We start from the raw sequence: 144,179 nt of genomic DNA, 5'->3' as shown, positions 1-144,179 counted from the left end.
AGAACCAGATTAGATAGAATCTAATCAACAATCGAAAGCAAGAACCATTCACTCTCAAACCAACGAATCTCGAGGACGAGATTCATTTCAAGGTGGGGAGGATTAACATCCCCAAAATTTCGATCCAAATTTGACAACTTAGGAAAGTTGAGGGATCAAAAATAATCTCAAGATAAGTGATGGAAAAATATTAAATAAGGAATTATAAGAAAATAAGGAAATAAAAATATTTCCTAAGTTAAGTACTCTTATATGAAGGAAAATAATAAACTCCATCCCACATTGGAAGATGTAAGAAAGTGGAAGCATTCCATTAAGGTATAAATAAGAAAGATGGAATCCATCCCAAATGGAAAGTGGTAAAGAAATGGAAGCTCTTTATAAGGAAGAGATTTTCCATAATAATATTCTTTTATGAATATCATGCACCAAGTGGTCCTAGCGGAGGGTGCGTAGCACCCGACGCGCACGCGCACGAGCTCAGGCGAGGACGAGGACGAGGACGCTGGCGATGGCGAAGGCAACGAAGAAGGGCGTTGGGCGCAATGTGGCGCTTTGATGGCGCACTTTGCACTTAGTATTTTTGGACAACGACAATTAGACCAGATATGGCAATTTACTAAAGTATAGGGACTGAAAATGAAAAATAATTTCCAAAGACCCATCGCGCTACGCGATGAATCCAATAAGACGGACATCGCGTACCGCGATGGGCCGTGATGACGCAACATACACGTGTCACACTCTGGTGACACGTGGCAACATACAAGGACACGTGGCAGAATGTGTCAGACCACGTGTCGACACGTCTCGGTCGCGGTACGCGACGAAGCCAGGAAGAGGACCCATCGCGTACCGCGATGGGATCCAATTTCAGCTATAAATAGGAGGGGGTCACGATATTTCTCACTCACACCTCCCACACTCTCTCTCTAGAAATCCACTCTCTCTCTCTACCTCGGTTTGTGTGCCGAACATCGTTTTGCGTGCCACCGACCCGACAATCATGACCTCGTAATCCGTGTCAAATACCCGGTGTTTTCCTTGAATGCGTGCCACCCAAAAATAACCCGATGTTCCGCCTCGAAGTACGTGCACGAACCGGCGACACGTGAACATCACCTCGATTTGCGTGCCAAGGAAGATGGATTAAGAACGCCTCGAGAAACGTGCATATAGAGTAGAAGTGCTACCCGTATAAATTTAGGATTATCTAACTCCGAATACCCGTGTGAGGTAAGGGGTTCGGCCTAAGTTATTATTTTATTATTATAAATGGCTTAGACATAGTCGAGGGTATAGCCCGAACCTTGATTACAATTAAGAATAATATAACTTTTCTTAAGCAAAGGTTATAGTTAAAATAATATTTCTTTAATATTAAGAAATATAATATTCAAATAGTATAGTTGAATAATGTTTCTTCTTGAAGAAGAAATTCAGTATAGAAGTTTCTTCCTGAAGAAGAAACGTAGCATATAATTGGTAAATAAAGAAAAAGACTAAAGGTCCAAATGTTTTATAAACAAATGATTTTATCAAGGTTGAAGTTATACCAAAATAGACTAAAGGTCTAAAGCTAGATCGCTGATCTTGTTATTTATACAAATGTTATTCTCGTACTATAGGTCCGAGATAACAAAACAAGAAGAAGAGAACAGAAAACAGGAATTATATCAGAAACTGATTATAAACTGAAAAGGTGAATCCGCCCCAAACCTTTTACATTGAGTCAAAATGTTTGCATAGGATTTACGAATCCTTAAAAACTTTGTGTACAATAATAAGAAACGGACACTCTGATTAAGAGTATACATGTGTCTGGATCCAAATATACATGGTGACTCGGCATTTCCCCGAGGCCATGCATATCATCAACATGCCTCTGAAGGTCAACGAGACTGTTCAGAAAAATGATATTGTGTATATAATTAATTGTACATGGTACTTAGGGTAATTTGATCCCAATGTAGTTGGGTGCCTAATGAGTTGTCACAAAGGTATTATTGTTGGTTTCACAAAGGTATTTGAAAGAGATTTTAGAGTCAGCGTTATTCACCAGCTTTGTGCTAACGTATTTTCCCACCAATGTTACAAGGAAACAAGAAAGGTTAGAACAGACAAGCTAGAAGGAATAGAAGATTGGAGTTATAGTTATTAGATGCTATCTGATGGATCAGATATTTTATTTGAAAATATTATAAAAAGAATTATGTTTTATAAAGAAATGTATTTGAATTATCAAGTGGGTATTTAAACCCGAGATTTTAATAAGTTTTCAATATAAATATTTTAAAGACTTCCGCTATAAACCGCAAATCTGATTTATTTACAAAACAGGTACCAACTTATGGTCACACTCCTAGGCCTTAATATGGGGGTGTGACAATAATTTGTTGGAAAATTGTGGCCGGTGTTGTGGTTTTAGAAAATGGACACTCATATTTCTGTGTAGTCCATGGGAGCATAAGCTTCATATAGGTTGGCGAGGAGTTCATATTTTCTCATTGGATTCACACCCATATCTTTGCATAGCTGATCATTATACCAAACTTTTATACCATCTAAGACGAATCGAGTGTGGTATTCCCAGACGATTGCTTCATATATTCGTCCCATCGGTGATGTCATTCTGAATCTCTTCAATGCTTGGTATATTACCCGCACCTTCTAGAAGTGTTGCCACCCATCGACAACACATTTTGGAGGTGTAAAAACTTGAAAGACCATAAAAAAAAATCCCTCCTAGTTGCGGTATTCGAGTATGAATGGATTCCCTAATGATAATAGTATGTAATTTAGCTAAAAGACTATTTCTTTTATAGATATTCAAAGTGAAATCCTGTGCTACTAACATGTAAGGAGGAACTCATGTTGAGTCAGTATTGTGGTGACGAAATGGTTTTGATTCAAACATACACACAAGTTTGTCTACACCATTGAATCTGGTAGCAAAAATAACAATGTCCGTTTCTATGTGTGTATTGTTGTCACTGATGAAAATTTCTTTATCATAAAACTCAGAACTTGGATATTTCTTTAATTTGATGCTTTCTTTGTCGACCACATAAAAAAAGTTGTTAGTGTCTGGCAAATGTAAAATTAAACCAAAGGCGACGTCTTTCGACATACTATGTACGTTTGTGGCACCATGTCATACTTAGAAAGTGGAAGATTCATTTTTGCGAGGCATTCGACAAGGGTCCATATTCCCCAACGCTGATGTATTTCCTTCACCTATGGGTTAATCCCCCCCCTTGGTAATTATACTAATCAACACAATTAAACTTTTCAATAACTTACTATTGGTGAAAGTAATGTCACCAGAAGACTATGCTGGAAACCTTCGTCTGGCTTTATGAAAGGAAAGCATCACAAAGTTTACCTAAGTGGTAGCGGGTTGAGTGTTTTCCACACAAACATTCAACTTGCCTTCAGGTGGAAATGAAAATGCTTCTCCGGTTCCACTTCAACGTGATCAAACATTCGATAATGGTCCATCATAGTTGATTCCCTTGTCTCGAGAATGAAACTTAATTTAGGGCATTATAAGATTAAAATGATACATGGCTTTAGGTATAATTTGTAGCCTATTGGCTATGATGGTTTTAGCCCATACTCCACAATGTGGGATTCAAAGTCGAAGACTATAGGGTTGAAGCCTTTAGAGAGACAACTTTTACAAGCAAGGAAACCCGTTGCCTTACCGCTTGGCTACGCCCCATTTATAATTTTATTGGACACTAATACTAATAAAGAATAATATTGGTATTAAGTGTTCGTCAATCCCAGTCCAACTATCTATAGAAAATCTTTCTTTTTTATAGAATATAGAATTTATTATAGATTCGTGACTAGGATTTTTGACAAATGTATATCAATTAAAATATTGTATGAAAATATGATTGCTTCTAGTCTCAAGATTGAAGCCTTTAGAGAGACAACATTTACAAGCAAGGAGACCAGCAAAATCGGCTCCAACAACGGCTATCTGCTCCTTATCCATTAGGCATGTGTAGTGGAGGGGCTATAAATTGGACGAAATGCCACACGTGACGCCCAGTAGGCAAAGATATGAATTTGTTTTTGGGATGTAATGGCGTTGTAGGCTAATACACACACACACACACATATATATATATATATATATTTACCACACACAAACATATATAATAATAATATTTAATTATTATTTTGGCCCGACAAATAGTTGGTGCCCCACCTCCCCTATTATCGCCCCACATTTCGGTGGGTGGGGGGGAGGCGGTGTTGTAGCCCCTATCGCCCAAATTTCATCGGATTTGGTCGCCCACTATGAGCTTCCCATTTTCTTGGGTTTATATATATATATATATATATATATAGTGTATATAATATTTTTGTTTTTTAAAAACGCACTTTCTATTATTCTGTTATTATATTGTGGAAATTAAATCCGGCTATATGTAGGTTCCCAGCCGGATCTACACGGAAATATCTCGTATTACGTAGGTGCGGAATCCCTACGTAAGACGATACGAGTGTTAGACGCGATATACGTTAAACCCAAGTACAAAGACACGTTACAATACTCAATAGACACGTTGTATTGCAACTCCTTTAACACGTGATAGCCAAATCACAATTACACGTACTGAACCTCTGTTACAAAATAAGCCATAGCCAAACCTATATAGTTATCGACAACTTCGCCTAACAGGCTAGGCGAAGTTGTTGATAACTTCGCTTGTTCCACAAGTTCGCTTGTAACAGGCGAACTTGTGAGACAAGTTATCTAAAACACATAAACAAATCCAACTAACACGATTACAGACACTAGATACTGAACTACTGACATCATGTACCAACAGACTCCCCTTTGGCAGTAGCTTCATATCTCTAACTTCAATCACGTGTCTTGCAATCCCAAAACTCGAGTCACCCGTCTTCAAGCATGAACTCCTTCTCTGACACAAACGGAAACTATTCTTTGATATTTCTTGCCTTCTTCTTTCCATGCCGGAATACAGAATATCTTTTTCTCGTTCAGCACCTGCAAGTCAGCTTGAGACAAATTCACCAAGTGCATTGGATCATACACTCTCAGCAACTCTTGTTCATCTTCATCCTCCATCACCGCTTCAGCTGTTTCACTATCGACATACCACCATTTCAGATTCTTTAAGACATCCTTGGGCATTTGTTTCATCGGCACTTCTTTTAAACACCGGATCGGCTTATACTTCATTATCATCCAAGGTTTGCCATCAGCTCTCATACCTCTGTCTTTATCTTCAACGAGCTTTCCTTTCTGGGGCTTTAATAACTCGAACTTTTTCTCTTTTATACTTTCTTTCCAAACGATCTTCCCAATAATCCTAGCCATATTATAATCACTCCTGTTTATCAACCCCAAATTGGCTAAGTCCTTCACCTCACACTCCGGCAAGGTATTCAACGATCTCAACAATCTCTTGAAATACTGAACTCTGTCAAAACGTTTAATCACAAACAGCCTCAACTGCTCATCATATAACCAGCATATAATCTCCTTCTTCGATTCAGCATATCCTTTGATGTTGTAACTCTTCTTGAACATAGTAGGAACCGCCGGTTTCTTAGTCTTTACGAACCATTGAGCGTAGCCTTCTTTCCATCTCGGCTGCTCTTCCCATTCAGTCTCATCGCTTCCCATATCTTGGCCCATATCTGACTTATCAACTTCGGGAATTTCATGCTCAACGTTTTCTTCCACAATCTCTCCCTCTTCAATCTCACTATCAATTACAATATCAGCCCCTATCTTTTCAATCTCTTCAATCGGTAACACATCGTCGTCGCCTTCAATATCAACATCCACCATCTCCTCATCATCCACTGCCACCACGTCATCACCCCCCAATTCACCAGTTGCACCAGTAGGCTCCTCCTGAGATGTGGACGTCCCAAGAGCTTGTTCAGTTCTTGGCAACTCACCACCTGCACCTTTCGATGCATTGGGATCATCGTCTCGATCATTCCTTTTCTTCGTCCTCAACTCGTCACCTTTGCAGCTCGTCTCCCCCTGAGATGCCAAGAACTGTTTCAAGGCATCAAAAAGTTTTCCGTGCTCAATCAGGAGGGACGACTGAATCTGATTCTCTGCAACAAGGCGCTGAATAGCGTGAGTCTGGATCAGATTTATTTCCGACTGCTCCGCCACGACCCTTTCAAGAGCTGCTATTCTGTCTGAGTCAGATAAGGTTGCATCAAAATCAAAACTCATATGAGAGGTGTCTTGAGCATACGGTGAAGGGATTCCCAAAGTAGCCGGAACATCAGAAACCGGCATAAAAGTAACCGCAGGTGGTATCGAAACAGAGAACCCTGCAGTGGCAACCAGCGTCGACTCAACGAATCTTGCATCGACCTCCGATGGAGTAAGTGTAGGAGGTGGCAAGGAAACAATTTCTGGAGTCGAAAACTGGAATGTAGTGGGTGGAATGCCAAATGAAGATGATGTAGAAACCACGAGAACATCCGAGGTGATTGGTCCTGTCATAGTCATGGACGCAGGGACCATAGTCATTCCAGATAATGAGGGTGGAGAGAAGCGTACCACCCTCGAGCTTTCACCAGCTCCCGATCCTTCACCCGGTCTTACCCGTTTCGATCGACGAACCAACCGACCTAACTCCTCCTCATAATCAGACTCACTGTCATCAGTATCTTTCTTTCTCTTTCCGTGAATTCTTTCTTGAGCGACCAGTATCTGTCTTGCTTCAGCAACATCATCAGCTGAGGAGTCAGAATCGGTTCTTTCAGAGTCAGCTACAGTCGTAGCTACCATTGACACATCCATACTAGAAACCTGCGCAACTGAGACCTGAACCTCTTCCTCAGGATCAACTCGTTCCATGTCAAAAAATCCTTGGCCACGAAAAGCAGCTTCAAGGTCTACGTGTTCCTCCAGTGCCACAACAGGAGCATTAGGCAATGCTTGTTGAGAAACAGCAGCCTGTTGGGGTGCCGGATCATGAAACTCGTCCCCATGAGGAGCAACATACGCCGGGTTGATCAAATACCCAAATAGCGGAGTATGTCGTGGACGAAGCTCTGGTTTACTTCGAGCACTCGACGCTCTGCACTGTGCGAATATCCTCTTGCTGACGCTTTCAACATAACGAATCGGTCAGCGCTGAGGTAGCGAAGGAGCTACGTGATTCAAGATCATTTGTAAAAACCGAGGATACATCAAGAATCTTTCACGAGCCACCGCTCGTCTCTGACGGTCTATTTCATTGAACACCATCTGACTGAAGCTGTAACGCTTGTTGTAAGTCAGTGCTGTCATTGCCGATTGCATCGTGGCACCCATACCGTCCGTACCAGCCTTTCTACCCGACATGCACACGATCCTCACGTGCATGAGAAAGAGCCATTGGTCCAACAAAAATCCCTTGCGTCTCTGAGTGTCACCCAATGGACCAGAATAGCCCATTCTTAAAAATGCACCGTCTCTGAATGGAGCAACAAAGTCTATAGGATCATCTCTCGTTTCATCCCCAAACTGCAAGGCGACCTTTATCTGCTCAGAAGAGAACTGCACCACCTGGTTGTTAACGGTGGCGCGCATAACTGGGGGCTCGACTCTGCAATCATACTCAACCGTTCGCTAGAAGTCTTCTATGTTTGGCAGAGAAATGGGCAGAGTTGTAGTAATAGCATGGAAGATACGCGAGCGGATAAGAAAGGTGATGATCTCGCGATAATCATCAACACTGCTAGCATCCGGGTCCAGGGTGATATACATATTGTGCCCCGGAAAGAATTGGCGGTTGTTATCACCACCTTCGTCACCACCGGCACCACCGGCTCCTGCTACAGCTGCCATAAATGCACCACAAACGGTTTAAGTTAGAGAATAGTAAAGGCAGATTGTAACTTCACTTATTACCATGAGCGAAGTTAAGATAAACATTAGTGGGCAAGCGAAGTTAGACATAGGGCGAAGTTGAGCACAACTTCGCCTATACCATAACTTCGCCTGACAACAGATTAACTTTTAAATAATATTTAAAGCATCAGTCGAAGTTAAGGATAACTTCGCCTAATCATAACTTCGCCCCTTGAACAACTTCGCCCCTGATTAATTTAAAATTTAAAGTAATAGGCGAAGTTAAGCCTTAGGCGAAGTTGAGAACAACTTCGCCTAAACTATAACTTCGCCTGAACTGAAACGGTAAAGGTTTAGACGGCTAAACGATGTGAATTTTGTGAATTTGGTGATTGTGGACAATAAAGACATGATACTAAAGAGATCTAGACGATCACATTAGTTACAAACACGTTAAAATAATTTTGAAAAGTGGGTGTTTAAAGGTTAGCATGAACGAGGTCTCGAATCGGACCGAAACGGCATCTTATTAACGTGATTAACATTGATTATACATTATCCCGACCCTACACACCTTTAATACGGGTTGAAATTGATGAATAATAACAAGGTTTGATTTGATTGACAAGTTCGTCGAGGGTTGTTATGATAAGTTCGCTTGGGTTTAGTAAAATTATGTAAACAGTTGACCAAGTTGACCCTTATATAGGGCAAAACATTACACATGCGAAGTTAGGGTTAACTTCGCTTACCCCTTAACTTCGCCTAGTAACAAGTTCGCCCTTTCACAACTTCGCTTATTCTTAAACTTGCAAAACAGACCCTTATAAGTTTGAACATTATTCAATTTTCCTTTAAAACCTTCCTTTAAAGAGTTACATGTTACGATCAAAGACAAAGTAACCAGGTATTAAACCATAAAACAAAATATGCAATGAAAATGTTAGAAATAAAGTACACGGGATCAAATTTCAGTCTTGGCGGGGACCAGAATGTTTTAAAAAAGATCCGAACAGGAATCATACTAATTGGATGGTTGTCACATAGATCCATGTTCAGCTGTATTATGACATAAAGAACAGGTTGTAAGCAGGTAAACAAACTTAGTATGGTTTTCATCGCTTCTGTGATACGGATTAGGTTCAATTAAGCTCAAAATATAAACGTACAACACATCAGAGAAGTGATGTATCCTATCTATTCTCAAAGCGTATTTGGCTTTCCCCAAGTCACCCCGAGTTGATCTCGACCCGTAGTGTCTGAATAAGCTATAAATACATCTTGATCTTTTAGAGTCTTCGTCTCGTTCTCGTTCTTGCCTCTTGATTGATAAGTATAACATAATAGACTTCAGAAGGCTTAATACATTTTTTTTTGAATAACGATTTACATAGCTTCAAATAGAAGACTACTGCAAGTCCCGAATCTGGATCACTGCAGTCTCTTGATGCACTATCTTCTCGGGAATCAGAACACTCACGTGCTCGTGTATAACTGGGTAATCACTTTTCTGCCTATCATTCGGAAAGATATATATGGAGACATACACAACTATTAATGAGTTGTCCCTTTAAATCGAGAAGATTTAGTTAGTATCACATAAACTTTTACGAACCATAAAAAGCTACCATAACATACAATGACTGTTCTAGAGTCTTTTGGGCCTAATAACTTCACCAGTTAAGCACACAGAAATAGTTTATGTATCACTTTCCAAGGTTGGATCAATTTTCTTAGAAACATTGTATAGAAACTTCTTACGAAGTTGTAGACTTGAAAAATTATACCATCTCCCTAAAAAAAATTCAAAGTTTATCGCCCCGATCAAGTCAAAGTCATCAGGTAAACGGCTATCCTGAAGATCCAATGAATCAGCTGGACCGACCACATACGAATATGCGTCCTTTTAACTAAGTATGAACGACTACTTTTCAGCGAAAGAATAAAAACACATCATAAACCGCCCCAGTCGCTTTCAGTCATCTGGTTAATGGCTATCCTCATAATCTACTGGGTAGAAGTGAGGACCAAACACATCCGAAGATATGTCCTTCAAACTGAAGCAACCGACATAATTCTAAGCGATAGTGACGTTTTTTTTTAATAAGTAAAAACGAAAAATACGGTTACTCGGGATTGATCATACCATTAAGCTCAACAAGGTTTTGAAAACGAGTTCTGTCAAACGCTTTAGTAAAATGATCAGCGAAATTATCTAACGAATCAACCTTTTCGAGCACTATTAATTTCTTCTCAGCACAATCCCGCATAAAATGATGACGAATGTCAATGTGTTTAGTTTTGCTATGTTTTACGGGATTGTTAGTTACTGAGATTGCAGCAGTGTTATCAATACAAATAGGAGTTTGAGTAAAATTCAGACCGTAATCGCGCAATTGCTGTTGTATCCAAAGAACCTGGGAGCAGCAGTTTGATGCTGCCATGTACTCTGCTTCACAGGTAGAAATGGCTACAGAGGTCTGCTTCTTGCACTGCCACGAAACCAATCTTCCTCCCAGAAACTGACATCCACCGGTCGTTGACTTCCTGTTCTGATTGCAACCTCCATAGTCAAAATCTGTATAAGCGACCAAATCCAAGTCTCCCCCTTTCGTGTACCACAAACCCAGCTTAGGCTTGCCTTTGAGATACCGCAGTATTCTCTTCACTCCCTTCATGTGAGATTCCTTTGGGCTTGCCTGAAATCGAGCACAGAGACAAACTGCAAACATAATGTCAGGTCTAGATACAGTTAAATACATTAAAGAACCTATGATTGCTCGATATTGGGTTGGGTCCACATCTGCGTCACTGTCTGAATCAGCACCCAGCTTGTTGTTGACGCAAACCGGAGTATCAAATGGAGTGCTGTCCTCCATCTTGAAGCGTTTGAGAACATCTTGGACATATTTAGTTTGATGGATGAACATCCCCTCCTTCTTCTGATCAACCTGCAATCCTAAAAAGAAAGTTAATTCACCCATTGCACTCATTTCAAACATCCTTTTCATGACTTCCTCAAATTCCTAACACATGGCGACTTTTGAAGCAGCAAAGATGATGTCGTCCACGTAGACTTGAAGTAGGAGAAAGTCTCCCCCCTTTTTCTTGACAAACAGCGTGCTGTCGATCTTTCCTCTTTCGAACCCATTCTCAAGTAAGTAATCAGACAAGGTTGCGTACTAGGCACAGGGGCCTGATGTAGTCCATATAGCGCTTTACTTAACTTGTACACGTGATCAGGAAAGTCTGGGTCGAGAAAACCTGGAGGCTGCTCAACGTACACAACCTCATCGACTTTACCGTTAAGAAACGCACTTTTCACATCTAACTGGAACACCTTCAACTCATTGTGTGCAGAAAATGCCAAAAACAAGCGAATCGCTTCCAATCTTGCCACAGGGGCAAACACTTCATTGTAGTCGATCCCTTCTTGCTGATTAAACCCTTTTACGACCAGCCTCGCCTTGTTCCTTATGATTATCCCTTTCTCATCTCTCTTACATTTGAAAACCCATTTGGTGCCAATCGCATGCACATTCTTCGGTTTTGCAACCAATTTCCATACCTCCATCTTCTCGAACTGGGCTAACTCTTCTTGCATGGCTTCGACCCACGAGCTATCTTTTAAAGCCATTTGATAGTTCTTTGGTTCAATCTGGCTGATGAAGCAGGTGTACAAGCACTCGTTAATGATACCTGTTTCTTTAATGCTTGCGTAAACACAGGTGTTCTCATTCAAGCTTCGTCTTGTTTGTACACCGTCAGATAGATCACCTATCACGTTCTCTAAAGGGTGATTTTTGTGAACTCCAGTAGTCGGAACCGAACTGACTTGCAGATTGTCTTCCAGGTTCGAAGAGAGTTCATCAATGGGTGATTTTTGTTGAGAGTGAAAAGGGTTGTAAAATTCTTCTTCAGTAGAGGCGGCAGGTGCATTAACGACACTTGACGTGGAAGGTTGACTTTCATCATGTCGTGGACGTTGCACAATGTTTTCCTCCTCGTCATACATGATCTGTGAAGCAATTTTCTCATCAACTTCTGCACAATCCAAATAAGGCATATTAAAAGATTTAAACAGTCTATCATAGTCAAAAGCTTCAGCGGGTCCCGTGCTGGGCATTGGTGGTTTGTAACTCGTGATGTCGGTGTTACATACCACTTCAACCTTGCTGTTCGATAAATTAAAGACTCTTCTGTTGGGTGTCCCAACAACATATCCGACTAAAATATCTTCGTCGGCTTTCTCACCAAATTTAGAGTTTGTCTTTAATATCGTACATGGGGACCCGAATGGTTCGAGACCATTTAAGTTTGGCTTTCGACCATGCATAAGTTTATAACAAGTTTTATTTAGCCTTTTAACAGTTAAAACACGATTAAGGATATAACAGGCTGTGGCAACTGCTTCAGCCCAGAACACCACGGGAAGTCTAGCATCAGCCAGCATGGTTCTGGCTCCTTCAATTAGCGTCCTGTTCTTCCTCTCAGCCACCCCATTTTGTTGCGGAGTATACGGGGCGCTGTACTGGTGTTCTATCCCTTTCTGTAAGCAGAACAGCTCCATCTGGTAGTTTTTGAACTCTGTCCCATTATCACTCCTGATGTACTTAACCTTTCTCCCCATAATATTCTCAACCTTGGTAATCAAGTTAATTACCAACTGAACCGTCTCATCCTTTGTCTTCAGAAAATACACCCAAGAGTATCGCGAGTAATCATCAGTTACTACCAAGCAGTATGAAGTTCCACCAAGACTCTTTACATTCACGGGACCAAAGAGATCCATGTGAAGTAGGTCTAGTGTACTGACAATTGAGTTAACCATCTTGGAGTGATGAGGTTTCTTGTGTTGTTTTCCCTTCTTGCACGATAAGCATTGATCTTCAAAGTTGAAATTCTTTAAGGGAACACCAAGCACCAGCCCATTCTTGACAATGTAGTTCATTTTTGGAAGATGTATATGCCCCAGTCTTTGATGCCATAACTCGGACTCAGATTCAGTTGCTTTTGACAGAAGACATGATTCTTCTGTTGTCATCTCAGTTGACCTCATATCCATGACGTATGTGTTCTTTTCTCTTGGAGCCTTCATCACCACCCATGCCTCTGGTATCTTGAAACGAGGACACAGAACAATTGCTTCATTTTTGGTAAAGTGCACTGTGCACTCTTTGTCACAAATCTGAGATATGCTCAACAAATTATGCTTCAATTCCTCAACAAAATTCACCTTTTCCAATTTCATTTTTCCATTTTTTACAATTCCAATACCAGTAATTCTACCTCCGCTCTCTCCAGCGAAACTAACTCTTCCTCCTTGAACAGGTTTCCATTCATGTAACAAATTCTTGTTACCAGTCATGTGCCAGGAACAGCCACTATCTACAACCCACAGATTGTTTACAGTCCTGTTCAACTGTTCCTGCACGATTAAAGCAAAGGATTAAAATCTGGGGACCCAAGACCTTTGGTCTTGGGTCGATTAAATCTGTTAACTGGCATCCCATACCTTGGTTGTCCAAAGTTTGTTTGAGAATGATATCTGTAAGTTCTGTAAGGATACCTTCTTGAGAATTGACTATGAAGCCATCCAAACCTTAGTGGATTAACTGAATTAAATCTGTTTGTTTGGTTGTTAACTGGGTAAAACTGAGATCGATTTCTTTGAGATCTTGGATTAGTCCAATGTCTGAACTTTGATGAGTTCGCATTCCTACCTGTATAGTAATTACCATTCGTTTTATTTTCAGTTTTCGGAGGCCTCATTCCTCTTAATTCTCTTTGATTTAGAGCGCAATTAATAATTAGGTGTCCGATTTGATTGCATCTGAAACAACTCCTGTGTTCAACCTTCGTCTCAACAGTTGTTTCAGATGTTGATGTTGCATTACTATTCGTTTGTCTAACATATGGTGGGACAAACGGGTTTAGGGGAGAGTTCTTTTCAGTTGGCTTATATTCCTCCCCACGTTTTAGTAACACTACCTCTTCTTTTATCTCACTAGATTCGGATGTCTTGTCCGAATTTGATGAGACAGAACTAGGGACAGAAATCTTAACATTCGAAACAGGCCTAACTTCGGGTTCTTTAACTGAAACTTTAACAGGAACTGTCTGACCAATTTCAACATCAACAGATTTCTGATTACTAGGATCATACATATAGTTATGGTTATATGGTGGTGGAACTTCAGAATATCCAATTCCCCCCTTTTTAACTGGGGAACGTTGAACACTTACGATGTGATCAAGCATTGCTGAGGAGTTTCTAAATTGTTCAATTTTTCTGTTTAATTCCACCACTTTGACCTGGTAATCAGCTATCTGTTTATCCCTGTCAGCAATTAGTTTGGTTTTTTCTTCTAACACTTCATAACTAAGATCAATTACTTGTATTTTTTCAGCTAGACTGGCTTTAAGACTTCTGATATCTTTTTTCACTAGCTTTTATTTTTACCGAGTAACTGTTTTCTCTAGTTTTAGTGTAATGATGATCTTCTTTTAATGTTTTAAATTGAGCGTCCAAACTAACAAACTGATCAGTTATTGTTTCAATTGTTCAGACAGATTTTCACATTTCGTACAAGGGAGTTCAGAACTTACCTCAGAAAGTTGATCGTTCATTTCTGCCATGTAAGCTTGATTTTCTCCCGTCACTTTCTCACTCCCTGCAGTTTCGATGTTCACCAAATTTTCCTGTTCGAAGACTTCCTCAACCTGTAGATTCTAGTTATCCCCACTATTGTGTCTAGATACCATAGCCTTATTTTCACTATCTCCCCCATTCTGTTGTATAGGCCTGTTCTGACTACGTTCTACTCTCTCATTGGTACATTCCTTGGCAAAGTGACCATTTTGTTGACAGTTGTAGCACCGAACCTTTGATTTGTCAAACCCTGGTCTTTCTCCAACAAACTTTCTGCCTGTCTTCTTCATAAATCTCTTAACCCTTCTTACTATCATAGCCATCTGCCATTGCAGGTCCATCTCTTCTAGATCACCAGCATCGATCTGATCATAGTCTTCATCTAAAGTTGCAGGGTCGACTATTTTACCTTTGATGTAATTTTCGTAAGATGCAATGAAGGATGCATAGAGAGCAAACTGCTGTTCAGCTGATTTAACACTCATAGGCATCTGTGAGTATTTGTTGGTTGGAGCATTAGATGAGAAATTACCAGTTGTGGCTTGAGGTTTTGAAGAATTACTTCCTCCAGCTACAAAACATACATCACCGTCCAAGTTGAGAGTCACATGACCATCTTGAGTTGAGTTTGAGCTTGAGTCTCCCTTTGAGTAGTAAGCAGTTGATTCTGACCTTGAAGTTGAACTTGAACTAACTTTTGCACCGTACATTCCCGGATCCTGAACCTGATCAGTTGATGTCTCTTTCCGAACCATGTTTAGTTCAAAAGTTCGTAATTTATTGACAGCTGTTTCCAAATCAATATCGGAAAACTCTTTATCTTCGCTCATCAAAACCGTGTACATTTCCCATTTCGGTGGAAGAGCATCAAGGAGTTTCTCTACTATCTCCTCTTCTTTGTATACAATGGAGTAATTGCTGAGTTCGATCATCAGATGATAATATCTTGTGATGATGTCATCGAGTGATTCATTTTTCAAATACTTGAACACCGAGAATTGGGTTTTTAGCAGCTTAATTTTGGATGCACGTATCCCCACATTACCTTCATATTGGTTTTCTAGAGCTTCCCATAGCTCTCTAGCAGTTTTGTATTTCTTGAAGGTGTGTAGAATCTCTTGTGAAAGAGCCATGGTGATTGCTGCATGTGCTTTACTCTCTGCCTCATACTGTCACACCCTCAAAATCCACTAACGGAGTTTTACCGTCAGAGGGTGTGAACTGGCAGGATCGGAATCATTAGTTATAACCAAACCAAAGAAAACGTTTAAATGAAAAATAAGTGCGGAAGCGTAAAACCTTAATTCAAAAGTTGCGTCACGCAGGACGACTTAAAACCAAATGTAAATGTTAAAATTAAGTTTGCAGAGTAAGATGTTTAACAATTAATGCATGCTCCTAAACCGCGCGCCCGCCTCGGCTACCTGAGAATAACATACTAAAAGGGGTCAACACGAGGTTGGTGAGTTCACAAGTTATATAAGATAAATCGTTTAGCGTTTGAGTTCAGCGTTTTCGTTAAGTGTTTTGCGTAACCACGTTACGGCGTTTAAAAGTTTTGCGTAACCACGTTACGGCGTTTAAATGTTTTGCGTAACCACGTTACGGCGTTTAAGTGTGTAACCACGTTACAGCGTTTAAGTGTTACCAGATAATGTTATGTCAAATTATATATCGATAGGTAGCTAATCTATACAACAAGTATTACTAAGTGGTTCGAGACCGAAGCTGACTGTTTATCAAGTGCCCGTCACCAGGTCAACCCAGACCATGGTAAGTGTTAGCCAAAATTACACCCACTCAACCTCCAGTTGAGCTTAGCGTCGGGTGGGGTTTGTCAAACCCAGTAGTACTACTCAACAGTGACTCGCTATTCCAAATATTAACCGGTTCGATGCGTGGGACTTCAAGGGTTACGTGCCGCTTAGCCTCTACAAGTGATATATATAATTTATAACAAAATCTTAAATATGTGTTTATCTCAAAAATGCGTTTATCGGAGTATGTTATCTCCCCCAAGTGAAAAACGTTTGAAAACAGTTCAAAGAGCGGGGTAAGTGAACTCACTGTTTGCGAAGAATATTCCAAATTAGATCACCGAGTGATGCGCGTCGTAGAAAACTCTCTAGCGTTCTAAAATAACAAAGAGATTTTCTAAGTATCGGAACGTTTAACGAGTCTCTAGACTCGGCACATAATACCTATGCACGTATCATGTTTCGTGTTTCGTTTGTGAACCGTGTGTGATTTAAACAAGTACAATTGTGATACGATACACGAGTGAGCAATTACTTTCGTGTCATGTATTAATAACGTACTTACAAGCAATTATTCCCGTAAGGGCATTTTGGTCAACAAACAAAGACTAACTAACCATTATTCCCCATAAGGGCAATTTGGTCAATTCATGGCAATCAAACTAGCAACTATTCCCCGCAAGGGTATTTTGGTCAAAATACAACAATTATATAAAAACTATCATATTTCATGCATTCCTACACAACTCAGCAGCTAGTTTCATTGTGACAGAATTTCTACTTGAAAGATTGTACTATTTCACCGATCATATCATCTCAATTAATTCACCGAAAATCACCACTGAAACATACATGTCTTAGGTTTCCAGAACATATTTTATATTATTTTTATTCCATATAGATTTCTCATAATGATCAAAACACTACAGTAAACTCATATCAGTCAGATTCATGCACAACAGAATGTTATTTGCAATTCCCGGTAAACGAAAAATCCAATAAATACAAGACCACTTGGGTTTGGTTCCTAACTCAGTTAGTCAACTTCCAGAAGTGGAACCAACCCAATTGGCCTCGTAGTTCATGAGATATAGAATTTACAATATAACCTAACAGCAGGTCTAACAGCTCAGCTTTGCATCACGTTTTTGTAAAATCATAAAAGTATACTTCCACTTATCCAAAAATTACGAATTTATACTTTATAGAAACTAGACTCAACCTAGTTTACTGCAGTACCCACAATCTCAATCAATTTTCACGTTTACACTTCGTTACAGTCAGTTAAACATCGTATATATATTCTGTCCAGAATCTGTTCACATCAAAACTCAACATCATAACAATCTATGAACTATCATGCATCCATATAACCCTCTAGACACCATAACTACTATCCATGCATATAAATCACACCATACATACAAGATTAGGGTTTGTGTTTTAATTCAAATCAAGAACAACAATCAATCATGTATCAATATCAATCTAGTTATCACTTTATCATCAAATCAATTCAAGAATCACATGAACAATATAACACCTAGAATCGGCCAGCTAGGGTTTGTTATTAACCCAACAAACATCAAATTCAATCAACAAGGATGTGAAGGATGATCAAATATACCTTCCTAGCACTTAGTTCTTGGATCAAAGACTTGAATTGATGGTGTATGTGGGTGTTCTTGTGGACGGCAGCCGTGGAGAAGGGAGGTGAGAGAGAGCCGATCGGAACTTGTAGGTTAGGGTTAGGATAATAATAATAGTTAGGGTTAAGTTAATAATATATTTATAGATATACAAGTTACATTCTAATCCCTCTACTTTCCAAGTGTTGTTTTTCTAGAACATTCTATCATACTTGCACAATAAGTTAACATGACCATAATATTATCACATAGCACATAATCCTAACACATAGTAATCACATAGTTCGTGTTTTGACGTTTGTCGTTTATTTATCAACTCGTTTGCGTTTCGGTGCAAATCCCGAAAGACTACTACACATGTAGTAAATGTTAAGCGTCATTTAAACCCTAGTTTAAATGTAATGAAGTATGCGTTATAGATTCAACGATCTTTAAAGTTTGAATTAACGGAGTTGAGTTAACGAGGTTAACCTGGAATTGACGATTGTCACATCATTCCCATGTTAAAGAATTTTCGTCCCGAAAATTTGAGTCAAGTCGTGATGAGAGCCTGAAAAAGTAAGAAGAAAAATTTTCAGTTTGTCATATCATCCCCTAGTAAAAAGAAATTTCGTCCCGAAATTTAATTCATACCTTCGGTGATGTTTGACGGTTTGCCGGGTTTCGCGGTTTTCGGTGTTTGGTTAGCCCTTCAAAAAGGTGAGGATACTTTTTCATCATTTGATCCTCGCGTTCCCACGTGAACTCCGGTCCACGTCTCGAGTTCCAACGAACCTTAACGATTGGAATTTTGCTGTGTTTGAGTGTTTTGGTTTCCCAATCCAAAACTTCGACTGGTTCCTCAATGAACCGTAACTGTTCATCAACTTGCAGTTCCTCCAAAGGGACTACTTGGGTTTCATCAGATAGGCATTTCTTCAAATTTGATACGTGGAATACATCGTGTACGCCACTGAGTTCTGTTGGTAGGTCCAGTCGGTACGCCACCGGACCAATGCGCTCAGTTATCCGGTACGGACCAACATACCGTGGGTTGAGTTTGTTTCGCTTACCAAAGCGAACTACACCTTTCCAAGGTGAGACTTTGAGTAACACCCGATCGTTCACTTTAAATTCGAGAGGTTTTCGGCGCTTGTCGGCGTAACTCTTTTGGCGATCCCGTGCTGCTGCCATGCGATTTCGGATTTGAACAATCTTTTCCGAGGTTTCGAGTACCAGTTCTGGACCAGTGATTTGGCTGTCACCCACCTCTGCCCAGCAGAGTGGTGATCGACACTTCCGTCCGTACAGCGCTTCAAACGGCGCTGCCTTAATACTTGCGTGGTAGCTGTTATTATACGAAAACTCTACCAAGGGTAAGTGGGGTTCCCAACTTTTTCCGAAATCTAAAACGCATGCACGCAACATATCCTCCAGGGTCTGAATAGTCCGTTCACTTTGCCCATCCGTCTGAGGATGGTATGCTGTACTCATATCGAGACGTGTGCCCAGTGCGCTTTGCAGCGACTTCCAAAAGTGTGAGGTAAAACGAGAATCTCGATCGGAAATGATCGAGACAGGCACTCCGTGTCTAGACACCACTTCTTTCATGTATACTCGAGTCAGTCTTTCCATTTTGTCCGTTTCCTTAATCGCTAGGAAATGTGCCGATTTAGTCAACCGGTCAACGATCACCCAGATGGTATCGCATCCCGTCGGTGTCTTAGGCAAACCCGTAATAAAATCCATTGAGATGTGCTCCCATTTCCACATTGGGAGTTCCGGTTGTTGCAGTAGACCAGATGGTTTCTGGTATTCAATCTTGACTCTGGCACAAGTCAAGCATTTGCTCACGTAGGTGGCAATGTCGGCTTTCATGTTCGGCCACCAGTAAAGTGCCTTTAAATCATGATACATTTTATCTGAGCCAGGGTGGATAGAATATCGGGACTTGTGAGCTTCGTCCATCACTAGAGTTCTCAACTCTCCGTATCGTGGAACCCAAATCCGGTTCTCAAAATATCGTACCCCGTCCGATCTGGTTTCAAGTTGCTCGTTCATGCCCCGCATGAGTTCCGATGGAAGATTTTCATCTTTCAAAGCTTCCAGTTGCGCATCGCGAATCTGATCGGGTAAGCTGGCATGAATCGTAAGTTGCAATGCTCTTACTCGTCTGGGTTTATCTGTTTCTTTTCTGCTGAGGGCGTCGGCCACCACATTGGCCTTGCCCGGGTGGTACTTGATGGCACAATCATAATCTTTGAGCAGCTCGACCCAACGACGCTGTCGCATGTTCAGCTCCTTCTGATCGTAGATATGTTGGAGACTCTTGTGGTCGGTGTAAATGGTAAACTTGGTACCGTACAAGTAATGCCTCCATATCTGTAACGATTCCGGCAAATCCAGGTATACCCTAGCCGGAATATACTATTTACGTGTTATTTAATATTGATTATATGAGTTATAGCACATTGACACGAATATATATGGTTCACAGTATGAATCATACTCAATTATATAGTGAATCGTATTGGGATTACAATCAATCATTGATCGGTTATTGAAACCCGAACGAATCGGGAATTACATTATAGACGAAGTATATAATGTTTAGTGATATTTACGAGGTATTAATGCTTCGGGATAAGTAAATTATAGCACAGAAAAAGGATTTCGATTTAATGGTATATCGGTACGCTAAACGAAACCTTTAACACCAAACCAAGCAAGAGACGATCAATCAAGCCGAAAAAGATGCGTAATTATTAATAATATGATGTTTTAATGTCATGGTTTAAGTTTTTAAAGTTTTTAAGTCGGTTTTATGTAAATTTTTATTTTGACCCTAAAAACGACCATTTTAATTTCGTTTCAAGCCGAAATACGAGTTTAAACGAGAAACGAACTGAGCCAGATTATCCACAACATTATCCGGATTGCGTAATCCGAATATGTGGCTTAGAATTGATGTGTGGGGCCCACCCCCATCCACCCTTGGGACCGATCGGCCCTTATTATTATTATTATCATTCATTTCTTTTTTTTTTAACACATTTCAACAATAAACACTCTCAAATCTCTCAAATCCTTTCAACATTCATTCAAAACCCTTGATCCAAACCAAGATTTTGAAGGTATAAGCATGTTATATTGCATAATCTTTGATGTTATTTACTTAGTTTGAGTTATTTTTGCAAGAACAAAAGGGTTCCAAGTGACATATGGGTGAAAACCCGAGATGGAACCGGTTCTTGTGTGATCAAAGGATGTATACAAGTTATACAAAGGATCTTGATCCAAGTAATTAGTTAAAAGTGTTTAGAATAGATTTTTACGGTTAGAATCTTTGTTTTTACATAAAAACCGACACTATGAAAGAAATGGTTTGATTGTTGGTATAGTTTGCTTGGTATTGTGTTATTGTGCTTGTAAGTGTTGTATCTAGCGGCTAGCAAAGGCTAGAAACCGAGATCCTTGCGATCAAAAGCTAGAAAACACAAAAGAGTTCGGTTTTCGTGTGTATGAGAAATTTGGACAGATTTTCGTGTGCTTAGAGTCGGGTCACGAAATTTCACAGAGATGATCTACACATGAAAATATGAGATCTGTGAATTTTTGGTAATTTTTGGATAAAATATGAATATTTGGTGAATTTAATGCTTGGTTTTGGCCAAAAAAAGTGAAAAATAGCAAAACATGATGAAAAATTCTGGAAAATTTAAGATAAGCTTTTTATCACATATAAAAGTCACCCACAAAATTTGAGCTCAGTTGGAAAAGTCTAAGTAGGCTTTTCGGTGAAACGAGTTCTAGGGCTTTCTAGCTCGGTTTTGGGTGAAAAGGGCTTGAAAAATGAGTTTTAAAATCTGGAAAAAATTCCAGAAAGTTATGAGGATGACAAGGATCATCCCAGAAAAATTTGGTATTTTTCTAAAGTGTTTTGGTATTTTTGACATATTTAGTATTTTAATAAGATTTGAAAATAGATAAATATATGTAAATTTTCGAAAATAAATCTGGAAAAATTCCAGAAAGTTATGAGGATGACAAGGATCATCCCAGAAAAATTTGGTATTTTTCTAAAGTGTTTTGGTATTTTTGACATATTTAGTATTTTAATAAGATTTGAAAATAGATAAATATATGTAAATTTACGAAAATAAATCTGGAAAAATTCCAGAAAGTTATGAGGATGACAAGGATCATCCCAGAAAAATTTGGTATTTTTCTAAAGTGTTTTGGTATTTTTGACATATTTAGTATTTTAATGAGATTTAAAAATAGGTAAATAAATGCAAATATAGGAAAATAAATCTGGAAAATTTTATAAAATGTTCTTTCTGTCAAAATAAGTTTTGAGCAAAATTTCAAGACCCGAGACTAAACGGGTAATTATTTGTGCTAAAATGAACATAAAAACAATTAGTTAAAGCTTAAAACGTGTAAACCGGCAAAGTTCGCATAAGCGAGCTGACTGGTACACGAAAAACTTTAAAATAGACCATTTTCATAAATCTAAGTAAATTAAGTAAAAAATAAATCATCCGAAAATAATTCGGATGATTTGGGTAATTGTACCCGATGTTACCGTTTCCGACACCGAAATACCGGAAACGGGCCCCGCGGCCAAACGGGGTGTCAAACCGAGCTATAATTTCATCACTTTAACTAAATTGACTGTCAAACTCTAAGCAATGTCACAATCTGAGTCCTTAGAAGTGTCACGGGGTTAACATTGTCCCCGAATCGAGTACAGTACTGGGTTAACAGTGTTCCCAGATGTACCGATTTATACATATTTAAGTTATGGGAATTGTATAGTAACGGCTAGATATTATATTACAGATCCAGGCACGTAGCTGTTCCTTAAATTACTCACCAACTCACAACAAGGTGAGTTTTCACGAGCCCCTTTTAATGAATTGTCTTAATTATATTTTCCCGGGGCGGAAAACATGTCTTATTTAAAGTATTTAAGTACATACCGATCGTATGGAAATACTTGTACATTTATATATATATGGGCTGATGCATAGAATATATAAAATGTTTATAATGTATTATTGTTCTGGGGTAACATAGTTCCCAGGGGTTATTGTTGTTCTGGGGTAACATAGTTCCCAGGGGTTATTATTATTCTGGGGTAACATAGTTCCCAGGGGTTATTATTGTTCTGGGGTAACATAGTTCCCAGGGGTTATTATTGTTCTGGGGTAACATAGTTCCCAGGGGTATTTATTGTTCTGGGGTAACATAGCTCCCAGGGGTTATTATTATTCTGGGGTAACATAGTTCCCAGGGGTTATTATTATTCTGGGGTAACATAGTTCCCAGGGGTTATTATTATTCTGGGGTAACATAGTTCCCAGGGGTTATTGTTGTTCTGGGGTAACATAGTTCCCAGGGGTTGTTATTGTTCTGGGGTAACATAGTTCCCAGGGGTATTTATTGTTCTGGGGTAACATAGTTCCCAGAAAGATATGGGAAATGTTCTGGGGTAACAAAGTTCCCAGCATGATTATATTGTTAATAAATGATTATTAAAATGATTTGTCAGTGTTTATTTAAATTAGTGAAACTCACCAACTATTCGTAGTTGACCCGTTTTCTTTACATGTTTTCTAGGTATGCCCAAGTTGGATTGATTGATGTTTGCTTAACTATCTGTGCTACCTGTTGGAAGCTTGCTGCTCTTTGTTTTGTAATGAATTTATTAATGTCTTATCGGTAAAATATGTGTGTAACACCTAGACAGTAATGAAACTCGCAACGATGTAATATGTTATAAATTAATGTAGTGGTATTTTCTTTATAAGCAATGCTGTTGATATCAGATGTGTCTGTTGCATCCCGTGTACGTTTCCGCTGCGGTTACGGGGTGTTACAGAACTTGGTATCAGAGCCATTGGTTATAAAGAATTAGGATGTCTGAAAAAGATACCTAAAATATAACCAGTAGCTCAAGTATTATAGGATCTGAATATCAACTAATAATATATTGTGACGAGATCGGGATGAACTTGGATGGACAAGTGGGTTATTATGGTCCGGAACATAATAACAGACTTGTCTGCACGAGGGAATTCAGGGGAAGTCACGAGGGACTTAAATAGGTAAAATTGGCAACATATGTGTAAATATATGATAATATTATTATGTGGTAAAGTTGTATAAATAAGTATGTGTTAATTTAATTATGAATTACACTACGAAAAGGACTATATGTTTGTTAACTTGTGTGCAGGTATAATGGCAAGAACACCTAGTGTGTCGACGGAAGAGGACCCGGAAGAGGCTAGTTCCGGGGCCTCTGGAAGCCCAAGTGTAGCACCCAGCTCCGAGCCTTCGGAGGCTAGTCATAGTACTTCTAGACAGACCACCCCAGCTAGGAGTGCTAGTGTACCCTCCCCTGCTAGGGTTACCAGGTCTCCTACCCCGCCCACACCACAGACTGCCCCGATTCCCCTCAGGCACGGTCCTCGCCTCACGGCGCGGATCAGTGCCCCGTATGTTCCGCCCACTGCTACCCCACCCAGATCCACATACCACCAGGGCGAGTCTTCCCGCCCCCAACCCGAGCCTGCAACCCTACCTGTGTGGGGTCTGCCAAGGCAGGAGCGGGACTTGGCGGCTTGGCTACGTGTTCTCACCGAGCAGGTGAACGAGCACTCTGCCGCCCTGGTCGTGGGGGTACAGAGGCGGGCGTACCTCGGGGACAGCATACTGGACCACCAGTATGCTATCAACCAGTTAAAAAGGGAGTGCTCATACTCCCACTGGTTGATCGAGCAGATGGAAACCCGATTGCGGGTTATGATGGCGGTGCTGGTGGTGCTGGTGGCGGTGTTGGTGGGGTTGGTTTACCACCATGTGTAGACGTGTTGGATGGTAGAATTTTGAACCGCTTTTTGATACTCCGTGTAAGTAGTTAGTGGTGATACTAACACGGAGTGAATCTTGTTTAGTTATAGTACAACCACTGGCCCATAGGGGGTCTCTTGTAGGGCATATCATTATCGATACTTTTGGGTATCATTCAAGCACTGACCCATTGCGGGTTATGTCGAGGATGATACCAACATAGGCCCTTTGTATTAAATCTTAGTTGTGTAATGTTGACTGAAAGTATGTAAATTGATGTTTGTGTAATATGAATCAATGTTTATTAATGAATGAAGTATGTATTGTGTTTTATATTTTGAGATGGTATTGATTATATATATTTCTTTTATGATTGTGTAGAATGGCACCGAAACGATCAACGAAAGTATCGGAAGTAGATGTGAGCCGTTTGATTGCTCAACAGTTGGAGGCGGCGATACCGGATATAGTATCGCGCATCGCCGCCAGTATTAATAACTCGACCAATCCAACCCCTCCGAGCAATCAAACGCCCATAAATAATGATGGGGAACAAAACGCTAATCCTCCAAGGAATGACAACACTATGCCGAGTACTGACGCACCGCCTACGGTGGTCGCTACCGACAGTAATGGCCCAATCCCTACTGTAGAGACCAACCGCACTGGACCATCCAGGGGTTGTTCAATCAAGGACTTTATGTTATGCAAGCCTTTAGAATTTAACGGGTCGGAAGGACCGAATGGGTTAGTGAAATGGTTAGAGAAAATAGAATCAGTGGTAAATATCAGCAACTGTCCCGAAGATTGTGTCGTTAAGTACGCCACCTGTACGTTCACAGACCATGCCTTGACATGGTGGAACACCATAGTACAGACTCGGGGTCAGGCGGCGACAAACCGCATGACATGGGCAGAGCTTAAGGATCTTGTTTTGAAACATTTTTGCCCAAAGAATGAATTGCAGAAACTGGAACATGAGTTGTGGAACCTAGAGATGCATGGGGCGGACCACTTGGGATATACCAACCGGTTTAATGAACTGTCACGATTAGTGCCGTGGTTGGTCACCCCAGAGTCAAAAAGGGTGGAACGTTATATTTGGGGACTTACTCCAGTAGTGAGGAGCATAGTTAACGCGGGAGGGCACCAGACGTATGAGGGTGCAGTGACACAGGCTGGTATTGTCACATATGATTTCTTAAGGAGCGGATCGATAAAGGCGACGGGAGAGTCGGCGGGGGGAAAGCGAGGTACGTATGACAATAGGATCCGAGAGAAGCAGCAAAACAAACGAGCTAGGCCCGCTGCCCAGAGCTATGCCATGACTAGTTCGGGCGGAAGGCAAGAACCGCAGAGGGGAACGTTTCCTAAATGCGGGAAATGTGGTTACCACCATAGTGGCGTGTGCAAGGAGGTGGTGTGCCACCGGTGTGGCAGGGTTGGACACTACGCACCAAATTGTAAGACAAATCTGAACAACCTGAACCGTCAACCACAACCTATTCGGGCGCAACCATTTAGAACTCAACCAGCCCGACAGCAGAACCCGCAAGGAAACCAGATGGTGACCACTAGCCGTGCTTGCTACGAATGCGGCAGCACGGATCACTTCAAAAGGAACTGCCCGAAACTGAATCAGGGAGGAAACGGGAGACAACTCGCGGGTCAGCCATCGGCGTCCAATCCGGCGCGAGGCCGGGCATTTGTGATGGGAGCGAACGAGGCGCGCCAGGACCCCAGCGTAGTGACAGGTACCTTCCTCGTCTCTGATCATTACGCTTCTGTATTATTTGATACAGGCGCCGATAGAAGTTTTGTCTCCGTTAGATTCCTTTCGATAGCAAACCTTCCTATTGGTGAAACCATAGAACCCTACACCGTAGAGGTTGCTAACGGTAAAACCATGATAGTTAATCGGATTGTTCGGAATTGCCCTTTTATTCTAAGCGAACAATCCTTCCTGATTGACTTGTTACCGGTAGAATTGGGTAGTTTTGACGTGATAGTGGGAATGGATTGGTTGGCTCGTAATAGGGTAGAAATAAACTGTGAAAAGAAAACAGTCAAGATCCGGGTGTCGGATGACGAGGAGGTATTAGTGCAGGGAGAAAAATCCGGCACCATGATACCATTTATATCCCACCTCAAGGTGTTGAAATATATACGTCAGGGATGTGTGGCGTATCTAGCGAGCCTGACGGCCGCTGATTCTGAGGAAAAACGGGTGGACGATATTCCCGTGGTACGCGAATTTCCACAAGTTTTTCCAGAGGAACTTCCTGGATTACCGCCAACCCGGCAAGTCGAATTCAGAATCGACTTATTACCTCAAGCCGGCCCTGTTGCTAAGGCCCCTTACAGACTTGCACCGTCCGAGATGCAAGAACTATCCAACCAGTTGCAGGAATTGTTGGATAAGGGGTTTATACGTCCCAGTTATTCCCCGTGGGGTGCACCTGTACTATTTGTGAAAAAGAAGGACGGAAGCCTTCGAATGTGCATTGACTACAGGGAATTGAACAAATTAACCATCAAAAATAGATATCCTCTTCCCCGAATCGATGATTTGTTCGACCAACTACAAGGTGCGAGCTATTTCTCAAAAATTGATCTTAGATCGGGATACCACCAAGTTAGGATTCAAGAGGAGGATATCCCAAAAACCGCGTTTCGGACTCGCTACGGCCACTACGAATTTTTAGTTATGCCTTTTGGGCTAACAAATGCGCCAGCAGTGTTCATGGATCTCATGAACCGAGTCTGTAAACCCTATCTCGACAAGTTCGTCATTGTATTTATTGACGATATTTTGATATACTCGAAGAGTAAAGAGGAGCACGAGCAACACTTAAAGTTAGTTTTAGAGCTCCTGGATCAGGAGAAGTTATATGCAAAATTCTCCAAGTGTAACTTCTGGTTACAAGAGGTGCAATTCCTCGGTCATGTTATAAACCACCAAGGAATACACGTTGATCCGAGTAAGGTTGAAGCTATTAAGAATTGGCAAGCGCCTAAATCTCCGAAAGAAATCCGCCAATTCTTAGGCTTAGCCGGATACTATCGTCGATTTATTGAGAATTTTTCCAGCATTGCCCAACCTTTAACCCTGCTGACCCAAAAGGATCGAAGGTATGATTGGGGTGAAGAGCAGGAAGCGGCGTTTCAAACGCTAAAGCAAAGATTGTGCCAAGCGCCAATCTTAAGTCTCCCCGACGGAGACGATGGATTTGTTGTATATTGTGACGCATCCCGTAGAGGGTTAGGATGCGTGTTAATGCAAAATAAAAAGGTCATAGCCTATGCGTCTCGACAGTTAAAAGTTCATGAGAAAAACTACACTACCCATGACTTGGAACTGGGAGCAGTCATCTTTGCACTTAAAATCTGGAGACACTATCTCTACGGTACAAAGTGCACCATATTCACTGATCATAAAAGTTTGCAACACATATTCGATCAGAAAGAACTGAATATGAGGCAACGAAGATGGGTCGAGTTGCTGAGTGACTATGACTGTGACATACGATATCACCCCGGCAAGGCTAACGTTGTAGCCGATGCCTTGAGTAGAAAGGATCGAGTCAAGCCACTACGTGTGCGAGCGTTGGGGATGATAGTCCAGTCGAACCTTTCAGATTTAATTCGAGTCGCTCAACGCGAGGCGTTGAAAGAGGGCCAATTGGTTAAAGAAGGACTTTACGGGAATGAGAAGAATTTCGAACAGCGTGTGGACGAAATTCTTTATTTCAAAAATCGGATTTGGATCCCGACCCTCCATGACCTTCGTGATTTGATCATGGATGAAGCACATAAATCGAAATATTCCATACATCCGGGATCAGATAAAATGTACAAGGATGTGAAAGAATTTTACTGGTGGCCAGGTATGAAAAAGGATATAGCCACATACGTCGGCAAGTGTACGACGTGTGCGAGAGTTAAGGCGGAACACCAGAAACCCTCGGGAATGCTACAACAGCCGGAAATTCCGGAATGGAAGTGGGAACAGATCACAATGGATTTTGTGACACATCTCCCCAAGACACCCCGAGGTCATGATGCGATTTGGGTGATCGTGGATCGGTTAACCAAATCGGCACATTTTATTCCAATTAGGAATACTTTTAACACTGAGAGACTTGCGCAAATTTATATAAATGAAATAGTGTCTCGTCATGGCATCCCCATCTCGATCATCTCCGATAGGGATAGCCATTTCACCTCCAAACTTTGGCAAGCTGTCCAAGAAGCATTGGGAACACGTATTGACCTAAGCACAGCTTACCACCCTCAGACCGATGGTCAGTCTGAGAGAACCATTCAAACTTTGGAGGATTTGCTTCGTGCCTGCGTACTGGACTTTAAGGGAAATTGGGATCAACATCTCCCACTCGTTGAATTTTCCTATAATAACAGTTACCATAGCAGTATAAAGGCAGCACCTTATGAAGCATTGTATGGGCGAAAGTGCCGATCACCACTTTGCTGGTCTGAAGTGGGAGACCCGCAGATCATTAGATCGGATCTGGTCCAGGAGACGACCAGCAAGATTCTTGAGATTAAGAACAACCTGAAAGCCGCGCGGGATCGGCAGAAGAGTTATGCTGATACCCGTCGAAAACCGTTGTCATTTGAGAAGGGTGAAAAGGTATATTTGAAAGTATCACCCTGGAAAGGAGTGGTCAGGTTTGGAAAGGCGGGGAAGTTGGCCCCTAGATATATTGGACCATTCAACATTACTGCAAAGATCGGTCCGGTAGCTTACCGACTAGAACTGCCTGAGGAACTAAGTGCAGTTCATAACGTGTTTCATGTGTCGAATTTGAAAAGATGTCTGGCGGATGAGACATCGGTGTTACCCTTAGAGGGTGTTCAAATAAGTGATAGGCTCAACTTCGTAGAGGAGCCCATCGAAATAGTAGACGGTAAGATCAAGCAACTTAGACACAATAAGATCTCGTTGGTCAAAGTTAGATGGAATTCGCAACGAGGCCCAGAATTTACTTGGGAACGAAAGGATGAATTCCGGAAGAAATACCCCCACCTATTTCCTCAAAAGGAAGTAGTTGACGCATAAAATTTCGAGGACGAAATTTTTATAACGGGGGGAGAATGTAACGATTCCGGCAAATCCAGGTATACCCTAGCCGGAATATACTATTTACGTGTTATTTAATATTGATTATATGAGTTATAGCACATTGACACGAATATATATGGTTCACAGTATGAATCATACTCAATTATATAGTGAATCGTATTGGGATTACAATCAATCATTGATCGGTTATTGAAACCCGAACGAATCGGGAATTACATTATAGACGAAGTATATAATGTTTAGTGATATTTACGAGGTATTAATGCTTCGGGATAAGTAAATTATAGCACAGAAAAAGGATTTCGATTTAATGGTATATCGATACGCTAAACGAAACCTTTAACACCAAACCAAGCAAGAGACGATCAATCAAGCCGAAAAAGATGCGTAATTATTAATAATATGATGTTTTAATGTCATGGTTTAAGTTTTTAAAGTTTTTAAGTCGGTTTTATGTAAATTTTTATTTTGACCCGAAAAACGACCATTTTAATTTCGTTTCAAGCCGAAATACGAGTTTAAACGAGAAACGAACTGAGCCAGATTATCCACAACATTATCCGGATTGCGTAATCCGAATATGTGGCTTAGAATTGATGTGTGGGGCCCACCCCCATCCACCCTTGGGACCGATCGGCCCTTATTATTATTATTATCATTCATTTCTTTTTTTTTTTAACACATTTCAACAATAAACACTCTCAAATCTCTCAAATCCTTTCAACATTCATTCAAAACCCTTGATCCAAACCAAGATTTTGAAGGTATAAGCATGTTATATTGCATAATCTTTGATGTTATTTACTTAGTTTGAGTTATTTTTGCAAGAACAAAAGGGTTCCAAGTGACATATGGGTGAAAACCCGAGATGGAACCGGTTCTTGTGTGATCAAAGGATGTATACAAGTTATACAAAGGATCTTGATCCAAGTAATTAGTTAAAAGTGTTTAGAATAGATTTTTACGGTTAGAATCTTTGTTTTTACATAAAAACCGACACTATGAAAGAAATGGTTTGATTGTTGGTATAGTTTGCTTGGTATTGTGTTATTGTGCTTGTAAGTGTTGTATCTAGCGGCTAGCAAAGGCTAGAAACCGAGATCCTTGCGATCAAAAGCTAGAAAACACAAAAGAGTTCGGTTTTCGTGTGTATGAGAAATTTGGACAGATTTTCGTGTGCTTAGAGTCGGGTCACGAAATTTCACAGAGATGATCTACACATGAAAATATGAGATCTGTGAATTTTTGGTAATTTTTGGATAAAATATGAATATTTGGTGAATTTAATGCTCGGTTTTGGCCAAAAATAGTGAAAAATAGCAAAACATGATGAAAAATTCTGGAAAATTTAAGATAAGCTTTTTATCACATATAAAAGTCACCCACAAAATTTGAGCTCAGTTGGAAAAGTCTAAGTAGGCTTTTCGGTGAAACGAGTTCTAGGGCTTTCTAGCTCGGTTTTGGGTGAAAAGGGCTTGAAAAATGAGTTTTAAAATCTGGAAAAAATTCCAGAAAGTTATGAGGATGACAAGGATCATCCCAGAAAAATTTGGTATTTTTCTAAAGTGTTTTGGTATTTTTGACATATTTAGTATTTTAATAAGATTTGAAAATAGATAAATATATGTAAATTTACGAAAATAAATCTGGAAAAATTCCAGAAAGTTATGAGGATGACAAGGATCATCCCAGAAAAATTTGGTATTTTTCTAAAGTGTTTTGGTATTTTTGACATATTTAGTATTTTAATAAGATTTGAAAATAGATAAATATATGTAAATTTACGAAAATAAATCTGGAAAAATTCCAGAAAGTTATGAGGATGACAAGGATCATCCCAGAAAAATTTGGTATTTTTCTAAAGTGTTTTGGTATTTTTGACATATTTAGTATTTTAATGAGATTTAAAAATAGGTAAATAAATGCAAATATAGGAAAATAAATCTGGAAAATTTTATAAAATGTTCTTTCTGTCAAAATAAGTTTTGAGCAAAATTTCAAGACCCGAGACTAAACGGGTAATTATTTGTGCTAAAATGAACATAAAAACAATTAGTTAAAGCTTAAAACGTGTAAACCGGCAAAGTTCGCATAAGCGAGCTGACTGGTACACGAAAAACTTTAAAATAGACCATTTTCATAAATCTAAGTAAATTAAGTAAAAAATAAATCATCCGAAAATAATTCGGATGATTTGGGTAATTGTACCCGATGTTACCGTTTCCGACACCGAAATACCGGAAACGGGCCCCGCGGCCAAACGGGGTGTCAAACCGAGCTATAATTTCATCACTTTAACTAAATTGACTGTCAAACTCTAAGCAATGTCACAATCTGAGTCCTTAGAAGTGTCACGGGGTTAACATTGTCCCCGAATCGAGTACAGTACTGGGTTAACAGTGTTCCCAGATGTACCGATTTATACATATTTAAGTTATGGGAATTGTATAGTAACGGCTAGATATTATATTACAGATCCAGGCACGTAGCTGTTCCTTAAATTACTCACCAACTCACAACAAGGTGAGTTTTCACGAGCCCCTTTTAATGAATTGTCTTAATTATATTTTCCCGGGGCGGAAAACATGTCTTATTTAAAGTATTTAAGTACATACCGATCGTATGGAAATACTTGTACATTTATATATATATGGGCTGATGCATAGAATATATAAAATGTTTATAATGTATTATTGTTCTGGGGTAACATAGTTCCCAGGGGTTATTGTTGTTCTGGGGTAACATAGTTCCCAGGGGTTATTATTATTCTGGGGTAACATAGTTCCCAGGGGTTATTATTGTTCTGGGGTAACATAGTTCCCAGGGGTTATTATTGTTCTGGGGTAACATAGTTCCCAGGGGTATTTATTGTTCTGGGGTAACATAGCTCCCAGGGGTTATTATTATTCTGGGGTAACATAGTTCCCAGGGGTTATTATTATTCTGGGGTAACATAGTTCCCAGGGGTTATTATTATTCTGGGGTAACATAGTTCCCAGGGGTTATTGTTGTTCTGGGGTAACATAGTTCCCAGGGGTTGTTATTGTTCTGGGGTAACATAGTTCCCAGGGGTATTTATTGTTCTGGGGTAACATAGTTCCCAGAAAGATATGGGAAATGTTCTGGGGTAACAAAGTTCCCAGCATGATTATATTGTTAATAAATGATTATTAAAATGATTTGTCAGTGTTTATTTAAATTAGTGAAACTCACCAACTATTCGTAGTTGACCCGTTTTCTTTACATGTTTTCTAGGTATGCCCAAGTTGGATTGATTGATGTTTGCTTAACTATCTGTGCTACCTGTTGGAAGCTTGCTGCTCTTTGTTTTGTAATGAATTTATTAATGTCTTATCGGTAAAATATGTGTGTAACACCTAGACAGTAATGAAACTCGCAACGATGTAATATGTTATAAATTAATGTAGTGGTATTTTCTTTATAAGCAATGCTGTTGATATCAGATGTGTCTGTTGCATCCCGTGTACGTTTCCGCTGCGGTTACGGGGTGTTACAATATCTTAAGAGCAAACACCACAGCTCCGAGTTCCAAATCATGGGTCGTGTAGTTCTTCTCGTGAACCCGTAGTTGTCTAGAGGCGTAGGCTATAACCTTCTCGAGTTGCATCAGCACACAACCGAGACCTTGTATAGATGCGTCACAGTGTACCTCAAAATTTTCTGTTCCCTCGGGGAGGGCTAAAATAGGGGCGCTACAAAGCTTGGTTTTCAACAGTTGGAAAGCGGATTCTTGCGCGTCACCCCAGTTGTACTTAGTGCCCTTGTGAGTCAAAGCGGTGAGGGGTTGAGCAATCTTTGAAAATCCCTCGATGAAACGCCGATAGTAGCCGGCCAGTCCTAGGAATTGTCGCACTTCAGTCGGAGTCTTAGGTGCTTCCCAGTTTTTGATGGCCTCTACCTTACCGGGATCGACATGGATACCATTCTCGTTGATCACATGTCCTAAAAAGTGAACCTCGCGAAGCCAAAATTCACATTTCGAGACTTTAGCATACAGTTGTTCCTTCTTCAGTAGTTCCAGAATTATCCTTAAGTGCTCTTCGTGGTCAGTCTCGTTCTTGGAGTAGACAAGAATATCATCGATGAAAACAATCACGAACTTGTCGAGGTACGCCTTGCATACTCGATTCATGAGATCCATAAATACGGCTGGCGCGTTGGTTAGGCCAAAAGGCATAACCGAGAACTCGTAGTGACCATACCGTGTTCTGAAAGCCGTCTTTGAAATATCTTCTTCGCGCACTCTCAACTGGTGGTAACCGGATCGTAGATCGATCTTCGAGTAGTAACTCGATCCCTGAAGCTGGTCAAATAAATCATCAATTCGGGGTAAAGGATAACGGTTCTTGACCGTCACCTTGTTCAATTCCCGGTAGTCGATGCACATTCGGAAAGTCCCGTCTTTCTTTCGAACAAACAAGACAGGGGCTCCCCATGGCGATGAGCTAGGTCGGATAAAACCTTTATCCAACAAATCTTGCAACTGGGTGGACAACTCCTGAAGTTCCGCCGGTGCGAGCCGATACGGGGCTCGTGCTATGGGTGCTGCACCGGGTGTCAACTCGATTTGGAATTCGACTTGACGAATAGGAGGGAGTCCGGGCAAATCCTCCGGGAAAACTTCCGGAAAGTCTCGCACAACCGGTATGTCTTCAATTCGTTTCTCCTCCGCGGGTTTCTCAACAATCTGCGCCAAAATTGCCGGATGACCCTTTCGTAGATACTTCTGTGCTTTCATAAGGGTGATGATGCTGTTGGTCATGCCGCTTCTCTCGCCTCGGACCGAAATGATCTCGCCGGAAGGGGTGGTAATATGGACTATTTTATCATGGCATATAATCTCCGCTCGGTTCTCGGATAACCAGTCCATGCCGACAACGACATCGAAACTACTAAGCGTAAAAGGAATAAGGTCGATGTCAAAAACATGACCTGACAGTTTCAACTTACATCCCGCAAGTATATGAGTTGTTACTACAGTTTTACCATTAGCTAATTCAACAGGAAACTTAGCGTCTAACGGGGTTGGAGTAAGGTCTAAAAGTTGGCTAAAGGCTTTCGACACAAAACTCCTATCAGCTCCAGTGTCAAACAAAATAGAAGCAAAATAATCGTTTACAGGGAACTTACCGGACACCACATGCGGATCATTGCGGGCTTGACCCGATCCAATCACAAACGCTCTTCCTTTGCCATTTCCTCCACCGTTACTGCCACTTCCATTGCCCCCATTGTTGTCATTATGTTTCAGCTTGGGGCAATCCTTCCGGAAATGACCTTCCTGTCCACATTCAAAACATCCCTTAGTCGTCATCGGTTGCTTAGGAGCACCCTTTGCCGCAAGGTCTCCTCTACATTCTTTCGCTTGGTGACCTATCTTTCCGCATCTTTGACACTTGACACGGTCACACTGGCCAACATGATGATAGTTGCACCTGTTTCACTTTGGATACTTCCCAGCATATCCGCTCGAAACCTGCCCGCTACCGTTGTTGTTGGAGTTGTTGTTGTTGTGATTCTGAGTGTTAAAGCTCCGGGTGAACTCGGGTTTACGGTAGTGTTGTTGCGGTGGGAGGTTCGAGGATGAAGATCTGGTGTTGTCGAACTTTCTCTTCCCGCTGTTCGGGTTGCTGTTGTTGTTACTGTTGCTGACGTGGCCATTACTCGGGTTGTCACGGGCTTTAACAGTCGAACCCCTCGGTGGTAACGCACCCTGGGTCACAGCCTGATCCGTCAGTTTGTGAGCCAAACGGATCGCTTGTTGGATCGTGGCTGGTCTGGAAGACGTCACCATACCCTGAATCTGTGGTGCTAACCCATCAATGTACATCTCTATTCTCTTGCTCGGCGGATCCACCATCCGCGGACACATCACAGCCAACTCGTGCGAACGAGTAGTGTAGGCTTCAATCTCCGAACCTACCATCTTTAGTGACCAAAATTCTGATTCTAACTTCGAAATTTCTTCCCTCGGACAGTACTCCTCTCGCATCATGCTTTTGAACTCCTCCCAGTTCATCGCGTTAGCCTGTTCCAATCCAAGGATCTGGACGTTCGAATTCCACCAAGTGAGGGCGGAATCCTCAAGTGTCCCAGCAGCGAATTTGACCCTACTGGCAGGGGGACAGTTACACATCTCAAAGGCCGACTCGGCCTTCTCAGCCCAACGCAGGAAGCCTATAGCTCCCTCAGTGCCCTTAAACGTACTGGGCTTGCAGTCACGGTAGTTCTTGAAGGTACACGTTCCATTCGGACCTCCTGTTTGATTCTGAACGTGTGCGGCTAAAGCGGCCGCGACATGGTCATTCAGCAGAGTTTGGAGTTCAGCTGCAGTCATGCTGATGTTACCACGTCCTCGTCCAGCGTTTCTTCCAGCCATTTCCTAGAATCACAGTATAAAGATGTTAAACATGAATTTTTCTTTCATATACAACACACCATACATGTAATGAAAAGATAAGTAAGAAAGAAATAAGAGACAACATCACATCACAACCACACATTAGTCTAAATAAAAAATTCATGATTAAAACCATTGTATCCGCCACAAAGTATTTCCAATCAATCCTCAATTCATAGAAAAATAATAGTTAGGATGGAGACAACCCCTCCATCTAAGCATCATCATTACTAGATGTCGTCATCTGAGGACACCTCTGAGTGTGCCTCCTCCTCAGCCGGTTCTTCCTCCGGTTCTTCTTCGGGATCTTCCTCGGGATCTTCTTCGGGATCTTCCTCAGGCTCCTCTTCGGGATCTTCTTCAGGTTCTACTTCAGGCTCTGCCCCAGGCTCGGCCTCAGGCTCTGCCTCAGGGTCGGCTGCGTTCTGAGCAATCTGCATTTGTAGGATATCGCAACGCTCTAACGCTATTTCGGTTCGGGTCCTTGCTTCTTGGAGTTGCTCTTTCAAGTCTATCATTTCGGCTTGCATCTTCATCATAACCTTCGTTTGTTGATCACTAGCCCCTTGCATATCCTTCATTGCCGCCGCCATGCGGGCAACCTCCTCCTTATTCTCGGTTTCGTCTTTTAACAATCTGGAAACGTTCTCTCTCGTGTAGCGCATGTAACCCACATCACGCTCCAAACATGAAACAACGGCTGCGAGAACTCTCTCTACAGGTTCGGTTATGGGTGGTAGGGTGTTGGGATAAGCAGGGTGGTTCGGGTGTGGCAACGGGGGAACTTGTTCACGGTAGACCATACGTCTGATCATGTTAGGGTACCAATCCCAGCTAACGTTGTTTTCGTAAAGGCTTCCGGATAGGCGGTACCTCTTCGGTGCGGGAGCTGCGAGTTCCGGGACTACGCGGGGTGGCGAGGCGGTAGGTAACTGAGGTTCCTTCCCGTGAGCATGCGTCATCGAATCGGATGATGATGAGGGTGGCGTCGACATTCCTACAGGTAAGCCGTGTATGCGCGCGCGTATGAGCGAAAGAGGTAAGAGATAAGATTACAAGACTACACAAACCTATGCAGTGCGTATTATTATAACTAATGGGTCGTCGCGGTTATAGTCTAGTATGCATGCAGTTTCTAGTTCGCTATAACCAATGGCTCTGATACCAATCTGTCACACCCTCAAAATCCACTAACGGAGTTTTACCGTCAGAGGGTGTGAACTGGCAGGATCGGAATCATTAGTTATAACCAAACCAAAGAAAACGTTTAAATGAAAAATAAGTGCGGAAGCGTAAAACCTTAATTCAAAAGTTGCGTCACGCAGGACGACTTAAAACCAAATGTAAATGTTAAAATTAAGTTTGCAGAGTAAGATGTTTAACAATTAATGCATGCTCCTAAACCGCGCGCCCGCCTCGGCTACCTGAGAATAACATACTAAAAGGGGTCAACACGAGGTTGGTGAGTTCACAAGTTATATAAGATAAATCGTTTAGCGTTTGAGTTCAGCGTTTTCGTTAAGTGTTTTGCGTAACCACGTTACGGCGTTTAAAAGTTTTGCGTAACCACGTTACGGCGTTTAAATGTTTTGCGTAACCACGTTACGGCGTTTAAGTGTGTAACCACGTTACAGCGTTTAAGTGTTACCAGATAATGTTATGTCAAATTATATATCGATAGGTAGCTAATCTATACAACAAGTATTACTAAGTGGTTCGAGACCGAAGCTGACTGTTTATCAAGTGCCCGTCACCAGGTCAACCCAGACCATGGTAAGTGTTAGCCAAAATTACACCCACTCAACCTCCAGTTGAGCTTAGCGTCGGGTGGGGTTTGTCAAACCCAGTAGTACTACTCAACAGTGACTCGCTATTCCAAATATTAACCGGTTCGATGCGTGGGACTTCAAGGGTTACGTGCCGCTTAGCCTCTACAAGTGATATATATAATTTATAACAAAATCTTAAATATGTGTTTATCTCAAAAATGCGTTTATCGGAGTATGTTATCTCCCCCAAGTGAAAAACGTTTGAAAACAGTTCAAAGAGCGGGGTAAGTGAACTCACTGTTTGCGAAGAATATTCCAAATTAGATCACCGAGTGATGCGCGTCGTAGAAAACTCTCTAGCGTTCTAAAATAACAAAGAGATTTTCTAAGTATCGGAACGTTTAACGAGTCTCTAGACTCGGCACATAATACCTATGCACGTATCATGTTTCGTGTTTCGTTTGTGAACCGTGTGTGATTTAAACAAGTACAATTGTGATACGATACACGAGTGAGCAATTACTTTCGTGTCATGTATTAATAACGTACTTATAAGCAATTATTCCCGTAAGGGCATTTTGGTCAACAAACAAAGACTAACTAACCATTATTCCCCATAAGGGCAATTTGGTCAATTCATGGCAATCAAACTAGCAACTATTCCCCGCAAGGGTATTTTGGTCAAAATACAACAATTATATAAAAACTATCATATTTCATGCATTCCTACACAACTCAGCAGCTAGTTTCATTGTGACAGAATTTCTACTTGAAAGATTGTACTATTTCACCGATCATATCATCTCAATTAATTCACCAAAAATCACCACTGAAACATACATGTCTTAGGTTTCCAGAACATATTTTATATTATTTTTATTCCATATAGATTTCTCATAATGATCAAAACACTACAGTAAACTCATATCAGTCAGATTCATGCACAACAGAATGTTATTTGCAATTCCCGGTAAACGAAAAATCCAATAAATGCAAGACCACTTGGGTTTGGTTCCTAACTCAGTTAGTCAACTTCCAGAAGTGGAACCAACCCAATTGGCCTCGTAGTTCATGAGATATAGAATTTACAATATAACCTAACAGCAGGTCTAACAGCTCAGCTTTGCATCACGTTTTTGTAAAATCATAAAAGTATACTTCCACTTATCCAAAAATTACGAATTTATACTTTATAGAAACTAGACTCAACCTAGTTTACTGCAGTACCCACAATCTCAATCAATTTTCACGTTTACACTTCGTTACAGTCAGTTAAACATCGTATATATATTCTGTCCAGAATCTGTTCACATCAAAACTCAACATCATAACAATCTATGAACTATCATGCATCCATATAACCCTCTAGACACCATAACTACTATCCATGCATATAAATCACACCATACATACAAGATTAGGGTTTGTGTTTTAATTCAAATCAAGAACAACAATCAATCATGTATCAATATCAATCTAGTTATCACTTTATCATCAAATCAATTCAAGAATCACATGAACAATATAACACCTAGAATCGGCCAGCTAGGGTTTGTTATTAACCCAACAAACATCAAATTCAATCAACAAGGATGTGAAGGATGATCAAATATACCTTCCTAGCACTTAGTTCTTGGATCAAAGACTTGAATTGATGGTGTATGTGGGTGTTCTTGTGGACGGCAGCCGTGGAGAAGGGAGGTGAGAGAGAGCCGATCGGAACTTGTAGGTTAGGGTTAGGATAATAATAATAGTTAGGGTTAAGTTAATAATATATTTATAGATATACAAGTTACATTCTAATCCCTCTACTTTCCAAGTGTTGTTTTTCTAGAACATTCTATCATACTTGCACAATAAGTTAACATGACCATAATATTATCACATAGCACATAATCCTAACACATAGTAATCACATAGTTCGTGTTTTGACGTTTGTCGTTTATTTATCAACTCGTTTGCGTTTCGGTGCAAATCCCGAAAGACTACTACACATGTAGTAAATGTTAAGCGTCATTTAAACCCTAGTTTAAATGTAATGAAGTATGCGTTATAGATTCAACGATCTTTAAAGTTTGAATTAACGGAGTTGAGTTAACGAGGTTAACCTGGAATTGACGATTGTCACACATACATCTTCTTTTCTTCCTCTTCCATCTTATTGTACTTCTTAATTTGATCACGACCCTCAAACAAGGCGTTTGGTGGAATGTATCCATCTTGAATGCACACCCACATCTTAGCATCTTGATATTTAACATACTGCTCAAACCGATCTTTCCAAGCCACGAAATCGGTACCCTTAAGCATTTTCGGAGCCTTAGTAGCTGAACCTGCTTCCACCTCCATCTTCACCAGTTCCGTAATGTTTATAGAAGTCATCTTTGAAAGAAATACGACTCGAAAATGTTGGGTTTTAACAAGATTATCAAAGTGATAAAATCCCTATTTTACCAAAAACGCAGCGGATATAAAAGTTTTAAATCTTTTTAATATGATATGTATAAAACCAATTTTAAACATGCAAAACCCAAACCCGGATCCAAATACGAATTACACACTATCAAATACATGCATGTCACTATAAGTCCATGCATGTTACTACTACTTTTCAATATGACAAAACCGGGTGAAAGAGATGATGATTGAAAAGTAAGAACTTGAATATGGAAGCTCTTCAAGCTAGCATACCCCAAGCTTCAACAACACACCACTTCTAGCTAGGATTTGCACTTGAAATTCTTCATCTTTTCTTATGTTGGATGAAAATACCCAAGAGAGGAAGAGAGAAAAGTTTACTTGGAAATTATGTGTGTTATGAAAGAATGAAAGAGAAAGACTTGGTTTTATTTAAAGGCATCTTTCTCTCCACCAATAATAACCATTGCATGTCTCCACTCAAACATATAATAATATTACATTTGAAAGACTTATTATCTTTTTCTTTTATAAAACTTTAAACATATATATATATATATATCCATACATATATACTTTTATAAGTTTATAACTTATAACTTATAAAACCTATTATATGTTAAGAGACATGCTTGGTTATTATTATTCACATATTGTTATTTAACCAACTTAAATAACACTATGTAATGTTCTTTCATAAAACATAAATCATCCATATGATTTGTTTATTACACAAGTACATTTTATTTAGAAACCCCTTTCCAAATAACTCAAGTGTTAATATTCATTTGTTATGATCACATCATATATGAACGAATATTATCGGTGTTTGTCTAGCTTGTTATTGGGTATGACCCGACTTGGATCATAACGTACTAGCCACATCAATTTAATATGTCTCTTGGGCAGACCGAGTCCAACAATCTCCCACTTGCACAAGATACATAGAAGATTGATGCAAGTAGCAAATACCGCCTAACTACGGTTTACTACCCCTAATACGTATGACGAAGTGCCATTCAATAACATCATCCCTTTCAAGTCCCATACTTGAAAATGATTTAGGTGAAACTATCATTTATCCTTTTGCCACAAATTTCATGTTAAATCCAGAGACACAGAGTGATCATTCTATGTTGATTTAACTTGTCAGGCCTTAGACATTTAACTCTCAACGAATAAGAGGGACAAATCCCATATTGACTACATACGTCTCTCACTATCACCTTGTACTATACTTGAGCTTAGCCTTATGTACTGACATATTTCAGAGCAGCGAAGAACTAAGTCAAAGCATAATAGTCGATGAATATCAAGACCCAATATGTATCTCAGGTCAGAGGATACTATGAAGTTCGCCTTTACTCAAATTTACTTATGATCACAAATCCCAAGGATTCCATGCAGTAAAATTGAGAGCGGGTCAGTCCAATATTTATCCCATAAATATCTATGAACCTTGGCAGCAACCCTTTGCTATATTCATACCTCATGGATATCTACCAATCCAAGTTCATAATAGTCTTACTTTCATATTTGTTCCCATAAATATGAACGACTACGGACGTTTAGAATAATACAAATTATTCACGGATTTAAACATACTAAAATGGAACATAACTCAAGAACATGACCATAACCAAAACCCTATGATTGAGTTAAAATAAAATTGTTCCAATATCCAAATACAAATTTTGATCAAATCCAATCACTAGAATATCGAAGTCCTAAGGCGCAAGTATGACTCTCATGCTCCGGCCTTTCAAGGAGTTTCGTGAGTGGGTCCGCAATGTTTTGATCAGTGTGAACTTTGCGAATACATATCTTTCCTTTTTCAACTTCATCCCTTATGTAGTTGAATCTCCGCTCAATGTGCCTAGTCTTTTGATGTGCGCGGGGTTCCTTGATTTGAGCAATCGCACCCTCATTGTCACAAAAGATCTCTAGAGGGTCCTGAATGGTACGAACCACTCCTAGATCGGCAATGAACTTTCTAATCCATGCAGCTTCTTGAGCTGCCAGGGAGGCGGCGATGTATTCAGATTTAGTGGTGGATAAAGCTACCACGTCTTGTTTTGCACTTTTCCATGAGACAACACCACCATTGAGAACGAAAATGTATCCCGATTGTGATCGAGAATCATCTCGATCAGTTTGGAAACTCACATCAGTGTAACCCTTTACAACGAGTTCCTCCTCACCAGAGCCATTTATTAGAAACATATCTTTAGTCCTTCTAAGGTATTTCAATATGCTTTTAACATCCATCCAATGGCTAGTTCCCGGACTTTGTTGGTATCGACTTGTCATGCTCAAGGCGCATGACACATCCGGTCTAGTGCAAATCATGGCATACATGATGGATCCTATAGCATATGCATATGGGATACCATTCATTTTGTCTTGCTCATCCTTTGAGCTTGGACATTGAGAAGCACTCAACATCGTTCCTCTTTGAATAGGTACCAAACCTTTCTTAGAGTTTTCCATCTTGAACCTTTTCAAGATCTTGTCAATGTATGGACTTTGATTCAAACCTATCAACCGCCTTGATCTATCCCTATAGATTCTTATTCCCAGAATATAGGTGGCTTCACCAAGATCCTTTATGGAAAAACAGCTTCCAAGCCAGGCTTTCACACCTTCCAAGGTTGGAATGTCATTTCCAAACAGTAATATGTCATCGACATATAATACCAGAAAGGTTATGATGCTCCCACTAGCTTTCCTATACACACAAGCTTCATCAGCGTTTTTGATGAATCCAAATTTCTTAACTTCATCATCAAAACGATGATTCCAACTTCTGGATGCTTGTTTCAATCCATAGATTGATTTCTTCAACTTGCATACTTTGTTAGGATGTTGTGGATTGACAAAACCTTCAGGCTGAACCATATAAACATCTCCATTAAGATGCCCATTTAGAAAAGCAGTTTTGACATCCATTTGCCATATCTCATAGTCATAATATGCGGCTATGGTAAACAATATCCTTATAGACTTTAGCATCGCCACGGGCGAGAAAGTTTCATCATAATCAACCCCTTGAGTTTGAGTGAAACCCTTTGCTACAAGTCTAGCTTTATAAGTATCCAAGTTTCCATGCATATCAGTTTTCTTCTTGAAAACCCACTTACTTCCAACCAGCTTGGAATTTAGAGGTGGAGCAACCAAGTCCCATACTTGATTGTCATGCATGGATTGCATCTCAACATTCATGGCTTCTAGCCATTTGTCACAATCAGATTGCAACATTGCATCTCGGTATGTGGTGGGTTCATCCGAATCAACCACGTAGCATCCATCCATGAAAAATCCATATCTCTCAGGTGGGGTGCTAACTCTACCAGATTTGCGAATGTTTTGTGTGTTTTGATCAACCATTTGATCATCCTCAACAACCTCTTGTTGATTGCTAGTGTCAACCAAACGTGTATCGGCTTGTAGTTCTCGATCCTCTTCGAATTTTACAGTTCTATCAGTTCCTTCCATAAGGAACCTTCTTTCCAAGAACTTAGCCTTTCGAGCTATAAACACTTTATGCTCGCTTGGATTGTAGAAATAATATCCCATCGAATCCGTGGGATATCCTACAAATATACACTTAGTGGATCGACATTCAAGTTTGTCAGGGGTGTAGATCTTAACATAAGCCTCACAACCCCATACCTTTAAATATGAAAAATTTGGAGCCTTTCCATGCCATATTTCAAAAGGTGTCCTATCCACTTTCTTGGTTGGTGCCATATTTAAAATACGGGCAGCAGAGATCACAGCGAAACCCCAAAATGATAGAGGTAATGAGCATCTAGCCATCATGGATCGAACCATGTCCAATAAAGTTCGATTCCTCCTTTCGGACACACCATTATGTTGTGGTGTTCCAGGTGGAGTAATTTGTGAGACAATCCCACAACTCCTAAGATGTTCTAGAAACGCATCATTGAGGTATTCACCTCCTCTATCGGAACGTAGTACTTTGATTGTTTTGTTGAGTTGATTTTTTACTTCATTTTGGAAGACTTTGAACATTTCAAAGGCCTCATTTTTGTGTCTTAACAAGAACACATACCCATAGCGACTATAATCGTCGGTAAAGGTAATGAAGTATCTTTCACCATTTCTTGTCATTGTCCTAAAAGGTCCACATACATCCGAATGTATGATACCTAATAAGTCTTTCGCCCTTTCATTTGTTCCATTAAAGGTTTCTTTGGTCATCTTTCCCAATAAACAAGATTCACATTCATCAAATGAATCAACATTTGATTTCAAAAGACCATTCTTTCGAAGTGTATGAATACGAGTCTTGTTTATGTGACCAAGACGACAATGCCAAAGAAAAGTATTACTCAAATCCATTTTGAGTCTTTTGGTGTTAGCTTGGTACAACGAGTTATCAATGTATGAGTCATCATGAATTAATTCATAAATGCCATAAAACGGCATCGCTTTAAAATAAAAGACATTATCCATGAAAACATAAATACCATTATCAACAAACTTAAAGTCATAACCAGATTGTCTTAATACAGAAACAGAGATAATATTCCTAGTCAAACTAGGGGAATATAAAATGTTTTTCAAAACAATTTCCAAACCATTTGGTAGCTTTAAAACATAATCTCCTCGGGCTTCGACGTCAACCTTTGCTCCATTGCCCATGAAGAGACTTATATCTCCTTTCTTCACCTCATTTCTTCTTTTGAACCCAGCAATGAATTGCATATGTGAGTTCCACATCCGGTATCCAATACCCATGTGTTAGAAGAAATAATATTAAGATCAATGTGAATCATGAAAGTTGTACCTGAGGTTTGCCCCGCATCCCTCTTAGCTTTCAACTCCTTGAGATAGGTCGGACAGTTTCTCATCCAATGACCTATCTCACCACAACCAAAGCACGGATCCTCAGCGCTAACCTTTAGCTTCTTTGGCTTTGGCTCCGCCTTTGCCTTTCCCTTGAACCCCTTCTTGACTTTCCCCTTACCAACGGCAACCTTTGCTTTTGGTTCCGGGTGATGCCTTTTCTTTGAGCCACCCTCATTGATCGCAAGAACGGGTAAAACCTTTTTACCCATGCCGGCCTCGGCTGTCTTAAGCATTGCGTGAATCTCACCAATGCTTTTGTCCCATCCATTCATGTTGTAGTTCATGACGAATGTCTCAAACCTTTTAATTAAGCCATTTAGGATTAAATCCGTGGCTAACTCTTTTGAGACGGGACAGTTAAGCCGTTCAAGCCGATCAATGTGGCTCTTCATCTTAAGTACATAAGATGAAACAGATTGGGTTTCTTCCATATGACATGCATGAAGCGCTTAAACCGTTTCGAATCGCTCAACCCGAGCTTGTATAAGGAACATTTCCTTAAGTTGGGTTATCATGTCATACGCCCCATGATTCTCGAAATCCTTTTGGATCTCGGGAATCATTGTTCCCAACATGTGGCAAGAAACTTGCACCGAATCCTCGGTGTATTTTAACCAATCCGCATAGGCATCCAAGTTATTGACATCGGGTTCATCGGGAATAGGATCGTCTAAAATATAAGACTTCTTTTCTTGCTTGAGAACAATTCTCAAGTTTCGATACCAATCCATGAAGTTGTTAAAGTTTAGACGATCCTTATCCATAATGGATCTTAGTGATAGATTATACACGTGTGGGATAATTGCGTTCGGTGCGTTGTTTGCGGCCATCTAAAAGAATTTTAACAAAGTTCAAATTAGTATTTTCGATATTAATAAAATTTTAATCTTTAATACCCTTTAAATGTCTCCAAGACAATTATTGATTAAAATCTAGAACCCAACGTTTCATTCAAATAGTAGTTAGGTGACCTTTATCCTACTATTCGAATTAACAAGGTAGTCAACGTTTGACAATTGCAACCCTTTGCAACTTCTAGTTTTATGGGATCGGTTAAACATCATATGTTTAGTTGGTATGTTAAATCCCATCAACACCTTTGAACGCCATGTTAAGGTGATCATATAGTCATGGTTTCAAATCAAGTCGTCCTACTTATACACATGTGTGAGTTTACTCATACAAGTGGTTAGGTGATCCTAATGCCAAAAGTACTTGTAAAATCACCTTAAGATCACAAGTTTTCTTAAAAGTGCTTAGGTGATCCTAACTCACTTTCAAGTCTACAAGTGACTTAAGTGTCGTATAAAAGGATGGTCTTTAACTTGTTTTTAAAAAGGGATTTTTGTTTTCTAAATTCTAGATTGGAAAACTATTTATTGTACCTTTCATTTGCATGCATTCAAATGTATGGTAATTAGTTGAAAAACCCATTTTCAAAGTTCCAATTAATAAAACCCATTTTTATTATGAAATCATTAGTTATTAATAAAACCAATTTTTATCACCTAACGATTTCTAAGGAACCAATTTTATGCTAGTTGATTTTAAGTTGTTAAGCAAACCATATTGCAAATAATAAGTAAATCAACCATGCAAGCACAAAATATACACAACCACAAGTTCATAACCATAGCCTCCTAATATTGACCACACTTGTTGACCGAAGACAAGTGTGTCAAAAAGTCTCTCCTAAGGGACCCAAAAGAACATGCACTTGTGTCGGTGAACTTCCACTTGATTCCGCATCCATATGCTCCAAGTGTTTACTCACGGTGTTGTGGTCTTCATCATTTTATTTGGGCTTCCATCCATGCATCTTCTTTTACAAAATATATCCTAATACATTTTTCTAGTAAAAGAAATACATCTAATCTACTTATTATTACAAGCCATATGAATGAATAAATAGATTACAAACCCAAATAAATATTACAACCAAATCGAATGAACAAACAACCAACACAATCATTCAACCAAACACAAGGCCATGGCTAGGTTATGAACATCTATTACACATCCAAATATGCAATAATACAAGACCAAAATGGTTCCCCTTTTTGCCTCAAAACTTTCGGCCAAAGCATAAGCAAACCGAAAGTTTCGGGTTTTGTCCAAACAAACTAAACAATCATCCAAATGACTTGGTTTTTCAAGATTACCACATGCATGTAAAGTATAACCCTGAAAAACCATGGGGTAACCAAAACCCCAAAAAGTTTCGGCCAAATGATGAACCCACCATAAACCCGAAAAATTTTGGGTCTAATGAAGCATGCATTCGTATAAGCGGCTCTTGATGCCATTGTTGGGTTTTAACAAGATTATCAATGTGATAAAATCCCTATTTTACCAAAAACGCAGCGGATATAAAAGTTTTAAATCTTGTTAATATGATATGTATAAAACCAATTTTAAACATGCGAAACCCAAACCCGGATCCAAATACGAATTACACACTATCAAATACATGCATGTCACTATAAGTCCATGCATGTTACTACTACCTTTCAATATGACAAAACCGGGTGAAAGAGATGATGATTGAAAGGTAAGAACTTGAATATGGAAGCTCCTCAAGCTAGCATACCCCAAGCTTCAACAACACACCACTTCTAGCTAGGATTTGCACTTGAAATTTTCTTCTTCTTTTCTTATGTTGGATGAAAATACCCAAGAGAGGAAGAGAGAAAAGTTTACTTGGAAATTATGTGTGTTATGAAAGAATGAAAGAGAAAGACTTGGTTTTATTTAATGGCATCTTTCTCTCCACCAATAATAACCATTGCATGTCTCCACTCACCTTGCATGTCTCCACTCAAACATATAATAATATTACATTTGAAAGACTTATTATCTTTTTCTTTTATAAAACTTTAAACATATATATATATATATATATATATATATATATATATATATATATATACATATATACTTTTATAAGTTTATAACTTATAACTTATAAAACCTATTATATGTTAAGAGACATGCTTGTTATTATTATTCACATATTGTTATTTAACCAACTTAAATAACACTATGTAATGTTCTTTCATAAAACATAAATCATCCATATGATTTGTTTATTACACAAGTACATTTTATTTAGAAACCTCTTTCCAAATAACTCAAGTGTTAATATTCATTTGTTATGATCACATCATATATGACCGAATATTATCGGTGTTTGTCTAGCTTGTTATTGCATATGACCCGACTTGGATCATAACGTACTAGCCACATCAATTTAATATGTCTCTTGGGCAAACTGAGTCTAACAGAAAACACAAAGAAACTCAAAAATAATATTTTATTATTCTGAACAGTACCCAGTAGGCGAAGTTATGATTAACTTCGCTTAAGTTTAACTTCGCTTATACTCAACTTCGCTAAAAACCTTAACTTCGCTTACTTCTTAACTTCGCCTGATGTTAACTTCGCTTAATTCAAGCGAACTTGTGAGATAGGCGAAGTTAAAGATAACTTCGCTTAAACTTATATCTTCGCCTAAACCCTACAAACAGTGGCGGCAACTTCGCCTGATGAACAAACGGTTTTTGCATGTTTTAATTTGACGTATTGCGAGGTATGCGAAGGTGTAATGGGTTATATTTGATAGTGGGAGATGAGTATGACACAAAAACTCGGTATTTCAACGTAAACTCATTCCGCGAATAGTCGAACGGAACGATTTCTACACTCGTGTGATAATCCCGAACCACACAATCACGATCAAATGCTCTGATACCAATTGTAGGTTCCCAGCCGGATATACACGAAAATATCTCGTATTACGTAGGTGCGGAATCCCTACGTAAGACGATACGAGTGTTAGACGCGATATACGTTAAACCCAAGTACAAAGACATGTTACAATACTCAATAGACACGTTGTATTGCAACTCCTTTAACACGTGATAGCCAAATCACAATTACACGTACTGAACCTCTGTTACAAAATAAGCCGTAGCCAAACCTATATAGTTATCGACAACTTCGCCTAACAGGCTAGGCGAAGTTGTTGATAACTTCGCTTGTTCCACAAGTTCGCTTATAACAGGCGAACTTATGAGACAAGTTATCTAAAACACATAAACAAATCCAACTAACACGATTACAGACACTAGATACTGAACTACTGACATCATGTACCAACACTATATATGTTGAATTGAAAAAAAGCCTTTAATCTATAATATATATAAACGAAAACATAAAAATCCTACGTGTCGCGATGTGGTCGCTTCCCCTTTTTTTAGAGTCTTCAGATTTGCTTGATTTTTAAATAGAGGTTTCTCATGCATTTGACCCAAATTCACGGGTATGGGTCTTACCGAACCCATATATTCCTTAAACGGGTTATAACATCTCTTAAAATTAAAAATTATTCTCACTAAATTATTGATGTGAAAATCCTATAAAATAGGATATACTAAAAATTATTATATGATTTTTCTTTTAAAAAACAACCCCGTAATACGGGGGATAAAAACTAGTGACTCTATATTATGATAAATTTTCACACTTGCAAGTTGTAATCATAATATCATTTTTTCATATATTTTTTCACAAAATCAAAGCATCACATTTCTAGAAAAAAGTTTTTTTTTCTACCTTTCTTTTTTTAGACAGTTTTTTAATTTTTTTTATAAACGTTTTTAAACTTTTTTTTAGAAGTTTGTTTCCGATTTTAAAACTTTATTTATTTGATAAGTTTTTATGGTTTTCTTTTATTATTTATGTATAGTTTTATGTGTTACATGATAACGTATATCATATTCAAAAACACAACGAATTAGGCAGGTATGGGAGATGCATGACATATGAAAGTACAGAAGAAGTTTTAACACCTCAGTGTTATTCGCCATGAATTTCGTTTCTATATGCGTTTTTAATTCAGAGTGTCTTAACAGTTGTATCGTTAGCTTGCAAGAGTTGAACCCATATAAACCACAAGTAACTGTAGCTTATAGGAGTTGAAGCATACACCTCAAGTAAAGATCTTACCATTAGAGGTGCACAAACCGGTTTTTTTAAAAAAACCGGTTCGGTTATTAACCGGACCGGTTTTTTTGGCCCGGAAAAAAACCGGTTCGGTTAATAACCGGACCGGTTAATAACCGGTTTTTTTCTGTCAAAACCCTAACCGGTCTAACCGGTTAGGACCGGTTTAGAAACCGGTTAGGACCGGTTTAGAAACCGGTTAGAACCGGTTAATAAACCGGTTTTTTTATTAACCGGTTTTTTTTTTTTTTTTTTTTTTTTTTTTAAATTTTGCGGTTTCAAATACGAATATTTGTTTTTTATATTTTGTACTTAATGAAGACCATTATTTTTTCACAGTATAAACAAACCGGTAACTACAAGGCAAACCGGTAACTACAAGGCAAAACGGACTGACCGAAGCCATTCTTTGCTTTTGTTGTTAGGGTTCTTTGCTTGGAAGATGAGTATGAGTGTGTGTTGGTGAATGTGTTTTCAACAAACCAAAGATTAAAAACACATAACTTTCATTTATAGTTTTTACATTAAAAATACAAACATTAAATCGTTATCGCATATTCGTAACTCAAAAATACAAACATTAAATCATTAACACTGAAGAAATCTCTGCCAAGAACTGTTGTTCATGATTTAACTCAAAAATACAAACATTAAATCGTGAACTAGCAGATGCTCCTGTTGTTCCCAATCGCAGTTTGTTCATGATTTGCCTCCATGTTTGCTGTTTCTTTAACTAAATTAGAAAAATCCAAATCAACAAGTAAATAAGAGCACATATTAGGAAAAAGAATGCTTAGACACGATTACATGAACAACTTGCTGTTTCTTACTCATGATTTGCCTCCATGTTTGCTGTTTCTTTAACTAATTTTCTTCGCTACCCGATCCCGAGCTATTTCTTAGGTAATCGTCGTACGCGGCTTCTTCATCGGTCATTGGTTGAGTGTGTCCTTCATTGACCTCGTCTTCATACAAGCCCGCTTCATACTCCATTTCCCCCTCGAGTGAGCGTTGATGTTGTGCCCTATCTAAAGAGTCCAAGTAATCCTTGTAGCAAATCGACATCTCTATAGCTGGTGCAGTGAGTCGAGTCCTCCTAATCGATATAACCCTGCCAGAAACAGAAAATGCAGACTCCGAAGCTACCGTGGAAGCTTGGACCGTTAGTAAATCTTTGGCCATGGCGGCGAGGATCGGAAACTCATCCTCCTTACCTCTCCACCAAGCCAGCAAATCAAGACTTCTAAATTCATCCGGAGTCATGTGTTTCACAAAGTTGGTACCACCATACCTTCCAAGTTCACTGCTTGGGGTGTTTACCCTTTGACGTTTACCGGCGTCTTTCCAAATCATGTAGTACATCCCCATTTCAAGGTCGGTTTGGGATTGGGATTGGGCAACAGCTCTTAACGAGTCATGAATTTGGGAAGACGACCCGTATTTTGTAAGGTAGACATCATACATGTTTGACAAGGTGGTGTTGAAAGCATTCTTTAAAGTTTGGCTATAATAGGGGTTTTGATCGTCGTTTAACCCAAGCTCATCACAAATTTTTTCTATTAAAGCTTCAACACCACCAACATTGATGCAAGGGTTTAACGCAGCAGCACATGTCAAAACAGCGGGTAGTTGTTGAAAATATTTTCTAAATTTTTCTTTCATTTTTACACCCATATCAAAATAAGGTGCACCCCTACAATCAAGTTCACTCAACTTTGTGCACATGACAGCAATTTTTGGTAAAGCAATGGGGCTTGTTGGATAGTAAACCCCGGATAAACTAGTTGTGCAAGATTTAAAAATTTGAAGGACCTCCGTAACGATCTCAATCAATAACCAGTTTCTAGGATCATATGGTGCACATTTACTCCTACTTGACAAAATTTGATGAAACGCAATTAATGATTCTTTTTGTTGGATGGCTTTCTCAAACATATTACAAGTCGAGTTCCATCTTGTTGGACAATCCCAATTTGGCCCCAACCATTGACAATTAGCTTCTACACAAAATTTTTTGTATCTTGAAAATGTTTTATTGTTGCTAAAAACATCTCGTAACATTCTTTTAAAACTGTTTCTTTGCGTTTCGATCACGTTTAACCCATCTTGAACGGCCAAGTTGATAATATGTGCAATGCATCGGCTATGAAAAAACGCTCCATCACAAATAGGTTTATACTTTAATTTTAAATGGCCAACCGCGGCCGTATTGTTGGACGCGTTATCAAACGAAATTGAAAAGATTTTATCTTCAATTTTGTATTGTCGAATGACTTTATCCAAGATTTGAAAAATATTTCTACCCGTGTGCGGGTAATCAAACAATTGAAACGCAACGGTTCGTTTCATCATTTGCCACGACTCGGGGTCAACCCAATGAGCCGTCACACAAATGTATGAGTCGGGCGAACCATGAGGTACCGACCAAACATCCGTTGTTAAGTTTACACCAGTTTGTAAGTTTGAAAAGTATGAAATTAGTTCGGATTTAGCGTTTTTCCATGCTTTAAGACAATCTCTTCTAAGGGTCGAACGACTTACGTGTTGGTAGCGTGGTTGAACATAGTTTTGCATCATCTCCGTGAATTGAGGGTTGTCGAAGTGGTTGAAAGGAAGTGTTTGTTGAATCACAAAGTTTGAAAACTGTTGACGTACCGCTTCAACATCGTACGTAAACACCCCTCCTTGATTCGTCATCTCCGGCTGCGAACTACTTCCCGCTTCGTCCTTCAAGGCCTTGCAAAAGCGCTGTTGTATATGCGCTTTTAAAGTGGAGTTTGCATCTTTGGCATAGAACTTCAAACAGTGCTTGCATCGAGCTTTTTGGCGACCGTTAGACAGTTCGCATAGGTCGAAATGTTGCCACACATCTTGGTTTCGTTTCGTGGGGATGATCCGAACGACCGTTATGTCTGTGTTCGAGGCACCCATGTTGACGGATGAAGCAGCACTTTGGGAGGCCATGATAATAAGAGCGTATAATCGAGTATGAAATAAACGAGTACGAGTATGAAATAAACGACTACGAAATAAGAGCGTATGGAGTGGTAATGTGGTATAATTGAGTGTGAGATAACAAAATAATCGCGTATGAAATAAACGTTTAGAGCTAGTAGAGTTGTATAATCGAGTGTGAGCTAACCTACCCAACCTAAACTATATATAGTTGTTTGTGGGGGTAAAATGTTAAAAAAACGGCTAGAAATCAAGAAAAAACGGGCAAAAAAGGACCCAAACGGTCATATGGCCGTTTTATAACGGTCAAAAACCGGTTAACCTAAAAACCGGTTAAGTTAACCGGTTTTTGACCGTTAACCGGTTAACCGGTTTTTAGGTTAACCGGTTTTTTTAATAACCGGTTTTTAAATTTAACCGGTTTTTTTACTAACCGGTTCAATAACCGGTTTTTGTCCACGAATGAGTAACCGAAGTACTAACCGGCGGTTCAATAACCGGTCTAACCGGTTTTTTAATAACCGGTTTTTCTATTAACCGGTTTTCGGTTAAATCGACCAAACCGGTTCTATAACCGGTTTTTTTGAACACCTCTACTTACCATGTCTCTTAAAAATAATAGTATCGAAGTACATTTAACAAAGCCCAACCACCTCCTCTCCCTTCTCTAATATCTATCTAACATATTAGTGTTACAAACACGACTTAAATGATGCAAAGTTTTGTATCTATATAGTTGTGGCATGATAGCATATAATCACGTATTATGTTTAAAACACACAGTCATATACTTCTTCTTTGTACAGGATAATGCAAAGCGAGAGAACTTCAAGGGCTTGATCACGGTCATGATTTATTTAAATGACCTGATTGAACAAAGTTATGAACTAACTATTTAATATGTCTAGAAGTAAACACAAACCAAAATGTGGATCAATTCATGGTCAAATTCATAGAAAGATAAAAGTCTCAATTTTGTAGTCTTAAGAGAGGAAATACATTACATTTTAGACTTGTCATGCAAGTTTTGCAAGAAAAAAAGTAAGTTGACACGAACTTTTAGCAATTATACATTTATGCTCTCTTTTCGTTTTCAATAAAATCAAAACATACTTTTTTTTTTGTAAGACGATTTTCTTTAGTGTGTTAGAGCACCACACTCTAAAACAACATTATTTAATCTTTTATTTTTTATAAAACGTTATTTCCACGTTTTGTAAAGTACTTTTAAACTTAAAAAAGATACTTTTAGATGTTTTTATTATTTAAAAAAGGTATTTTAATTCATTTTCTATATTTTCTCTTTTGTCATTTGTTTTTTAGTTGGTTTACTTGTTTTAACCTACAAGTTTATTAAATAAATTGTAAAGATAGTTTTAAAAACACAATTAAATTATCTATATCTATATCTATATTATATATAAAGGAAGAGTGATGGGCACCAATGTCATTTCATAATTGCATGACAAGGACAAAAAAGACATTTCATAATTCATGGTTTATGAAATTACTCTTTTATCTTTTTTGCTTAGATCATTTCATAAATGCATGAAAAGAACAAAAATGACATTTCATAATTCATGATTATGAAGCCTTCTATTTTCAATTTAATGAAAAAAATAAATAAATTAAAGATGGATAAATGCCAAGTTTTTGTTATTTTAATCATATCAGTTATTCATTTAACATATAAAGCAAAATATTTAAATAGAAATGTTACTTTTTTAATTAATGTCATAGAATATAAAAATGATTAACATGATCAATTGATATGACTTATGTGGTCGGTACCGTTTCGGATTGCTTTTCTGAATAATATGTGTATCATGGTTCACTTATTCTGACCATATCACCACATGTGATTGTGACATTAAAAGTGTCATAGTTGACAAAAATGTCATTTCATAATTCATTGTTTATGAAATTACTCTTTTATCTTTTTTACTTTGTTTCTATGTAAATGCAAAAGGTTTACCTAATTTAATTGATGATTAATGTCATTAACTAATAGTAGTAAAACCCCACTATATTGGATTTGAATGCACTAATGTGGCAATTGAATTCGAGAAAATCAATGGTTTCAAAATGCTCTAATTTTCATCTATACCTATTAATTTGTGTGCATGTCATTAATGTCATTGGTAAAGTTAATGATCCAACATCTAACATAGTTTGTATTTACAATCATTCCACCCGTGGATGTTGAGTTTTTGGCTTTCCTATTGTGTTTTAGAGCTTTGACTGTACTTTTACTATCTTTTGTCTTTTGTAAATGGTGATTCTAATCATTCTAGGAACAAAACCAAATTCATACAAAGAGAATTTAATGATGCTTATGAACACAAATTAAAATCCAATGGGTGTGCTTCGCTGTGCTTGGTCACTTGAGGTGAGGTTTTATATCTTTTTATTGTTGTTATTATGATGCAATCATATTATAAAATTTGCTAATTAAGTGATGATGTTACACACTCGATTTGTGAAAGATCAAAAGAAGATATTTGAAAGCGATGTGGTTTCTTGGAGTAAAGTAGTCGTATGTGATGTCGACATACCTGTTTGTAATTACCCATTCGTCTGGTGTTGGTAAGGGTACATTGATTAACATGTTAATTAACAAAGTTTGTTATTCCTATACATTTTGTTATGAATTACAAGGTGACAGAACCTCGCTATCCTAATATGAAACAAGAGGTAGTATTAAATTAAGGGATTTCTCGCTAACATATCTATCTAAAATTTTAGTTATCTAATTAGTTATAATCTTAATGCACATGGTACATAAATTTTGGTGTTTAATTAGGGGTGTTTATGTTCCGATTTTGACGGTATTAGTTCAAAACATGCATGATGCCAACCGTTACTAACGGTTTTTTATTAATGAAAAACGAAATTGAACCGCTAATAACATGTTTGTTTCACGGTTTTAGTTCACCCTAGAGATTTTACTTTAACATGGTATGTAGGCTGTCAGCGTAATTCAGTTAGATATTGCTATATCAAAGATATAATATTTTATTTTCCATAAATGTTTTTAGTTTTAACTGTCAGGTTTAAAATTATAATATGTTTTTGCATAGTCGTCTTCTATTGAGGCCGAGTGAGTTTGCAAAGTTAATTCAAGTCACCATAGTGGATCATATCAGGCTACAAAGTTGTGAGTTATAAGATTGTAATTTGTTTTGGTCATTAACGTGATAATAATTATAATATATAAATTATGATGTAAATAACTAATTGATAAGCGAGCCAGATTTGAGCTTTTGTATGTTATACGAACTTTGACTCAACTCGAGAGCAAAAATAAGTTTGTTTCTAATTTATAATAAACGTGCCCGAGAATCACTTAGCGAGCCCAATATTTAAATAATTTTCATTTAATGTTTTAAGTATATATTTACAGAACAATAATTTTTGTATATAAATTATGATAGAAATAAGTAAATGATCACGAGCTTTTGTAAGTTAAACGATGTTGGGCTCAAGTCGAGTCTATCAATAATATGGTTTAACAAACAAGTCTGAGATTCACTTATCGGGCACGAGTTGGCTTGCAAGACTAAACGAGGACAATTATGACAAATTTTTTTAATTGAAATTAAAAATGACCAAGTTAAGAACTGAGCACATTTAAAATTCATATTTGAAAAGAATTTTGTCATTCTTCATATATTTTAGAACTAAACGCTTATATATTAAGAAGTGAAATTTCACTTATTCTCTAGATTTGTCTTGGATCTCTAACTTATATAATACTATGATAAATTTCTTACCCACTATTAATGGCAATGCCATTAATTCATACATGTATACCATATTATAATAATGTTGTGAAAAAAATATGATAAATTGTTTATCCAGTATTTAAAATATTTTTGTTGTTTATCAGTAGGCACTTCTGGAATATGAAGACATAAGCTCCATATTGGTGAGCTTGATTTCGCTCTTGTGGTCTTGATGATTTCGCTCTTGTGGTCTTGATAGGGAGTGGGTGGAGTCACAACGGCGAAAAAGGTTCTGGATGTTGGTATCATCAGCGATTGGTAGATGGTTGTGGTAACTAATGATTTTGGTCGTTGGGTGGTGCTGATCCAGTTAACCCGTTTACATGATTTGTAAGATTTATAGCCAAACGATGTTTTCAAGAACTAGAAAGACAAAACTTGGATGATTATAAGGTTCTTTTGTAATAGTTTTATTAAGTTTGTGAGATAATATATACCAACTGAAAGGGTTATATACACTCAAGTTTTGAACCATCATTTCATTCAAATTCTCCATTGAATACCACAACTGAATCATCATTTGGTGATGGCTAACTTATATGGAAAATGGCTAAGTGGCTTCCTACGATAGATAGAAGCTACCATTTGCATAGTGTCATCTTGGACACTTAAAGGATGCAGTCTTTATGGTTAATGTCTCATTTTCTTGCATATGTTGTTTTTGTGTCCCAGTGCCACCCAATTTTCCCTGGCCCGAAACCAGAAAGGGTTCGATGGTAGATCATTTTTCGAGTTACGAGATAATGACGAATATCAAAAAGAGCTTTTCGGATTCAAAAACGGTTGAAGATGCGTACAACTGATTGAAATACTTGTGCGATATTTATTGTTAATTATAATTTTTTGATTTGACAAAAACAAGTAAATACAAAGAAACAAAAATCCGAAAGGACAATGTTATTATTCGGGTAATCATAAAATGTAGAGCATCGTTGTGTTGGAAATTAAGAAAAGAACAGGTTAATCATAATATGTAAAGTGAATTATAGTTGTCTCGTTGAACACGATGCCTTGGTCGCTGCTAAACCAATTCATGTGGCATGAACGATCCAACGGTTTGCTGACCGTTGCAATTTCATATAGCTTTGTTACACCATGTGGTAGATACATGAATTTTTTCATGGGGGGGGGGGGGACTTTGTAGGGGTTGTTTGTCTATATATCGCTCTACATTAATTTTTTCTGGTTCGGTTCGGGTCGGTCATATAAAAGAAGATAATTAAACTAAGTTTTGTATAATTAACATAAGTACAACAAACGTCATTACAAAGACATAATTAAAATAATATATTTTTTAATATTGTTGTTTACGACTTTCATTTTTGAAATCTACCCATAACCAATTATTTTAAAATTAGACCGAAGAACCAAACATGTTACTGATCCACAGGTTAGATCGATCATGTCGATTGAATTGTTCAGTTTTAAATAAATTTTTTATCGAAACACAAATAAAAATAAGCATATCGTAGAAAATAAGAACGTCACAACTGTGGAGTCAAATTATATATATATAAAATTATATACATTAAAATATTATAATAAGAAATTAAAGTACATTAAATATAATAAAAACATTATGTATAATAAAAGTTAAATTATTTTACACATTTTAAAACGTTTATAACTTTTTCATATAATATTTTTTAAAACAATTTCATTATATTAACAAGCGTTTTCTAATCTTTAATATAAGTATGATTTTGTTATATAAAAATAAAAAATTAAAATAAAGCATGTTATTATGGTAAATTTTCTTTAAAAAATGTCATATGAAAAAGTTATGGATGTTTTAAAATGATGAGTGGTTGACATGTGACTTGCATATGAAGAGAAAAAAGTCATTATAAGTGGGTTATTACCTTAATGTCTTTCTCATCAATTTTTATTCTTAAATTAATCTCCATCATCCAAATCTAATATCAATGAATTGAATTCCTACTCATTCTTTTCATTTTTGTTGTACTTTGTGTTTTATCCTTATCCTATATAATAATTAGAGTGAAATAATGCTAATTGATTAATTTTAAAACTTTTATATGTCAATTGTAATTTGTAATCTGTACACATATAGAGTATATTTTTTAGCAATTAACAAGTACCAGACATACACCAAATAATTTATAACTTAGAACCTAGAATAATAACTCGCGCATTGGAATTTCAAACCTCAAAGAGCATTAACATATAGTAACGAGGCAAACACTTATTTAAATAAAAAGATAAATTACATAATTGAAAATTTATTTTGATGGGTAAAGTAAAAAATAATTTCCTAACTAAAAACCATTATATTGTCCTCTCTAACGTGGTGTAGTGATAGAAAGCTTGGGTTTCTCAATGGAGGCACAAGTTCAATCCTTACTTACAACATTTTATGGAGGACATGTCTGGGTCAATGAAATAATACTGAGATCTTAGATCCTGAGAGTGTTCGGGTTTTACCACCGGTGGGTTCTTCGGGTGGATGGGTTTTCCCGGAAATGGAGTTAATTTGGAGGCGCTTAAGGGCTCCGTACGGCTGGGATGAGCCAGCTGGCGGTGGCCTTTTGCCATCGGGTCACCCTATACTAATTATACAGTTTGTTTTTGTTAACAAAACTGACAATGTTGGTTCTCAGCAAAACCCATATCCACCAACAACACAACTAAAGAAGAAGGAAATGACATTGCATGTATTTATGCATCACCCGCACTCGTAACCATCATACCGGTCTGCCTAACTTACGACAATGACTGGAATGATTCATGGTGGGTAACCAATTTGGACACCGTCATCCAAGTCGGCCAAGCTTACGAGACCAGCAGATAATTTTTTGAGATAATTATGGAATTATTAATGTTTAGTATCTACTTCTCCATTACAATTGTATAATATGTGTTATAATAAGCGCTTATATTTTCTTAAGGGTCAACATTTAAAGCATTTTTCTACCTAATATGAGATGAAGAAAAATCAATTACCTAATCACCTTTTTACAACTGCAGAATGTCTTCTCATTACAATTACCACTCAAATCCGGATAACATGTTATTTTCAACAATTTTCTATAACATTCGATGGTTAACAAAATGAAAAATATGATATGAAAAGGCATTCTTATATCACCAACCTTCCATAATGTTACGATTTGAACATATTGTCATAGAATGTTACACTACATCACGTTGGTGTAATAGTTCTAAACACGAAAATAACAACAATCAATTTAATGAAAAATGCAAAAAGATAGGGCCGTTGTACTACTTATTCATCTTTATAAAATATGGAATATCTATCCATATACCAAACAAGTCCGTTCCAACCGACCTTCACCACAATATCACCTTTTTTTTCTCATCACATTCATCCCTAATATTTAGTTGCTCATGTTCGCACTGATAAACCATTACACACCATATCAAACACTACAAACCAATACGAGGGGATAATTTGAATGAACCCGCGCCAACGCGCGGGCACTTATGCTAGTATTTATTAAAAATCTTTGATTCATGACCTAGCTAGACGTTTGATCATAATTCTAAAAAAACCAAGAAAAAGAAACTTTTATAAAAGGCAACATAATTATAAGCATTATAAGTAGGGGTAATTTAACGTACAAATGAAGGCGTTCTAATTGTAAGAATTAAATAAAGTAATTATATATACAAGTAGAGTAATTATGTAATTACTTTATCATACTCTATGATAGACTAATTACATAATTTTTCCACTTGATTCTCACAATTAACACGTTAATTTCATTTTTATTTGATCTAAACCCTATAAATTTATATTGTTAAGTTTGTGCTTTAGTGGTTCGTACACTATGCACTAAAAATGATGCATAGGGGTTTGTACTTTACGAATGTTGTTTGTTTTGTACCCTTCAACCCACGTGCCTTCAGATGCTTGCATCCTCTTTCATCACCATATCTTTCCTAACCTGGTTTTGTAATTTATAGGTTCTGGCGCGGAAGAACTTTTTCCATTACTGTGGTATGAAACTATGAATGCTTAACATTTTTTTGTTTCTTAATTATTAGTTATTATAAATTCATGAAGTGTGGTATGAAACTATGAATGCTTAACATTTTTTTGTTTCTTAATTATTAGTTATTATAAATTCATGAAGCAGTGATTTCATGATTGGTGATGGAAAGCTTTTGACAAATGCTCATTGTCTTGAATATACATACAAGTAGGCTATTTGATGAAATTCCATTATTTTAATTCAAAACCAGGATTATGTAAAATAATTAAGTAGATAATTCAACCAAAAGAACTTTTTCCTATTTTTGTTTTTGTGATTAGCTATCGGTTGACATCCGGATTATCAATTTTTGTCTCTTGAAGGTGAGCTTTTTAAATTCTAGGGGGCTGTGAATCTGTGATGATAAATTTAGTGTGTGCGACGTGTGAGTAAAATCGTACACAAATGACCTACTAAAAGACAAGCAAGCCCTATAAAGGTATAGAGGTAGGGTAGTGAAAGACCAAAATACCCATGAAAGATCATCCGCGGGTCATTCGAGATTTCCTCAGAAGTCACCCGCGGAACATTCCCAGCACCCGCATATCTTAGGTTAGAAGAAGACTAGAAGATAATTCCAGAGACCATCTGCGGGTTGATCAGGACGCCCATAGAAGTCATTCGCAAGGTATTTCTTTCATGCGCAAAGATGACCAGAGGGTGACGTCAGCAAATCAGTTGTAACTAACTTCTTCTAGAAGATTTACGCGAAGAGAAGGAGTAGCCAATTAGAGACGGAGAGTTAGCAAGGTTGTTATAACCGTGCACATGGCCAGTTATCCTGTCCTATCGTATGTGGACACGTGTCCAGGTTGTTACAGAAAGCATCTTCTAGAAAGGGACAACTGTACCAATAATATTTCCTTACCCTTCGGCTATAAATACTTTCTCCATCACCACAAGGTTTCATTCACACCTCACATATTACATCAATTACTTAAAGTATTTTCTCTCTATAGAACTATACTTATTCTCACGCGGAGGGTGGTTACGGGAAGACCACCCTCTTGTCCGTCCCGTAACATCGAACTTGTAGTGTTGGGATTATACCAACATGTTGTTAGTTATTTGACTCGTATTCTGTGGAACCATCGGTCTAGTATATCCAGGGTTAGACCCGTGATTCTTCATTGGCGTCATCCGTGTTTGTGCTAGAAGTACAAGAGTTTTTGTTTGTTTTGGGGCGGTATGAGTCAATCTTTTCAATGGCCGGCGGAAACTCCGACGATAACCAGACGTTCTATTGGAATTACGACACCTGGAGGTCCGTCTACTGGCAATTTGGGACATGTGACGGTGGAGACTCGTCGGTTTCGTGGAGAGCCAGATTTGGTAAACAGATCTGGAATTTCTCCTCCGGCGAGATCTCATCGTCAGAACGTCATATATGAGGGGATTCAATCTTCTGAAGAATGGTTGCAATTGCAATAAGAGAAGGTTATAACTAAATATGAACGCATGCTGTGAGAAGAAAGAATTTGTGCAAGAACTTTGGTTTATGATGATGTTTCGGTTAGATCTCCATCTCCTCCTTCAACAATCAGGCGAAGTCAGATGCGAGAGAGTGTCAGAACCGAAGTATTTTTTGAAAAGGAGAGTGAGGAAGGAAGTCATGATAGAGGTCGCTCAGTTATGCGGGGACCTACCCACAGAACTGTGTATGATCAGAGTCATGCTTCCAGAAGCAGAGACCTTATGTATCACTGTGTCGATGCTAGTTACTTAAGCGATGACAGTCAGGTTCATGGAAGGGAAAGTACCAGTCGCCCGCGTGCGATCGTTCTACATATTGGGTACTATAGCGATGCGGAAGAAGATTATACGAAGCCGTATCGTCCCGGGGCATTCGCAGCAAAGTCAAAATTGTCCCACGTATTGTTACGGCGCCATTTCCTGTTAACGTGAAAATCCATACCAACTTAGGAAAGTATAATGGAATGACAGATCTGAGCGATCATTTACTCAATTTTGTTGAGGTAGGGGAAGTCAGCGGTTGGACTATTCCTTACTGGTGTCATATATTTGCCTTAACATTGACGGGGGAAGTGCGTGAGTGGTTCGAGAAGTTGCCGGATGACCAGATTAAAAGTTGGGATGATTTTTTAGCTAAGTTCTCACAGCATTTCAGTCAACAGAAAAAATACACTCGGGACCTGTATGAAATTTTGGATGTTGTTAGGCGAGATAATGAGTCTGTTGAGGATTTCATTACGCGATTTAATGATGAAAGCCTGAATATCGGTGGTATTAGTAAGGACATGATGCGTGGCGTTTTCCGCAAGAATGTGCGGAGCGGATCCTTAATCAGATGCTTAATTTGGAAAGATGGTATGCCCAAGACCTGGGATGAAATCATGTCTCCAGCAAAACTTTTTGCTAGAACAGAAAAAACTTTGGGATCTGAAAGCCCTAAACAGACAACAAAGGTGGAATTTAAAAATACGCGGGTGAATAGACCTGCGCGGGGTTCAATTTGGTCTAGACTCCAAACATCCGCAGAAGCTTCAAAGCAACCAGATATGAGAACGTTAATTGGTAATAAGAATAAAGATCGTATCTTAAGGCAAAATAGTAAAAATTGAACTCCGTTAACAACTCCTTTGGAGATTTTGACTAAGGAAATTTGAATTTCAAAAAACCACAGCCACTCATGAAGAGAACACATTTGAATCCCAAAAAGCAATGCATGTTTCACAACGAAATTGGTCATCACACGGATGACTGTGTTAGCTTAAGGAATGAGATTGAGAATGCAATCAAGCTAGTAGAGTTAGAGCATCTGTTGAAAAATGTGAGGCAGAAGACCCGCAAACCACCCACACAAGTCAATCCCGAGCTGCCTAAGAAGCAGGTTAAGGATTTAAACGTTCACATGATCCAAGGAGGAAAATTTTGCGAACACAAAAGACAAGAAATTGACTATGAAGAGTGGAAAAACGAGCTTGTTGTGTTCCCGCGTGTCAAAGGCGGTCCTTTTATGAAGTACCCGCTGATAATTACTGCCTTGATTGGACACTATAGATCTCGTTACGTCTTCTTTGATACCAAAAGTAGGTCTGATATCATGTATGAACAATGTTTTTAACAATTGGACGAGGAATACAAGCCGAGATTGAAACCTATTCACACACTAGTGTCTGGTTTTGGATATGAGGTGATGCATCCGCGAGGGGTGATTTCTTTCCTTGTTACCCTAAGTGATGGAATTCACTCGCGAACTTAGGATGTATAATTTTTGGTTTAGTTAACCAAATAGAAACATGATATAATCTTGGGAAGATAGGCAATTGGTGATTTTAATGCTTAACCATCTACAGCTCATGGTGCGGTAAGAGTTCCAACGTGCAACAAGTGTGGCAATCATCCGCGTTAACAAACATTGATTCGCGACAAAAATCCGAAGCAAAGTAAAACTCCAAAAGTGGGGGAAATAATTGAACCGAAGAAATGGGCGATGAACCCAAAATTTCCGGAACAAACAATCACAATTGGTTCAGCTATTTCTGAAATAGTGAGGACATTATTGAAGCAGCTGTTAGTTAAAAACTTGGATGTGTTCGCCTGGCAATCTGTAGACATGACAAGTGTTCAAGAGAAATTGCAGAACATAAGTTGCAGGTCAATCCAACGTTCACCCCAATTGTGAAAAAGAAGAGAAAGATGGGCCCTGGACAAACAAAGGCAATGAATGAGGAAGTTCAAGACTTGTTACATGCCAGGATCATTAGAGAAATATGCTACCAAACATGGTTAGAAAATCCAGTCACTGTCCCTACAAGTAATGGGACATGGAGAATGTGTATCGATTTCAAGGATTTAAACAAAGCATGCCCAAAGACTATTATCCTTTGCAAGATATTGACTTAAAATTCGATGCGGGTGCACCACTCAGGTTTAAATGTTTCCACGACGCTTACAAAGGGTATCATCATATACGCATGGTGGCTGGAGATTAAGATAAAACCGCATTTCGCACAGATCAAGGCACATTTTGTTATAAAATGATGTCCTTTGGACTGAAAAATATGGGAGCAACATACCAGCAGCTGATGAATGAGGCCTTCAAAGAACAATTTGGGCACAATTTGGAAGTTTATATGGATGACTTTTGATAAAAATTGTGTAGGAAGATCGGATGTTAAGAGATATTGAAGAAACATTCAACACTTTGAGAAAGATCAACATGAAACTCAACCCAATATGCTCCTTTGGGATGAAAGAAGATAAATTCTTGGGCGTGATAGTCACAAGTGCGGGTTTCAAAGCTAACCCCGATAAAGTCTAGGAAATCGCCCGCATGCCTTCACCTTCTTCCCTCAAGGAAGTACAAACATTGAATGGAAGGTTGGTAGCTTTAAACAGATTCTTAGCCAACATGCGGCTAATTCTTTTCCTTTTGTCTCGACATGAAGGAACTGTTTAAAGAGAGCACACTTTAAGTGGAATGCGGAAGCTGAACAAGCGTTTGCGGAGGTTAAAAAATGCTTAATGGAGGTACCCACATTGTCTCCACCACAAGTGGGAGAGCCATTAACTCTATATCTTTCAGCGTCTGATATAGCCATTAGAGCAGTGCTGTTAACAGATAGGATGGTCCAAACACCAATTTATTATGTTAGCAAAACATTGACGAATGCTGAGACAAGATACTCAATGCTTGAAAAGTTGGTTCTGGCTTTGGTTTGTGCGGCCAGACGCCTCCGCATATACTTTCAAGGATAACCAATCAATGTGTTGACGAACTATAAGCTTAAGAGTGTTATGTAAGCCTGAATTGTTCGGAAGGTTGGCCAAATGGGCCATTGAGTTGGGCGAACATACGATTGAATATAAGCCTAGACCTGCAATTAAGGGACAAGTGTTAGCAGATTTTGTAACAGAGGTTCTGCAGAGTAAAGAAAAATAGTGTTTAATTGAACAACAAACTCCTACACCATCGAAACAGGATCATGTGTGGTCACTGTTCACGGATGGTGCATCAAGTGGTGAGGATTTTGGAGCAGGTCTTAGGTTGGTCAATCTAGAAGGCCACGAATTTCTTGATCGCCCTTCAGTTTCGCAACCCCAGGTGCTAGTCATACAGACGGGAGTCGAATCATTAATGACTCCAATTGTCGCGTATCTATCATCCGGGATACTCCCAGGAGGAAAATCCGCATCCCAGAAGGTTCAACATAAAGCATTAAACTACCAACTGCACAATGGGGTACTTTACCGCAGATCATTTTTGGGCCAACTCCTCAGATGCGTCGATGCAGAAGATGCCAAGTATTTGATAACAGAAGTTCATGAAGGAATATGCGGCTTACACGCGGGCCCTAGAATGGTAGTGGCTAAACTGATGAACGCGGGGGTTATTACTGGCCGGGAATGCACGTGGACGTAGTTAATGAGATCAGGAAATGTGACTCATGCCAATGACATACACCCAATACCTTAAGGCCAAAAAATGAATTGGTTCCAGTGAAATCCGCATGGCCGTTCTAGAAATTGGCAATCGATATCATGGGACCATTCCCAGAAGCCCTGAGATGTGTTAAATTTCTAATTGTGGCAATCCATTACTTTACAAAGTGGATTGAAGCTAAGCCAATTGCTTCATCATTGCCGCAAGCGTAAAAAAATACATGTGGGAATTTATTATTTGTCGCTTTGGCATTCCGCAAACATTGGTCAGTGATAAGGGGACCCAATTCGCGGATGGCAGACTACATGTGTGGCTGAAAGAATTACAAATAAACCAAATTTTCACGTTGGTGGCTCACCCGCAGGCCAATGGCCAAGTTGAAAGAGCAAATAGAAGCATTAAGGCGGGATCAAGTAGAGGCTTGGAACCAAGCGGACTAGGTGGGTCGATGAATTACCTCATGCGCTATGGGCCTTTCGAACCCAAAAGAAGGCAAGCAAGTCAAAAACGCCGTTCAGTCTGACATATGGCACTGAGGCCATGATTCCGGCGGAGATCGGAATTCCATCCGCAAGAATGTTGTCTGTCATTACAACGAAGAAGAGCTGCGCCTAAATCTCAATCTTCTTGAAGAATGACTTGAATTAGCACTAATTCGAGAACACAATTTAAAGCGTCAGCTTCATAAGTATTATGATTCAAGGGTTCAAATTTGCATGTTCCATGCGGGAGATTTTGTCTTCCGCAATTACAAGGCATCGAGACAAGGGCCTTTGGGTAAACTAGCTCCGACTTGGGAAGGGTCATATAGAGTTAGAGAAGTTTTATCTAAAGGCACTTACAAGTTAGAGAAATTGGATGGAACTGAGATTCCATGAACGTGGAACGTTTCCCAGTTAAAAAGGTGCTACATATGAACGGGCACACATCATTATAATATATTGGTATTTCTATCTTTATTTTCGGCCTACGTGCCATTAATAGTTTAAAGTAATATGTGTGTTACTTTATGTAAGTATTATTTTGTAAATTGGCCTGCGCATCATTTTTTTTTAAAAAATCGTTTACCCACAATATGCCTTGTGTCATTAAACTTATACCTGGCCTGCGTGCCAGAAGTGACCCGCATGTCAACAAACGTTTATACCTAGCTTGCGTGCCAGAAGTGACCCGCGTGTCAATAAACTTTTATACCCGGCCCGCGTGCCAGAAGTGACCCGCATGTCATTAAACTTATACCTAGCTTGAGTGCTAAAAGTGACACGTGTGTCATTAAACTTATACCTGGCCTGCGTGCCAGAAGTGACCCGTGCGTCAATAAACTCTTATACCTAGCCTGTGTGCCAAAAGTGAACCGCGTATCAATAAACTTTTATACCTGGCTTGCATGCCAGAAGTGACCCGCGTGTCAATAAACTAATAGTTGGCCTGAGTGCCAGAAGTAATCCACGTGTCATTGTTAGTTAAGCAATCCTTTATTGACATATATGAAGATTCTAATCAACACTTATATTATTCATAACAATAAAACAAAGTGTAGCGGAATATTGCTTCATAGATATATCAAAAGGGATTACAAGAGATGGAATTACAAATAGTTTACTAATCAAAACTACGCAACCCTATGCTACTTTGTTTGAAGCAAGTGATCCCTCTTGATCTTAAGCTTGAGCTTGCGGGGTATCTGGCTTTGGAGAAATTGGAGGAGTTGACGGTGTGTCATCTGATGGCCCGTCTAAGTATTCTTTGAGGCGCTGAACACCACCTGCATCCGCGACAAAGTCAGGGAGCATGCTTTGAAGAGGGAATGATAGGTCATCATACTCCTTCATCCACCTACGGTATTCAGCCCCCACGTTGCGCTAATGCAGAGGGTAACACCCGGTCTAAAGCGAAATACGCCCGATTGTGACGTACAAATTTCTCAAAACACATGTGGCACTATTAAGTGGCAATATTACCATTAATTTATCTAAACAACAAGTACACAAATTTGTAACAAGAAATATAGGTAAAATACAAGAACAATTAACAACTTGTCCATTTATTAATATAACCTAAATCTAGTGTCTCTTCCGTTTCGTCCTCTATTAATTATACCAGTAACATATATATAAAATAAAGTCAACTAAATGAATAGCTGGTGAGTTCACACAAGTTTTTGATATAAGTACATAAATTCATACAATTCAATGAACCAGTGTAAATGAGCAAGTAGGGTCCTTTCCCACTGGGATTGTGCACCAACGTACTAAGATAAGCACGAGTAAGGTCCTTTCCAGTTGGGATTGTGCACCAACGTACTCGGATAATGTGGCCCTTTTCCACTCATAACAACAAATTAATTGAGTGCAAAGGGGGCGTATGATCATACTATGTTGAAGTAATCCATGCACGTAATCTTTGAGCAAGTAAGCAAATAAACACACAAGTCAATGTAACGAATTGTAGTTTGTAAATAATGAATAAAAGGAAATTGTAATTTGGATAGGATATATATGCTATCCCAAAAGTTGTAACAGAGTAAAAATGGGGTGTGAGAAACTCACCTTGAAGTTGAAGACAAACTTGAAATAAAACCGAAAGTGCGTAAATGAAACCGAAGCAATTGAACATCCTAAAATTAAGAGCACAAAATTAATATTAACTAATGACTTATAAAAAGTAGATAAATCAGGTTGTCGGGATTTTTGTATACATTCCATCATTTTATGAAGTTTGATATTATTATATTATAATATTATTTTAACGAAAGTTTAACGAGTTATTAAGCCTAATGTTTTTAAATTATGGGGTTAATATCAAATTTGAATATTTTAACGTTTGGGAATTTTGATGTTAACGATATATTTTATATTGAAAACGAAAGTGTTAATGATATATAAAGTGTAACGAACGGAACATAATATATATAATATAAACGATTTTAAAGCGAATTTGTCTTGTTTGAAAGTTGGTTTTAAGGGACAAATTTTAGATATGTTTTAAAAACCTAATTTTATTTAACTTAATATAATTTTTATTTGATTTATATAATTTTTACAAATTTTATTTGGTTTATTATATAATAGAAAAAGTTTAAAAAGAAAATGAAAAGAAAAATGGGCTGACCCGGGTTCGAACCCGGGTCCTTCTGCCCACACTCACATGATCTAACCAATAGACCAGATTGTTTGTTTGTTAATAGATCAGAAACAAAAACTTTATAAATTAACATCAAGTCATCCTCTTCCTCATACAAACCTTAGGTTTCTATTCGTTCATTTGGTTCCATAATTGTTAAATTTAGCTTAGGGGTTTTGGTTTACGGCTTAAGACGATCAATGCACATAAATGTTACCTGTAACAACGTTGGAATGATGGTGAACGGCTAGTGGCCGGGATTGGTCTTTGAAGAACAATTTGAGGATTATAGAGAGTTTGTTTGTATAGATATATGTTATTCGCAGGTTTAGAAGAAACTTAGGGTCATATTTATAGTCTCAATTTGATAGATTAGTGTTTAATTTGAGTTATTACGACTTTGGTTAAAATCTGATGAGTCGGGATTAATTACGGGTTATTTGGTTGTTATTAACGAAATAAATCACATAATTATGTTTATAGTTAGTGGAGATGTCGATTGGTATGATTTAACGGGTCAAATGAAGGTTAAATCCTTGTTTTGAAGGTCACTGGCGTCGGAATTCGGCCGTCGGATTGTCCGTTGGAAAACCGTGAAGAAAAAAGTGGTGGGGGGGGGGGGGCTGATATAATACTAATATATTTGAATAAACTTACATATTAGGTCCCTCAAGTTCCCAAATGTTTTAAATTCTTAATTTAAAATATATTTACCTTAACAACCCTTGAACTTTGGAATGTTTAATAAATGGATTACAAGTTAGTATGTATTGGATTATTTTCATGTTCCACTTGGATATCTTGGGATCCATTTAAGTAAAACTTTAATTACCGGAGTTTTGTTATTTAATTGTAATGAAACGATTGAATTATAACTTGAATTATCGAGAATATTGTATAGATAATAAACAAAATATACAAATACATCGACACATAAAAAATGTGCCGGTTAACAAACATAATAGAAATTCATAAGATTAAACTTGAAATATATATTTATATTTATATTTGTATTTATATTTATATATATGAATAAAATCGAAAATTTAAAACGGGTCGGATTTTCGGGTTTGAAAAGTAACGAATGTTACACAGAGGATGTTCATTAAGAGGACGCTGGGTCTTCATGTACTCAACACCCTCCTCAAAGCCAACCTTGTGGCCAGCTTGAGAAGAGATGTTGAGTAACTCAGCAACACAGTTTCCCAACTCTAGTCTTTCCTTAATGTGGTCGATCACCTACCAGATGGCAATAAACAATAATTAAATACTTATGAATGCAAATGTGTGAAACAGACTTATCGAAAGGAGGAAAACATACATGCGCAAGACCCTTAGACTTCAACTAGTGCTTGTCCTTCTCAGATTTCTTTGCCTTCTTTTCTAACTCTTCGTACGCACTCACAAGCTTCACATTATTAGCTCTTGACTCCTCTATGCGCCTCTACATCTCCTCCGCCTGTTGCTTTCGCAACTTAGCCTCTGCATCATATGTTTGAATCAGGTTACCTTGATTGGTAACCTGACTCTCCAATGCCGCATTGGCTTCCAAAGCCTTTGCCAGGCCAACTTCTTTTGTTTGGTATCCTTACGGGCAGTGGCAAGAATGGTATTTTATTTCTTACACGCCTCTTCCCATGAGCGAGCCGCAACAGCTTGGCGATCATTCTTTGCTCGAAGAGCGATCTCAACGTCCTTTAGCTTCCACGTTGCAGTGTTAGCTACCAAACGCTGATCTTCGGCAGCTTTCTTGGCTTCCTCTACATGCCGGGACATTTGTACCCACTTTTCTCCCATAGAGAGCCATTCCCTTAAAATTTCTTTCCCGCTAGCCATAGTATTGGCCATGAAAAAGTTGAAGCTGTGGACAAGATCATGGCATGAATGACCATGCTGGAATGCACGCTCTGCAGGCGGAATCTCGTGACTGAGGAACTCAACACAGACTTTTACATTTGTGAAACGTGACCCTCTGACTAAGGTCCAGCGTGGTGTATGCAAATGTTTGTCTTCCCCAGGGTTGGCCATCCCATAGTAGTCAGAATCAGATGGGCGGGGAAACCTTCCGGGATTTGAAGACTGTTGCGTAAAAGACGTACCTCCATCACCTGTTTGATGCAGTGGGAAGGAATGTGAGAAGAATGGAGGAGAATGAGGGAAGAATGGGGAGAGTTATATGGAGATTCCTTTGACTCAGGTCCCTAAATGTCTTGTACCGGGTCCTTACCCTTAGAACCGGACGAGTAGTCAGGAATAATAATCGTTGGTGGAGGAGATGGTGGTGCCTGGATCATTACACCTTGATCAGGTGCAACTGTTGTCTCTACAGATGAAAAATAATATGTAAAAATACAAAGATATAAAAGAGATCTGTTGGAAGTTTCATAAAAATAACAACTTACACGCCAGTGATCGCATCGCAATTTCTTTAACCCGGTCCTCTAGAATTTTTAGGGCATGTCACCCGCTTCTTCTTGGCTGGTTCTTCCTCAGTATCGGCTTGGATCTCGTCCGACTCACCAGATTTAGAGGAACGTTGTTTCCTCTTGCGTTAGAGATCTGCTAAGGCACACATAACAACCGAAGTATCAAACGTATCATCAATGTGATGATCTTCGCAGGGTGATGATTCGTTACTTGAAGACAGAAGCACGATCACCTGTCTGAAGTTAAGGCATTCAAAGGTCGCGGGTTTAAAGAAAATGCACCTATTTGGAAGATCGCTTCCAACACCACAGGCTCGGGATGCAAAAGTTTTGGGGAATAGAAAATGCTCCCGCATCCGGTCAAGGATTGGCAGGGCTTTTAGATCACGGGAACGCCTCTGTACACATCCCACCGTATTGTCAAGCAAGGCATCAAGCATAGACCCCTCACCTGGTAGAATACATAAGATAAAAAAAGCAACAGTAAACATGGAAAATATGAAAACTTACTTTCATCTGCGGTCTTGAAGAAAGGTTCCAGATCAGGTTATGGTCACAGGCGGCTCATACAAGCCCAAACTAGGGCTTCCTCAACAATAGCCCGCATGGACGTTGGCTTTTGGATGAACGTTTTGAACCACATATGGTCTTTAAAAGTTACAATCTTCATGTCTGCAAGCTTTTCGTTGGGAGGACAGCGAACCACGGTTATCGGGACCACATCTTCTCGCACCCAGAAAAATTTTGTCCTCCACTAATAGCCACTGCACGAAGACTCAGTCCCTATGATCCTCTTGGCCACAGTGGCACAGTTGAACCACCCACTACGACCATGAATCTTGTAGAAAACGAAGAATTTATCAACCTTGGGCACAATGTTATTCGCCCTACAAACGGATTCGAAATGGCGAATTCGCATTGGGGCGATGGGATGAACCTGTGAAATATGTTTCCCATGGCCGGTTAAGACATTTCCTTGGAACTTAGTTATCGAAAATTAAAGATTCCCATACGTGAAAAACTCGGCATACACAACCATTTTTGCGGCTGGAGGTTTATCGGCAGTAGATCCAGCAGTTGGGAACTCCGGTTCCCATTCCAGCGTTATTCTGTACGTCGTGGCGAGTTTCTCGAACTCTGACTGTTTCCAACTTATTACGACAGATTCTACATTCGGTGTAGACGAGGCTTTCTTGTCACCAGCCATTATGTCAGGCGAAAGGAGAAAGCAGCGAGCAATGGTGAATAGTAGAGAATGGTTTTCTGATTTGAAAGAAATAAAGAAGAAGATGAAGGTGTAAAGGCGATGAAAGTTTCACAAAACACTCCAAATGCCCTATTTATACCCATCGTTGTTAATGCGATGGGAAGGTTACACTAGATAGAGAAATGAAGGCTCCAGTAACAGTACGCCATGTCACGCGGGAAAAATAAAAAAGTGAAAAAGGTGGTACAATAGAGTACAGTTGACAGCCGGCATGGACGTTACATCACCATACGGCGCTTGCAGACCTGTCACATCGTCCTTTTTCATGTTTGTCTTAAAAAAACCTCCACAAAGCACATGCAAAAATTCAAAATCCCCATAAAATATCTTAAGTACAAAATTTCACCCGCATAAGACTTCACGCGGAAGAAACAATGAACCGTGGGGACTTATAGAGGTAGGGTAGTGAAAAGACCAAAATACCCATGAAGGATTTTCCTTGGGTCATTCAAGATTTCCATAGAAGTCACCCGCAGTGTCACACCCCAACCTACGACGGAAATGTCGTGGCGTGAGCTGATTGCCACAGCTCTCAAGGTACTATCATGCAATTTTAAAGCGACAATATCTAATTAATTTATTAATTGTCAACGAACATGTAAGTACAACAAAAATAGAGAAAATTACAATACAAAACCAATTATTCTTGTTTATGTTTAACATCCTAAGGTCATCTCTACATGAGCTACAGTTCGATGAGCAATCCAATCTATAACCAGCAAATGCGTACAAAATATATATATTTATCAACAACACATGTTGAGTGAATAGATTCATCAGTTTTGACACAAACAAAATGATAATATATAATGATATATATAATAGGGTAAAAATAAGCAAAACTGTTATATGTGAGTATAAACAATGAAAGTGTTAAGCAAGTAATGATTGTCGGTGAAACCATTGCCAATGCGATCGAGCTCCGGCCACTACGACGGTCGTATGATCATACTATAATGAGATTATGTTGGACCTCTCCGAATGCGATTCAAGTAAGCAAGTAAACAAGTAGCAAGTAACATTCAATCATTCAATTGATACACAGCACAAAGATCATAGTTTGCGTTTGAGAAATAATAAGATAGATAATATGATAAATGGTACACAAGTGTCCCCAAAACATTTGATAACAAGTAAAATAGGGGAGTGATTACTCACCTGATCAGATGAACGAAATATAAATAATGATGATGTTGAGAATGATTAACCCCTTTGGGATACACCGACAATGATTCCTAGTTAAATAATATAACATGAATTAATTATAAAAGGTATAACACGATTTAATGTATTAAGATTTCGATGTGATTGGAGTTATGATTGTGGTTATAATATTATGGATTTGAACAATTGATTTATATTTGTTATTATTATTGCGAAAACAATATTATCGTTATCATTCGTTTGAAGGAATAATTTTTTTTATTAGTTATAAAACACCATCAGTTTATACTTGTTAAGTATATAATTAACATTAATAAAAAATTATTAAAATAAGCACGGTTGGTAAAATAATATTTGTTATATCTTTATTTGAGAACACAATATATGTAATTTATATATATGTATATAGCTAAAAGTTTAAAACGAGATCATTGACAAGAAACCGTCATTCTTGAGTGTCGGGTTAAATAAAATATTGTGTATTTATTTAATAATATTAGTTATTATTATTTAAAACAACTTAAAAAAATTGTATACTAAAAATAGAGCCGGCCGGGACTTGAACCTAAGTGGCTGGCTTGTTCACAATCTTTAAACCCAAACACGCAACCAACTAGACTAGATTAACAATTGGTAATAGAATGAAAATTAATTTTTAAATATCAAAGCTGTCATAACCCAATTTTGTTTATGAACCCTAATCTGAAATCGATCAAACTGACAATGGTTCGTTAAATTAATGTTAGGGTTTTTGAATGAAAATTAATTTTTAAATATCAAAGCTGTCATAACCCAATTTTGTTTATGAACCCTAATCTGAAATCGATCAAACTGACAATGGTTCGTTAAATTAATGTTAGGGTTTTTGAAGATGGATTCAAAACGAACTTGTTGAATGTATAGATTACCTTAAACGATGATTAAGAGCATGCTCAATCGTAATGACAGCCGACAGCCCAAATAGGATCAAGAAAATGCATATAACAATATCCGTGACATAATTAAGTATAGGGGTTTTGTTTGCTAGGGTGAGAGGATTGTGTAGGAAAGATTAATTGGATTATCATGAACTCGAACTGGTATATCGCGTTTAGTATAGGACGGCCTGAATTCGAATCATAGCTGACAGTTGCGGCTTGGAAAATCAAATTAAGTATAGGGTTTTTGATTACGCTGCACATATGAACGTATCTACAAGCTTAATTGTGTTATATCGTCTGTTAGGGGTTACATCGATATGCATATTTAGGAAGGTTTGTAATTTGATATAAATGAGATTGTGTTTTCTAAATCAAGAGTGTCGGTAGGCCGATTGAAAGACGAGGAATGATATTATTGTTCTAATATCCATGTTTAAGCCGTGAATTGAGGTCCAAGTTAGCTAAACGGGTCTACGGGTTCGGGGCATGGGTATGAGTAAACGGGTTAAGGAATCCAGGTTTGGTTTGGGATTATAATATAATATAATATAATAATAATAACAGAAATTGCAAATGGGTCCCTGAGCTTAAGAGATGGAAGAAAAATGAGATTAAACTTAGTTTAGGGTGGAAAATGCACATAGTTTAAAGTTTATATACATTAAATAACTAAGATACATAATTAATAATAAAAATATTATTATTTTGATAAATGCGGTGTATAAATTGATCAAATTATCCGAAATCGAAAATGAGTCGGGTATTTAGATGTTAAATAAGTAAGTGAAAATTCGAGTTGTTATAGTCTCCCCAACTTTAGGGAATTTCATCCTGAAATTAAGGAAAACTAAATAATAATATAATTAAAGTAATTAAATTTTAAGGAATAACCTTTAAAATAACATTTAAAATTTTAATCGTAATCATGGAACTTTTAGTAGCCGGAGCAACCGCTCCAAATGAAAATCCGATAAGGGCACTTATATATAGGATGTACCTGCGGCGTATCCACCATGTCCTTATCATCTCTACATTTGCAACGTTACTCCAACAGTACTTATGGTTCTTGATCATGGCACACGATTGTACGCTTTATGATTTCAATGCGAGGATTTGGATAATTATGTAGGCCTCCATAATTACTTAGGTCGTTGGATGGTCCACATAACTCGTCCCATCGTGTGGTTTACAAAATACTTGAAAGGCATGATTTTGTAAGAAAAGCTATTAATTTATTTTAAATATGAGGAAAGTGTTAACATATTCTAAGGCCATTGGGAGTTGATTTATTATAAGTGTAAAATCGGAAGATTTTACAAAATATTTCTAATAACACAATTCAGGTGAACTTTCAAGTTTGATTAATGAAATTAGTGAAAATTTTAAAGTAACTTAAAAGTTAAGAGAAACGGAAACATTGAAGTTGGGATAGATGATTCGTCGACAAGATCGATTGTTAAGAAAGAGAGTGGGGATACGAGCCAACTAACAATTTATGTGAACTTACCAAAAATTCTATGATTACAAGGATAATATCAATAAAAGTTTATGAAGGAATTAATTGATAATTGTAGATGAATAATAACCTGTGAAATTTTTAAATATTGCAACATTCAAGGTAGAATTCATAAGACCGTGAGTACAAATTTGAACAAGATTAAACAAAGACTTTGAGGGGTTTAGTTTAGTTAAATGAGAAACTCATGAAATTTAAAGAGAACTTTATACAACATTGAAATGTCGCAATTGCGTATTTAAGATGAGGTAAATTAAAATATTAAAGTACTGGTAGTACTAATTGAGAATGCAAAAATATTAATGCAAAAATTTATGTATACAAACAAACTGTAAATAGATGAAATTGGGAAGTGGATATTCACGGATCACAGCAGGTTTTCGACAACAATCGTGAAAATGTCATTAGATAATAGTGAAAATTAATAATAAAATTCCAATTAAATCACCGTGGGAATTCAAAGAAATTCTTTTTTTTAACAATGAAAATTATTTTAAATAATGGAAAATAAAATTCCATAGCGGAAATAATTTTGTTTAAATAATGACAAGTTCAATTAATAAAAGAACTATAACAATTCAATTTCAACGATAAAAAAAATTATAAGATGAAAGGTAACTTGTAATGCACGAGATCAATAAATACATGACGTACAAAAATGTTAAAAATCAAAGTTGAGAGTAGAAATTGACACGTTGTCAATAATTTAATAAGCAAACAAGGTAAATGAGAAAAGACAAATTGAATAATATGGTCAACTAATAACTGACTGTCGAAATTGTGTCTTTTTTAATTGGAAAAATATTGTTTCGATTTATGAGAATCTAAATATTTTGATCAGTTGACGAAATGTTAATGAATCAAATCCTATAATTTTTTTTATTAAGTAAAACCAAACGTATAGATAAGTATGGCAACCAACGATATTGATCTTTGGAAATATAAGAAAATTTTATTGTATGCGAAAAAAAGATACTTAAAATGATAGGTTTTCCATGTTGGGTTTGTTCCAACATAACTAATTAAACAAATAATCGTTTAAGGTATAATGGAATACAAAATACGTTTAGACGAAAATGATGAAGACGAAAAAAAAAATCTTCTTTGTGAATACATAACTACGATTGGTTTAATTCAAAACACCTTTTTTTATTGAGCTTATGAAAAATTAAATAATTGAGATCGAATGATTTGGAGTACCTCGAATAAGTTTGTGAAAACGAGGTTTGACTAAGGTAAGCTTTATGAAATTAAGTCTTGCGGGTCTAGAATCGAGTAAGCGAGAATGACCATGTTACATGAAGAAAACCTGAAAGGCATAGAGTTGGTTGGTTTAAGCTAAATGATCATGGGTAGTATGGTATGGTGCCCGTATAATTTGAACTCAGCGTGAATGAGTAAAGAACAATGCGTTGCGTAGGTGATTAGGGTCTCCATAATTGTAGAAGGCACGTGTAGCAGGTGTATAAAGCTAAGTCGATGGCATAGACCGTTGTGGGATGTCTTTGTCTCGTAGGAAATGTAACGACAAGTGTTAACGGGATAACTATAACTGTTATAGTGAGTGTAAGAATAACACAAGAATTGAGTTGGATGACGAAAGTCGCGAATAAGATATAACGAGCGTATTCCGGTGTAAGGTTTCTTGTTTGGGACACTATGATTTCTGTTAGTGCACGGTTTTGCGTCTAGAGTCTGTGTATTTATCGTTAATGTTTTATTTATCAATTAATGTAATATTTAATGTTTATTATTAACTAGTTCGTTAATGTTAAGTCTAGTTCGCTAGGGATGTTAGCGAACTAAGACTAGTTCGTTAAAGTTAAGTCTAGTTCGCTAGGGATGTTAGCGAACTAAGACATTATAATGTATTCCCTCCGGATTCGTTAGGGGATGTTAACGAATCAGGGGGTGGTTCGCTATGTTAAATTATGTAACTAAGGGGAAGCTGGTTCGCTAGGGGATGTTAGCGAACCAGGTCGCCTTCTATATATAGTGAACTACTGTTCACTTTAATGTAAGTTTTTGGAGAAAAGTTTTCAAAAGGAATTTTGAGTAATTGCTCTCTCTCAAGCTTCACCTTAACATTATTCGTTTAATCTATTGATAATATATACACATATATAACATTAAATCAAGGTTAATTATGAGCTAGATCTTTAATAGTGGTAATCGGATATTCACAGATCTGAGATCTGTTTATTGTTATCGACTGTTAATCCGGGATCCAACAAGTGGTATCAGAGCTGTTGGTGCTCTTTACACTTGATTTGGTGTTTTAATTGTTATGTTTTTTAAGTTTTTCGGTTTTTTTTGGTTTTGAATCAATTTTGATTTGAATTGATTGAATTATGGATAATTTGGATTGAGGTTGTTGGTTAAGGTATTGGATAGGTGTGGATTAAAGGAATTGAGGTGTGGATTGGATTTATGTGTTTTAGATTTGGATTCGGTTGAGGTCCGAAACAAGGGTGTGTTGTTGGTCAAATTGATTTGGTTTAAGGTGTTAATTGGTTACGAGGTTATGAGTATTGGATTCGGATTTGATTTACGAGTAGATTGGTAGGTTATTTGTACATTTTGGTTGAGTAACGAGGTTGTATTACAAATCTGGTATTGTTGAGTTTCTGGGTTTGATCTTCAAAATTTCTGGAAAAATCGTTTGAAGTTTTGAAGATTTGAAGATGAATGTAATTCGTTATCTTCTTCCTGGTGATTCGCTATATGTTTCTTGGTGATTCGTTATCAACAGTGTTACTTCGCTACCTAGTTCGTTAATCAATTCGTGTGAGTTATTGGTTCGTGTTATCAAGTTCGTTAACTAGATTAACCGATTCGTGTGACACGTGTTCTTCTTGGGATTTGTGTCATAACAACCTTTGCCACGTGGCATAAGGTGTCAGAATTTGTTACAAACGGTTGTAACAACCTGATTCGCTATAGTGTGATTCGCTAATCAACTGTAGCTGATTCGTTATATTAATTCGCTAAGCATTTCTTAGTGATTCGTTACTGATTATCTTTGTGCTTCGTTAAACTAATCCTTTGTGCTTCGCTAAACTAATCCTTTGTGATTCGTTTGGTCAATTCGTTAAGTTGACTTGTGATTCGCTAAATCTTCATCTCATTCGTTATCTGTTTTGCCATTTTGTTGATTCATTCACTTTATTTGTGATTCGTTAAGTTGACTCGTTAGGTTAACTTTTGATTCGCTAAAACACTCATCTCATTCGTTAAGGTACTTCGTTGCTGATCAGTCTTAACTTCGTTAAGAGTTGATTCGCTATAACTGTTCATAGTTCGCTATAACTGTTCATAGATCGCTATAACTGTTCATAGTTTGCTATAACTGTTCATTGATTCGTTAAGCTATTTCACTCTTTGATTCATTAAATTCTTAAATTTTCAAAAAAAAAAAAAGGCTGGTATGTATGCATTAGCGTCTCAAAACATGTTGATGCAACAGATGTTGCAACTTGATACCGAGATAGGTTCACATTCTAAATGTCCAAGATTGTTGAAGTTCAGTGACTTTGCCAAGTGGGAACCTCGGTTTCGTGCACATTTGGGATATGTTCATCCTGACTGCTCATATTGTCTTGATGAAGTTTATGTTGCACCAATGATTGGTGATGATACTATTGGATATACTCCTAAAGCTGTTTCTCAATACTCACAAGAAGAGAAGAAAGCTTTAGAAATCGAGATAAAAGCATATTCTACTTTGACTATGGCATTACCAGAAAATATCTTTCATCAAGTTGGTAGTATCAAGAGATGTGCGTCTTTATTTCAACATCTGCGTATGAGAAGCATGGGAAACACAACTGAGAGTAAGAAAGTGATGCTCAAGTTTCAGTTTCGAAACTTTAATTTATTGAAAGGAGAAACAGTTGAAGAGATGACTACAAGATTTAGTCATTTAATTGCTGAAATGGACAAGATGAAAATGGAAATTTCTGAAAGAGATAAAATTGACACTATTAGAAGTGTGCTTCCAAGTTCCTACTCATCATTTCTAATGGTTTTGAAAGAGAATGATTATTTTCTGAATGAAGACTTGACGGCACTTGAATTTCTACAAAAGATCGAAGCTAGAGAATATGATCTTAAGTGTCAAAAATCCTCCAAAGAAAATCAAGATCCATATTTTTATGGTGAAAGTATGCCTCTTAGTTCAACAATCTCTCCAATAACTTCTTTTCTTACTCATGCGGAAAGTGAAAAAGAATCAACTATGTTTAATGATCCAAAAGTTTGTTTTTACTCTGCTGGTAATTCGGGAGGTTCTGAAAATTCAACTAATACCAATCCATTTGCTACACCACATAGTGTTAATATGAAGGAAGCTGAGCAAAACTTTGCTTTTTTGACGGCTTTTATGTCTTCATATGAAAACTTAGTGAGTAGTAAAATTGCCACAAGTGATTTAACAGATGAGGACTATGATCAGATAGATCCAGATGATCTAGAAATCATGGATTTGAAATGGAACATGGCTATGATCGTTCGTAAAGTTAAAAGATTCATGCAGAGAACTGGAAAAGATCTTCCAGCTTTAAACAAGAAGTTGGGTTTCGACAAATTAAAAGTAAAGTGTTATAATTGTCAAGAATTTGGGAATTTCGCGAAGGAATGTGACAAACCAAGAAAAGAATACACTGACCTCGTGGTCAAAGTCAAAATGCTTCTACACCATGAGGAAGTGATGCTGAAAAGAAACCATCTTCTTCTACAACACAAGCAATGTTAGCAGATGGAACTGATTGGTCACAACGGTTACTATGCAATGATGTTCAAGCAAATTTGTCTATGTTTGGGTTACATAAAGACTGTCAAGATGCTACTGGTAGTGAGATGTCTTCCGATAATGATTCTGGATCTGATTCTGACGACTCTTGCGACAATCCTTCTGAATCAATGTTTGCTTGCATGGCCAAGATCAATGAGGTTAGTAATTCTATTTCTACTACTTCATTTGTTAAAGCATCATGTGTTGACTGTGAATCTAACAAATCTAAGTTAGAAGCATTGAAAAATCAAAATGATAATCTTATAAGAGAAATTGATTCTCTTAAGGATACTTATCGACAATCTCTTGAATCTCAAAGGAGATCTCGAGAAAAGATTGAAGCATTGTCGACAAGTAACAACGATCTCAAAGCCGAGTTATCTGTGAAATGACCATTAATGACCAAAAGTTTTAGGAAATTTTAAAACATCATTCTAAGATAACTGAGCTTTAGAATTATGTTCTTGAATTGAAGAACAAATTGGGAAAATTTAGGAATTCATCTTTTCTGTTGAATGAAATTATTGAAGTATCTGGAAAACAAAAAGATTCTAAGAAAGGTATTGGTTTTGTTGAAATTCCACCACCTTTTCATAATGATTATAAAATTAATCCTTTTGCAAGAAAAGAAGAGGATTTGATTCAAAAAGAATCTGTGATTTCTGAAAAACCTAAATTGGTTAAACCTGAAATTGTCAAACCCCAAGTTGCTCCTCAAAAACCTCATGTGGAAAGTAAAAAGGACTTTGTTGAAAATGTTGATAAAGTGATTATTGAAGATGTGTTTGAACCTGAGATAATACACAAGAATAAGAACATTCCTAGTTCTAATCATATTCTTTGCGAACCTCAAGAGTTTGAGGAAGCTGTGTATGGTTCATTCAAATCTCAAATGAACAAGGAAGAAACTGTGAAAACCAAACCAGTGAGGACAAAGAAGTCAGTTAAACCAAAGATTTCTGACAAGGACTTAATGCGTTTCATTAATCCTCCAAGTTCTAAGTCTTCTTCGGCTAAAGTTTTTAAGTTAAAGGGAATTGATACGATGTTCACGAAAAAGATATTCCAATAAGTATTATCAAACCTGAACTTATTGAGAGTGTCTTTGTCAATGAAACTTCAAAAATTCAAGAACTTGAACGTGTTTATGCTCAAACAAAAACATTAGTTCAATCTGATCCATTGACTAAGGCAAAACAATTTTTAAAACAAGCTAAGAAGATTAACTTTGTGAAGTCAACTGGGACAGATACACTAAAAAGCTTTTCGAACTGTTCTAATTTAGATTTTTATTTAAAGAAGAAATCTGAATTATCTGATGAGTTTGCTAAGAGCATGACTAAAAATGTGAGTCATCATCAAGCATCTGCATCATTTATTCCAATTACTTCTAAACATCATCATGTAGACATGCGAACTTGATTTTTATGCGGTCAACAAGGTCATGTTGTGAGGAATTGTAGTCAGCAGAACTATCAGAATCTTCATCCTTTTATCAAGGACAAATCTAAGCCAATTCCATTGGTCAAGGAGATCCTGAAACGACCTGTGTCGTATGCTGATGATACTCATATTTTGTTCTCTGATATGAATCCTCGGAAGGTTCTTCATGTCAATGAGACACACGGTCAAGTGAAACCAAAATTCATTCCAACTGAACCTATATGTCAAAACAAGAATTCAAACATTGTTCAGGCAGCTTACTTAAGACGAAAGTCTAGGAAGCCGGTAACTTATTCACAAGTGGCTGAACAACAATTGAAATCTGTTAAAGTTAATGATCAAAGAGAAAACCAAAAGGTTCCCAAGACTGAGGCCTGGGCTGCCTTTTTAAACTAATCACTTTTGTTTGTGTGTAGGGTTCATCCAAGACCATTTCTGGTGAAAACTGGATCATGGATAGCGGATGTTCTCGTCATATCACTGGGAATCTCGACCTATTAACCAACGTAAGAAATATTCAAGGGGGTTATGTAGCTTTTGCTGGAAATTCTGGGGGCATGATCACACAAGAGGGTGAAGTTTCAAATGGTCACATTACGTTTGAGAAAGTGAATTATTGCGACAAGGTTGATCATAATTTATTGAGTGTATCGCAGATTTGTGATAAAAAATACACTACGATATTTACTGACAAAGAATGTCTTATCTTGAAACCGGGTTATGTTATCCCCGAGGACATGGTTGTCATGCGATCACCACGATCAAATGATATTTATGTCTTAAATATGATATCTAAGGTATCCACATCGATCGAAACATGTTTTGTCTCAAAAGCAATCGAGAAAGACTCGATTCTATGGCATCGTAGAATGGGTCACATACATGTCAGAAAGATTAATTATTTAATGGCAAATGACTTAGTTGAGGGTGTCTCGTTAAGGAATTTTAAGTTATCTGATCACTGCGTTGCATGCAAAAAGGACAAGCAGAAGAAGAAGACACATCCCTCTAAGTTATTGAATTCCATTGATACTCCTCTTGAACGACTTCATATGGATTTGTTTGGTCCAGTGAATCGTGCGAGTATTTCTGGAGACTGGTATTGTCTTGTAGTGAGAGATGATTATTCAAGATATTCATGGGTGTTATTTATGAGTTCAAAAGATCAAACACCGGTTTTGGTACAAAATCTTATTACTAAGATCGAATCATTGTATAAACAAAAGGTGAGGAGAATCCGTAGTGATAATGGTACTGAATTTAAAAACACTATATTGGATTTCTTTTGTATTCAAAAGGGAATTCACCGAGAATATAGTGCACCTTATGTACCTTAACAAAATGGTGTTGCTGAAAGGAAAAATAGAACTCTGATTGAAGCTGCACGCATAATGCTCGCTGATTTAAAGCTTACTGTCCAATTTTGGAATGAGGCAGTGAATACAGCTTGTTATACGCTTAATCGAGTTCTAACAGTGAAACGACTCAAGAAGACAAGCTACAAGATCTTAAATAATAGAAAACCTAATTTAAAGTACCTGGAACCATTTGGGTGTCCGTGTACAATGTTGAAGAAGGATTCGGGTAAATTTGAAGAAAAAGCTATCGAAGAGTATTTCTTGGGATATGCATCTCCAAAGAAAATGGTTTTTAATTTCACATCTAGTTGTGTTGAAGAATGGTACCATGTGGACTGTCAAAAGTACACAACTCCTCCTCAAGGGAAAGGTCCAGACTGGATGTTTAACTACGATAGTTTATTTAATTCTTTTACTCCTTCGACTGAACACATCGATGAAGATCTGGTTCGAGCATACTTTGAAGATCATTTGACCATTCCAAGATTTTCAAGTTCTAGTGAAGTTGAAGCTCAACCAGATGCTCCAACTGAAGAATCTCAAGTTGTTTCTCCAGTTGCTATTGATAATGTTTCTACTTCTTCTGATGATGATCAAGCTGAAATTCAAGTTATTGATCTTGACAGTGATAATGTTTCATCTCCCGAGTTGGGTGAACATTACACTAACTTATTTGATAATGTTGTTGTTCCTGAGAATCCCACTCTTCGGATTCATGGATATCATCCACATGAAAATATCATTGGAGAACTTGATGTGGGCGTTCGTACACGTCATCAAGTTGCTTCGTCAAGTGATAATAACATATTGTGTGCTTACACTAACATACATTCTTCGGGAATTGTGAATATTGCTAAATTCAATTGCTTTCTATCTCAAGTTGAGCCAACGACAGCTCGTAAGGCACTTGAAGATCCTTCTTGGGTAGAAGCTATGCAAGAAGAATTACAGCAGTTTGCACGTTTGGGTGTTTGGAATTTAAAAGACAAACCTGCTAGAGTCAAGAAAGCCATTCTGACTAAGTGGGTATTTAAATGTAAGAAGGATGATCGAGGGGTGATTGTCAGAAACAAAGCACGTCTAGTGGTGCAAGGTTTTCATCAGCAAGAGGGTATTGATTACACAGAGGTATATGCTCCAGTTGCAAGATTAGAGTCGATTCGAATCTTCCTGGCTTATGCAGGTTATAAGAATATCAAGGTCTATCAAATGGATGTTAAAAGTGCTTTTCTCAATGGTGAATTACACGAGGAAGTGTTTGTCCAACAACCACCTGGTTTTGAAGATCCTGATTATCCAGACCGTGTTTAACGATTAAACAAGGCCCTGTATGGTCTATATCAAGCCCTGAGAACTTGGTATGGTACGCTCGCCGACCATCTGACTGATAATGGCTTCAAACGAGGAACTGTTGATTGCATTTTATTTCCTAAAACTGTTGGTGACGATCTTCTTCTAGTCCAGATTTATGTTGACGATATTATTTTTGGGTCTACAAACGACACATTGTGTAAGGAGTTCGAGAAGTCCATGCAAACAAAGTTCGAGATGAGCTCGATGGGAGAGATGAATTTCTTTTTAGGGTTGCAGGTTCACCAGTCTGCTCATGGAATTTTTATTCACCAGACTAAATATGTGAACGACGTCTTGAGCCGATTCAAGATTTCTGCCGGAAAAATCGCTTCAACTCATCTTCCAGTAGGGCACAATTTATCACCGGATGAATTGGAGGATTCTGTTGATCCTACCCTCTATCGTGCCATGATTGGTTCTTTAATGTATTTAATGGCTTCTCGCCCTGATATTATGTTTGTTGTTTGTCTTTGTGTTAGGTATCAAGCAAGTCCACGAGTGACTCACCTAGCTGCAGTCAAGAGAATTCTTCAGTATTTGAGGGGAAATCTAGACATCGGGTTGTGGTACCCCAAGGAAGATACTTTCGTTCTTACTGCCTACTCAGACTCAGATTATGGAGGATGCAAGATCAACTTCAAATCAACGACTGCAGGATGTCAATTTTTAGGAAACCGGCTTGTTTCCTGGCAGTGTAAGAAGCAGACAACGGTCTCCACTTCAACCGCCGAAGCTGAGTATGTTGCAGCCTCGAGTTGCTGTTCCCAGGTTTTGTGGATACAACAACATCTTCGCGACTACGGTTTGAAGTTTCTTACTACTCCTATTTTGATTGATAATTCTACTGCTATTAGTATCACCAAGAATCCCGTACAATATTCTAAAACGAAACATATCGAAATTTGATATCATTTTATACGGGATTCCTATGAAAAGAAATTAATCGATCTTGAGAAAGTACATAATGATTTTCAGAAAGCCGATCTGTTTACTAAAGCCTTTGACAAAACGCGTTTTAAATTTTTGCTTGATTTAAACAGATTGAATACCCTCGCTGATATCCTTAAACAAGGATGACTATTTTTATTTTCTGTCATATCTTTCTTTTAAAATTTATTTTGGTTTTAGGGAGTGAAAATCTATAAAATACAAAAAGAGTGTGTTTTTGTTTGTTTAGATAAAATCCAAAAACATTAAAAAAAATTCCAAAATTTAAAAATATTGTGATTTTTGTTCTTTAATGTTTTTCTCTTCAAATATTTAGAAAAACCAAAAACATTTTAAAATTTTGAAAACAAAAAAAATGTGACTAATGTTTTGTACAGAAAAATCCGAAAATCCAAAAAGATTGTGAAAGTGATTTTGTTTATAATTTTTTTTTTTTAAATTTGTGTTTTTAAAGTTTGTACAGAGAAAAACCAAAAAGATTTTTGCAGACGTTTTTTTTAGATTATTTTCTCGCTGAAAATTACGTCGGTTATTTAAGTTTGTGAAGCATGCTTGCATGTCTTGGTCCTATGATTCACTTGTGAATTGATGGTTAGCCATTTATTTATAAACTTAAGTTAACTGGGGCGATTAAATTTATCTTTTCTTTATTTTATGCCCCTCAAAATTTTGAGTTTTTGAAGCAAAAAGAGAACATGATAGTACATTGATTACCTAGACCCCAAATTCAGCAAAAAGTAAGCTTAAAAGACTGTGTGCTTAATTGCATTGGTGCATTGGTAGGTCTTAAAACAACCCAGTAGAGTAAAGTATGTGATATAAACATAAAGAAACGCGAAATTGAAAGGGGTGTTAGTCTCTAGCAAAAGTCTCGGTGAGGATGGCAGAAATGCAATAACCTGTCATACTCAAGCCTTATATTTGTTGATCACCCAAAAATAAAATAAAGCAAATAACAAGCGTTAAGATTCTGGACACTGTGAGTCTTTATGCGGCTTAACCATCTGGGTATTCATAAGCATGAATATTTCACTCGCCTTCTAGAGCAAACCCAAAGTCATTAAACTTGATCACCGCTGTACTTCGTACAATTTAAATTACTGACTTGATCAATATCCCGCTGTTAGTCATACCATTGTTCCTCCCTTGCGTGCGTCTTAATACCATTAAGAAACGGACCCCAGGGGATACAATGTATGTAAGCCGACAGATGGACTCGTGCATACTCACTCACAGTAAAGGAAACTTGATGCATTGCTCAAAATTTCAAAATAGGTATCAAAATTTTGATCAACAATATAATGGTTTAAGTCAAGTGGGGGTGATTTGGCAAAAATCAAATTAAGCTTGAACCGAGATTAGAGGCTGATAGTTTCTGATATTCTGTGCTTTAATTGAACTATTTAATCATATCACAAAAATACTTAAATGTGTGTTATTAGATTTATGTGGATAACAATACCAATGACCGACTTATCGCCAGTCATAATATCGCTGAAATATAAAACTGTGATGGAAGGGCAATTTGGTCAATATGATTCTCTGCTCAAACTAAACAAAAATACAAAAATATGTACTGTTTTTGATAAAATCATTGAAAAACACAAAAAGATTGTCTATTTTTTCTGGCAATACATTCTTTAAATTTTTGCAAAATACCAAAAATATTTTCGTCTTCTTTGTACAAAATACATAAATAATTTTAAGTTATGTTTCGGAAATCTGAAACATTCTTAACGTATTTGGTTGTCGGGATAAAAGGGTTTCTCGATAACCTAATTTATTTATTTATTTAATTCTTTAATTAATTCATTTAATTATTTAATTTAAAATTAAATAAAAGAGTTTATTTCGTTAAAATCCAATTCGTTATTTATGGATAACGAACTAGGTGATTCTTTAGCGAACTAGCTTCTGGTTCGCTAACCTAATTCGCTTCCGCACTCTGTAACGAATCATCCCTTCGTTATGTATATTTAACGAATCTCGTCACGAATCAAGACTTGATTCGCTACTTTAATTTAACGAATCAAGTAGCGATTCGCCAACATAAGGTAACGAATTGAGTTAGCGAATGGACCAATTCGTTAACTTTAATTTAAACGAATCGTCTGATTCGTCCAAGCAGTACCTTGGGTTGCGTGTTATGTTATATAAGACAAGAAAACGAACAGGCGTTCACTGTTCGCCTTCTTCCTTCATCTTTAAGAAACCCTGTTCAAATTTTCTCTGAAATCTCGACTTTCTTGTTTGGATATTTCAAAGATATATTTGGGTATCTAAGGTATAGCCGATCCTGGCGATATAATTTTCGTCAAAAATGGCGAAGAGTTGATAGTTAAATTATAAACTTTTAAGAGTTTAAGGGTTTCCGAAGTTTTGAAACCTATTTGTGTGTAATTTATGTTAATAACTGTATGTTCTTGATGTCATTGTGATCGGAATCATATTCCGATACCCTTGGTGGGCTTCATTCATGTTTTGATTGTTGTTTGCCGGGTTAATTATTGTTTCGTGTTATTGGTGTTTACTGTGGGTTCGTTAGAGATTTTGATTCTTAATCTCATACATCTTTGATTATGTAGGTAATTCCGAGTACAACGAGCTCATTATTGTGATGATTCGACGATAGTTATGGCCTAATCGTCCCCGGGTTCATATTGTTGACTATCTGTGTTCATCCTAATTTTGACCTTGACTTTATGAAGTCAAAGAACAAGTCTTAATTATGACCATTCGTTAGTCTTAGCGAATTGGAACTGTTTCGTGTCCAATTCGTTAAGATTTTACACGAACTAGCTAAGCGAATAAGATGTTAAACGAATCAGATTTGAATTCGCTTAAAATATAACGAACTAGCGTGTAGTTCGTTAAAATTAAATAGTAATTCGCTATGTTCAGTTCATTAAAACATTTACTTGATAGCGAATCTCCTGATTCGTTATCTTATTATAACGAATCAGTGTGATTCCCAACGAATGACAATTTAAAAAAAAATTAATTAATTAATCTAAATTAATTTCAATATTCATTTATTTTAATTATAGGATTTAAATAGTCTAATACGTATATAGATTAATTACACATATCTTTTGATTATATATTCTGATATCTATTCTCATAATCGGTTTTATTTATACAGTAAAACATGGCTGATCAAGAACAACAAAATCAACCGCCACAGGAACAACCTCCACAAGGACAACCACAACAACAAGATCAACAAGCTGAAGTGATCTTATTGCTGTTCGATAAGAAGCACAACATTTGTGCTTATGTTGATCAAGATTTGATTGATTTGAGAACGTTTGGAGCTTTGCTGACTTTCTTACGACGTTCAATGATACACTATGCAATCACTGCTAAACCTAAAGTGTATCTTAGTATAATCAGGCAGTTTTGGAACACGGCGGAATATGTTGAGGAAGATAATTGGGTTCGAGCTACAATTAATCAGATTCCAATTGCGATTGATGTTGAGGTCATTCGTCGTGTACTTCAATTTGACGATAATGATGATAACCCGAGTGAATTTGATAGGACATTAGTTAGGGGTTTATTCACACGCTTGAATTATGGAGGTGATATTCGTAAATCTATGTTGAACAAGGATGGGTTGTGTCCACCATACAAGTATCTGCTACATGTTTTACTTCATTGTATGAGTGGACGTCGCAGTGGTTTTGATGAGTGTAGACTAAGTTTGCAATCGGAATTTGTTGTTCTAATCCTGAACAAGCCCTTAAACTACTCAGAACTCATATTTGATCATCTGAAAGAGCAAGTTCAGCAATCTCTACCGTCAAAGAAGTTCTTGATGTACCCTCGCTTTTTACAGCTAATTATTCAGGATTTGATTCCAAATTTAGTGATTGATCGATCGTTTATGAACGATGTTCTTGTTATGGAACTTATGAAAGCTGAAACGGTGCATCGTATGTTAATCTATAGAAAAGAAAAGCCACATGATTAACGGATGATTGGTCATATAATCAATCCGGATTACGTATGTCCTCCTAATGAGCGCTGGATCCACGATGATTCGGATTCCGATCGTGAAGGGGGAGAAGGTGGGAACAATGATGGTGGAGATGATGATGGTGACAATGATGATGGTGATGGTGGAGCTGGTGAACGAGCTCTTAAAGAACAACAGGATGCAGTCGATGCTGCTCTAGCTGCCACCATGAAAGCTCAGCTGGAAAGAAAAAGAAAGGGTAAAGATGCGGCTACTGGTGAACCATCAAAGAAGCCCCGTGTGTCTGCTGGGGCTGGGGTAATCATTGGAACCCCCACCACTACGTCAATCAACTACTCAAAGCTCGGCGGTGCCGCTAACTACTAGCACTCCGATGCTTACCTTGACAATGACGTTGGTGTCACATGAGAGGCTCGGTCTAATTCCTCAAATGGCGTTGACCGAGATACCGAGGCCTTCTGCTGCATTTTCTACAGTGTTTCCTATCACATCAATGAGACCTTCTCCTCCGCCAACAACTACTCTTCCTCCACCTCCGCCTAGTGATATCTATTTCATGAGAATTACTCAGCCTCAAGGACCTGTTCAACCTGTTCATCCATCCGTATACAACTTGCCACCAGGTCGTCAAACTGAAATGCTGCTAAATCTGTTACATCTATATGAAAATCAAATGGCAGCTGACCGTCAAACTCAAGAACGACTCATGGAGAATCAACGACGAATGATGAGTTATATTTCTTTCTGTCAGAAGGAGACTAAATCGTTGCGTACGATTGTTGAGTCTCAGGGGGTGAAATTAATGGAACAAGAAGAGTTGATTTTATAATTAACTTGTAAAGAAGATGCCCTAAGGAAACTTAAGAATGACGATGATGATCTTGACGAATCTGATGTAGGAGGTGAGCCTAAACAATCGCATGGTTCATCCTCTGGTGCTGGTGTTAGTGGCGGCGGTGAGGATTCGAGCAAGCAGATAATTACCTATAAAGATCCAAAAGCTGCCAAGCCAATTGAAATGATTGCAGCTAACACAGTGATTTTTGTTGATGGATCAGGGGTGGTTCGTAGTGTGGCAAACAGAGATGAGATAGTGGTTGGTGAGTTTGTGGTTAGATCCTTGACACGGGAGCAGATTTCGATTCTGCTTGGGCTGAATGACGATCAGTTGACTGCTTTAGAGACTGAGCCCGATGTCGAAGTGATCACTGAGGAAGAATTGGAAGTTGATCCGTTGTGTATGGATACGGATTTTATTTATGAGGATGAAGAGATTGAGATGGAGGATGTGACAGCTGAAGAGTACCCGGACTTGTATCAACACGCAAACGTTGATCAAGGTGCTCCGGTATTTCATGAAGATGTAATTAAAGAGACTGAGGATGAACTGGAAAAGGTTGTGCAGCGAACAATTCCTTCACTCAAAGAAGTGACTGATGATGACGTAGAAAGATGGTTCAAACATCATAAAGTGGGTAAAATTATCAGTGCTTATCGTTATGTAGATCAAGAAAGAAAAGATACTGCTGCTGCTTGGATTGAGACTAATCAGGTGACTACCTTCAAGACTGTTTCAAAGGTACACGGTGATATTGTTTCATGGGCTTATGACTCTGACCTTAAAGTATGTATAGTCAAGTGGGAAAAGGGTGTCCAGTATTACGAGAGGATAATGGATGTTTTAACTCTACCGTGTAGGGATGTACGTACCCTCGCGAGACGTCCATTTATCAATCGTGGGGGTCACCGAACGCCTGAGTGGTTTCATCAACACTTACTGTTCGAGGTCAATCATGGCTTCAAATTCTTCAAGCCCCAGGTCCTAAGACGTAAGCGCATTGATGAGATTGATCCAAGGACCGGCTGGAAGAAACTTGTCTTGAAAGTGAAGCCGCCAAAGACAATGAAAAAGGTTCCTGTGAAGACAATGCCTCAAGATATTTATCTGTCTTTCAACCGTTGGTACTATGACAATCGTACTGGCGAGGCCGTTATTGTTCGTGGTCGAGGACTGCAGACCGAGCTCATCAAGATAATCGACCCGATGTGGTTGGTTAATTTATCAGAGACAGACAACGACGTGCTACACAGGAAGCAATTTTGTTTGAACGCCAAGAAGATTAAGACCTGGCTATGCAATTCCAGCGAGTCGTTCGTGTGTGTCACGAACATGAAATTCATTGTTGTAGAGACTGGCAGTCCAAGCGCTTCAAATAAGTTAAACACAAAGAGCTCAAGACGAGGGGGTGTCTGTTAGTGCACGGTTTTGCGTCTAGAGTTTGTGTATTTATCGTTAATGTTTTATTTATCAATTAATGTAATATTTAATTTTTATTATTAACTAGTTCGTTAAGGTTAAGTCTAGTTCGCTAGGGATGTTAGCGAACTAAGACTAGTTCGTTAAAGTTAAGTCTAGTTCGCTAGGGATGTTAGCGAACTAAGACATTATAATGTATTCCCTTCTGATTCGTTAGGGGATGTTAACGAATCAGGGGTGGTTCGCTATGTTAAATTATGTAACGAAGGGGAAGCTGGTTCGCTAGGGGATGTTAGCGAACCAGGTCGCCTTCTATATATAGTGAACTACTGTTCACTTTAATGTAAGTTTTTGGAGAAAAGTTTTCAAAGGAATTTTGAGTAATTGCTCTCTCTCAAGCTTCACTTTAACATTATTCGTTTAATCTATTGATAATATATACACATAATATAACATTAAATCAAGGTTAATTATGAGCTAGATCTTTAATAGTGGTAATCGGATATTCACAGATCTGAGATCTGTTTATCGTTGTCGACTGTTAATCCGGGATCCAACAATTTCGTTGAGATTGATAATTGGTTTATTTAATAACCTAAACTCGATTATTAAGCTTGTGTTTGTTATTATCGTTATTATCGTTGTTATGAGGGTGAGTAACGGTAAATGAATCGAAATTTTTCTGAAAGAAATTAGTGAACAAGATTAAATTGATTGCATTAGTGTTTTGAGTTAAAATTATACCCTAGAGATTGTAGGAGCTATCTCATTGACTGTACTTGTGGTCATAAAGCAGGTGTAGAGAATATATGATCGATATTGTTTGATGTAGAAATCATTCTATAATTATGTAAATTGAGATTAAATGAGTATAAATAATAAGTTGTGTAAATTTCTTATTAGTTATTAAAGAAATCGTCATAAGTTGTGCTAGCGTTAATCATGACTTAAGGATAACTCAGAATTTAAATGAGATAATCTATATGACAATTTGTTAAGTAGATGATATAATCAATGAGATGATTTGATATGAGATTTTATCGAAACATAACAAATTAAAATGTTAATACTTAAAATTTGAGGGTGATAACTGAGATGTAATTGATAGTTATTGGGGTATTGAGTTACTTGTGATAAGTTCGTTAATTGATAACGTGATAATCGTGAACATGAGGGATATTTAATAATACTTTTATTATATTTGGTAGTCTGATGATGTTATAATATGAGTATGAGAAAATAGATATTAATTGCTCTTGATAATTTGTAAATGTGATAATATGAGTGCGAGATAACCGATTAGATAATTAAATAGTATATCGTTTAGATGGACTTGTGATAATAGAGTCCCAGTGAGTGAATAATTAAATAATTGGTTCAATGTAATTGAATAATTAAATAATTGAGTCAAATCGTAACTTGTTACAAATAGAATAAAATACATAAACAAATAATAAATAGCGTAAGTTTTTCTATATATTGGGTTCCCCATGAGGCTATTCATGATATTTTGTTGTTCCATGAGTGTTACGTGCCGTTTTAACCGACCAAGCTAAATAACGAATGACAAATGTAAGTATGAGTAGTTGAAGTATCTCGTATATCACCACGCGTGATAATGCTTCAACCAAATATCGTAAATATAATAATTGTGAAAATAAATAGTTGGCGTGTCCATGGCGTCCCATGGATTTTTCACCCGACTAGACATTTAAAAAGTAATAAAATAAATAAAACGCAATGGAAAAATGTAACCGTTAACTGATTACGTTAAACACTTAAAATGTAAAAGCAAAACTTAGGAAATCCTAAAGGAAATTCCCGTCAACGAAAACAATCAACAAAAATGTAAATGTAAATATATATCATGGGAATGAGGCATTGCCTCGGAGCTATAAAAATATTTTGAGGGTGAGACATAGTCTCGGAGTTGTGTGTGCATGACAGTAAAATAAGCATTAAACTAAGCTGTTAAATAAGTACTTAGTCTAGCAGGTAATTACGTAAGCTGTAAACAATTAAATATAACACATAAGGTCAACAAATAGACATGTATGGGGTCCTAAGCATATTTCTAGGACTTTTCTAGCGACCTATCTTAAACCTTCGGCTTTTATACCAATCTGTCACACCCCAACCTACGGCGGAAATGTCGGAGCGTGAGCTAATTGCCACAGCTCTCAAGGTACTATCATGCAATTGTAAGGAGACAATATCTAATTAATTTATTAATTTTCAACGAACATGTAAGTACAAAAAAAATATAGAAAATTACAATACAAAACCAATTATTGTTGTTTATGTTTAACATCCTAAGGTTATCTCTACGTGAGCTTCAGTTCGATGAGCAATCCAATCTATAACCTGCAAATGCGTACAAAATATATATATTTGTCATCAACACATGTTGAGTGAATAGATTCACCAGTTTTGATACAAACAAAATTATAATATATAATGATATAAATAATAGGGTAAAAATAAGCAAAACTGTTATCTATGAGTATAAACAATGAAAGTGTTAAGCAAGTAATGAGTGTCGGTGAAACCATTGCCAATGCGATCGGGCTCCGGCCACTACGACGATCGTATGATCATACTATAATGAGATTATGTTGGACCTCTCTGAATGCGATTCATGTAAGCAAGTAAGCAAATAACAAGTAACATGAAATCATTCAACTGATACACAGCACAAAGATCACAGTTTGCGTTTGAGAAATAATAAGATAGATAATATGATAAATGGTACGCAAGTGTCCCCAAAACATTTGATAACAAGTAAAATAGGGGAGTGATTACTCACCTGATCAGATGAACGAAATATAAATAATGATGATGATGAGAATGATGAACCCCTTTGGGATACACCGACAATGATTCTTAGTTAAATAATATAACATGAATTAATTATAAAAGGTATAACACGATTTAATGTATTAAGATTTCGATGTGATTGGAGTTATGATTGTGACTATAATATTATGTATTTAAACAATTGATTTCTATTTGTTATTATTATTGCGAAAACAATATTATCGTTATCATTCGTTTGAAGGAATAATTGTTTTTATTAGTTATAAAATACCATGGGTTTATACTTGTTAAGTATATAATTAACTTTAATAAAAAAATTAATAAAATAAGCACGGTTGGTAAAATAATATTTGTTATATCTTTCTTTGATAGCACAATATATGTATATAGCTAAAAGTTTATAACGAGATCATTGACAAGAAACCATCATTCTAGAGTGTCGGGTTAAATAAAATATTGTGTATTTATTTAATAATATTAGTTATTATTATTTAAAACAACTTAAAAAAATGTATACTAAAAATAGAGCCGGCCGGGACTCGAACCTGAGTGGCTGGCTTGTTCACAATCTTTAAACCCAAACACGCAACCAACTTGAGTAGATTAACAATTGGTAATAGAATGAAAATTAATGTTTAAATATCAAAGCTGTCATAACCCAATTTGGTTATGAACCCTAAATCTAAAATCGATCAAACTGACAATGGTTCGTTAAATTAATGTTAGGGTTATTGAAGATGTATTCAAAATGAACTTGTTGAATGTATAGATTACCTTAAACGATGATTAAGAGCATGCTAGTTCGTAATGACAGCCGACGGCCCAAATAGGATCCAGAAAATGCATCTAACAATCTCTGTGACATAATTATGTATAGGGGTTTTGTTTGCGAGGGTGAGAGGATTGTGTAGGAAAGATTAATTGGATTATCATGAACTCGAACTGGTATATCACGTTTAGTATAGGGGGGCCTGAATTCGAATCATAGCTGACAGTTGCGGCTTGGAAAATCAAATTTAGTATAGGGTTTTTGATTACGTTGCACATATGAACGTATCTACAAGCTTAATTGTGTTATATCGTCTGTTAGGGGTTATATCGATGTGCAAATTTAGGAAGGTTCGTAATTTGATATAAATGAGATTGTGTTTTCCAAATCAAGAGTGTCGGTAGGCCGATTGAAAGACGAGGAATGATATTATTGTTCTAATTTCCATGTTTAAGCCGTGAATTGAGGTCCAAGTTAGCTAAATGGGTCTACGGGTTCCGGGCATGGGTATGAGTAAACGGGTTAAGGAATCCAGGTTTGGTTTGGTATTATAATATAATATAATAATAATAAAAGAAATTGCAAATGGGTCCCTGAGCTTAAGAGATGGAAGCAAAATGAGATTATACTTAGTTTAGGGTGGAAAATACATATAGTTTAAAGTGTATATATATTAAATAACTAAGATACATTATTAATAATAAAAATATTATTATTTTGATAAATGCGGTGTATAAATTGATCAAATTATCGGATATCGAAAACGAGTCAGGTATTTAGATGTTAAATAAGAAAGTGAAAATTTGAGTTGTTACACGCGGAACATTCCCAGCACCCGCATTGCTGAGGTCAGAGGAAGACTAGAAGATAATTCCAGAGACCATCTGCGGGTTGATCAGGACGTCCTCAAAAGTCATCAGCATGGTATTTCTTAAATGCGCAAATATGACTAGAGGGTGGCGTGAGCAAATCAGTTGTAACTAACTTACTTCTAGAAAATTTACGCGAAGATCTTTCGTTAGAAAGCACGTGACGTAGTAGCCAATTAGAGAAGGACAGCTGGCAAGGTTGTTATAACCGTGCACATGGCCAGTTATCCCGTCTTATTGTATGCGGACACGTGTCCAGGTTGTTAAAGAAAATATCTTCTAGAAAGGGACAGATGTACCAATAATATTTCCTTACCCTTCGGCTACAAATACTTTCTCCATCACCACAAGGTATTCATTCATACCTCACATATTACATCTATTACTTAAAGTATTTTCTCTTTCTAGAACTATACTTATTCTCACGCCGAAGGGTGGTTACGGGAAGACCTCCCCTCTTGTCCTTCCCTTAACGAGCTCACGGTGTTCTGTTTTACAGGTTTCCGTCATCGGACTTGTAGAGTTGAGATTATACCATCGTGTTGTTACTTATTTAAACCGTATTTTGTTGAACAATAGGTCCAGCCTATCTAGGGTTAGACCCGTGATTCTTCAAAAGGTTTTACCGAAACTGCTGATTAATTCATGATTGTGACGCCACGTAATATTACTATTTGCTCTTCTGCACACAATCTATTCATCTAATTTACTGTTGAACTCAATTCTGGTTATTGATATTTGTCAATGTTACCAGCACTTGAAGCATATTGTATGGGTACTACTTCTAATGGCGTAAGAAAATAAGCTTGATAGCTGGCGATGATGAATTGATGTTCTGTGTAATTAGTAAGGTTCTTATATATAGTTATTGCATTTGTCATCTCACTTATTCAAGGTTATTTTTTATACAGAATTAGTTGGATAGTATACAGTTTCGAAGTTTGTTTTTCCCTTTTTTTCCCACATATTAACATATATATAACACTAGCTTTAGCCCGCGTGTTACACATGTTACTTTTAGTTTTTTTCTAATAATTGTTTTTTTAATTATTGTTTATGTATATTTTTCATGTAGAATGTGTTTAGGTATTAAACTTAAAGGTTACATGAACTTAATATTTTATATTTATTAGCTGTAGTTAGAGTATAGTTTGTTTTATTTTTTGTTTATATCTCAAATGGGTCTCATTGGTCTAATAGTTAACGTGACCCAACATTTTGTTATTTAAGATGCGAATTTTCGACTTAATATACATGAATACATAAAGAATTTATATGGGTTGTGCTGTTTTCGTTTATAATGAGTTGTTACGGTTCGTTGGGGATGTAGAACGTATATGTTGTTTAACGGATCACCAAAAATGGGCTCTCATGTGACTGTTAATTAATGTAGCCCAACATTTTGTTTATTGTTGTTTAAAATATGTATTTTGTGCTTGATAGTGAATTGAGCTTTTAATAAATTTATGTATTTGAATATTTATAAGATTATTCTAGTTCCATGTCAATCTGAAATGGGTACGTCATGTGTTATCATTTCATTTTTAGGTGAATTATTAACTTATTATATTTTTCTAGTATGATGTTTAGTTTGTGATTTTCTTGTTCTTTTGTATGTATTTTTGTATTTGTAGATTTTGTAGTTTAGTTATTGTTTTGTATTAAAAGAACATTTAATATAATAATTATTTTTTATTCTTATCAAATGTAATAGAAGTTGTATTAGTTTCTGAATTATATTAACTAAAATTTTATGATCATACGTAAAAACTAATTTTTTAAAATTTATTTTTTATTAATAATGTATACGTTTTTATCAATTTATACATAAATTTTTGTATTATGAAGTTTTGTATATTTAATTCTTTTTTATATTTTAAAATGGGTAATAATTGGAAGCCGTCATTTGAAAGTGACGCTATAATGATAATAAATCGCCTTGAAAAACTCTTTTCTTGCCTTCTTTATCAAATTCTTCGTTTCATGTAACTATTAGAAACCCTAAGTTAATATTCACCTTAATTAAGACGTATTTTGTTGTTAAGTGGAAGTTTTGTAGGTTGTTGAAGGGATTTGTGTTTGTTCTTAGTTTATTTAATCAAACATTGTGTTAATAACAATTTACAACCACTTTTAAAATAATATATTGGTTTTGAATAATCAGCTATCACCTTTTGGCCACTACCGATAATAATTAACGAAATGACTAATGATAGTCCCACCTTTTATCATTTTTTCTACCAATGAACCCTGACTAACGAAATCCTAACTTCGTTAGTTTTCATGATGTGACATACTTATTTGGCATATATGTGACATGCTTTTGTGACATATTGCACTGCCACCACCACCACTACCACGACCGCCACCACCACAAGTTTCCTAAAAATATTAAAATATTTTATATATGTTTTATTGGGTGAATTTTGACTTTTGAAGTTAATCCAACAAGTTCAAAAAGAAGATAAACTATTAATATGAATCTTGTCATTTAACTTCTAGAGTTCACATGGTACTTCAATGAAGCAAATTATAATACAAGCTACCTTGATGGCTCTTCCTGCTAAATATGAAGTTGATATTATGACTCATTTATAAGAAATCCATTACAAAGCATGATCACAAAGAAAGTCTGTATTTCTGTTGTATCTTCTTTATTAGTAGAATTATATTTTGAGGATACAATGGAGCTAAAATAGAATTCATCTTCTGTCAAGGTATTCATAAAATTCTATCAAGGTTATGTCGGACTGTGCGAACCCGTTAGCATGATCACAAAAACACAAGGCAATAAATTTCAGATGACTTTTAACCCGTGTGACCCATATGACCCTTTTAGGATTATGTTTTATTCTTTCTTCTAGTACTGTTATTTAGAGGTTGTAAATGTAGAAAGTTTTCTAAAATTGTTTATATAAATATATCTATAGTTACTACTCTAAAAATATACACTATTTATTATAACTTCTAGATGTATTTCCAATCAGCGTACATGTTAATTTAAGCCAATAAAAGAACCGAACATAAACGAACTGTTTTGCTGGAAGTTCATCTAAGTTTATTTAAAAAGCGAAAAAACATGAACATGCATTTTTGTTTGTTCATTTATGTTCGTGAGCATCCGGTTATGTTCATTCATTTATGTTCGCTTATTTACGTTGATTTATTTTCGTTCGATTATGTTTTATAAACATCTAAGTTGTTATATATGTGTGTGTGTGTGTGTTTGAAAATAAAAAGGGCTCGTTAAAATGAATGAGTTAATTTAAGCCATTAATTTAGATGTGTTTTCTGGATATATTGTGATGTTACCTTTAAACTTATAGATCTAATCAATCCATTACATATGAGATAGATTAGCTTAGGATCTAGTTTATGATATGTTATTGATTATGTATATAATGGATATAGTAATAATATTAATAGGATATTAACGAAGAATTTAGTGAGAGAGAGTACGGACGGAGTTTCAGTATAATTAACTCAAAACTTAAATTATGAAGGAATGAACAAGCCTTAAATAGAAGATGGAGACCAATTCGTTACACATCCTGTAACGAATTGGCTCCAGTTTGTTAACTTACATAACAAATAAGGAAAGCATAACGAATCAGTGATTCGTTATGCCCCCATTCGTCAACATTCCATGACGAATGGGAACATACATAACGAATTACAGTCCATTCGTTAAACATCCTTAACGAATGGACCTTACATATAATGAACTGGCTAATTCGTTAAACATCCTTAACAAATTAGCCATTACATAACGAACTACTTGATTTTACGTAAATACCCTAATCATTATAATAATAATAAATTACAACGATAAATTCCAAAGACTCGAGACGATAAAACCGTGCACTAACAGATAGTGAAGCAAACAAGTGTAGATACTTCTCTTTCATAGCGTCTTCTAGTTCCCATGTAAATTCCGCGCCACGCCGTGATTCCCAACGAATATAAACTAAACGGATGTGGATACGTTTGGTTCCTTTCTCATTGCGGTCCATGATTTCAACGGGTTTTTCGATCATTTGCAAGGTTTCATTGATACGTACTTCATCGAGAGGTATATGGATATTACCTTCGGCTAAGCACTTTTTGAGGTTTGAGATATGAAATGTTGGATGAACACCGGTAAGTTCTTGCGGTAATTCAAGTTTATAAGCCACTTTTCCAATCATTTCGAGGATTTTAAATGGGCCTACGAAACGGGGAGCTAGCTTTCCTTTCTTTCCAAAACGGACTACGCCCTTCGAAGGGGATACTTAGAGAAGGAGAAGGTTGCCAACTTTGAACTCGAGGGGTTTTCGCCATTTGTCGGCATAGCTATTTTGGCGAGAAGAATTTTGAGGATTTGGTCAATATGATCGGTAGTGTCTTGGACCATCTCGGGACCGGTGATTGGGCTTCACCAATCTCTTTCCAACAAATCGGAGAACGACACTTATGACCATAAAGAGCTTGGAAAGGATCCATATCAATACTAGAATGATAGCTATTGTTGTACGATAATTCAATAAGCGAGAGATGAGAATCCCAATTTCCACCAAAATCAAGAACACAAGATCAAAGCATATCTTCAAGGGTTTGGATTGTACGCTCGGCTTGGCAATCGGTTTGAGCATGATAAGTGGTGCTAAGATCAAGGCGAGTTCCCAAAGGTTCTTGAAGTGATTTCCAAAAACGGGAGGTGAAACGAGCATAACGATCAGAAATAATGGTCAATGGAATACCATGGCGGCATACAATTTCACGAACATATATTTGACCGAGTTGTTTAATAGAGTACTTCTCGCGAATCGGGATGAAATGAGCCGACTTGGTTAATCGATCAATGATGACCCAAATGCTATCTTTTTGCTTTTGAGTGGGGGGGGGGGGGGTAATTTGGTGATAAAGTCCATAGCAATGTCTTCCCATTTCCAAACGGGAATAGGAGGTTGTTCGAGTAAGCCAAAAGGCTTTTGATGTCCGGCTTTAACCTTTGAGCAAGTAAGACATTTTGAAACATAAAGTGCCACGTCTTTTTTCATACCCGGCCACCAATAAATAGATTGAAGATCGAAGTACATCATATCCGCACCGGGATGTACGGAATATCGTGACATATGAGCTTCGTCGAGAATGAAAGTACGAAGTTCATTATGATTGGGAACCCATAAGCGATTGAGAAAATACCATAAGCCATCGGGTCTGGTTTCAAGTTGAAGTTTGGCACCACACGAAATTTCGTCGTACATGTTGCCTTCATCCACGGAGGTACTTTGGGCTCGATAGAAGCGGTCTTGGAGATTGGTTTGGATGATGATGCTATGAAGCAGAACATATTTAATATTAGCCTTTCGACTAAGGGCATCGGCCATGACATTCTCTTTACCGAGTTCGGCCCATCGTCGTTGTCTCATGTTGAGATCTTTATGGTCAAAAATGTGTTGGAGACTTTTATGATCGGTGAATACAACAAATTTCGTACCAAAAAGGTAATGTCTCCAGATTTTGAGAACGAAGACGACGGCACCAAGTTCGAGATCATGAGTCGTGTAATTCTTTTCATTGACCTTGAGTTTTCTTGAAGCATAAGCGATGACTTGACCTCGTTGCATGAGAACGCAACCGAGGCCTTGATGAGATGCATCGCAAAATACAACAAAGTCTTCGTTTCATCGGGAATGGTTAGAATGAGAGCATTTCAAAGCATATTCTTGAGTGTGTTGAAGGCTTCTTCTTGTTTTGATCCCCATTCCTATGGTTTTCCTCTGTGGGTTAGGGAGGTGAGGGGTAAGGAAATTTTGGAAACATTTTTGATGAAACGCCAATTGTATCAGGCCAAACCGAGGAAAGATCGAATTTCCGTGGGTGTGGATGGAGTTTTCCAATCTTTGACGGCCTCGATTTTAGCGAGATCAATATGAATACCCTTGTCGTTGACAATGTGTCCCAAAAATTGAACTTCCTCTAGCCAAAATTCACATTTTGAGAATTTGGCGTAAAGTCGTTTGTTTCTTAGGAGTTTGAGAATGGAACGTAAGTGATACTCATGTTCGGCTTTGATTATAAAAAACATGAGGATGTCATCAATAAAGACAATGACGAATTTATCTAGAAATGGTTTTCAAACACGGTTCATGAGATCCATAAATACCGTGGGTGCGTTGGTTAACCCAAAGGGCATGACCAAAAATTCGAAATGTCCATATCGAGTACGAAAAGCAGTTTTGGAAATGTCTTCCTCGCAAACGTGCAGTTGGTGATATCCCGATCGAAGATCGATTTTAGAGAAACACGTTGCGCCTTGAAGTTGATCAAAGAGGTTGTTGATTCGTGGAAAAGGATAACGATTTAATAGTGAGTTTGATATGTTCTCGTTAGTTGATGCACATACGAAACGAGCCATCTTTCTCTTTCACGAAGAGGACAGGAGCGCCCAAGGAGAAAAGCTTGACGAATGAAACCTTTATCGAAAATTTCTTCAAGTTGATTTGATAATTCTTGCATTTCCGACGGGTCTAAACGGTAAGGAGCCTTGGCTACGGGCATTGCTCTAGGCACAAGATCGATTCGGAATTCGACTGGACGGATGGGTGGAAGACCGGTGACGTCTTCAGGAAAGACATCGAGGAAGTCACAAACAATGGAGATGTCGTGGATTTTTCTTCATTGTGGTCTTTTACCACCACTTGGGCTAGGAACGGAACATACTTTTAGCGCAAATATTTTTGAGATTGAGAACATGACATGAGGTTGAGCCTTTTAGGAGTCGTTTTGCCGTAGACTTTGAGTGTTTTACCGTTTACAAGCGGGATTCGAATAAATTTATCATAACAAACGACTTCAGCACGGTGCAAAGCTAACCAATCCATGCCTACTATGACATCGAAACTTCCCATTTGCATCGGGATAAGATCGATCGAAAATTTCCGCTTGCAAAGAGTGAGCATACAGTTACGAATGACCGAGTTAATTGTTATAGAGCTACCATTGGCGACTTTGACGGTAAAAGGTCGATAGAGTTTAGTGCGAGGTACGTTAAGTGTTGATTCAAATTTTAATGAGATAAACCTCCTATTGGCACCCGTATCAAATAAAATTGAAGCCAAATGTTCGTTCACTAAAAACATACCGTTCACAATGTTGTTTGCAACTTGAGCTAGATTAGCGTTTATCATGAAGGCACGTCCTTCGTTACCGGGATTTCCTTGAGATGCTTGGGGAGGAGGAGGAGGAGGTGCTTGAATGGCTTGCATTGGTTGGATGAGAGGGGCATTGAGTTGTGGATTTGGGGTTGGTAGGTTTAGACTTGATAAGCTTGGGTTTGTTAGAAGGGCACAGTGATGGCTTGAGCTTTGTTCGCACACACAAGTCGGGGACAAGCTTTGCAGTAATGGCTCGGGTCTCCACAATTGAATTAGGATGGGGTTTGTTGCGAGTTTTGAGCGTAAGTCATGTTACGGTTTTGCGGGTTTTTCGGCATGGTTTTTGGTGGGGTGGGATGTCCACGAGGTGCTGTTCGACAAGTGGTATTGAGGTGACCAAAACGGTTTCAGTTTTTGCAGTGGAGACAAGCCATGTGAGACGGGTAGTGAAGTTGACAAGTGTTGCACAATGTGTGAGTACCGATGTAGGGCTTTCAGTTTGGAGGAACTTGAGGTTGTTGTTGAGTTTGTTGTGGGTGAGTAACAACATAATTTTGGTGATTGGGTCTTTTTTTCTTCTTGGCTTGATGGGATGAGTTGGAGTAATTGATGGCTTGAGGTTGTGGGTCGACTTTAGCTTGATGGGTTGGTTCAGGCTTACTCTTTTCACTCGTATTCTTTATGAAGAGTGTACCCGCTTTGACATGATTCTCGGAAAGAACACCTTCTAAGGTAATTGCATGATGGAGTGTTTGCGGTTTACTACTCATCACCGAGTCTCGGATTTGCATGGGCAAACCACCGACATACTTGTCAATCGCCAGTTCGAGGGGAGTGACCAAGTGAGGTACAAAGACACTAAGCTCATGAAAGCTGTTGGAGTAAGCGGAGTTGTCACCACTCTCATCCTCAAACCGATGGGCAAAGTGAAAGGACAATTCAAACATTGGAAGATATGCTCCACGCTTGTGTGATTGACTTAGGCGGAAGTTGGGATGACCATCTTGCCCTAATGGAATTCTCATACAATAATAGTTATCACACAAGTATTCAAGACGCACCATTCGAAGCGTTATACGGTCGTAAATGCAGAACGCCGGTTTACTTTTATGAAACCAGAGATAAGTTGTTGGAATTTAATGTAGGCGATAAAGTTCTATTAAAAGTTTCGCCATGGAAAGGCGTTGTTCGCTTCGGTATGAAAGGAAAACTTAGTCCTCAAATCGTAGGACCATTCGAAATACTCGAGCGAATCAGTACTGTCGCATACCGCTTGCGACTACCCGAAGAAATGAACGGGATACATGATGTATTCCACGTATCTAATCTGTGAAATCGTCTAGCCGATGAATCTTTGTCTATGCCTTTAAAAGACGTCAAAATAAGTGAAAATCTAAAATTCACAGAACGATCAATACAAATCAAAGATTCTAAAACAAAGAAACTAAAGAGACGAACTTTGAAAATTGTCAAAGTTAAGTGGGACTCACGAAGAGGCCTCAAATACACTTAGGAACTTGAATCCGAAATGACAAAAATGTACCCCCACTTATTCTAAAGAAGCAAATCTCGAGAACAAGATTTATTTCAAGGTGGGGAGGATTTAAGATCATGAAAAATTCGGACCAAAAGTGCCAAGTTTCAAAGTAAAAGGACAAAAAATGACAAGATTTAAACATAAAAGCCAAAAATGAAAATTCGGTCTTCTGGCCCGATCGTAATACGCGACGGCCATAGACCAGACGTCATCGCGTATCGCGATGACGTGGTCTGACAGACGGGAACGTGTCTCCCCACGTGTCCACACGTGGCACTGAGTCCGCCACGTGGCACTGCGTTCGCCACGTGGCAACCCTATGGGTGACTGGTCATACCTACCTCGCGATACGCGACAGATTGATCAAGGGACCATCGCGTATCGTGATAGGTCCCTGGATCAGACAATAAATAGAGGTGATCAGCCTCTCATTCTTCACACTTAACTCATTCATCATCCATCACTCTCTAAAACATCTCTCTATAAATTACCTCGTAAAGCGTGCCATCGATTCCCTCGTAAACCGTTCCACTAAACCGATGTTTCCTTGATACTCTAAAGTACCGACGACATTATCTTGAAGAACGTGTCATCAAGGAGACGACCCAACGATCACCTCGAAGTACGTGCCAACAAAATATGAAAAATTAGTTTGCTTCGATTTTTGTGTTGAAGAAGGGGTTGATCAAGGAAGCTTAAAAGAAGTAAAGGCGTCGAAGTGCTGCTCGAGTTTCTAGGGTTATTATAAGCCAAGCAAGGTAGGCAGAATGCCTGAATAAAATAATAATAAAATATCAAGGCTTAAAACCTTAAGTCGAGGGTATATTCGATACCTCGAGCAAATGAATAAAGAAAATATAAAGTAAAGAATATGTGAAGTAAAAATAATCTTTGTTATCTTTGTTATTATTTAAGTTTCTTAGATAATAAGAAAAGAAATAAAGTATACGTTTCTTCAAGAAGAAGACACGTAGTAAAAAAGTAAAACTAAAGGTTTAACTTATAAAAGAAACAAAGTAAAAATAAAGAAAAAATATTTTTAAACTAAAGGTTTAAAAAGAAATATAATCGAGGTAAAGATTATAAAAAAGAGACTAGAGGTCTTAAGCCGGGTAAAAGATCTGGTACTAATAAAAGGTTATACTCGTATGATATGTTTTAAAACACACTTGTTTTCCACACAATTTTATCATCTTTTTCTTACTTATTTATATAATAAATAATGTTTTTAACTCGTTTTAATTTGATCTTACAAAGTTTATTATTTTGTGTAGGTGACGAGTTTTAAAAAAGAAAAGGATTGGGTTTTGGAAGACATAAGAGGCTTATATGATCAAGTTTTGAAGACCAAACTCAAGGCATGACCCAATCCTACTCTGGGAAAGCCTTTCATGCCATATTATAACATAACACCAAAAATAAAAAAAGGACCCTAACCCTTGGCAGAAGTTGCGATCGGAACAGGAGCAAGAAGAAAATAAATAAAGTTTGTTGGTTTTGAAGTGGACGTCTAGATTTTTGTTTGTTTTCTCCTTAAAAGAGACAACAAATAATTGTATTTCTTGGTAAAAAGGGGTGGACGGCGGCAACAAAAAACAATTATAATATAAAAACTAAACTAACCCCCTATACCCAATTTCGATCGGCCAACAAAGGTTAAGGAGAAGAAAATTCGATTTTTGCAATTGTCAACCCAAACGAAGAAGAAGTAAGCCAAGGGTGACTCGGGACAACAGCTAGGGTCGTTTATTATCATACATCTCATCCCCAAACAAGAGTATAACATCCATAAACTTTGTGTTCTTGTTACTGTTCATAACTCTTGTGATTTTGATATTTAAAGTTGAATTATTTTGCAATTCAGTTAGGGTTTGAGTTGTTATTGATTATCATTGATTGTTGAATGATTTTAATTATGTTTGTGGTGATTAATATGATGTTTACATTGAGTTATAGCTGTTGCCCAAAAATCATGAGTAGCTAAACTTGTTAGTTCTACCTAGGTTAGATGACTATTGTTAGGTTTGATGAGTTTATTAGATTGTTTGATCAATATGACATGAATTGCTATTGAAAGTTTGGTTTATTGATGAATTAGGTTGTGTTTAATGGCTGTGATTTTATTGATTTTATTTCATAATCTCATACTTCGATTAATTGAATTGGTTTTGATTGATAGTTGTATGTTCAAATCTTTACTTTGTGTTTAGAGTTTGTTTGCGGTAGGATCAACCGTAGGGTTTTGTGAGATTGTCAAATGATTGAATTCAGCGGGTAAACACCTACTTAGAGACCGAGAGGTGATAGGAAGTAAAGTCGTCTCATCGCTCTTACTTGTTAGGATTAGGATTGCGCGAGAATGGGTTCGGTTCTTGTCAGGTTTGGGTTTGTGAGCTAGAGCAAATGAATAAAGAAAATATAAAGTAAAGAATATGTGAAGTAAATATAATCTTTGTTATGATTATTATTATTTAAGTTTCTTATATAATAAGAAAAAAGAAATAAAGTATATGCTTCTTCATGAAGAAGAAACGAAGTAAATAAGTAAAACTAAAGGTTTAAGTTATAAAAGAAAGAAAGTAAATTTTATACTAAAGGTTTAAATAAAGAAAAGATATTTTTAAACTAAAGGTTTAAAAGAAATATAATAGAGGTAAATATTATACAAAAGATACTAGAGGTCTTAAGCCGGATAAAAGATCTGGTATTAATAAAAGGTTATACTCGTACTATAGGTGCGAGATAACAAAGATAGGAAGAACCGATCAGTGTATTGAAGCTGATCTTTTCAAGAAAGGTGAATACACCCAACTTTATAAATAAAGTTTAATCGATTCATATAAATGAAATGAATTACATGAGATTAGGTATCTATAAAACATTATAAATAAAGTTAATCGCTAGCCCTCAGGCTGTCGTGTACGTTTGTTTGGATCCTTACATATGTGGTAAAAAGTCGGTGGGCACACTGCGCCACACCTGGTCATTTTCCTCCGCCACGATGAGCCGGACCTAAGTTACGTTTGAGTGAGGGTGATCATGTGTATACTGATGGTACCTAAGTAATGTCAAATGCTGCGGTGTTTGTTGAGTGGTTTGTGTAGAACTTAAGATTATAATTGTGTTTTTTTACTATGACTTGATTATTCCTAAGCCACAATGGGCCGAACCTAAGTTATGTCTCGAGGGGTAATCAAGTAAAAGAAAATATTTTATGCGTCAGCTTATTCACCAGCATGTGTTACTGACGTATTTTCTAAACATTTTACAGGTAACGAAGGTTAGCCGCGCTTGAAGAATCGAAGTGATGGTAGATGATCTAATGGCTCAGATCTTTTCGATAAACTTTAAAATATGAAATGGTGGTTTGCATGAACAAGTAATATTTTATAAAACATTAAACGAGTATTTTTATAATCCCGTCTTTTGATGTGTAAATAATAATATTATAATCCACGTAATTATAACTTCCGCTTTAAACACGTAACTCTGATTTATTTACAAATATGGTACCAACTGTTGGTCGCACGCCCAGGCCTAAGATGGGGGTGTGACAGGTTGGTATCAGAGCCATCGATCTTAGCGAATTAGGTATTAACTGATAATACCTAAGCTTCGATCGAAGTGAATAAGAACTTTTTATTATTACTTGTTAAGTTGAAATAGGGATAAGATAGGCTGGTAAACCTTTTCTATCCCTCTTCAGTCTAAACCATCCATAGATGTCTTTCAAGAAAATGATCGAAGGATTCATGCGAGAAGAAAGAAAAGCCGGATGTCCTAATCAAATTCCAAAATGCAATATGAACGAGGTTTACTACGAAGAATTTTTCAATCAAGATCACCCAATCGAAAGACCCACACCGGTGTACTTCCCTGGAACTGAGCAATTACCGATCAACATACCCGATGATCCACCAAGACAAGAGTATGAAGCACCAAGACATTCAAGTTATCATCCATCAAGTATACTGATGTACCAACCGTCCGACATCCTGACGTATCATCCATCCGACATCCCGACGTATCATCCGTCTGACATCCCAACATATCAACCACCCAATCCTCATCCGTCATATGCATTTCTTTCCAACAAGAAAATCAAGGAAGAACCCGAGTCTGATTCATCTAACAGGATGCAATGTCACTCCAACCAAAGAAGACGGCATACTGGAGCCTCTACTTTCAACTTAGTTGATTCTCATCCCAACTCCTACAAATGACCATCTCAAAAGCCGAAGATGAGAGTTATGCTACCGTACGAGAGTTATCTTTACATCCTATAGTGAAAGAGACTGCCAAATTGATGGAAGAAGAAGATCCTGAAGAGGAGGAAGATCCGGAAGAGGAAGAAGACCCCGAGGAAGAACCTGATGAAGAAATCACTGAAACGGTAATGACTCCAATGGAGGAACCAACAAGTTATGACTGTCCACCAAATCAAGGATGTTTACAACCATTCTTCCATAAAAGTCCAAGCTATGGATCGGTAGACCCTTACATGCAATACCTTCAAGAACTCAAGAACATGTCACCACCAAGTTTCCCACCGTATCAAGGCAAGATTCCGTCAGTCAAAGAACAAGCGAACGAGAGCCGTCAACAAAATGAAGCAGCTGAAGCCTTCTTCAACTATCCATCTGACGTTACCTCGTCACCATATCTCAAGAACCACTATGACATTGTTATGATGGGATATCGTGACCCACCACCTCGGTATGGATACCCAAATGAGATCCCGCAATATCAAGAAGAGAATCTTGATACGGCCTTGCATGAAACCGATGATCTAAGAAAGAAGGTAGCTGTTGATGGAGCCAAGAAGAAGAAGATAAGAGATAAGCTTCTTCGTAAATGCAACAAGATGACCAAGATGGTGAAAAATTTCATGAAGGACAAAGAATAGGGTTAAGTGACGTTGTTGATGTTGTAATGAGTGTTGCAATGTTGTCTGTTAAAATAAGGATAGTAAAATATATACATCAAGTAATGATGTATATAACAATGTGTGATGTAATAATATATATATATTTTTAAAATAGGGAGAGGATCATGAGAGAACTCCATTTTATGGAGAGAACTAGAGAACTAATAATGAAGTATTTTTAATTTAATTAAAAAAATATTTTTAAAATTTTTTTCTTTCATCTTTCTTATATGTTGTTATTCTTCACCACAAAGAAATATAAAAATGAAAAAAAATAAAACAAAATTAACGTTATAATGCATATATGCAATACATCGACTTTTTTTATAATGCATATGTGTAATAGTGTGCATTTTGATATTTGAAATAGTTTTAAATAGCATATATATATATAGTTGTTTGTATTGTATATTTTCAATAGTGTTATATTAAATACAAAAATTAAAAAAAAATCGATATAGTGCATATGTGCATTAATGTTGTATTACATATATTCAATAATGTGTTTCGTATACAATTATTAGTGTCGTATTTGCATATATTCAATAGTGTGTATTAGATAATGTATTTGTGTTGTATTATATGCAATAAAACACTATTTTATATATACATTAATGCACATACGCATTACATCGACAGTTTTTTTATTTTTAGGAACAATATCATCTTATTAGAAAGAGGAAAGAAAAAAAGTAACAAAATAATTTTTTAAAAATAGTTAAAAATAATTCTTTACTAGTTCTCTCTTTAAGAGGAGTTCTCTCTAGATCCCACCCATATATATATATATATATATATATGTTTAATAAATGAATAAATGAAATGTGTGATTAAGAAAAGAATGTAATTTTAATTTTAGCATGTCAAACCAAAGTAACGCTGAAGCTTCTCGAAAGGAAGTAGAAAATCGAAAAGATAAAGAAAAAGAACAAGAACAAATACCAGAAAAGTATATGAACCAAATCCAAAAGATGTTAAAAGAAGCTGTAAGAGCCAAATCCCAAATTAGAACTTAAACTAGGCAATCTCACTCTGTTGAACCATCTCGAAAATCCGTTAAATCCCGCCTTAAACCGTCTCATCTTGAAGAGAGTGTTCACGCATCAAATGCTGGAAGAGAGTTTAATAGAAAATTTTAAAAAATGAAAATAGAAAGCTGTTCGTTTAAGGACTTCAAAAATTTTGGTTCAAAAGAATTTTATGGAGACAAAGGCGCCATTGCGACTGTGAGATGGCTTGAGGAGATGAAGCTAATCGCGATTATAAGTAAGTGTTTTGAACAAGAAAAGATTCAATATTCGGCCCCAATGTTCAAAGGCGAAGCACTGGAGTGGTGGAATAATCTCATCATGAGCAAGGGAAGGTAAGTTTTATACAATCTGATGTGGGAGGAGTTCAAGGAAATGAGGCTGGCAAAGTTCTGTCCAATGCAAGAAACCGACCAAATCCAATCAAAAATCCTCAATCATAGAGTCGTAGGAACTAATATTCAAGAATACAACACTAAGTTCCATGAGTACTGTCGACTTGTGCCCCAGCTGGTAACCCCTGAGTCCAGCAAAATTACACGATATATTTGGGGACTCCCGCGAGAAATCCGCGATATGGTAAGGTCTCACCTACCAAAAACGCTGACTCCGCCATGGAGTTAGCTGGTTACTTAATGAATGGTATGATCCGTAACAAAGAAGAGGATAAGATGGTGGTGCCATTAAACGACCACAAGAAAGGAGGAAACACCTGCTTCAAAGGCAAGAGTGTAAATCAATGCAAAACCGGATTCAATTCTAACAAAACTCAATGCGAGACATGAAAGAAGTACCACAAGGGTAAATGCCACATTGCTCCGTCCTCAACCACAACCGTCTACGAATCGTGTCACAAACCCGGCCAAGCAACGGCTGATTGTTGAAAGAAGACGATGACTTGCTATAATTGCAAGGAGATATGACACCTTACCTTTGAGTGCCCCAAGAACAAACCCGCTGGTGGTGGTGCGGGTGGAAGTGGTAAAAGAAATGAAACAAAGAAAGGCAACACAAGAGTCTTCATACTCAACACAAAGAAAGCGCCTGACATGCCGGAAACCATCACCGGTACGTTCTTAGTAAACGACATGTATGCTAGATTTTTGTTCGATTCAGGTGCCAACTTAAGTTTTATAGATCATAGCTTTTGTAGTATATTAAACAAAACTTTAAACTAAATAAAACTCTAAGCATCGAGACCGCTAGTGGTGAAATTGTTAAAATCTCCGAAGCTCTAGAAAACGGAAAAATCTTATTAGCTAGTTACGTTCTGCCTATTCAACTGTTACCCATGATTCTTGCTGATTTTGACTTTGTACTTGGTATGGATTGGTTATCCAACAACCATGCTCGTATCATTTGCAAAATCAAAACTGTTGAACTTCAAGCCCCTGATAAACGAACCATTCGAATTAAAGGGGACAACGACGGTGGCCAAGTTGGCATAATTTCCATGATTAGGGCTAACAAATGTTTAAATCAAGGATGATTAGCATTCATGGCCTACGTTATCGAAGAATCCAAACCCAAAGAAATAAAAGACTTACCTATCGTTTCTGAATTCTTTGATGTCTTTCCAGACGAATTGCCTGGAATCCCTCCCGATCGTGAAGTTGAGTTTAGGATAGATCTTATACCTGGTACTGCTCCAATCGCCAAAGCTCCGTATCGCTTAGCACCTACTGATTTGAAAAAGTTAAAGAAACAACTAGATGAGCTACTCGAGAAAGGATTCATTCGTCCAAGTTCATTCCCGTGGGGAGCGCCGATTCTGTTTGTCAAAAAGAAGGATGAATCCATGCATATGTGTATCGACATTTGCGCTCTAAACAAAGTAACCATCAAGAACCGATACCCTTTACCTCGAATTGATGATCTGTTCGACCAACTTCAAGGCGCGAGCTATTTCTCTAAAATCGATCTTCGTTCTGGCTATCACCAACTCAAGGTTCAATCAGAAGACATCTTGAAAACCGCGTTTCGAACAAGGTATGGCCATTATGAGTTCATGGTTATGCTGTTTGGTCTCACTAATGCCCCAGCCGCGTTCATGGACATGATGAATCGAATTTGTAAACCTTACTTTGATAAATTTGTTATCATATTCATGGACGACATACTTATTTACTCTAAGTCTAAGGTAGATCATGAAACTCACCTTCAAACCTTACTTGAATTACTTAGAACCGAGAAGTTGTACGCCAAGTTCTTGAAATGAGAGTTTTGGCTTCACGAAGTGTAATTTCTTGGACACATCATAAACGTGAATGGAGTTCAAGTCGACCCCGCGAAGATTGAAGCTTTCTCTTAGTGGGAGATTCCAAAGTCGCCAATCGAGATCCTATGTTTCTTAGGTTTGGCTGGCAACTATCGTAGGTTCATAGAAAACATCTCTCGTATAGCTGTTCCCCTAACCTCGTTAACTCGTAAAAATATCAAGTATGAATGGAGGTCCAAACAACAAGAGTCGTTCAATATACTCAAAACAAAAACTCTCCCAAGCACCTATACTGGCCTTGCCAGAAGGTACCTAGGACTTTGTTGTCTTTAGCGACGGGTCTCATTCCGGTTTGGGATGTTTACTAATGAAACAAAAGAAAGTAATCGCTTACGCCTCTTGTCAAATCAAGGTACACAAAAAGAACTACACAACTCACGATCTAGAGGTAGGCGCCATAATCTTTGCCTTAAAGATATGGAGGCATTATCTCTATGGAGTTAAATTTGTCGTGTTTACCAATCATAAAACTTTGAAACATATCTTTGATAAAAAAAGAACTCAATATGCGTCAACGACGCTGGATGGAAACTTTGAATGACTACGACTGTGAGATCGTCTATCATGAAGGTAAAGACAACGTTGTGGCTGATGCCTTGAGTCGTAATGTTGGGTCATAAATTGGTTAGACTAAAGTGAAATAAACGAAGATGAGTTGAAGAATTGCATTATGGTTGTGATGGTATAATAGGGATTTCGGTTAGAATAGTTTCGGCTTATTTGGGCTTGGCCTTTGGGCCTTTTATGGTAACCATATATATAGTTATTGTTTAATAATTTTTGGGCTAGACGTTGTTAAGGTCTTTGAGAGCCACCATAATCTTAGAGAGCAAATACCGACTTGGGTAATCTCATTTACTAGACGATTTAATAATATAATCGTATGCATTTGGAGTATTATCGTGTTTATTATATTCATATTGTTCTTCTATCTTGTTCTTGAATCACCACTGTGTTAGGATTCCGCACTAATGTCGTGTTCGAGTTGATATCATATTGTAGTGATCCAGATTCGGGACTTACGAGTGGTATCAAAGCTTTTAGACCTATTCTAAGCTCGGTTGTGATATCAAACGATTCAAGATCTGTTGGTCCATTATTGGTTCTGGTAATTTTGGTGCATTATTAGTGATTTTCCGGCCAGGTATTAGTCGGAGAAGGAGAACAAAAGTTATTTTTGGTTAAAGATTGTCTCATCTTTGGAAACAATTTAAATCCCACCAATCTAGGGATTTAGTTCTTACCAAAATCAACTGGTCAAACGAGCTCTTAGGGTGTCCTCGGCTGGATTTCATATTTTTCGGCCATATTTGATCGATTTCGGCTTACAAACAAGTATTCTCGACCAAAAACAATCGTTTTCGGCCAAGTTCAAGTGTTATCGGTCTACTCTTTGAGTTCTCGGTCAACAACAAGCGTTCCCGGTCATCAACAAGAGTTTTCGGTCAAATCATTGAGTTCTCCGCCAAACCTAGTTCTTGGTCAAACCTTGTTCTCGGTCAACTTTCACTGGTTCTGGTTCTTGTTCAATCAAGGGTTCTCGGTAAAAAAAAGTAATTTGGCGGGGAAAATTTTTCTTGAATGAATTTTTTCTTGAATACTCCATATAAGTGAGACTTCATTCTTGAAAATGTTGGCAAAAATAAATTTTCAAGGTGATTTTCGGTGATATTTTTGGCGGAAAAATCGGAAAAATTTTTCTTGAACGAAATTTTTCCTAAACATTTCTTTTGAGTGGGACATCTTTCTTGAGAATTTTGGCGATCATATTTTTCTAAAATATTTGGCGGGAAAATCAGAGTAATTACTCAATGGATTCTCCACAACCCATCTCAATGTTTAGAAGTACTCTTAATCAGTCTGCTCCCTCTTCAGTAGTATTTCAGAGTTCGCCTACAGAGGTAGATTTATATAAGCTTCACAATGATAACTTGATAAAGGAGATGGAAAGGATAAAATCTGAGAACTTTAAACTTAAGAAAAATGAAAAAGCCTTCCTAGATAAAGTAGAAGCACAGAAAAAGGACTTCTCTAAGCTTAAATCTGATTTCAGTATAAAATGTTGTCACCACCTAGATGCCAAACAGGAAATCGCTGAATTAACTGCTAAACTGGAAGCATCCACGTTAGAACTTTTGAATCTAACTAGTAAATTTGAAAGGGCCGAACTAGACTTTAAAAAATTCGATGGTTCCAGTAAAGTAGTCAATTCAATTATTAAAAATCAATTATGGTGGAAAGAAAATGAAGGTGAGGGGCATAGGATATAGTCAAGTACCCCCCACCATACAATGACAATTATACTAGTCTTCCTCTTACCAAAGAGTAGGAAGAAAAGGTAAAAGATATGAAATATGGTAAACATGTTCAATATGAAATCTGAGAACTTTAAACTTAAGAAAAATGAAAAAGCCTTCCTAGATAAAGTAGAAGCACAGAAAAAGGACTTCTCTAAGCTTAAATCTGATTTCAGTATAAAATGTTGTCACCACCTAGATGCCAAACAGGAAATCGCTGAATTAACTGCTAAACTGGAAGCATCCAAGTTAGAAATTTTGAATCTAACTAGTAAATTTGAAAGGGCTGAACTAGACTTTAAAAAATTCGATGGTTCCAGTAAAGTAGTCAATTCAATAATTAAAAATCAATTATGGTGGAAAGAAAATGAAGGTGAGGGGTATAGGATATAGTCAAGTACCCCCCACCATACAATGACAATTATACTAGTCTTCCTCTTACCAAAGAGCAGGAAGAAAAGGTAAAAGATATGAAATATGGTAAACATGTTCAATCTGAAATTGTTGGATCAGGATCCCTAGAGGAAATTAACCATGTTTTTAAATATGTGATCAATTTTAATGCTTCTATTTTATGTGCAGATATAGTAAATGATGTTGCTTCTGATAGTAAAGGGGTTCAGGCTAGTGAGAATAAATCTTATTCTAACGTATCATCAAACTCATATGACACCACAACACAAAATTGTACTAATAATAATACACAGAGTTGTGGCAACAAAGGAAAGACACATAAGAGATCACCACAACAAGGACAGTCGCGTCCTCATAGATCCTCTGGATCTTCATGTGTTGATAAATCATTGGATGCTATTTATATTAAGAGGCAAACATGTTACCACTGTGGCACGCCATGACATATAGCAAGAAATTGTGTTCATCGTCTATATGTTCCCTATTAGAAGCAAGATCAGAAGGCTTCACCAAGGGGAAAGAAGAATGGAAAAACCTTTCCTAAGAAGGAATTCCAACATGAGGCAAGTGCTTCCGTTGACATTTGAAAACGTATGAAGGCGTGTTTCGTCTACGGGAACGGCGGGCATTTGGCAAAGGAGTGTCACTATCGTCCTGTTAATAGACAAGCTCCTCAGGTGAAAGTATCGGTTTCAAACGAATCCAGTGGTTAAACAAAATGCTTATTTTACAAAATGACGGGTATTTGTACAACGGGACACAGATACTCAAGGATTCAAAGTTAATATGACAGGTTTGCACTCAAATGATTTAGAAACCGTTGAAAGAAAAATAAATTTTCAGAAATCAAAGAGTGTGGAGAGTTCTAAGAATTCGAATTCGAATTGTTCCACTCCAAAGTCTGTTCTTTTTAATTTCACAAAACCAAGACAGACTTGGAAACTTAAAACTCAGCAAATAGAATCTGTAATGACAAATGATTCTGTTAAAGATAGGAAAGATATGAGTTGGAAAGATGTCACATATGTTGATGCTCAAGGAAACCCCAAGACATTTATGACATAGGTTCCTATGTCCAACTAATCCCGCTATGCGTGTAGGAACAACAACAAATTCATTGTTTATTAAATGGGTTGTTCCAGGCACATGACAAGGCAAATATCCATTTTTTAACCTTTAAACCATAAAATGGATTATTTGTTGCCTGGACTGGATTTTAGGGTGATAGAACGTTTTTAATATGCTATCTAAGTGTGTAGGAACAAATCAGGGAATACATTGCATATTAAAAGGCTTGTTCCAGACATTCAACTCGCGAGGATAAATAATCTCAAAACAAGCTTATTCTTAGAGGGAGATCCTCACAAATGGGAAATGATTTCTTGAAGATAAAAGGTAACCGTATCACTTTGGTATGAAAGATTGATCAGTCAAAAAGATTTTAAAATTTTAAATTTTTTTTAAAAAATAAAAAATATGTTCACGTATAGTTTTTCAAGTATAGTTTTTTATTTTGTTTTATTTCAAAATGTGAAAATGACTTGATCGTACATGAGAAATGATAGTACATCAGTTGGCTGACTATCACACTTCATCTTATTTTATTATTAAATACCACGTTTCGAAGATTGAGTCTTTTTGAGGATATATTTGTACATATTTTATAAATTTGCACATATTTAGGGGGGAGAAGAATAAAAATTCAAAAAGAGTGTGCGTGTGTTTTTTAAAACAAAAAGTAAAAAAGTGTGTGTGTGTGTGTGTGTGTGTTTTTTTTTTAAAACAAAACGTTAAAAATAGTGTGTGTTAAAAATAATAATAAAATTTTTTTTATTACTTTCGCTTAAAATTATGTCGGGTGCTCAAGATTGAAGGACATATACATGTATATGTTTGGTCCTGTCATCTACTCGTATACTCACAAGATAGCCATTTACCTGAAGACTGAAAGCATCCGGGGAGATTGTGATGCGTTGTGTTATTTATTCTTTCGCTTAAAACTATGTCGGTCATTCTAAGCTTGAGGGACATGTATTTACATATATGTTTGGTCCTGTTAACCACTTGTGGACATACGGGATGGCCGTTCATCTGAGAACTAAGAGTGAGCGGGTAAGTCTTAAACTGTCTTCTGTTGACAGGTCCGAGCCCCGGTGCAGAAGCTTGAATAATAGTCAATACTAATCAACAGTGTGGAGCTCGGATCTAGGGTTAGGATCGAATCTAACTCGTATTCACTCTTGAATGATGTTAGTTGGACGGATGAGGTGTATTGGGAGAGAGCCTGATTTGATTAACAATCAACAATAAAGTAGGATAAACAATTGTAATCAAAACACAAACAAGATAGAAACGGTAGTATGAAATATTAGTCGAATGATTCTCATTCAGATGAAACACTCATACATACATTCATACATACAATCAATTAAGAAATATCTCAGCCGCCACCAGGAGAGCTCATCCTGGAGGCAGAGACTCTCTCAAAGGGATAAAACCCTAAATCTCACATATACACAATACAATCACTCATACTAGACAAATGAATAAAAACATCTATTTATACTAGCCTAGCATGACTTGGTCTTCAAGCCATCCACCCTTGGTTGAGACCAAAATAATATTTTTTTCACCCAAAGATCAATTCGATGCGTCGGTCTAAAATATAAGTCCCAACAATCTCCCCCTTAGACCGATGCCATCGAATTTCTTCCATGATCACCTCATAACTCGTTGTCTTTCATTGAAATTCTCCCTCCTCACGTTAAGCATCTCCCATTTTTCATTTCGAATCATCACTCTTATATCACTTATGGATATAGTTGTATGGGCATATGAACGAGGCTTTGAACTTCAAAGATCAACTTCAAGTAACAAGGTCATCACAAAAAGAAATAAACTCAATGTGATCATCAAATAATCTTCAATTCTTCAAAAACCATTTCTTCCCATGTAAATCATCTTCAAACCATTCCCTGAATTAAGATAGCATTCAAGTCAACCATAACCCGTTCTTGACTGTTCAAGTGACTATTTCAAAGGAGGTTAGACTCTACTGATCATCCTTTCAACATTGTTTCTTGAGATGACTCTATCTTCTCATCCGTACTAGGAAATCTGAAAACTGACAAACGATGAAACGTCTTTGAAAAACCGTGGATTATTAATCTTGATCAACTTTTCCTTAACTCGAGTCTTTTAGTTGATTTGAAGCATGCCATTTGCAATGAAATTCAAAGATTTTTACTCCCCCAATTTCGTTGCAATTTTCTTTAATAAATGTGTCTTCAAATCAAGTGTGGGTGAAACAATCTTGATCGTCCTCATCAAGATTGTAAAAATCTCAGATAAACATATTCCAAAGTTGGTTTACACTAAAAGTGATTAAATCCTTAAGCTTGGTCAACACTTGTTCTTGTAAAGCTTTTGATGAAGTCGTGAAATTGGATGAGGTTTGAATTCCATAAGCTTGTTGATGATTGGAGAAAAATTACCAAAATACCCCTGGTATATATCTTCCGTAGAGAACAACTTGGTCAAACGGTCAACGGCACCAAATATCTCAAAAGTTTCTTCAAAACTTTGAAATGTTTCGGAAACTCTGTTTCCTAGCACAAAGCATACTCTGATTCAATTTCCAAGCACAAAGTGTACTTGGAAGCACTTTCTTAGCACAAAGTGTACTCGGAAAACAAAGTGTGCTCGGAAGCAAAGTGTACTCGGAAGCAAACTCTACTCGGAAGCAAAGTGTACTCGGAAGCAAAGTGTTCTCGAAAAACAAAGTGTACTCGGAAGCAAAACACTTGTGATTTTTCAATTTTTTAACACCAAGCATGCTCGGAAGCAAAAGTGTACTTGGGAGTACAAGTGTGCTCGGATTACTTAGTGCTCGGAAACAAAAGTGTACTCGGATTACTTAGTGCTTTTCATTTTCCACCAAACATGCTCGGGAGCAAAAGTGTGCTCGGGAGCAAGGGTGTGCTCGACACAAACTTGAGTTTTCTCTTCACAAACATAATTGTTCATGGCAAAACAAAGTATGCTCGAGAAAGTGTCTGCTCGAATAAATAACAAAGTGTGCTCGAGACTTAAAGATAGTTTTCTTGAGAAGACAAAGGATATGCTCTGGGTTTCAAAAAGTGTGCTCGAATTTGATGTGCTCGATATAAGATGTGCTCGAAATAACCAGTGCTCGAGCAAAACAAAGATGTGCTTGGGCAAAACACCTCTTGTGCTCGAGGTAGCACTTAGTCATTTTCCATACTCGAGTCCAATCTTATTTTTTCATAGTGTGCCCGAGACATCAAAACTTCATTTCGGCGTCATCAGTCACTGATTTGCCCTTGCAGAACCTGCTCGAATATTCACTTTGCATCTGCTGCAACAAACAATGATGAAATTGCCTTTAGTACCTGTTCATTCTTGACTTGTACATTCTCCTTATCAGTTTGTACCATCGGCAATATCTTTCGACAAACATCTACTGTTTGTCAGCACGAGCACACAAAACCCTAATTTTTCAAATCCAGAACAAGTTTCGTAATCTGAAATTAATCACTATAGCCCTATCCATGTCATCTCGAAATCAAAGAAACCTATCTCCATATCATAATCAACCTTTTCAGATATAGAAATAATCAGATGAACAGTGTTGCTCCAAAACGAGCCAAATAACACTGTTACATCAGATCTGGACCTTTCTGACCAAATAAACATGAAATTGATGTTGGATCTCCAAATGAGTCATCAACCCAAACATCAATTCATATACTTTTCTCCAAAACATCAAATAATTTCAAAACCCCCAAAAAATAATTTCAACGAACTTCATCATTTAACGTCCATGGTGGATTCAAGAGCGAATTGAATCTATTCAGCGGTTAGTCTGAACGATTCGGTAACCCAGGCTCTGATACCAATTGATAGGTCCGAGCCCCGGTGCAGAAGCGTGAATAATAGTCAATACTAATCAACGGTGTGGAGCTCGGATCTAGGGTTAGGATCGAATCTAACTCGTATTCACTCTTGAATGATGTTAGTTGGATGTATGAGGTGTATTGGGAGAGAGCCTGATTTGATTAACAATCAACAATAAAGTAGGATGAACAATTGTAATCAAAACACAAACAAGATAGAAACGGTAGTATGAAATATTAGCCGAATGATTCTCATTAAGATGAAACACTCATACATACATTCATACATACAATCAATTAAAAAATATCTCAGCCGCCACCAGGAGAGCTCATCCTGGAGGCAGAGACTCTCTCAAAGGGATAAAACCCTAAATCTCACATATACACAATACAGTCACTCATACTAGACAAATGAATAAAAACATCTATTTATACTAGCCTAGCATAACTTGGCCTTCAAGCCATCCACCCTTGGTTGAGACCAAAATAATATATTTTTCACCCAAAGATTAATTAGAAGCGTCGGTCTAAAATATAAGTCCCAACATCTGTAATTCTCGGGGAAGTGATATGAATATTCAGTTAACAGATTTATAGAAGCTTCAAAATATTTTCAAATAAAAATTGATCCAACCTTTGAAAAATGATAGAAAAAATTGTTTTCGTGTGCCTAACGGGTGAAGTTATTAAGCATAAAAGGCTCTAGAACAGTCACTGATTTGTATGGTAGCTTTCCATTATGCGTAAAAGTTGAAGTGATATAAAATAAATATGCTAAGCTTACTGTGGAGAGTCATTTTGAAGAAATGTGCATGTCTCCATATACATCTCTCCGAAGGATAGGCAGAAAAGCAATTACCCAGTCATACACGAGCCCGTTAGTGCCTTGATTACCACAAATATTATAATTAAAAAAATAAATAAAAAATAAAATAACAAAAAAAAACTTATTATGAGTATGTATATAATTTGTGCTGTTAAAAACATGGTATTTCAAAAGCTTAAAGGGTAAAACTAGAACTACAAGAGTGGGGCATTCAAATAAGTCCTAAACACTCTGATAGAAAGGCATTTAAGTCCAACGTTCAACCTTGAAGCTTAACAGTTTATTTATGTAAAGAAAATCTTTTGATTAAGCACTAAGGGGTTGGAATCAAATTGGGGTGACCTGGGGAAAGCCAAATATGCATTGAGAAGAGATAGGAGGCATCACAGGTCCATGAGTAATGTCCATCTGAGATTTATGCCTAGCTAAACCTAAACCATATCACTGATGCAATGAACATCATGCTAAGTTTGTTATACCTGCTATTAACCTGTTTCTTTATGTCATAATAACGCTAATGAAATTTGATATCGCTTAGTGTGTTATAGTTGGTTTAGCTAGTATGATCTCATTTCAAGTTTTTTCAAGAAAATAAAAAAACATAAAAATACAAATTACAAAAATATGTCTGTCTTATTTTGTTTTATTTAATTGTTTTCAAAATATTTTGGTTGATCTTTATATCAAAGTTGAATGTTCTTTCAAGACTGATTTCTTGCAACGGAAGCATATGAAGTATCTGAGATTCAAATTGGATGATGATGTCAATAAGGGGGAGATGGTAGAGTGTTGGATGCAGATGCTGAAGTTGCTGATCATGTTCAAGTAAAGATTCTGAAGGTTTTGAAAGCATCAGTCTAAGAGGGAGATTGTTGGGTCATAAATTGGTTAGACTGATGCATATCAAAAGGCCACGACGTGATCAAGACTAACGTGAAATAAACGAAGATGAGTTGAAGAATTGCATTATGGTTGTGATGGTGTAATACCGAAATCCCTATGGATTTCGGTTTGTCTAGTAACACCGAAATCCCTATGGATTTCGGTTAGGCTAGTTTAGGATTATTGGGCTTGGCCTTTGGCATTTTATGGTAACCCTTTATATAGTTATTGTTTAATCATTTTAGGGTTAGAAGTTGTTAAGGTCTTTGAGAGCCACCATAATCTTAGAGAGCAAATACCGACTTGGGTAATCTCATGTACTAGACGATTTAATAATATAATCGTGTGCATTTGGAGTATTATCGTGTTTATTATATTCATATTGTTCTTCTATATCGTTCTTGAATCACCACTGTGTTAGGATTCCGCACTAACATCGTGTTCGAGTTGATATCTTATTGTAGTGATCCAGATTCGGGACTTACACTTAAGGAACATGAAAAGCCAATAAGAGTTCGAGCTCTACGATTAGAACTCCAAGTAGATCTCATCGAGCAAATCAAATCCGCCCAACTCCAAGCTATTAATGAAAACAAGTTCTCCGACGAAAAACTTAATGGTACCATTGACTCGCTAGTTAATGGTGAAGATGGTACCCTTTGAATTGGAAATAGGATTTGGGTACCAATGGTTAAGGACACGCGTGAAAAGTTAATGAGCGAAGCACACAAGTCCAAGTATATGATGCACCCCGGCAGTGACAAAATGTATCAAAATCTCAAGCCGAACTACTGTTGGAATGAAATGAAGAAAGATGTCACTTTACATGTTGCAAAATGTTTAACTTGTTTGAAAGTCAAGGCTGAACATCAAAAGCCATCGGGATTGCTTCAGCAACACGAACTTCCCGTTTGGAAGTGGGAGTTAATAACCATGGTCTTCATCATGAAACTCCCTAAAAGCACTCGAAAACATAATTCAATTTGGGTCATAGTTGATAGGTTAACAAAATCTGCACATTTCATACCTATTACAAGTCATATTCGATGGATAAGTTAGCACGGTTTTATGTGAACAACATTGTTGCTTTGCATGGAGTGCCTCTATCCATCATCTCTGATCGAGACAACCGCTTTAGGTCTCATTAATAGAAAAGCTTCCAACAAGCATTAGGCATAAAGTTAAACCTTAGCACAGCCTATCATCCTCAAACCAACGGGCAAAGCGAAAGGACAATACAAACGTTGGAAGATATGCTCTGCGCTTGTGTGATTGACTTAGGTGGAAGTTGGGATGACCATCTTCCCCTAATGGAATTCTCGTACAAATAATATTTATCACACAAGTATTCAAGACGCATCGTTCTAAGCGTTATACGGTCGTAAATGTAGAAAGCCGGTATGCTGGTCTGAAACTAGAGATAATCAATTGTCTGGACCCGAGATAGTCCAAGAAACCACCGACAAGGTGTTGTAAATCCGAGAACGACTTAAGACGGCACGTGACTGACAAAGAGTTACACCGATGTCCGTTGTATTCCATTAGAATTTAATGTAGGCTATAGAATTCAATAAAACGTTTCGCCATGGAAAGGTGTTGTTCGCTTCTGTAAGAAAGGAAAACATAGTCCTCGATTCGTAGGACCATTTGAAATACTCGAGCGAATCGGTACTGTCGCATACTGCTTGCGACTACCCGAAGAAATGAACGGTATACTTGATGTCTTCCAGGTGTCTAATCTGCGAAAATGTCTAGCCGATGAATATTTGTCTATGCCTTTAAAAGACGTCGTGTCACACCCCGGCTTAGGGCCTAGGCGTATGACCAATAGTTAGTACCTGTTTTGTAAATATATCAGAGTTGCAGTTTATTTTAGCGGAAGACTTTTGTTTGAATATAATATTAATTTATTTGAAAACTCCTAGGGTAATAAATACCTGAGCGTTTGATTTATAAATCATATTTTTAAATTTTGTTTATAATATTTTAATAATTTAAAATTGAGTCATCATTACCTTGCGAGCGTCTAACTCAATGAATGATTATGTTCCTTGCCACCCGTGCTAATATGTTTCCCTGAAATGTGGGGAAGAAACGTCAGCTATATGCTGGTGAACACGTATGACTCAATAAAATATTTTGAATGATAATTACAATACAATGATAGTTTTCTGTACACTCAGCAGATGCACGACCACATCTGGGATTTGTACCACTCCCCTACACACACACAATTGTTCCCCCGAGCTATATGCGTATAGCCCATGCAAGGAGAACTAGTTATGACTGTTAGCCCGCGGCCACCCAGGCCATTGATAGATGGACTGAACAGTTATGTTTGGATCCAGACACATGTGTACTCGGTCTGAGTTGCTTTTATTGTCTATATTGTATTATAATGTTTTAGAGAACATATAATCTCATGCAAACATTGACTGACTTGTTAGACAAACACCCGTTTATCTTATCGAGTATAAAATATGTTTTGTCAGGTCCCCGATTGTTGGTAGATTGTTAACAAATTAAGTCATAACTCACATAATAATGTGTTGACAAGAGAGTTAATGACGGGTTGCTATATTTAGTAAGAAAACCGTTTGATAAAGGCGGAATCAATAACAAACGATTTAGTTGCCGAATAGTTAATCAAAGATAACTAACACACACAAGATTCACTCAAAAGATTTTCATTTATATAATATCAAATCATACAAACGATAATGTATCTAGGGTTTCTTGATGGGAAAGTTTGTCCGTACAATTCTAAGAACGGCTGTCACTTAACAAATATTCTTTCTAGTTTCGTATTTAGCCGCTCTTCTAGAGGTGTGCCATAAATATTCCTTTTATAGGCCTGACACCTCTGGACAGATGTCATTCCTTCTAGAAACCCTAAATATAACGTACATATTCAAATTACATATTCAGAATTATCCTAAGTGTAAAACAAGTCTTCCGGGTAGGCTTTGTAGAAGTAAACTTCTCCGAGTAGACGTTGTGCTCTTCCTACCTTGATAGACTTTGTAACCTTGAAGTGTGCCCGGGAACAGTTTTCCGGGTATGCTTTACTTGGAGTATTTTCCAAAGGAAAATACTCACCAAGCAGACTTCAATCTTCTCGACATAATCCAATGAGCAACCTTGTTCTTCAATGGTCCTATCAACTCCTTGCTTGGAATAAGCTAATTAGCAAAGTGTGCTTGGGAGCACTGTACCTTGCATGAGTTAAACCCTGCCCGATGTTACTTTAGATATTTCATTAAGCTTACTCGGACCACTGTATTATTAAAGAATACCTTGCCCGATCTTCCAATCACTTGGATTCATGAGCTTGGTTAGCCAAGAGCTTACTCTGAAGTAAACCTTACTCGGCTATGAAGAACAAACCTGTTTGATATAGAGAACCTTGCCCGGGTATACACTAAAGCGTGAACCCTGCCCGAATATCCTCTAAAGAAGACTTCAAGAAGATAACCTTGCCCGGTAGGCAAAATATCATGCCTGGCTAAGTAAAACCTTGCTCGGATGTCTTAGGTGTGCCCGGTTCCATACTTAACAATATCTGAGGAGGTTGACAAGATTCCAATCTTCCTTGTAATCAGTTTTGGGTCAAATCTTGACTCAACAATCTCCCCCTAGATTGGAACACCTCAGCTGTCCCAAAACACTTCAACAGTTACTTACACATGATTAAAAATACACATCAAATCAAAATGAAATTACATATTCAAACATAAGAAAATTACATAATCAAAGACTGTCCGAAGACATTACATATCAAATTTCTATTCTACGAGTCTTGTCTTCTTCTTGCATCATAGTTGGCTTGTTTTCTATTCACAATTACAGTTGCTGCTCTTTGTTTAAAGATATCAATGACTTGGTAATGAGTGTGATCTTCAGGAATGACCAAATCTCTAATTTCTATTAGATCTTCATTGTGTAAATAAGTCAAGTCTTCATCTCTTCTGATTATCCCCAATACGCCCATCAGAGTTTCTTAGCACATAATGGCCATCATTTTCTTTATATTCAATCTCAGTTATGATGCCATTCTTCTGAACTGTGTAATTGGGCCGTGTCATTCTTCTTTCAGAGCTTATGCAAGTATTCATGTTTGACACGGGATTCCTATCTTTGACATTCAACTTGTAATACAGTTCAGCATTGTCCATCTTTTTCAGCTTTGCAGTCCTTGCTTTCTTAAGTTGAGTCGTTCTCCAGCTTCTCTTTTCTTTTAAGAATGGGAATCCCCTGTCAGCTTCATCTCTTAAATACTTAGAGAGATCATTCTGATGTCTTCCAGCCATCTTATTTCTGTCTCGAAAATCATACAAATTAAGTGTGGCCATTCTTTCTAGTTGTTCTTGAGTGTATTCAGCAAAATCACTTCTTACAACTATCTCTCTCAGCTGTATGCTTTCCATAATCACTTTCAGAGATTCAGCGACAGAATCATAGTAGGGATCTCTTGGAAGATCCACATTGGATTGTGATCCTGCTGTTCTTTGGGATCCAGTTCTACTAGATTCACCTCTTCCTGCTTGTTGGTGTCTTCTTGAAATTGGAGGCCTGAATGGAATAGTTGCTGGGCCCCAACTTGAAAGTTTTGATAAAAATTGACTCAACCATTTCAGGTGGGAGGTTAATAAGGTCTCCAAAGTTTTGTCCTGCCTCATTATAGAGAATAATAATCATTTTCTCTATCTAAGGATTGTTTGACAATCCTGCAGGCACAAACCTTCTATCAACAAAGCTTCTAGGGTTCTCACCCTCCCTCAGAACCTTTTCCCATTCAGCCTTTTGTATGTAGAAAAGTTCTTTCAAGTCCTCCTTTTCTAAGGCATCAAAAGTGGCTTCATCCATTCCCCTCTGGTTTATCATTATACCCCTCAATATCTTAATCATTTCTTCATTTTCCCAAGGGATTATAGGTTCATCTTCTGGTTCAGGCTTTAATTCCTCTGGGATTGGGGTTTCAACAGCAGTTGCCTCTATTGATTTTTCTCTTTCAACTTCTTGATTTTGTTTCTCCCTTAGAGTCTGTAGGTTCCCAGCCGGATCTACACGAGATATCGCGTTCTACGTAGGTGCGGAATCCCTACGTAAGACGTTACGAGTATAGAAAACAATACGAGCTAACACACGATACGATAACCAAACACACGTTGTATTCCAACCGTAAACACGTGATACTATGATCACTGAATACAAAACTCTCTAACTCGAATACACGAATAAACAAACTCTTAATCTATTAACTGTTTTTGAATAAGCCGTATCAAACAGCTTATATAGACACGACAACTTCGCCTGGCATGTTCAGGCGAAGTTGTCCCTAACTTCGCTTATCTAACAAGTTCGCCCATATAAGCGAACTTGTTAGTAACTTCGCTTACATACAAAACTCAAATCTGACTAACACGATTACAGACACTCGACACTGAACTACTGACATCATGCACCAACAGAGTCATTATCTTTCTTTTCTTCTTAGGAGATTCTTGTTCAGGCTGAGCTTTTCTTGACTGCTCAGCAGATGGTTCAGGTTATACCCTTTTGAGTTTTTTCTTTTCTTTTCATGTTGTTGAAAATTGTATCAACTGAGGCTTTATCTAACCCTTCAACCATTTCAGGTTTCATCCCTTTCTCCAACAAGTAGCCACATTGTCCTCCAAATTTTTCTTTCAAATCTTCAAGCTTTTCAGCCTTTTCATTTTCTTTAACAAATTTTTCTTTTATCTCTTCCCTTTTGCTTTCATAGGCTTCTCTCAACTTGTCAATCTTGAAATGAGATAAATCTTTTTCAGAATACTCATGAGTTCTCAAATAATCTCTGTATTTCTGGGCATCCCTGTTCTTTTGTTGTATCAACTTCTGAATTGTGTCTCTCTCTTTGTTCAATCTTTTCTCCAGTTTATCATCATTCAAATCAGCTAAGCTCTCAAAGCTTATGCCATAGCTTCTCAGTTTCACAATCAAAGGATTTTTCCTTTTAGCATCCAAAAGACTTTGTTCAATGTTTTCTCTCTGTTCATCAGTCACTGTAACTTGTGGGGACATAACATCAGCTGTTTCAGCACCCTTTCCCTGATCATCATTATTGTCATCATCAGTTTCATTAGAATCATCCTCCTCCTCAGTTGTTTCATTCATAGCATCTATTTTTGGTTCATCAGGAGTTGGATTTTCAGGGATTGGCACATTTGGCACTCCTTGCATATGTTCTTCAGGCCTTAAGGTTTGCAAAGGTATTTCCCTTATTGGACTTGCTTTATCATCAGGGGTCTCTACAAAGTAATTGTTCTTTTCATCCCATTTCCCTTTCTTGGAAGACTCGGCTCTTTCAGCTAGTTTAAATGAGTCTGGTTTATCCCTTTTCCTTGAGTATTTCATTCCATATTTAGGGTCATCCACACATTCCCATTCATCTGGGTTTTGTCTAATATCATCTTCTATCTGTTGAGCCCATTTCTTTGCAGCCATTGAGGCAATAGATTCTCTAATTTCTTCTTCCATATTCAAGTCCATATTCACACTGGTTGGCTCAGTAGTTTCAGTTGATTCTTTTTCAGGTAGACTTTGAGTTTGAAACTTGCTTACCACCATGGCCAAAGAGTTTTTAACTTCCTCAACTCTTTTCAACTTAATCAAAGCTTCAATAACCTCTTGATCATCAGCCTCTTCTTCATTTATCAGTTTGGTAACATTGGCTTGATTGATCAAAGCTTCTTGCTCTGCTATTTTTTTAGGAGTTAATATTTGGGCTAGGATTTCCCTATCCCTTATTTCTCTTACAACATTCTCAAATTTTCTCCTTGCATCAGCAGCAGCTTCTTCATTTTCTTTAAACAGAATTTCTTTATCAGGATTTGCCTTAACAGGCTCTTCTTCAAAGACTTTTGTCTTACCTTTCTCCAATCTCCTTTGTTCATATTCTTCAACATCAGACTGTTCAAAATCATCAATTTCTTTTTCAAGTGCTTCTAACTCTGGATCAAACTCTACCCTCTTGGAGCTTTCAGGTTGTTCAGTTTCAGTAATAGGCTCATTGATTTCAGGTTGTTCAGTTTCAGTAGCAGTATTTCCCTCATTGATTTCATCATTTTGAGTTTCTGTTAAAACATTAGTGATATTTGTGACCACATCAGTGGTAGTCACATTTTCTTCATCATTTTTCTTTTCAATTTCATCTTCTGTCTCCTCTTCATTACCTTCCTCCTCACTCCAAACAACATTAACTATTTCATCATTTACATCATAATTTTCTTCTCCTACATCAGACTTATCACCTTCATACTCATCATCCTCCATCCTTCTTTCTTCACTCTCCTCCTCATCATCACAAGAATTCATAATACTTGTCAACCCATCAACATTTCTATCACTTGCCTCCTCCATCATTACATCCTCAATATTAACAATGGCATCTATTGGCTCAATTATATTCTCCCCATGTTTTGGGGCAACTGAGGTCTTCTCAACCTCCTGCTCCAGGGTTTGAATTTTTAACATTGCACAGGCCAATTTGTCCAATAGGAATACATTCTCCGTGGTTACCTCCCCATTCCTCTCCTTCAACCTTGCATTTTCGAACATTAGATCAAGGTTTCTTTGAAATAAAAGGTTGTCAGCAGGAGGGGTTATTGGTGGTGAGGTAGAGAAAATGTTTTCACTGGTGGATGGTAGTGGGTTGATAGTAAATGTGGGTGGTGTAGAAGATTCAGGTGGGGTTTGAGTTGTGGTTTGAGTTTGGATATGGATAGGTGTAGGCTGGATTGTAGGGATTGTTTGGGGTGGTGATTGGGTATGGGGTGGGCTAGGAATAAATGTGTCAGTTTGGATTGGGATATTGGTTGGTGGTGTTTGTGGTGGTGGGGATATCTGAGTAGATGTTTCATTTTGGCTTTGGGTTAAGGTTTGGGTTGGGGATTGTGGTAATTGTGGTAATTGTGGTGGTGATGGTATGGGTTGGTTAATGGGTAATGGTGATTGTGGTGGTGATAGTATTGGTTTGTTCTCCCCCTGATCAAGTGCATCAACAATCATGGCTCCTCCAGCCCCATCTTCAACTCCATCATTATCATCATCATCTTCAACCTCCAACTCAGCAACCTCCTCTGAGCTTAGCTCAGGATCTGGCATAACATCCAATTTATGGTCCAATAACCATGGCAAAATCTCAAACGGAATGTTTGGATTAAATTTGTTGGCACTTCCCGGATTTTTAATTCGTTTGAATGTGTTGGGATTTTGCAAAACATGAGTAATGCCAATGGTGGGTAAATCATGCAACTCCCTGTTAAAGATTATCTGCAGAAACCTGGGATATTGCAGAAACCTATCCTTCTCAGCCTTTTTCAGATTTGCTACCATTCCTTCAAAAATCATCTTGAAAAAATTGAATGGTAGGTCATATATGATAGCAACGGTGGCATATGCTAAATCATGACTCATCAGAGTCCATGAGCCTTTCCTCGGAGCAAATCCTTGAACCACATGGTGAATCAGAAATCTGTATATCATAGGGAACATTCCCTTCTAAAATTTCCCATCTTGTACTGTCCTCTGGTATCCCATGGTCTGTTAAAAAAATTATCATCAGGTGATCAGTATTGAAGTTGATTGGATTGTGGTCATCATCATGTAACCGCTAGCATCTTCTGATTAGTCTTTCTATTATACTAATTTCTTGTCTTGCCACTGTAGCTTCAATCCTTTGTCCATTTACATCATCATAGAGTGTTGCTGAGCACCAGAAATCAAATGAGTGATTTCTATAAATGATTGGACACTCAGTGAAGGCAAAACTGACATTAGATCTTAACAACCACGTTATCATCATCGCCACCTCCTCATTATCAGGAGTAATCTGCAACATGGCGCACATATTGTGCTTCTGTTTAAAGGGATACTTTGGTTGATCATTATCGGCCATATCTGAAAACAAACACAATCAAACATATTCAAAGTGAAATTAGTTATAACTTTCATTACTTTAACTAATTTCATGTTATAAAATTGAAGAAGAAAGAAAGAAAAATCATTAAGAACCTGTTCTTCGACAAGTTTATAACCTGAACACAAAAACAGAGTGTTAGCATATAATAACATAATCAAAGCCCATTATTGTCTAATCGTTATCGGAAATCACAATATTATTGCTTACCGAGTCGGAATTAAAGGGCTGGTAAAGTTAGGGTTTGGATTAAAGTGAATGTGATAAGTCGGTTTAGGTTTCTTTGAGAGTAAGCAGTTGTAGTGGAAGGAAAGAGAGAGAGAGAGAGAGGGAAAATAATGTTGAGAATCTCTAACTCCCTCTTATATACCTTTTGATAGTGGGTTTTAAATGCATTTGTCGTGTAGTGAATTATTAGCTGTCAAACATAATAATCGTATCCATTAAAAAGTTGTTACAGCTAAACCTTACGCGATACAATCAATGTGTCAAACCTTGCCCAGAATTTTTATTAAGAAATGGGCAAAGATTGCCCGGTACCTTCCACTTACAAACCTTGCTTGGTCAAGTTAAGTAATTTAAAGTCAAGTGATAATGAAGAAAGCTTTCCCGAGATACCAGATTTCTTGAAAACTCAATCACAAGAAAAAATCAAGTATGAAATATCAAATAAGCATCCTTGCTAGGAATCAATTAAGATACCCATATGCATTTCTCAATTTTAAATTTAAAAGTTTAATCTAGCATAAACCCTATCAGAATAAGAAACACATTCAATCAAGCATACTTTGATGTAAAGTGTGCCCGAGCAACCTTCCTAATGTATAGTGTGCCTGAACAACCTTCTTATTGCAAAGTATACCCGAATAACCTTCCTAGAGTATAAAGTGTGCCCGAAAAGATATCTAGCAGACAGTGTACCCGGGAAGTCAAATGTTGAAATTACCAAGTATATTGAGGGAAGAGTAATGTACCCGGAATATAAAGTTTTCCTAGAAAGCAAGGTTTGCCTGGAACACTTGTAATTTCAAGGAAATCATAATCACAAATAACATATAGCATGCCCTGAATGAAATTAAACATAAAAACACCTAAGTTTGCTATAGTCTAAAATTTCCAAAGCGTGCCCGGAACATCTATGTTAGCACTAAGCTTGCTAGGATAATCATACACAAATCAGGCGTTCCCGGAATGTTAAGTTCTAAGTAAATTATTGAACTCTACCCGAATAAGTTAAAATACTTTCAAGCCTTCCCAAAAATAAGAACCTTAGTCCAAAATGACCAAGCTTACTCGGAAAGGTTATAAAACATCAAACCTTACCCGAAAATACATATTCAACTGTTTTATACCCGGAAAGGTTTGAAAACATCAAACCTTACCCGAAAATACATATTCAACTGTTTTGTGCCCGGGAAGGTTCGAAAACATCAAACCTTACCCGAAAATACATTTTCAACCCGTGTGAGGCAAAATGCAACTCTTTTTGACTTAATACCACTTGTCATGAAATTTGTCAAATATATTTCATTAATGATCATAGTTTTAAGAGCAAATGGTGTATTTAGAGATCAAATTTCAGTTATGTTTCTCTTCAAAACATTTATTTCTTTAACTGAAAAGATCTCAAGAATGAGATCATATTGACTAAGTAGCTTTCTCAATACATCATTCTCAGCATTATTATGACATAATAGACAGGTCAACAGCAGGTCTAGACTTAACATGAATTTCATCTCTTTGGTGATATGATTAAGTTTCAATTAAGTTGCAGAGAATTTAATGGATAACACATGTTGTGTTCTGATGCTCCTTATCTATCCTCAAGGCTTATTTGGCTTTCTCCAGATCACCCCAATTTGACTTTGACCCCTTAGATTTGGTCAAAACTTTTAATGAAAGAACATAATTTTTTTTTTTAAATTTCTAAGATTTTTCTTTTCAAATTTAAAAACATATATGAGGTTGAACAGTCGACTTACATGCCACGCAATTCGGACTTACAGGCCTTTCATTCAGGATGTTTAAAGGACTTATATGATTGCCTCCACCCTTGTAGTTCTAGAATTAACCCTCATGTTTGCATTTTCTTTCAAAATGTTTTGTGAAAATATTTAAAAAGTATGTTGTTCACTGTTGTTCTGTGTCAATCTTTTAAATTAGACATTTCATTTTGGTGACCAAATACCAACAGGCTTGTGTATGACTGGATAATCACTTTTCTGCCTATCATTTGAAAAGATTTATCTAGGAACATGCATAGACAACAATGTAACTCCACATAAATCTTAGCAGTTTCTTTATGTTTATATCACCTTTAGATTTTACACATCATGACAAAGCAACCATACATGTCAATGACTGTACTAAGAGTCTTTTTAGCCTAATAAATCCATATGATTGGCTAAGTAGTCAATGTACTATCATTTCCCATAGAGGTCAAGCGGTATTTGGATTTCATCACTCCTTCAAACTCCATACACATTTGTTCATTGGTTGAACAAAAGATGATATCATCCACATAGACTTGTAACAGCAGCAAATATGATCCCTTTCTTTTGTAGAAGAGAGTCTTGTCAATGGCTCCTCTGTAGAACCATTTTCAAGAAGATGATTTGACAGCTCATCATACCATGCTCTAGGAGCCTAATGCAATCCATATAGGGCTTTGTTATCTTATACACCTTGTTTGGATACATTGGATCCTCAAAACCTGGAGGTTGAGAAACATACACCTCTTCATCAATCTTTCCATTTAGGAATGAAGACTTGACATCAAGTTGGAACACCTTAATGTTCTTTGAGGCAGCATATGCAAGAAAAATCCTGATTACCTCAAGTCTTGCAACTGGTGCAAAGACTTCCTCAAAGTCTATTCCTTCTTCTTGAAGGCATCCTAGGGCCACAAGTATAGCTTTATTCTTAATCACCAAACCCCTCTCATCCCTTTTGTTTCTGAAAACCCATTTCAGAGTGGCTTCTAGTAAATCTTTCATTTATATCTTCAATGATGTTTTCAGAGGGATGATTCTTTCAACATAAGGGGTTTGAACTATCATATCTGTAGACATATTTATGTCAATATTTGATTCATTGAGATCTGGTTCTTCAATGATCAATTCTGTTTCAGCATCATGAAACTCTGGTGCTTCTTCGTTGTACTTTCTTGAGGTAGATGCACCATTGTTTCCCATATTCATTCTTTCAAACAAATGTTGAAATCTTGCTGTTAATACAGCTTCTTCTTCAATGGCTTGGTTGCTTGGGTTCTCCTCATTCTGAACTTGATCAGTATTCACTTCTTGATTGTCTAGATTGACATCTGTATGATTCTGTTCTGGACTGTGATTGTTCCCATAATCATTGTCTTGAACTTGTTCAACAATATCATTTGAGGTGTAACATCCCGTTTCCTGATTTCAGTTAATAAACGAAAAATGAGCTGTTATGAGTTGGGCTAGTGTTGGGTAAATGGGTATGGGTTATGGACTTGGGTTATGAAAGAAGGAAGGAGAGTCCATGGGCTTGAGCCCATGATCCCTAAATATAAATACCATTAATCACCATTTAATCCTCATTCTCACATATTCCATACACCACCAAAACACACACTTAATATTTCTCTCTAGTTCTTCCTTATCTCTAGCCGAAATCAAGAAGGAAACCGAGCACCGACCCGAGGTAACGATAGTTTAATATTGTATGAGCTTAACCCGTAAGATATAGTTGTGAAAAGACGAGCCGACACTGTTAAACCGTTTAAATCATGAGATCCGGGTGGAATTGGGTATAAACCGAACCTAGGATGAGATTAGGGATCACCATAGCTCATATCTGGATCGAACGGGGCGAAAAACGAGTTAAAACTCGTTTTTCCGGTGAGTTTGCGTATTTCCGGCGGCTTTGCGGCAATATGAGGATAGAGGTGTCAGGGAATGTTCTGACATTCCCTGACCTAACCCTAGTTCGCTATGGGAACTTAGCGAATCGGAGGGTGATTCTTTAGCTGATTCGCTATGGGAACTTAACGAATCGGAGGGTGATTCTTTAGCTGATTCGCTATGGGAACTTAGCGAATCTGAGGGTGATTCTTTAACTGATTCGCCAAGGGAACTTAGGGTGATTCTTTAGCTGATTCGCATAAGGAAGCCTAACAAACTAGGCTTGATTCTTTATCCGATTCGTTAAGGGAAAAGGGTAACGAATTACCCTTGATTCGTTAAGACCATTCGTTAACAAAGATAGCGAATTAGAAAGTCCAATTCGCTAAGACCAAAGTAACGAATTAGAAGTTTAACAGAAGGACAGAATGCTCCCTGAACTTAGAAAAAAATGAATTAATTACAAATAAGCTAGTGATATGGCTAGTAATAGATAATTGATACCAGTAATTATTATACAGTTAGTCGTGCACAGCTCAAGAAAAGAATAACAGTAAACGGTGAACGCAACCGCATTGAGGTGAGTTTCTCGCCCCACTTCCTTGTTATGTTTTCGGGGCTGTGAGCATACTCGATGTGATAGTTAATACACTTACCCTAAGTGGTAAGTGTTTGCCTTGTATGATTTATGTATGATGATTGCTTGACGGTGTGAGAACGATCTTCGGATATTGCATGTGCCGTCAAGTGGTAGGTACAGGCATGATTGATATGTATGATGTATGAATGATGTATGTATGAATATATATGATGTATGAATAATGTATGTATGATATGTTGATGGTGCGTGAACGCTCTTCGGATATTGCACGTATTGTCAAGGAAAGTATGTAAACGACAGGTATGTTATAGTAGCACGAATGAAGGGAACCGCCCCTAATAATGTCGGCGAAAGAAGGGAACCGACCCTAATAATGTAGACGAATGAAGGGAACCGATCCTAATAATGTCGGCGAATGAAGGGAACCGATCCTAATAATGTCGGCGAAGGAAGGGAACCGACCCAAATAGTATTGGCGAATGTAGGGAACCAACCCTAATAATATCGGTGAACATAGGGGACCGACCCTAATAATATCGGCTAAGGTTATAGGGCGGAATTCTCTTTAAAACGTATATGTATGAATGAAAGTATGTAAGTAAGTATGGAAGAAAGAATGAAAGTGCGTATGCAAGTAAGTGTGTAAGAAGATATGAAGGTATGTACCTCCGGGTGAATATGCTAGTATGTGAATGTTTTGTATGTTGTATGATTAACTAGAACCCACTCAGCGTAGCTGACTTTTTAGTATGCACGCAGGCTAATCGACTGAGGCAGTTGGCTTGAGGAAGACATATGGCAGGATCCAAAGAGGCTGGCATCTGGAGATTGTCATGATGTTTGAAATGCTATGTTTTATGTTATGTTTTTGAAAGACACGTTATGGATGTTATAATGAATGGTTGACTTTTATGTTATTCCGCGAAAGTTTTTATTAACTCTGATATTTAGAATCGCGTTTATGAGTAAATCCAACGTTAAAGTGAGGCACCCGTAACGGGGCCTTACAAGTTGGTATCAGAGCAAAGTTCGAGAGATTTTAGCATTCTACATGCTTAGACTCCAACAGAGAATGGGATTACAGTAAGAAAAGAAAGAAGATGCCAGTACGAGAATGCCATGTGTCACTCAAGCAAGCTAAGTAAAGGTAAAGTCTGTGATTAAATTCACATGTAAAGTAGAATAAATAATAAATGTTTGCGTAGTAGCTAAATAAAGAATGTATGAATGCTAGCTTAATTGCTAGGGATAGGGTACGTGATGATATGAACTGTTTGAATGTCTAACTGTTAGAAATAGAACTAGCACAAATAGACTCATAAGAGGAAGTGTATAGAACACGGAAAGTAACGTGATTAGCTAATCACAGCTGGCCACTGTTATTACCTGTTAGCCTTACTATCCTTGTACTAAATGATTCCTTAAGTGATGATGTTTGTGTTTCCATATAGAATACGAATGGCTGGAGCTAAGAAAGAAGCTGGAAAGGGAGGGCGTACAGGACGTCGTGGTAGGCCACGTGTTGCCCGAGAGCCGTCAGCAGAGGCCGCTACTAACAATGAAGGCGAAAGAAGTGCAGCCGGTGGAAATCCGAGTAACAACGAAGGGTATCAACTTGACCTTGCTGTTCAAGCTGCCATTGCTCAAGCAGTAACAGCTGCTGCGAAGAACTGGAATGCTGAAGGGTCTGCTGGAAGCCGTGAAAGAAACGCTGAAAGGGCGGAAGGAGATGGTAAGAAAAATGATGAAGGGGAGGAGGAAGAATCAAGCATGGTTAAGTCAGTGAAGGTTGATGATAAGAAAAGGGGCCGAGGTGGGTGCAACTATAAGTATTTCAAAAGCTGTGGTCCACCGGAGCTAACCGGCTTGGGAGACGCAATCGCTACTCTCCAGTGGATAACCGCGACGGACAAAATTATCGGAATTAGCGAATGTCGTCCCAACCAAGCTGTGGGGTATGCTACCCAATCATTCGGTGAGGAGGCAATGTACTGGTGGGAGACAGTTGAGCAAAGGAAGAGTTGAGAAGAGGTCAAGGCCTTTAAATGGGACGATCTGAAGGAGTTAGTGATGAAACGATTCTGTGCTGATGCAGAGATAGAAAAGGTTGAGATGAAGTTCTTAAGTCTGAAGGTGGGTAAGATGATGCACCGAGAATACCTCACTGAATTCAACCGTTTGTCAAGGTTGGTGCCAGACATGGTGAACACCGATGCCAAGCGGATCAAATGCTACCTTAAAGGACTGCCCCAGAATGTTCGTGTCTTGGTCAAGGATGGTAGACCAGGTATTTTTGATTCTGCTGTGGGGCTCGCGGAAACGGTTTATGAGGACATGACAGATGAAGTGGCTATGGATGAGAAGAAGGAGAAGAAGTGGGTCGCGCCTGCCAAACGACCTGGTACTCAGATGTGGAATCCCAAGAACAAGCAACCGAGAGTGTGGGAGAAAAGGTCATGTAGGACGTGCGAAAAGATGCACGCTGGAGAGTGCAAGTAGGGCAATGGGTCTGAGGTGTGCCGCAAGTGTGGGAAGTCCCATGGTGGGGACTGTAGATCAGGGTCAAATGCCTGCTACAAATGTGGTAAGATGGGGCACTTTGCCCAAGATTGCTATGCGAAGCCCGCGTGTTATAGGTGCGGATAGACAGGTCACTTGGCGAGGACTTGTACTAGTGGTGAAGCTGGAGGGAGTGAGAAGAAGGATGCTGATCAAGCGAGGCCAAGAACTAGAGCCTACAGGCTGACCCAGGAGCAAGCTAGACAGATTCCTGATGTTGTGATCGGCACGTTCCTAGTAAACGGTATTTCTGCTTCAGTATTATTTGATTCAGGTGCGAATAGAAGTTTTGTAGCTATGACATTCAGTAACCTAGCTAAAATGAAATGTTGCCGAGTGTCTGAAACCTTCATAGTAGAAACTGCTAGTGACACCTCGGTGAAAATAATGAAAATGGTTAAGAATTGTAAGATAGAGTTAGAGGGACATGAGTTCCCTGTTACTTTGTATGTCATGACCTTAGGAGGGTTCGATGTAGTTTTGGGAATGGATTGGTTGTCCGAAAATGAAGCTCAGATAGTATGTAAGAGTAGGATAATAAAGCTAAAGTCCTTGGATGGTAGTGCGGTGACGGTTTATGGCGATAAGGAAAGTTCAGGGTTTAACGTCATTTCAATGATAAAAGCTGAAGGATTGTTAAGGCGAGGGTGCGGTGCCTACCTGGCGTATGTTGTCAACGCTACGGCCGAGACGAAAGAAATGAAAGATGTTCCTATAGTGCGCGATTACCCAGAAGTATTCCCTGAGAATCTTCCGGGGTTGCCACCGGAATGTGAAATTGAATTCCAGATAGATTTAGTACCAGGAGCCCAGCCCGTCGCGAAAGCACCTTACCGTCTAGCGCCGTCTGAGATGAAAGAATTGATGTCCCAACTTCAAGAACTCCTCGACAAAGGTTTCATAAGACCAAGTGTTTCTCCTTGGGGCGCGCCAGTGTTATTCGTGAAGAAGAAAGATGGAAATATGAGAATGTGCATAGACTATCGCGAGTTGAACAAACTTATGGTAAAGAATAGATATCCTTTTCCCATGATTGATGATCTGTTTGAACAACTGCAAGGTTTTAGTTGGTTCTCACGAATAGATCTCAGATCAGGCTATCATCAGTTGAAAGTGAAAGAGGCAGACATCCCTAAAACAGCGTTTCGGACGCGGTATGGACACTACGAGTTCCTCGTAATGTCATTCGGTCTAACGAATGCTCCCGCAGCATTTATGGATATGATGAATAGGGTGTTTCGGCCAATGTTGGATAAGTCGGTTATTGTCTTCATCGACGATATATTGATTTATTCCAAAAGCAAGTCTGATCATGCTGAGCATCTGCGAGAAGTATTGGAGACTCTGAAGAAAGAGAAGTTGTATGCTAAGTTTTCGAAATGCGCGTTCTGGTTGCGAGAAGTGCAATTTCTTGTTCACGTGATCAATCCTGAAGGGATTACCGTGGACCCAACTAATATTGAAGCGATAACGAATTGGAAAACTCCGCAGAACCTAACTAATATACGAAGCTTCTTAGGATTAGCTAGCTACTATAGGAGATTCATCGAAGGTTTCTCCAAGATAGCCGCACCGTTGACCGGTATGACCCGAAAGTCGATAGTATTCAGTTGGGGTAAGTTTCAGGAAGAGGCTTTCCAGGAGTTAAAGAAGAGACTCATGCAAGCTCCATCCTTGCTTTACCCAATGGTGACGAGGATTTGGTTGTTTGTACTGATGCTTCGCATCGTGAGTTAGGTTGCGTGTTGATGCAACGAGGAAATGTGATAGCTTACGCTTCTAGACGCGTCCATGAGAGTACTTATCCGACGCATGATTTGGAGCTAGCAGTAGTAGTGCATGCTCTCAAGATATTTAGACACTATCTGTATGGTACTAAGTGTACCATTTACACAGATCATAAGAGTTTAAAGTACTTCTTCGAGCAGAAAGAATTGAACATGAGACAGAGAAGATGGTTGGAGTTGATAAAGGATTACGACTGCGATATTAAGTACTACCCTGGTAAAGCTAACGTGGTCGCTGATGCGCTAAGCCGTAAGAATGAGGAAGTCATTGCAGCAGTAAAGTCATATCAGCTAATTATGAACTCAAGCTTATTTGAAGAAATCATCAAGGTGCAGTCAGAAGTGCTGGTAGATGAAGGACTAGTAGAGAAAGAAAGGATTTTCGGTCAGCGGGACGAGTTGATGGAAAACACGCATGGTGTCAAGACTAGGTTTGACCGTATGTGGATTTCGCGCCATGGAAATCTCAGAGGTTGAATCTTAGATGAAGCTCATAAGTCAAGGTATTCGATTCATCCAGGAGCTACGAAGATGTACCAAGATCGAAAAGAGACTACTGGTGGCCAGGGTTGAAGAATGATGTGGTAGATTATGTCAGTAGGTGCTTAACTTGTTTACAAGTCAAGGCAGAGCATCAGAAGCCTTATGGGAAGATGCAACCTTTAGAGATACCAGAATGGAAATGGGAACACATCACCATGGATTTCATAACTAAGCTACCTCGTACAGCTAAGCATCATGATACCATCTGGGTGTGTGTGGACCGTTTGACCAAGAGTGCTCACTTTCTTCCTATACGAAGGCTATCTCGTCAAAAACGTTAGCAAGCTTGTTCATTAAAGAGGTTGTATCTAAGCATGGAGTGCCGTTATCGATTGTGTTTGATAGAGATACTCGGTTTACTTCGAGGTTTTGGAAGAAGTTCCATGAAGCCATGGGAACGAGATTGAACATCAGTACGGCGTATCATCCTCAAACGGATGGACAGTCTGAAAGGACGATCCAAACCCTTGAGGATATGCTACGTGCTTGTGTTTTGGACTTTGGAGGGAATTGGGACGATCATCTGCATCTAGCAGAATTCTCCTACATTCAAGTATTGGTATGCCACCATTCGAGATGTTATATGAAAGACGTTATAGAACTCCGGTATGTTGGGGAGAGATCGATCAAAAGCAGATGGGAAGTTTGAAAGTTGTTCAAGAAACTTCTTCAAAGTTTGATCATATTAAGTATTGGTATGCCACCATTCGAGATGTTATATGGAAGACGTTGTAGAACTCCGGTATGTTGGGGAGAGATCGGTCAAAAGCAGATGGGAAGTTTGGAAGTTGTTCAAGAAACTTCTTCAAAGTTTGATCAGATTAAGGAAAGGATGAAAGCTCAAGACAGACAAAAGTCGTATGCTGATAAGCGGCGACGGCCGATTGAGTTTAACGTTGGTGACAATGTGATCTCAAGATCTCTCCTTGGAAAGGAATTATTCGTTTTAGGAAGAGGGGAAAGCTGAGTCCGAGGTACATTGGACCGTTTAAGATTTTAGATCTTGTGGGGGAAGTAGCTTATAAGCTGGATCTACCCAATGAGTTAGAAGGAATTCATTCAACCTTCCATGTTTCTCATCTGAGAAAATGTCTAGCTGATGACACGTCGCACGTGCCATTAATGGACATTGAGGTTGACAAACTGCTGAACTACATTGAGCAACCAATCGAGATAGTTGACCGCAAGGAAAAGCAGCTCCGTCATAAAGTTATTTCATTAGTGAAGGTGATATGGAAGCACCGCAAGGGATCGGACGCTACATGGGAAGCTGAGGAAGAGATGCGCAAGTTTTATCCAGATTTGTTTATGTAATAAATAGGTTTCGGGGACGAAACTTCTTTAAGGAGGGAAGACTTGTAACATCCTGTTTCCTGATTTCAGTTAATAAACGAAAAATGAGCTGTTATGAGTTGGGCTAGTGTTGGGTAAATGGGTATGGGTTATGGACTTGGGTTATGAAAGAAAGAAGGAGAGTCCATGGGCTTGAGCCCATGATCCCTAAATATAAATACCATTAATCACCATTTAATCCTCATTCTCACATATTCCATACACCACCAAAACACACATTTAATATTTCTCTCTAGTTCTTCCTTATCTCTAGCCGAAATCAAGAAGGAAACCGAGCACCGACCGAGGTAACAATAGTTTAATATTGTATGAGCTTAACCCGTTAGCTATATTTGCGAAACGACAAGCCGACACCGTTAAACCATTTAAATCATGAGATCCGAGTGGAATCGGGTATAAACCGAACCTATGATGAGCTTAGGGATCACCCTAGCTCAGATCTGGATCGAACGGGGCAAAAAACGGTGAAAAACGAGTTAAAACTCGTTTTTCCGGTGAGTTTGCGTATTTCCGGCGGCTTTCCGGCCATGACGGCACCGGAAAAGTTAATATGAGGATACAGGTGTCAGGGAATGTTCTGACATTCCCTGACCTAACCCTAGTTCGATATGGGAACTTAGCGAATCGGAGGGTGATTCTTTACCTGATTCGCTATGGGAACTTAGCGAATCGGAGGGTGATTCTTTAACTGATTCGCTAGGGGAACTTAGGGTGATTCTTTAGCTGATTCGCATAAGGAAG

The 144,179-nt window shown here is 37.7% G+C and overlaps 1 pseudogene; it reads right to left on the bottom strand.

Moving 5' to 3' along the window:
- Positions 1–2,439: 2,439 nt before the first annotated feature.
- On the bottom strand, positions 2,440–3,180 carry LOC143620615 (putative flavin-containing monooxygenase 1; annotated as a pseudogene).
- Between the last annotated feature and the right edge of the window lie 140,999 nt (positions 3,181–144,179).

The sequence above is a fragment of the Bidens hawaiensis genome, unplaced genomic scaffold (assembly GCF_021521415.1).
Source record: "Bidens hawaiensis isolate Kalapana, Puna unplaced genomic scaffold, B.hawaiensis_p1.1 tig00002617_1, whole genome shotgun sequence".
Classification (NCBI taxonomy): domain Eukaryota; kingdom Viridiplantae; phylum Streptophyta; class Magnoliopsida; order Asterales; family Asteraceae; genus Bidens; species Bidens hawaiensis.
The sequence above is the reverse complement of the archived record's forward strand: the minus strand, read 5'-3'. Positions and strand labels throughout refer to the sequence as shown.